Source organism: Aegilops tauschii, chromosome 4 (assembly GCF_002575655.3).
Source record: "Aegilops tauschii subsp. strangulata cultivar AL8/78 chromosome 4, Aet v6.0, whole genome shotgun sequence".
Taxonomy (NCBI): Eukaryota; Viridiplantae; Streptophyta; class Magnoliopsida; order Poales; family Poaceae; genus Aegilops; species Aegilops tauschii.
The window spans coordinates 509,610,963-509,755,141 of NC_053038.3; the positions used below are offsets into that span (position 1 = coordinate 509,610,963).

At 46.6% G+C, this 144,179-nt stretch overlaps 5 protein-coding genes and 1 long non-coding RNA gene across 8 annotated transcripts; 2 read left to right on the top strand and 4 right to left on the bottom strand.

Annotated features, from left to right (window-relative positions):
- Positions 1-73,693: 73,693 nt before the first annotated feature.
- LOC109776724 (ALA-interacting subunit 1) lies at positions 73,694-76,914 on the top strand. The gene is made up of 9 exons (XM_020335390.4): positions 73,694-73,847; positions 74,436-74,493; positions 74,640-74,698; positions 74,808-74,882; positions 74,977-75,084; positions 75,225-75,295; positions 75,563-75,863; positions 76,011-76,300; positions 76,643-76,914. Exons 2-9 carry the CDS (start codon positions 74,436-74,438, stop codon positions 76,680-76,682), a joined length of 1,002 nt encoding a protein of 333 aa, XP_020190979.1. The 5' UTR covers positions 73,694-73,847; the 3' UTR covers positions 76,683-76,914.
- Positions 76,915-77,389: 475 nt separating this feature from the next.
- LOC109776723 (uncharacterized) lies at positions 77,390-80,485 on the bottom strand. Its single transcript, XM_020335388.4, has 11 exons — positions 80,171-80,485; positions 79,987-80,089; positions 79,880-79,893; positions 79,414-79,629; positions 79,248-79,319; positions 78,916-79,005; positions 78,764-78,802; positions 78,574-78,678; positions 78,160-78,325; positions 77,873-77,982; positions 77,390-77,771 (listed from the first exon to the last, which is right to left on the bottom strand). The coding sequence occupies exons 1-11, from the start codon at positions 80,375-80,377 to the stop codon at positions 77,685-77,687; spliced, it is 1,209 nt and encodes a 402-aa protein (XP_020190977.1). The 5' UTR covers positions 80,378-80,485; the 3' UTR covers positions 77,390-77,684.
- A 1,727-nt stretch (positions 80,486-82,212) lies between these two features.
- LOC109776722 (NAC domain-containing protein 54) lies at positions 82,213-86,859 on the bottom strand. Its single transcript, XM_020335387.4, has 7 exons — positions 86,719-86,859; positions 86,245-86,588; positions 84,558-84,835; positions 84,066-84,437; positions 83,465-83,941; positions 83,299-83,377; positions 82,213-83,179 (listed from the first exon to the last, which is right to left on the bottom strand). The coding sequence occupies exons 2-7, from the start codon at positions 86,399-86,401 to the stop codon at positions 82,446-82,448; spliced, it is 2,097 nt and encodes a 698-aa protein (XP_020190976.1). The 5' UTR covers positions 86,402-86,588; positions 86,719-86,859; the 3' UTR covers positions 82,213-82,445.
- A 7,274-nt stretch (positions 86,860-94,133) lies between these two features.
- On the bottom strand, positions 94,134-96,483 carry LOC120962632 (uncharacterized). Its single transcript, XM_045227754.1, has 2 exons — positions 95,556-96,483; positions 94,134-94,685 (listed from the first exon to the last, which is right to left on the bottom strand). The coding sequence occupies exons 1-2, from the start codon at positions 96,481-96,483 to the stop codon at positions 94,681-94,683; spliced, it is 933 nt and encodes a 310-aa protein (XP_045083689.1). The 3' UTR covers positions 94,134-94,680.
- A 68-nt stretch (positions 96,484-96,551) lies between these two features.
- On the bottom strand, positions 96,552-97,021 carry LOC109776720 (histone H4). The gene has a single exon (XM_020335386.4). The coding sequence runs from the start codon at positions 96,960-96,962 to the stop codon at positions 96,651-96,653; it is 312 nt and encodes a 103-aa protein (XP_020190975.1). The 5' UTR covers positions 96,963-97,021; the 3' UTR covers positions 96,552-96,650.
- A 1,365-nt stretch (positions 97,022-98,386) lies between these two features.
- Positions 98,387-101,073, top strand: LOC141021396 (uncharacterized). 3 transcript variants are annotated; one of them, XR_012182665.1, is made up of 5 exons: positions 98,387-98,469; positions 99,298-99,527; positions 99,632-99,819; positions 100,424-100,707; positions 100,805-101,070. It is a non-coding gene; the product is annotated as an uncharacterized lncRNA (long non-coding RNA). The 3 variants fall into 3 exon arrangements; XR_012182664.1 differs by having other exon boundaries at positions 100,424-101,072; XR_012182666.1 differs by having other exon boundaries at positions 98,392-98,469; positions 99,315-99,527; positions 100,424-101,073.
- The last annotated feature ends 43,106 nt before the right edge of the window (positions 101,074-144,179 follow it).

Here is a 144,179-nt window from a genome sequence, read left to right on the forward strand (position 1 = left end):
ACCACTAGAGGAAAGACAACATACATCTCATCAAAATATCGAATGAATACAAAATTCAGATGACTACTTATAGCAAGACTTCTCCCATGTCCTCAGGAACAAACGTAACTAATCACAAATCATATTCATGTTCATAATCGGAGGGGTATTAATATTCATAAAGGATCTGAACATATGATCTTCCACCAAATAAACCAACTAGCATCAACTATAAGGAGTAATCAACACTACTAGCAACCCACAGGTACCAATCTGAGGTTTTGAGACAAAGATTGGATACAAGAGATGAACTAGGGTTTGAGAGGAGACGGTGTTGGTGAAGATGTTAATGGAGATTGACCCCCTCCCGGAGAGGATCGATGGTGATGATTTCCCCCTCCCGGAGGGATGTCTCCCCGGCAGAACAGCTCTGCCGGAGCCCTAGATTGGTTCCGCCAAGGTTCCGCCTCGTGGCGGCGGTGCTTCGTCCCGAAAGCTTCTCCCTGATTTTTTTCCAGGGCGAAAGACTTCCTATAGCCAAAGATGGGCACCGGAGGCCTGCCAGGGGGCCCACGAGGCAGGGGGCGCGCCCAGGGGGTAGGTATGAATCAGAAACTTCATTGAAAACTAACAAACTATGATCTCGGTCATTGAAGCAATTGCAATTTATCATAACATCGGAAAGAGTCAATATAAGAGCTTTTCAGCATGTCCACATACTCAACTATCATTTAGTCTTTCACAATTGCTAACACTCACGCAATACTTATGGGTATGGAGTTTTAATCGGACACAGAGAAAGATAGGGGCTTATTGTGGCACCCCGGCTCAGAGCAAACCGGTTTACCTTGCATTGCCAGCCCAGAGATCAAGTCTTCTGACAATACACAACAACATGGTACAGAAACAACCGCTTTATTGATGCTAGTGGATTACATAAGTCTGATATTACATCAAGATACGAGGCCAAGCGGCACGCACGGTGCTACTAGACAGTATGTACATTATTTAATGAACATGACGGGGGCCTCGATCACACAAACTACGTGGCAGCGGAAGAACGACGAAGTGGAGCTCCATAGCACAGCGACACCGACGTGGACACGGCCTAGACGCGAGATGCGCTCTGATGCGAACCGACTTGCCTGAAAGCTGGCATAACACGCCAGGTCAGTACATTGAATGTACTTGCAAGCTCACAACAAACATAAGACAGATGACAGACAATATCATGATATTTAATCAGATTAATGCAATGCAAGAACTACTATCGATGCAATACAAATGATACGTGCACTGAGCCAAACGGACTCACTTACCAGACGGTTACCTCGTAACCAAACGGTGACCATGCCGGGGTCACATCTGAAACCAATCACTCATGCCGGGGTCACATCTGAAACGAATCATAATGCATCACAAAAATCATTTTACTTTGCAAGATTAATTAAAAGTTGATCCATGGTGTGACTTACTCACGAGTTATGCCCATAACCGAGGACGCGGCTATCGATAAATTAAATACACGCTGCAGAGGTAGCGCACCTTACCCACACTACGGAACACCTGGCCTCTCATTCCCATTCGGGTGGACCAAAGCGTTCTGACGAAACCCTCCCTTTGTCATGCACTCTCCCCGGCCACTCCGACCAACTCCCTCTCAGGGCTAGGTCTTGGGTGGCCCCGTGTCTACCAAAGACACCAACGGCCACCGTCGTGGCAAAACGGTCCCAAACGGGGACAAGGTACCATAATAACAAAAACGAGCACACAAGGTTACGTCTGCCTACCGGGCCAGGGTATGCACGCCCATAACCTTCCCTCGCGGGAGGCACCGGTGGGAGTCACAACAAAAGACCGAATCAAGACCTTCCCACAAGGTAAATGTGGTCGCACTGAATAAAAACCCGATTCAGTGGCACCATGATGTGATCAACATCATATTCAAGTTGAACTTAATCAAATTTAACTTTGATAAAAACTTTTTATCAATAATATGATATAATGCCATAATCATGCAACTACTCATCATGCAAAGCAATCAACTCATAATCATGGATCAAACTTAACAATATAATTATCTTGCAATACTCAAAATCAAAACTTCTCTGGTTATAACTCATTTTTATTATCATGCAATATTTTTATTAGTTCATCATTTAAATAGAGGTATCACTTAATAAAAGAACTTTCATTATTTACCATAACAATATAGCTAGTGCAAAATCTTATTCTACTTGACCAAACAAGTTCATGCATTCAACTAGTAACTAAAACAAGCATATCAAGCAGGATAAAATAACTAATAATTAACCAGATTTATTTATCAAATTTTAAATGCAAATAAGAACTTATATTCAAGTAGAAAATCATAGATATTGAAATAACAGCATCCAAATGCTGGTGTGGCTTGCCTTAGTGTAGAGGAGGATCATACCCATCTTGGTTTGCTTCAAGACAAGCTTCTCCTTCTGAAAAGAATTTAAAACCATAAAAACAATTATCAAAACACATTCTGAAAATCACCAGAAATTCTAGACAGCAAGGAAAAATCCACCTTTTGGTGTGCTACTAGAGCTTTATGAAACAAAGACAACGCAAAAAGAATCAAATCATCTGGACTTATGGCTTAGGAATGGTGGCTGGTCAAAGTTTAGTCAAATTTCTGAATAATATTTGAATTAAACAGAAATCCTGGGGCGTGACGTCGAAGGCGTAAACAGAAAAGGCGCCTCCACTCGTACCACTTCGGGCCCGAGTGGTGAGGCCGACAGGTGGGTCCCGCGCATCAGGAGAGAGAGGGCGAGCGCGAGATCAGAGAGAGGCGGGGCTTCGCCGGAGCTCACGCCGGCGACGAGGGGGTTGGGGCTAGGCTAGAGGGAAAGGATTGAAGCTGGGCTCGTGGCGCACCTGCCCGTACCCGTGGCTTGGCGTGGGGTGGACGGAGCTGCTCGCGGTTCAGCTCGCAAGCCTCGGTGGCGGACGGGGTTCGCCGGAGAGGTTGAAGACGACGGCTAGGGGTGGCTCCGAGGGCTCAGCGGCGTCCAGGCAGCACCAAAAGGTCCCCAATGCCCCGCTCGAGCAGCTGATTGAGCTCGAGAGGCTCCGGAGAGCGGTGGCCGTGCTGCGGGGGTCGGCGGAGTTGTCTGGTCAGGGCGACGGGCAGAGGCCTTCCCGACGGAGCTGATGTTCGTCTACGTGTTCGTGGAGGTGGTGTGGAGTGGTGCTTGGCTAGAAATCGAGGAGGGGTGCGCTATATATAGCCAGAGCGAGGGGGATGTGTCGCCGTCGGAGCTCTCTGGACACGTGGCGAACGGCAACGAAAAGCTCCAGTGCGAGGGGGCAAACACTCAGCGTCAACGCAGGAGCTTGCCCACGCTCGCGGACGAGCACAGGAGGCGGTGGAGGAAGCAGACAAGCACACGCGCGCACTGTGGCTTTTGGCCATGATGTGCCCGTGCTTGCTGCGGCGGCTCCGGCGTCGGCGAGCGCCAGGGAGAGGTCAAGGGTGATGAGTCGACGCTGTAGGTGCAGCGCGGCAGGCGTCGGCGAGCGCTAGAACGAGCACGCGCGAAACAGAGAAGAAAGCGCTAGCCAGAGCGCGTCGAGACGTTGCCAGGCGCCTTGTCTTCACGCGGTCACCACACTGGCATGGTCAAGACAACGCCTAGGCGTAGCCAAACCTTGTCTACGCTTTCGTCCATGCAGTGTTTAGTCTAGGAGTGGTGATAGCTCATACCCAGGCCGACCAGATTGGACTCAACTAAGCTGACAAGTTTCTGACCAGAAACTTGGTCGCCAAGTTAAGCAATCTTCTAGAAGGCCATTAGGGCTGATCTCCTGGGGTTTAGGGTTTCTTAGGAGGGTGTTTAAGCTCAAGAAAGATCAGGTCCAAAAGATAAGGGAAAAATGCACTTGTTGTGCAATGTGCATCTTTGGTCCAGAATAGAAATGATTTTCTATAGCAAAAATATTCCAAAAAGTGATGCAATATTTTTTGCATGGGAAGGTGTGCCAAGGTTCTAAGAATATTCGGGAATTATTTCAGATTTTTCTGGGCAAGAAAAATTGGGGTTGCTTTGGAGCACAAGTTTCTGAATTGAATTTCTGAGAGAAAAATGAATATTTTTCTTTTATGAAAAATATTCATTTGATTATTTTAGGGATTTATTAGAGGAATGAAGTAGATAGTCACTTGGGTGAAAGTCAAGGATATGCCCAAGTGACAAGTCCATTTGAAATGATTTCAAAATCAAAATCAAGTCAGGGCAAAATCACGGCAAAAAACCATGTCCGGAAGAAGGGAGAAGACAAGTCCGAAAAAAGAGAGAAGGCAAAATCCAGGCTGTCAAAAACCTCCCCCACTTAGGATGAATCTCGTCCTCGAGATTCGGTTGCTTGGGAAAACCACTCTGGGTATGCAGTCCTTAAAAATTCCTCTCTTTCTCAGGTTGCTTCCTCTTCGGTGTGATGCTCCCACTCAACCTTGTAAAACCTTATTTCTTTGCTGCGAGTGACCCTTTCTGTCTGATCCAATATTCTGATTGGCTTTTCCTCATCAGTCAAATCCTTAGCCAATTCTATCTCTGCCATATCAGTCCCCTTCTCCAGTGGCGAGGTACATCTCCTTAGCTATGAGACGTGGAACACATTGTGTACTTCTGACAGTTCCGGTGGCAATTCCAACTGATATGCAACTGATCCGACTCTAGCCATGACGGGGAATGGACCGATATATCTGGGTGCCAATTTTCCGCGGGTCTAAAACCTCTTGACTCCTTTCATAGGGGTGACTCAGAGATATACGTGTTCTCCGGGTTCGAAACTGATCTGACGATGTTTGGCATCACAGTAGCTCTTCTGTCGGGATTTGGCCAGCTACAGTCTGTTTCGGATTTCCTTAACTTGCTTCTCTGCCTCGAGCATTAAATCAGTTTCGAAAATGCGGCTGTCTCCGGTTTGAGACCAGTTCAATGGAGTGTGGCATTTTCGGCCATACAGAGCTTCATAGGGTGACATCTTTAAGCTGGCCTGGAAGCTGTTGTTGTAGGAAAACTCGGCATAGGGCAGACACTCTTCCCACTTAGTTCCTTGGGCCAATACACATGCCCGGAGCATATCTTCGAGTATTTGATTTACTCGCTCAGTCTGTCCATCTGTCTGAGGATGATAAGCCGTGCTGTATTTCAGAGCGGTCCCCAAGGCTTGATGTAGTCGGGACCAAAATGCGGAGGTGAAGAGAGATCCCCTGTCGGAGGTGATAGTCTTGGGTACTCCATGCAGACTGACGATTCTTGACACATACAGCTGTGCGAGTTGATTTGCATGGTATGTGGTCCGGATAGGGAGGAAGTGTGCCACCTTTGTTAAGGTGTCCACTATGACCCATATTGCGTCGTTTCCTCGGTGAGACCTTGGTAATCCGGTGATGAAATCCATGCAGATGTCGTCCCATTTCCATTGGGATATCGGCAGAGGTTCGAGGAGTCCGACGGGTTTTTGGTGTTCCGCCTTTATCTTGTTGCATATATCGCAACATGCCACAAAGTATGTGATGTCTTTCTTCATTCCAGCCCACCAAAACACTTGACGGAGATCCTCATACATTTTGGTACCACCGGGGTGAATTGAGTATGGCGCTTCATGTGCTTCTGCCAGTATTTTCTTCTTCAGACTTTCTTGATTGGGTACGCAAAGGCTTCCTCGGAATCTTAGTGAACCTCGCTGATCCCTAGAGAAACCCGGTGCATGCCCTTGGTGCATCTTTTGGACATATATTTTCAACATTTTATCATCTGCCTGAGCACCGCGGATTTCTTCTTCGAGAGTAGGGGAAACCTCCAATATGTTGGCAAGGCAGGCATCGGTGATTACCAAATTGAGCTGCATGATTTCTTCATAAAGCTCAGGAGGCAAGGAATCCATTAGAGTATTAAGGTTGGCTGGTTTGCGGCTGAGGGCGTCAGCCACCACATTAGCTTTCCCAGGTGATAATTTATTCCGAGGTCGTAGTCCTTAACCAGCTCGAGCCATCTTCGCTGTCAAAGGTTCAAATCGGGCTGAGTGAATATATACTTGAGACTCTTGTGGTCGGTAAATATCTGGCACTTCTTTCCAATCAGATAGTGTCTCCACATCTTTAAAGCGTGCACCACCGCGGCCAATTCCAAATCATGAGTAGGATAGTTTCCTTCGTGTTGCCGCAGTTGTCGGGATGCATAAGCCACCACTTTGCCATCTTGTAAGAGTACACATCCCAGCCCTTTTCGGGATGCGTCGCAGTAGACATCAAAACTGCGGTAGATGTCTGGGAGAGTTAATACCGGTGCTCACGTCAGCCTGATTTTTAACTCATTGAAACTCCGTTCGCATTCCTCAGTCCATTCAAACTTCTTGTCCTTCTTTAGGAGCTCAGTCATGGGCTTGGCGATCTTGGAGAATCCTTCAATAAAATGGCGATAATAGCCAACTAGTCCAAGGAAACTCCGGATTTCTGAAACTGTTGTGGGTGCGGACCAATCAAGTAAATCCTTCGCCTTGCTTGGATCCACTGAGATTCCTTCTACCGAGTGGACATGCCCGAGAAATCCCACTTGCTGGAGCCAGAACTCACATTTGCTGAATTTGGCATATAGTTGATGGTCGCGAAGCCTTTGTAAAACTGCTCAGAGATGTTCCTTGTGTTCGTCCTTGCTCGGGTTGTGAACGCGGTCTTCGGAATATCTTCCTTCTTTATCTTGAGCTGATGATATCCGGTCCTCAAATCAATTTTGGAGAATACTTTGGCCCCGCTGAGTTGATCAAACACATCGTTAATCCTTGGCAATGGAAACTTGTTTTTGATGGTGACTTCATTCAACTATCGGTAGTCTACACACATTCGTAGACTGCCATCCTTTTTGTCCACGAAGATTGCTGGTGATCCCCATGGTGAAGTGCTTGGACGGATGTATCCTTTTTGCAGCATCTCATCCAGTTGTTTCTTCCATTCCACCAATTCTGATGAAGGCATCCGATAACATTTCTTGTGTATCGGGGTGGTTCCAGGTACCATGTCAATTGCAAACTCCAATTCTCGGTCTGGTGGCATGCCTGGTAATTCTTCAGGAAATACATCTGGATACTCACTGACCACTGGAATTAATTCCACTTCTTCTGCCACTGATGCGAAAACCATATCTTTCGTGGGTATGCGCTTGCGGGCATAAAAACTTGTGGTGCGGCCTTCCATGTTTTTCAGGGTAACTTCTCTGGTCGCACGGCTGATGCATACTTGGTATTGGGTTAACCAATTCATACCCAGAATAACATCTAGTTTGTTGGAGTCGATGATTATCAAAGATGTTGGAAACTTGACGCCCTTGATGTCAATTTCCAAATTACGGCGGACGAGATTGCTTCTGAGTAGGGATCCCGGGGATGGTACCAGCATGCGCTTTCCCAAAATCGAGCAAAGAAAATTGTTTTGGGAAGCAAAACTCTGCGAAATAAAAGAGTGGGAAGCCCCAGAGTCAAATAAAATTACGGCGGGTATGTCATTAACAAGAAACATACCAATGACGACTTCCGGGTCCTCTTGGGCTTCGTCTGCGGAGATATGATGGATTTGCCCTTGGATCATATCTGGGGCAGAATCCGGCTCCATGTAGTTGACTTGCGGATGGAATGGAGCTGCTTGTTTGTTGTTCTTGGGACACTGTCTGGCGTAGTGTCCGGTTTGACCATAGCTGAAGCATGAATTCTTGCGCTGACAATCCTCGCGCACCGGGCTGATCACGACATTCTTGACTTGAGTGGTAGTCTTGTTGACATTCTGCTGCCAGTTGGGTTTGTACTCAACTTGAGTCTGTTGCCAAGTACGAGCCTTCTGCACTGGGTGCATATCCTTCTTCGGCTTGAAATTGCGCTTGTGGTCGTTAACAACAGGCTTGCTGCCATGTAGGAGCTTGTGTTCCCTCTCTGCGATGAGGGCCTTGTTCACCAGAGTCAGGAAGTCCTGGAAATCAAACATGCTGATGTTGGAAATATTCCCTAGAGGCAATAATAAAATGGTTATTATTATATTTCCTTGTTCATGATAATTGTCTATTGTTCATGCTATAATTGTATTAACTGGAAACCGTAATACATGTGTGAATACATAGACCACAAGATGTCCCTAGTAAGCCTCTAGTTGACTAGCTCGTTGATCAATAGATGGCTATGGTTTCCTGACCATGGACATTGGATGTCATTGATAACGGGATCACATCATTAGGAGAATGATGTGATGAACAAGACCCAATCCTAAGCATAGCACAAGATCGTGTAGTTCGTTTGCTAAGAGCTTTTCTAATGTCAAGTATCGTTTCCTTAGACCATGAGATTGTGCAACTCCCGGATACTGTAGGAATGCTTTGGGTGTACCAAACGTCACAACGTAACTGGGTGGCTATAAAGGTGCACTACACGTATCTCCGAAAGTGTCTCTTGGGTTGGCACGAATTGAGACTGGGATTTGTCACTCCGTATGACGGAGAGGTATCTCTGGGCCCACTCGGTAATGCATCATCATAATGAGCTCAATGTGACTGCCACGGGATCATGCGTTATGGAACGAGTAAAGAGACTTGCCGGTAACGAGATTGAACGAGGTATTGGGATACCGACGATCGAATCTCGGGCAAGTAACATATCGATAGACAAAGGGAATTGTATACGAGATTGATTGAATCCCCGACATCGTGGTTCATCCGATGAGATCATCGTGGAACATGTGGGAGCCAATATGGGTATCCAGATCCCGCTATTGGTTATTGGCCGGAGAGGTGTCTCGGTCATGTCTGCATGGTTCCCGAACCCGTAGGGTCTACACACTTAAGGTTCAGTGACGCTAGAGTTGTTATGGGAAATAGTATGTGGTTACCGAAGGTTGTTCGGAGTCCTGGATGAGATCCCGGACATGACGAGGAGCTCTGGAATGGTCCGGAGGTGAAGATCGGTATATTGGACGAAGGGTATTGGAGTCCGGAATTGTTCCGGGGGTACCAGGCTATGGCCAGCATGTCCGAAAGGGGTTTCGGAGGCCCCAGCAAGCGTTGGGGGGCCTTATGGGCCAAGGGGAAGGGGCAAACCAGCCCACTAAGGGGCTGTGCGCCCCTCCCAACCCCTCTCACGTAACCAGGAGAGGTGGGGGCGCCACCCCTAGGGCAGCCGCCCCTCCCGGCTTGGGGGGCAAGTTTCCTAGGGGGTGGGGGCGCCCAAACCCATCTAGGGTTTCCCCTGGCCGCCGCCTCCTCCTCTAGATCCATCTAGAGGGGCCGGCCCCCTCTCCCCTTCCCCCTATGTATAGTGAGGGGGTGGGAGGGCAGCCACACCCTTCCATTGGCGCAGCCCCTTCCTCCTCATACATCTCCTCCTCCTCCGTAGTGCTTGGCGAAGCCCTACCGCAGAACCACGAGCTCCATTGCCACCACGCCGTCGTGCTGCTGGAGTTCTCCCTCAACTTCTCCTCTCCCCTTGCTGGATCAAGAAGGAGGAGACGTCCCCGGGCTGTACGTGTGTTGAACGCGGAGGCGCCGTCCGTTCGGCGCTAGATCGGATCTTCCGCGATTTGAATCGCTGCGAGTACGACTCCATCAACCGCGTTCTTGTAACGCTTCTGCTTAGCGATCTTCAAGGGTATGAAGATGCACTCCCTCTCTCTTGTTGCTAGCATCTCCTAGATTGATCTTGGTGACACGTAGGAAAATTTTGAATTATTGCTACGTTCCCCAACAGTGGCATCATGAGCTAGGTCTATGCGTGGATTCTATGCACAAGTAGAACAAAAAGTAGTTGGGGCGATGATTTGTTCAATTTGCTTACCGTTACTAGTCTTATCTTGATTCGGCGGCGTTGTGGGATGAAGCGGCCCGGACCGACCTTACACGTACTCTTACGTGAGACAGGTTCCACCGACTGACATGCACTTGATGCATAAGGTGGCTAGCGGGTGTCTGTCTCTCCCAATTTAGTCGGATCGGATTCGATGAAGAGGGTCCTTATGAAGGGTAAATAGAAATTGGCATATCACCGTTGTGGCTTTTGCGTAGGTAAGAAACGTTCTTGCTAGAAACCCATAGCAGCCACGTAAAACATGCAACAACAATTAGAGGACGTCTAACTTGTTTTTGCAGGGTATGCTATGTGATGTGATATGGCCAAAAGGATGTGATGAATTATATATATGTGATGTATGAGATTGATCATGTTCTTGTAATAGGAATCACGACTTGTATGTCGATGAGTATGACAACCGGCAGGAGCCATAGGAGTTGTCTTAATTTATTGTATGACCTGCGTGTCAATGAAAAACGCCATGTAATTACTTTACTTTATTGCTAACCGTTAGCCATAGTAGTAGAAGTAATAGTTGGCGAGACAACTTCATGAAGACACGATGATGGAGATCATGATGATGGAGATCATGGTGTCATGCCGGTGACGAAGGTGATCATGCCGCGCCTCGAATATGGAGATCAAAAGGCGCAAGATGATATTGGCCATATCATGTCACTTTATGATTTGCATGTGATGTTTGTCATGTTTACATCTTATTTGCTTAGAACGATGGTAGCATAAATAAGATGATCCCTCACTAAAATTTCAAGAGATGTGTTCCCCCTAACTGTGCACCGTTGCAAAGGTTCGTTGTTTCGAAGCACCACGTGATGAGCGGGTGTGATAGATTCTAACGTTCGCATACAACGGGTGTAAGCCAGATTTACACATGCGAAACACTTAGGTTGACTTGACGAGCCTAGCATGTACAGACATGGCCTCAGAACACAAGAGACCGAAAGGTCGAACATGAGTCGTATAGTAGATACGATCAACATGGAGATGTTCACCGATGATGACTAGTCCATCTCACGTGATGATCGGACACGGCCTAGTTGACTCGGATCATGTATCACTTAGATGACTAGAGGGATGTCTATCTGAGTGGGAGTTCATTAAATAATTTGATTAGATGAACTTAATTATCATGAACATAGTCAAAAGGTCTTTGCAAATTATGTCGTAGCTTACGCTTTAGTTCTACTGTTTAAGATATGTTCCTAGAGAAAATTTAGTTGAAAGTTGATAGTAGAAATTATGCGGACTGGGTCCGTAAACTGAGGATTATCCTCATTGCTGCGCAGAAGGCTTATGTCCTTAATGCACCGCTCGGTGTGCTGAACCTCGAGCGTCGTCTGTGGATGTTGCAAACATCTGACATACACGTTTTGATGACTACGTGATAGTTCAGTGCGTAATACTAACGGTTTAGAATTGAGGCGCCAAAGACGTTTTTGAAACGTCGCAGAACATATGAGATGTTCCAAAGACTGAAATCGGGATTTCAGACTAGTGCCCACGTCAAGAGGTATGAGACCTCTGACAAGTTTCTTAAGCCTGCAAACTAAGGGAGAAAAGCTCAATCGTTGAGCATGTGCTCAGATTGTCTGAGTACTACAATCGCTTGAATCGAGTGGGAGTTAATCTTCCAGACGAGATAGTGATGGTTCTCCATAGTCACTGCCACCAAGCTATTAGAGCTTCGTGATGAACTATAACATATCAGGGATAGACATGATGATCCTTGAGCAACTCGCGATGTTTGACACCGCGAAAGTAGAAATCAAGTAGGAGCATCAATTGTTGATGGTTAGTAAAACCACTAGTTTCAAGAAGGGCAAGGGAAAGAAGGGATACTTCATGAAACGGCAAATCAGTTGCTGCTCTAGTGAAGAAACCCAAGGTTGAACCCAAACCCGAGACTAAGTGCTTCTGTAATGAGGGGAACGGCCACTGAAGCAGAACTACCCTAGATACTTGGTAGATGAGAAGGCATGCAAGGTCGACAGAAGTATATTGGATATACATTATATTAATGTGTACTTTACTAGTACTCCTAGTAGCACTAGGGTATTAGATACCGGTTCGGTTTCTAAGTGTTGGTAACTCGAAATAAAAGGCTACGGAATAAACGGAGACTAGCTAAAGGTGAGATGACGATATGTGTTGGAAGTGTTTCCAAGGTTGATGTGATCAAACATCGCACGCTCCCTCTACCATCGAGATTGGTGTTAAACATAAATAATTGTTATTTGGTGTTTGCATTGAGCATAGACATGATTGGATTATGTTTATCGCAATACGGTAATTCATTTAAGGAGAATAATGGTTACTCTGTTTATTTGAGTAATACCTTCAATGGTCTTGCACCTAAAATGAATGGTTTATTGAATCTCGATCGTAGTGATACACATGTTCATGCCAAAAGATATAAGATAGTAATGATAGTACCACATACTTGTGGCACTGCCATTTGAGTCATATTGGTATAAAACGCATGAAGAAGCTCCATGTTGATGGATCTTTGGACTCACTCATTTTTGAAAAGATTGAGACATGCGAACCATGTCTATTGGTAGATATGCATGAAGAAACTCCATGCAGATGGATCGTTTGGACTCGCTTGATTTGGAATCACTTGAGACATGCAAATCATACCACATGGGCAAGATGACTGAAAGGCCTCATTTTCAATAAGATGAAACAAGAGAGCAACTTGTTGGATGTAATACATTTGATGTGTGCAGTCCAACGAGTGCTGAGGCACGCAGTGGATATCGTTATGTTCTTACTTCACAGATGATTTGAGTAGATGCTAAGAATATTTACTTGATGAAACACAAGTCTGAATTATTGAAAGGTTCAAGTAATTTCAGAGTGAAGTTGAAGATCGTCGTGACAAGAGGATAAAATGTCTATGATATGATCATAGAGATATCTGAGTTACGAGTTTGGCACACAATTAAGACATTGTGGAAATTGTCTCACAACTAATACCGCCTGGAACACCATAGTGTGATGGTGTGTCCGAACATCATAACTGCACCCTATTGGATATGGTGCATACCATGATGTCTCTTATCGAATTACCACTATCGTTTATGGGTTAGGCATTAGAGACAACCGCATTCACTTTAAATAGGGCACCACGCAATTCCGTTGAGACGACACCGTATGAACTATGGTTTAGAGAAACCTAAGCTGTCGTTTCTTAAAAGTTTGGGACTGCAACGCTTATGTTGAAAAGTTTCAGGCTGATAAGCTCGAACCCAAAGCGGATAAATGCATCTTCATAGAATACGCAAAACAGTTGGGTATACCTCCTATTTCAGATCTGGAAGCAAAAGTGATTGTTTCTAGAAACGGGTCCTTTCTCGAGGAAAAGTTTCTCTCGAAAGAATTGAGTGGGAGGATGGTGGAGACTTGATGAGGTTATTGAACCGTCACTTCAACTAGTGTGTAGCAGGGCACAAGAAGTTGTTCCTGTGGCGCCTACACCAATTGAAGTGGAAGCTTATGATAGTGATCATGAAACTTCGGATCAAGTCACTACCAAACCTCGTAGGACGACAAGGATGCGTACTACTTTAGAGTGGTACGTAATCCTGTCTTGGAAGTCATGTTGCTAGACAACAATGAACCTACGAGCTATGGAGAAACGATGGGGGGCCCGGATTCCGACGAATGGCTCGAGACCATAAAATCCGAGAGAGGATCCATGTATAAAACCAAAGTATAGACTTTGGAAGAACTACTTGATGGTCGTAAGGTTGTTGGGTGCAGATGGATTTTAAAAGGAAGAAGGACAATGATGGTAAGTGTCACCATTAAGAAAGCTCGACTTGTCGTTAAGATGTTTTCCGACAAGTTCAAGGAGTTGACTACGATGAGACTTTCTCACTCGTAGCGATGCTAAGAGTCTGTTGGAATTATATTAGCAGTTACTGCATTATTTATGAAATCTTGCAGATAGGATGTCAAAACATTGTTTCCTCGATGAATTTCTTGAGGAAAGGTTGTATGTGATACAACCAGAAGGTTTTGTCAATCCTGAAAGATGCTACCAAGTATGCAAAGCTCCAGCAATCCTTCTAAGGACTGGAGTAAGCATCTCGGAGTTGGAATGTACGCTTTGATGAGATGATCAAAGATTTTGGGTTTATACAAAGTTTATGAGAAACTTGTATTTCCAAAGAAGTGAGTGGGAGCACTATAGAATTTTTGATGAGTATATGTTGTTAACATATTGTTGATCAGAAATGATGTAGAATTTCTGGAAAGCATACAGGGTTATTTGAAAAGTGTTTTTCAATGGAAAACCTGGATTAAGCTACTTGAACATTGAGCATCAAGATCTATAAGGATAGATCAAAAACGCTTAATAATACTTTCAAATGAATACATACCGCGACAACATTTTGAAGGAGTTCAAAATAGATCAGCAAAGAAGGAGTTCTTGGCTGTGTTACAAGGTGTGAGTATTGAGTAAGACTCAAGACCTGACCACGGCAGAAGAGAGAGAAAGGACGAAGGTCGTCCCGTATGCTTTAGGTGTAGGCTCTACAGTATGCTATGCTGTGTACTGCACCTGAATTGTGCCTTGCCATGAATTAGTCAAGGGGTACAAGAGTGATCCATGAATGGATCACATGACAGCGGTCGAACTTATCCTTAGTAACTAGTGGACTAAGGAATTTTCTCGATTATGGAGGTGGTAAAAGAGTTCGTCGTAAAAGGTTACGTCGATGCAAACTTTGACACTAATCCGGATGACTCTGAGTAGTAAACCGGATTCGTATAGTAGAGCAGTTATTTGGAAAAGCTCCAAGTAGTGCGTGGTAGCTGCATCTACAAGATGACATAGAGATTTGTAAAGCACACACGGATCTGAAAGGTTCAGACCCATTGACTAATGACCTCTCTCACAAGCGAGATATGAACAAACCCCATGGGTGTTGGATTCATTACAATCACATAGTGATGTGAACTAGATTATTGACTCTAGTGCAAGTGGGAGACTGTTGGAAATATGCCCTAGAGGCAATAATAAAATGGTTATTATTATATTTCCTTGTTCATGATAATTGTCTACTGTTCATGCTATAATTGTATTAACTGGAAACCGTAATACATGTGTGAATACATAGACCACAAGATGTCCCTAGTAAGCCTCTAGTTGACTAGCTCGTTGATCAATAGATGGTTATGGTTTCCTGACCATGGACATTGGATGTCGTTGATAACGGGATCACATCATTAGGAGAATGATGTGATGGACAAGACCCAATCCTAAGCATAGCACAAGATCGTGTAGTTCATTTGCTAAGAGCTTTTATAATGTCAAGTATCGTTTCCTTAGACCATGAGATTGTGCAACTCCCGGATATTGTAGGAATGCTTTGGGTGTACCAAACGTCACAACGTAACTGGGTGGCTATAAAGGTGCACTACAGGTATCTCCGAAAGTGTCTCTTGGGTTGGCACAAATCGAGACTGGGATTTGTCACTCCGTATGACGGAGAGGTATCTCTGGTCCCACTCGGTAATGCATCATCATAATGAGCTCAATGTGACTAATGAATTAGCCACGGGATCATTCGTTACGGAACGAGTAAAGAGACTTGCCGGTAACGAGATTGAACGAGGTATTGGGATACCGACGATCGAATCTCGGGGAAGTAACATACCGATAGACAAAGGGAATTGTATACGGGATTGATTGAATCCCCGACATCGTGGTTCATCCGATGAGATCATCGTGGAACATGTGGGAGCCAATATGGGTATCCAGATCCTGCTATTGGTTATTGGCCGGAGAGGTGTCTAGGTCATGTCTGCATGGTTCCCGAACCCGTAGGGTCTACACACTTAAGGTTCGGTGACGCTAGAGTTGTTATGGGAAATAGTATGTGGTTACCGAAGGTTGTTCGGAGTCCCGGATGAGATCCCGGACATGACGAGGAGCTCCGGAATGGTCCGGAGGTGAAGATCGGTATATTGGACGAAGGGTATTGGAGTCCGGAATTGTTCCGGGGGTACCAGGCTATGGCCAGCATGTCCGAAAGGGGTTTCGGAGGCCCCAACAAGCGTTGGGGGGCCTTATGGGCCAAGGGGAAGGGGCAAACCAGCCCACTAAGGGGCTGTGCGCCCCTCCCAACCCCTCTCACGTAACCAGGAGAGGTGGGGGCGCCACCCCTAGGGCAGCCGCCCCTCCCGGCTTGGGGGGCAAGTTTCCTAGGGGGTGGGGGCGCCCAAACCCATCTAGGGTTTCCCCTGGCCGCCGCCTCCTCCTCTAGATCCATCTAGAGGGGCCGGCCCCCTCTCCCCTTCCCCCTATGTATAGTGAGGGGGTGGGAGGGCAGCCACACCCTTCCATTGGCGCAGCCCCTTCCTCCTCATACATCTCCTCCTCCTCCGTAGTGCTTGGCGAAGCCCTGCCGGAGAACCACGAGCTCCATTGCCACCACGATGTCGTGCTGCTGGAGTTCTCCCTCAACTTCTCCTCTCCCCTTGCTGGATCAAGAAGGAAGAGACGTCCCCGGGCAGTATGTGTGTTGAACGCGGACGCGCCGTCCGTTCGGCGCTAGATCGGATCTTCCGCGATTTGAATCGCCGCGAGTACGACTCCATCAACCGCATTCTTGTAACGCTTCCGCTTAGCGATCTTCAAGGGTATGAAGATGCACTCCCTCTCTCTCGTTGCTAGCATCTCCTAGATTGATCTTGGTGACACGTAGGAAAATTTTGAATTATTGCTACGTTCCCCAACAGCTGAGGGTGCACCTGAGATGCTGATTCAGACCTCCAAGAAACCTGTCGATCTTCCGCTCTTCTGTGGCCACATCATGGAGAGAATAGCGGGCCAAATGGTTGAATTTATTCAGATACTCGTTGATGGTCATGCTGCCTTGAGTGAGGGCGAGGAATTCGCGCTACTTGATTTTCATAATTCCGGTGGGAATATGATACTTGCAAAAATGATCCTTGTATTTTGTCCAAGTAATTTCCTCGTCCGCAGGCCATATTGCCTTGGCATTATCCCACCATATAGCGGCAGCTCCTTCGAGATAATGTGTTGCGAAGGGAACCTTGTCTCCTTCAGTGCGAGCAACCTCCAGTTTCCTCTCGATAGTCCTTAGCCAGTCGTCGGCGTCCAATGGATCAATAGCTTGGCTGAAACTGGGAGGCTTGGTTCGCTGAAAATATGACAACTTGGAGTGATGGCCATTCTGGTTTCCATTCTGCCCAACCATAACTTGCACACTTTTCAATATTTCCAGTAGATCGTTGCTCCTTCTTTCTTCAAACATTCGCAGGATTTGCTCAGTGGAAGACGGATGTGGCGGTGGAGATGGAGGTGGCTGGTATGGCTCAGGGGAATGTCCTGCCTGTCTTGCGGAGCGACGGACAGGGACATCCTCACCAGCATGACTGCTGCTGCCTCCACGCGTCATCCTATTATTCGTTTTTCCCAATACATAGCAACCATGATGAGAAAATTCCAAAATGGGAGGAAAACCAATGACAAATCCCGGAAGAAAATTGCGAATGAAAACCAAAGCGAATAAAAGGTTCCAACATAATTATACATAGTCTCAACATGAAAGTAAACTCCTTAACGGATGTACTACCCTCATACATGAAACTACACATCATGACAAGTGCGATTACACCCATACATCATACTCATGACTAAAGCGATACGCTAACGGGCTACTGATCGGATGGTGCTGCTGCAGGCTCGTCTCCTAAGCCGGACCCAGATCCTGAACTGATGGTAGAGACATCCGAGTTAAGAGAAATGCGCTGGCGCTGCCTCGAGGGCTCTCCCTCAGGGGCAGGCGGGGGATGGGATCTAAGCATAGGAGCGGCAGGAATAGCGACAAGGGAAGACCATGCAGCAGGAGCACTGCGAGGGGTCACCGTCTGAGGGTTAACGATACCCTGCGAGATCGCCGGGGGAACGGAGGCGGAAGGAACTGGAGTGGTATAGATGACAGCGGGAAGAGGGTTCCTCATACGAGCAGCCGCGAGAGCTACGCAGGCGCGTGAAAGCTCCCGAGCTAACTCGTAGTTAAGGAGATAACTGGCGGTGATGTAACAAGAAAGGTGACTAGTGGGACGATCGCACGCCGGATTAATCAAAGGAAAGCGGATACGCCCATTCTCGTGCAGAGATGGGTACTAGAAAAGACTTGGGTGGGTGTGCATGCGAACCTCGTTGTAGCGCAAGTCTACAAGTCTCGATAGCAGCAAACTGAACCACCTGAGATGGTGTAGAAGCAAGACCACCCTTAGTCGAACGAGTGTAAGCGCCGGAAGGGGAACTGTGGTGTAGAGTGACCTCAGCATAATACTCATACAATGCACCGGCCAGATGCTAGCGATACACCCGATACTCTAGATCAACACCCTCTGGGTAGAGCGTCGCCACACGTTCTGAAGAAGGTGCGCGATGTGTACGGAGCTGGCTCAGGATGGTACAAGATCGGTACTAGAGCCATCTACACTCACAAACCATACGGTTAGTAATAAAAACAAATAAACATGCATGCAATGCAACAACCAATTTCTATGACTATCGGCACTCAAACGAAGCTATCTACCATTTCACTAACGCACTAACGGTCTAGCATGTCCTACAATCAACGCGGCTCTGATACCAAGCGTTGTGGCACCCCGGCTCAGAGCAAACCGGTTTACCTTGCATTGCCAGCCCAGAGATCAAGTCTTCTGGCAATACACAACAACATGGTACAGAAACAACCGCTTTATTGATGCTAGCGGATTACATAAGTCTGATATTACATCGAGATACGAGGCCAAGCTGCACGCACGGTGCTGCTAGACAGTATGTACATTATTTAATGAACATGACAGGGGCCTCGATCACACGAACTACGCGGTAGCGGAAGAACGACGAAGTGGAACTCCATAGCACAGGGACACCGACGTGGACACGGCCTAGACGCGAGATGCGCTCCGATGCGAACCGGCTTGCCTGAAAGCTGGCATAACACGCCAGGTCAGTACATTGAATGTACTTGCAAGCTCACAACAAACATAAGCACGATGACAGACAATATCATGATATTTAATCAGATTAATGCAATGCAAGAACTACTATCGATGCAATACAAACGATACGTGCACTAAGTCCAACGGACTCGCTTACCAGACGGTTACCTCGTAACCAAACGGTGACCATACCGGGGTCACATCTGAAACCAATCACTCATGAACAACTCCCGAGTTCATGATCCACACTAATCACAATGCATCACAACAATCATTTTAGTTAGCAAGATTAATTATAAAAGTTGATCCATGGTGTGACTTACTCACGAGTTATGCCCATAACTGAGGACGCGGCTATCGATAGATTAAATACACTCTGCAGAGGTAGCGCACTTTACCCACACTACGGAACACCTGGCCTCGCATTCCCATTCGGGTGGACCAAAGCGTTCCGACGAAACCCTCCCTTTGTCATGCACTCTCCCCGGCCACTCCGACCAACTCCCTCTCAGGGCTAGGTCTTAGGTGGCCCCGTGTCTACCAAAGACACCAACGGCCACCGTCGTGGCAAAACGGTCCCAAACGGGGACAAGGTACCATAAAAACAAAAACGAGCACACACGGTTATGTCTGCCTACCGGGCCAGGGTATGCACGCCCATAACCTTCCCTCGCGGGAGGCACCGGTGAGAGTCACAACAAAAGACCGAATCAAGACCTTCCCACAAGGTAAATGTGGCCGCACTGAATAAAAACCCGATTCAGTGGCACCATGATGTGATCAACATCATATTCAAGTTGAACTTGATCAAATTTAACTTTGATAAAAACTTTTTATCAATAATATAATATAATGCCATAATCATGCAACTACTCGTCATGCAAAGCAATCAACTTAACAATATAATTATCTTGCAATACTCAGAATCAAAACTTCTCTGGTTATAACTCATTTTTATTATCAAGCAATATTTTTATTAGTTCATCATTTAAATAAAGGTATCACTTAATAAAAGAACTTTCATTATTTACCATAACAATATAGCTAGTGCAAAATCTTATTCTACTTGACCAAACAAGTTCATGCATTCAACCAGTAACTAAAACAAGCATATCCAGCAGGATAAAATAACTAATAATTAACCACATTTATTTATCAAATTTTAAATGCAAATAAGAACTTATATTCAAGTAGAAAATCATACATATTGAAATAACACCATCCAAAGGCTGGTGTTGCTTGCCTTAGTGTAGAGGAGGATCACACCCCTCTTGGTTTGCTTCAAGACAAGCTTCTCCTTCTAAAAAGAATTTAAAACCACAAAAACAATTATCAAAACACATTCTGAAAATCACCAGAAATTCTAGACAGCAAGGAAAAATCCACGTTTTGGTGTGCTGCTAGAGCTTTCTGAAATAAAGACAATGCAAAAGAATCAAATCATTTGGACTTATGGTTTAGGAATGGTGGCTGGTCAAAGTTTAGTCAAATTTCTTAATAATATTTGAATTAAACAGAAATCCTGGGGGTGACGTCGAAGGCGTAAACAGAAAAGGCGCCTCCACTCATACCGCTTCGGGCGCGAGTGATGAGGCCGACAGGTGGGTCCCGCGCGTCAGGAGAGAGAGGGGGAGCGCGAGATCAGAGAGAGGCGGGGCTTCGCCGGAGCTCACGCCGGCGACGAGGGGGTTTGGGGCTAGGCTAGAGGGAAATGATTGAAGCTGGGCTCGTGGTGCACCTGCCCATACCCGTGGCTTAGCGTGGGGTGGATGGAGCTTCTCGCGGTTGAGCTCGCAAGCCTTGGTGGCGGACGAGGTTCGCCGGAGAGGTTGAAGACGAAGGTTAGGGGCGGTTCCGAGGGCTCAGCGGCGTCCAGGCAGCACCAACAGGTCCCCAATGCCCCGCCCGAGCAGTTGCTTGAGCTCGAGAGGCACCGGAGAGCGATGGCCGTGCTGCGGGGGTCGTCAGAGTTCTCTGGTCGGGGCGACGGCCAGAGGCCTGCCCGACCGAGCTGCTGCTCGTCTACGTGTTCGTGGATGTGGTGTGGAGTGGAGCTTGGCTAGAAATAGAGGAGGGGAGCGCTATATATAGCCGGAGCGAGGGGGGACGTGTCACCGCCGGAGCTCTCTGGACGCCCGGCGAACGGCGACGAAAAGCTCCAGTGCGAGGGGCAAACACTCAGCGTCAACGCAGGAGCTTGCTGTAACGCCCACGATGCGGCTATATCTCCCACGTGTCGAGGCACGACTTAGAGGCATAACCGCATAGTGGTTTTGTCGCAAGAAGGGTCATCTTCACACAATCCCATGTAATGAACAAGAATGGGATAAAGAGTTGGCTTACAATCGCCACTTCACACAATACATAAATATCATCATACATCATCCAAAATACAATCATATAGACCGGTTACGGTCAAAATCCAGATGAAAATAAGACAACCCCAAATGCTAGATCCCCGATCGTCCCAACTGGGCTCCACTACTGATCATCAGGAAAAGACACATAGTAACGACCACGTTCCTCGTCGAACTCCCACTTGAGATCGACGACATCATCTGCACTGGCATCGTCGGCACCTGCAACTGGTGTTGGAAGTATCTGTGAGTCACGGGGACTCAGCAATCTCACACCCGCGAGATCAAGACTATTTAAGCTTATAGGACAAAGAGGTGCAAAGAGGTGGAGCTGCAGCGGCAAAAGCATATATGGTGGCTAACTTGCGCAAATGAGAGCGAGAAGAGAAGCAATGGAACGGGCGTCATCTAGCAATGACCAAGAAGAGGTCCTGAACACCTACTTACGTCATACATAACACAGACCGTGTTCACTTCCCGGAATCCACCGAGAAGAGACCATCACGGCTACACACGCACTTGGTGTATTTTAATTGGGTCAAGTGACAAGTTATCTACAACCGGACATTAACAAATTCCCATCTGCCACATAACCGCGGGCACGGCTTTCGAAAGATAATACCCTGCAGGGGTGTCCCAACTTAGCCCATCATAAGCTCTCACGGTCAACGAAGGATAAACCTTCTCCCGGAAAGACCCGATCAGTCTCGGAATCCCGGTTTACAAGACATCTCGACAATGGTAAAACAAGACCAGCAAAGCCTCCCGAATGTGCCGACAAATCCCGATAGGAGCTGCACATATCTCGTTCTCAAGGCACACCGGATTGTCCAAGCTTCCGATAGGCCAGACCAGAGTTGCCCCTGGTGGCCACCGGCGACTGACAGTTTAGACCAATACTCAGAGGAGCACTGGCCCGGGGGTTTAAAATAAAGATGACCCTCGGGCTCTAGAAAACCCGGGGAAAAAAGGTATAGGTCGCAAATGGTAAAACCAAGGTTGGGCCTTGCTGGAGGAGTTTTATTCAAGGCGAACTGTCAAGGGGGTCCCATAAATCACCCGACCGCGTAAGGAACGCAAACTCAAGGAACATAATCCCGGTTAAACAGTAACTAGGGCGGCAAGAGTGGAACAAAACACCAGGCATAAGGCCGAGCCTTCCACCCTTAACCAAAATATATAGATGCATTAAATAAATAAGAGATATTGTGATATCCCAACATATCCATGTTCCGACATGGAACAAACTTCAACTTCACCTGCAGCTAGCAACGCTATAAGAGGGGCCGAGCAAAAGCGGTAACATAGCCAAACAACGGTTTGCTAGGAAAGGATGGTTAGGGGCTGACATGGCTGAAATAGGAGACATGATATAGCAAGTGATAGGTAGTGAGCATGGCAATAGAGCGAACAACTAGCATAGCAAAGATAGAAGTGATTTCGAGGGGTGGTCATCTTGCCTGCAAGGTTCTCAGAGTTGTCGAAAGCTTGATCCTCGTAAGCGTACTCGACAGGTTCCTCATTCACGAACTCGTCTCCCGGCTCTACCCAAAACAAGAACACAAACAAACGGAACCACAATCAACAACGAGAAATGCGCAAGCAACATGATGCAAAACATGTATGATATGCACTTAACATACAACAAATAACAATGCTACAGCACCCCAACATAGCAACAAAGTACATGGCAGTAATCTACAGGCGATGCTTGACAAAAGATGAACACTGAGCTACGGCTAGTTCACAACATATCAAGCTCAAACAAGCATGGCAAAAGTGCAAAAGATTACAGGTTCACAGACTTAGTGAAAAACTGGACATGGCAGAAATCAGCATCAGGTAGCAATGTTCAGAGCACGAAATCAACATGCTACAGGAACTTAACGTAGAAAAACAAGGTATGGTAGTGTTCTACTAAATGCACATGACAAAAGTCCGTTACTGACCATAAGCCAAAAAGGACCAGAAGATATGATGGCAAGCATGTAGGCCTCTTTGTGAGCTTGATGCACTCACTACAGAGCAATGCATGACAAACCAAGCATACCTACAGCAAGATGGCATGTTTATGAAGCTATCCATGGCAAGAACAATTGCATAGCATGTATGGATAAACTACAATAAGCTTGGAAAAAATGCATATCATGTTAAGAAGCTGCCAGAAATATTTTATAGCAAAAGTAGAGCAAGATTGAGTCATGCTATGGTACTCTAAAATTGCAAACAACTGCAGGAATGGATCAACTACAACTATATCTACAAAACATCCTTAATGAATATCTCCAAAATATGAATGGATCTCTCTGTAGCATCAAGTTTACATGGCAACAAAATTACAGCAGACAAGGACTTAGAGAAATCACTAAGTCCCTGAAATCAGAAATATTACGGGGCCTACTTTGCATGCTTGTGCTAGTCACCACATAGATCACAAAAATACATGGACTATACCACTGGAAAGATGGCATGGCATACTTCAAAACACATGTAGAGCTCATGCTCAAAAGATGCACAGAATAAATGATACAAAAAAAACAAATCTCCAAATTCTGATAAGAACCAGAGATTAACAGCAACTAGCCCTCTTCCAACGAAGATTTGGGCATCAAGATGACCTCTAATGAACATGGTGCAATTGAACAAAATGAAGAGCATCATGAGACGAACAATTTGACATATTATACGCGCGAATCGGAGCTACATGCACAAAGTTATCTCATCTCGAACATAGGCACTTGCTGATGGAATTATTATGACTTAGAAGAAAAACGGGCTCGGGGAAAAAGTCAACTCACGCCGAGCGAGATCCAGATCGGGGAGCTCCTCGACGGGCTCGGGACTCCGGCGGGAGGCTCACCGGCGGGAGGAGAGGAGAGGCCGGCGGGGCCTTTGGCGGAGGGAGGAGGCGGCGAGCCGGAGGAGGGCAGGCGCCGGTCGCCGGCGGGGGCGGCGCCGGAGGGAGCGCGCGGCGGTGGGGCCGACCGGCGCCGGGCGGCGCGGGGAGCACGGCCGGCGAGGGGAGCACCCGAGGCGAGCGGCGGCGGCGAGGAAGACCGGCGCGGAGGCGCGCGCGGGGGCCCGCGGGCCGGCGGCGGGCCTGGCGGGCCGCGGCGGTGGAAGGCCGGCGATGACACGTGGTGGCTCCGGACTGGACGGGGCGCGGCGGCGGACGTGTCCGGCGGGGTACGGACGCGTCCGGCGGCGCGGAGGGAGAGGGTTAGGGTTTCGTCTGAGATTTCGTTTTTCGGGATGCCCACTCATTTATAGGTAGAGGGAGCTAGGAGGCTCCAAATGAGGTGCGGTTTTCGCCCACACGATCGTGATCGAACGACCTAGAGCATGGAAGAGAGTTTGGTGGGTTTTGGGCTGGTTTTGGAGGGGGTTTTTGCTGGGTACTCAAATGGACATTGCGGAGGCCCGGTTAACCGATGGAGTACTAAACGACCTCCGAATGGAACGAAACTTGACCGGTAGACTCCGGGTGATATAATGAAGCCACTTGACAAGCCTCGGTCCATTCCGAGAAAGTTTGACACACACACACGAAAGAAAACTAGAGGGGTGCACCGGAGGAGATAGGAGCGCCGGATTGGAAAACGGACAACGGGGAAAATGCTCGGATGCATGAGACGAACACGTATGCGAACGCAATGCACATGATGATATGATATGAAAATGCATGACATGACAAAATACAAAACGAAATACAAAACCCAACAACGGAGGGAAAAACATATCACATAGCCGGAAATGGCAAGAGTCGGAGTTACAAATATGGCAAGTTACATGCGGGGTGTTACAACACTCCACCACTACGAGAGGATCTCGTCCCGAGATCTAGGACTGAAAGAACTCCGGATATTCGGAACGGAGATGGTCCTCGCGTTCCCAGTTGGCTTCCCGGTCGGAATGGTGCGACCACTTCACTTTCAGGAATTTCATAGACTTGTTGCGAGTCTTGCGCTCAGTTTCTTCAAGAATAGCAACTGGGTGCTCATGATAAGACAAATCTTCTTGGAGGTCAATCTCTTCGAAGTCGATAGTGCGCTCAGGCGTCTTGAAGCACTTGCGGAGCTGTGACACGTGAAACACATCATGCACGTTCGCGAAGTTGGAAGGAAGCTCAAGTTGATAGGCGAGGTCGCCTCTTTTGCCAATGATCTTGAAAGGACCCACGTATCTAGGGGCAAGCTTCCCTTTGATACCGAAATGACGAGTGCCTTTCATTGGAGAGACGCGGAGGTAGACATGGTCTCCGATCTCGAAAGCCAAATCACGGTGCTTACTATCATAGTAGCTCTTCTGGCGCGATTGCGCGGCTTTGAGATTATCACGGATGACTTTACACATTTCTTCAGCTTCAGTGATTAAGTCATTGCCAAGAAGTTGGCGTTCACCAGCCTCTGACCAATTGAGAGGAGTACGGCACATTCTGCCATAGAGGATCTCGAATGGGGCCTTGCCCGAACTCGCTTGGAAGCTGTTGTTGTAGGAGAATTCAGCATAAGGAAGACAATCTTCCCATTTCATGCCAAAGGAAATGACACAAGCCCTGAGCATATCTTCAAGAATTTGATTGACTCGCTCGACTTGGCCACTAGTTTGAGGGTGGAAAGCTGTGCTGAAGCGAATATTAGTGCCCATGGCCTTCTGGAAGGAGTCCCAGAACTTAGAGGTGAAGATACTTCCACGATCTGAAGAAATCAATTGTGGAATGCCGTGCAAGGAGACAATTCTGGAGGTGTAGAGCTCTGCCAGCTGAGCTGATGTGATGGATTCTTTGATAGGAAGGAAATGAGCCACTTTAGAGAGCTTGTCGATGACAACAAAGATAGCGTCATTTCCGCGCTTGGACTTTGGAAATCCAGTCACGAAGTCCATTTCGATATGATCAAACTTCCATTCCGGAATAGCAAGAGGTTGGAGGAGACCAGCTGGTCGTTGGTGTTCTGCTTTCACTCTTCGGCAGACATCACATTCATTCACGAATTGCGCAATTTCTCGCTTCATTCGAGTCCACCAATACGACTGCTTGAGGTCATGATACATCTTCGTACTTCCAGGATGAATGGAAAGGAGAGAATTGTGCGCCTCGTTCATTATGACTTTCCTTAGATCACCTTTCGGAACCACAAACCGGTCCTCGAAGAACAAAGTGTCACTGTCATCAATGCGATAGCACTTGTATTTGGAAAGACCCTTGTCGATACCACGTTTCACCTTCTTCACCATGGCATCAAGGAGTTGTGCCTCACGAATTTGATCTTCCAAAGTAGGAGATACAATGAGGTTGGCAAGAAAGCCTTGAGGAACAACTTGGAGATTCAGCTTGCGGAAAGCTTCACAAAGATCCGGTTGGAAAGGCTTGAGAATTAAGCTGTTGCAATAAGCTTTCCTGCTTAACGCATCTGCAATGACATTAGCCTTGCCTGGAGTATATTCGATACTCGGATTGTACTCTTGAATCATTTCGACCCATCGAGTCTGCCTGAGGTTGAGATTGGGCTGCGTGAAGATATACTTGAGACTCTTGTGATCAGTGAAAATGTCCACTTGTCTTCCCAACAATAGATGTGTCCACGTAACCAATGCATGGACAACTGCCGCCAACTCAAGATCGTGAGTGGGGTAGTTCTTCTCGTTGGGCTTCAACTGCCGAGAGGTATAAGCCACAACTTTCTTCTCTTGCATTAACACAGCACCGAGACCTTGGAGAGAAGCATCACAGAAGACTTCATACGGCTTGGATTCATCAGGAGGAGTCAAGACAGGAGCTGTGACTAGTTTCTGTTTGAGAGTGTTGAAAGCAACTTCACACTCAGGAGACCAGACATACTTCACATGCTTCTGTAGGAGGTTGGAAAGAGGCTTTGCAATCTTGGAAAAATTCTCAACGAATCTTCGGCAATAGCTTGCAAGACCCAGAAAACTGCGGAGCTGCTTGACATTTTGAGGAGGTTCCCAATCCAGAACTGCGGACACCTTCTCGGGGTTAACAGCGATGCCTTTGGCAGAGATGATGTGACCAAGGAAAAGAACTTCATCGAGCCAAAACTCACATTTGGAGAACTTCGCATAGAATTGATACTCTCTGAGCTTGTCGAGCACCAATCGCAAATGTTTGGCATGATCCTGCTTATTCTTGGAGAAGACCAAGATATCATCGAGATACACCAGAACAAATTCATTGGTATAGGGGTTGAAGATGAAATTCATCATCCGAGAGAACACCGGAGGAGCATTTACAAGGCCGAAAGACACGACAGTATATTCATAAGAACCAAAGCTTGTTCTGAATGCTGTCTTGGGAATATCTTCTTCACGAATGCGAATCTGATGATAACCCATACGAAGGTCAAGCTTCGAGAATACTTTAGCGCCCTTGAGTTGCTCAAATAGCTCATTGATGTTGGGAAGTGGGTACTTGTTCTTGATTGTCTTCTTGTTCAATGGACGGTAGTCGACACAAAGTCGGTTCGTGCCATCCTTCTTCTTGACAAAAAGAACACCACAACCCCATGGAGAAGAACTCGGTCTGATCAAACCCAGACGTTCTTGTTCATCGAGCTGCTTCTTCAATTCCTTCAGCTCGTTAGGTCCAAGCTTGTATGGACGCTTGCAAACGGGTACAGTACCAGGCTCTAGTTCGATAACGAACTCAACTGGCCGGTGCGGAGGCATACCCGGAAGCTCTTCTGGAAAGACATCTTGATACTCGCAAACGACTGGAATTTGAGAGATGGCATCCAATTCGCCCTTCTCATTGAGAGAGAAAAACCGAATGGTTTCATCACGAGCGGCAAAAACAATCACATCCTCAGACGAGTGTGTCAATTGAATTTCTCTGGCAGCACAATCAAGTTGAGCCTTGTGCTTAGAAAGCCAGTCCATCCCGAGAATAAGATCAATATCCGAATCACCAAGAACAATTGGAGAAGACTGAAATGCATAATCGCCCATCTTGATGGTAACATTCGGAACCATGGAACTTGCATTCATGCATTTGCCTGGAGAGACAACTGCTAACGGCCTAGGCAATCCTTGGAAATGCAATTCATGCTTGGATGCAAAAGGTCTTGATATGAAAGAAAGAGATGCACCAGTATCAAAAAGAACTTTTGCAGGAATATCGTTAACAGGAAGATTACCCATTATCACATCAGTAGATTCCTCCGCTTGAGCTGCATTCAACATGTTCACCTTTGCAAACTTTGGATTATGCTTGACCACTGCATTGCTGGAAGATCTGACAGGAGGAGGAGGAGGAAGACGCCTCTGGTTGAAGCACTTGTTAGCATAGTGACCTTTCTGCTGACATTTGTTGCAAGTCACCTCTGAGAGTGGACGGTGATAAGGAGCATTGGACTTTGGAGCTTGATTCTGAGACTTGTTCTGATAGCCAGAGTTGGAAGAGTTTGAAGAACCATGGCCACCTTTGTTCTTCTGCTGGTAAGGCTGACGAAACGGAGGAGGAGGAGGCAACCAGAACTTCTGTTGCTTAGCTGTCACAAGTGAGGAAGAAGAAGACTGAACTGCGTCCCTGACTCTTTTCTTAGAAGCCTCACACTTGAGCTGAGCAGCCTCTTGCTTCAGTGCCATATTGTAGAATTGATCAAACTGAGAAGGCTCAACAAGAACGAGAGCTAACTGCAGATCCTCTTTAAGGCCACCTCGGAAGTGATAGATCATGCTCTTCTCATCAGGAACGTCTTGTTTAGCGAAGCGAGCAAGTTTCTGAAACTGAATGTTGTATTGATACACAGACATGTTTCCTTGCTTGAGATTGCGGAACTCCTCACGCTTGCTCTCAACAACACTTTGTGGAATGTGGTGCGCTTTGAAGTCCCGACAGAAGTCAGTCCAAGTAATCACACGACCTCCTCTGGAATCTTTGTATTGTTGAAACCAATCAGCAGCTTGGTCCTTGAGCTGGAAAGAAGCGAACTTGACAAAGTCCTCAGGCCTGACATTGCTACATTCAAAATGCTTGTTGATGTCCACGAGCCAATCATCGGCATCCGTGGCCTCGGCACAGTAGCTGAAAGACTTGGGCTGATTTGCGAGAAACTGGTTGAGAGTGGCAAAGTGAAACTGATTGTTGCCTTGACCTTGATTGCCTTGATTGCCTTGCCCTTGAGTACGTTCTTGCAAGAGTTGCAGAATCATCTGAGCATTGGCGTTGGTGGCTGCCATGATTGATTGCCATGCCTCCGGAGGTGGAGGTGGTGGCGGAGGGTTCGCTTGACTCCCTTCATTGCGATCCGGATTCTGACGCGTTGGCGGAGCCATCCTGAAGAGGGTGACATCCGTTAGCATCTTGATAGACAAAAGATAAGTAGAATCAACGGACAGAAATTGCAACATATAGTCTTCACAATAAACATTCGAACGAAGATGAACGAATGAATTCCGTAGTAAGTCATCACACTTCCATAAGTTGAGAAGCCACTTGAAAAGATATGGAATGAACATATGAATTCGAAGCAACTCGAATACCACAAAACAAAATAAAACAAAGTATTGGCTTGCAAAATAAGCCGGAACAAACATATGATAGATATTTCGTCCGAAGTTTTCGTGGTGGGGCCCACACGGGCTCAATCGTACAGCACCATCATGTACAAGGCTGTGCACATGACATACGAAGCGTCCCCGAGTCGGCAAAGCCATGGACTCTTTAAGACACAACGAGACCACTGTAAAATCAACCGTATACAGGCGGACCACTAGACGTCGAACCCCAATCTCATATCATGCGTCTGTCGGAAAGATATCCTAAGGCTACTAGAATTCCCACTTATAAACTCCCGAAACTTTCTGGTTATGCAATCTGGTGTAGGGGATACAGGGGACACAAATATATATCACCCAAACTAACAATCCCTAGATCCAGCTGTATCCATCCGTCAACACATAACCAAGAAACCTTCGGAAATCGTTTACCTCAACCTTCGAAAAACATCCGTTATACAAGTTATGGCAATACTCCCGAACTCCCGCCCCAGTACTGGGTGGCGTCGAGGTGATCTCACCAACAACTGCATAAAAGAGATTTCGATGTCGGCGAAACTCAGGTATTCCAGAACTGCAACGATAAAATTGTGACGACAACACCTCGGAGCTCAACTCCCCGGGACACTGCCACAACCCCTAAATGATAGGAGGCACCAAGAACAATGTTCTCGTCACAAATCGATCGGAACGATTCCAAGATACCCGCGTGATCCTAAAAAAAAATTTAGTGAAATTTGAGGAGAGAATAGTCAAAACTTCTACGTCAGGAGACCTCACCAGAGCGACGAAGGGACTGAGGAGTAAAAAGAATCCTACTCTCCGATATATATAATCCTAAGACTCAAAACTTTTGTTCTAGACTCAACAACGTCAGCGATTCGATCAAGCAGGGGGCTCCTAAGTCGGGGATGGCTCTGATTACCAACTTGTAACGCCCACGATGCGGCTATATCTCCCACGTGTCGAGGCACGACTTAGAGGCATAACCGCATAGTGGTTTTGTCGCAAGAAGGGTCATCTTCACACAATCCCATGTAATGAACAAGAATGGGATAAAGAGTTGGCTTACAATCGCCACTTCACACAATACATAAATATCATCATACATCATCCAAAATACAATCATATAGACCGGTTACGGTCAAAATCCAGATGAAAATAAGACAACCCCAAATGCTAGATCCCCGATCGTCCCAACTGGGCTCCACTACTGATCATCAGGAAAAGACACATAGTAACGACCACGTTCCTCGTCGAACTCCCACTTGAGATCGACGCCATCATCTGCACTGGCATCGTCGGCACCTGCAACTGGTGTTGGAAGTATCTGTGAGTCACGGGGACTCAGCAATCTCACACCCGCGAGATCAAGACTATTTAAGCTTATAGGACAAAGAGGTGCAAAGAGGTGGAGCTGCAGCGGCAAAAGCATATATGGTGGCTAACTTGCGCAAATGAGAGCAAGAAGAGAAGCAATGGAACGGGCGTCATCTAGCAATGACCAAGAAGAGGTCCTGAACACCTACTTACGTCATACATAACACAGACCGTGTTCACTTCCCGGACTCCGCCGAGAAGAGACCATCACGGCTACACACGCACTTGGTGTATTTTAATTGGGTCAAGTGACAAGTTATCTACAACCGGACATTAACAAATTCCCATCTGCCTCATAACCGCGGGCACGGCTTTCGAAAGATAATACCCTGCAGGGGTGTCCCAACTTAGCCCATCATAAGCTCTCACGGTCAACGAAGGATAAACCTTCTCCCGGAAAGACCCGATCAGTCTCGGAATCCCGGTTTACAAGACATCTCAACAATGGTAAAACAAGACCAGCAAAGACTCCCGTATGTGCCGACAAATCCCGATAGGAGCTGCACATATCTCGTTCTCAGGGCACACCGGATTGTCCAAGCTTCCGATAGGCCAGACCAGAGTTGCCCCTGGTGGCCACCGGCGACTGACAGTTTAGACCAATACTCAGAGGAGCACTGGCCCGGGGGTTTAAAATAAAGATGACCCTCGGGCTCTAGAAAACCCGGGGAAAAAAGGTATAGGTCGCAAATGGTAAAACCAAGGTTGGGCCTTGCTGGAGGAGTTTTATTCAAGGCGAACTGTCAAGGGGGTCCCATAAATCACCCGACCGCGTAAGGAACGCAAACTCAAGGAACATAATCCCGGTTAAACAGTAAATATGGCGGCAAGAGTGGAACAAAACACCAGGCATAAGGCCGAGCCTTCCACCCTTAACCAAAATATATAGATGCATTAAATAAATAAGAGATATTGTGATATCCCAACATATCCATGTTCCGACATGGAACAAACTTCAACTTCACCTACAGCTAGCAACGCTATAAGAGGGGCCGAGCAAAAGCGGTAACATAGCCAAACAACGGTTTGCTAGGAAAGGATGGTTAGGGGCTGACATGGCTGAAATAGGAGACATGATATAGCAAGTGATAGGTAGCGAGCATGGCAATAGAGCGAACAACTAGCATAGCAAAGATAGAAGTGATTTCGAGGGGTGGTCATCTTGCCTGCAAGGTTCTCAGAGTTGTCGAAAGCTTGATCCTCGTAAGCGTACTCGACAGGTTCCTCGTTCACGAACTCGTCTCCCGGCTCTACCCAAAACAAGAACACAAACAAACGGAACCACAATCAACAACGAGAAATGCGCAAGCAACATGATGCAAAACATGTATGATCACTACAGGAAACAGCTACTTTGCCGTCTGCCATGGCGGACGGCAAAGGCTCGAAAGGCGGACGGCAAAGACCTTTGCCGTCAGCCGCGGACGGCAAAAGGCTCCGGCAAAGAAGGCTACGGTAAACAGCTGCTTTGCCGTCTGCTTCCTGGCGGCGGACGGCAAAGGCTCTTTGCCGTCTGCGGCAGACGGCAAAGAGGGCGGACGGCAATATTTGCGCTGTCAGTCCGTTAAGTGGCTAACGGCAGACCTTTGCCGTCCGCCGCAGACGGCAAAGAGCCTTTGGTCTTTGCCGTCCGCCTTATGATGTCATCTACACGTCACTAGATGGCAGGTTCTTTGCCGTCTGCCACTGATGGCAAAGTGGAGGTTCTTTGCCGTCTGCCACGGACGGCAAAGTCTTTGCCATCTGCCACTGTAGGCAAACTGACCAGGTTCTTTGCCGTCCGCCACGGACGGCAAAGTCTTTGCCGTCTGCCACTGTAGGCAAACTGACCAAATGGGTCAGCTCCCAGGAAGCACAGTTGGCTGCCACGTGGCTTCTTTGCCGTCCGCGGCAGACGGCAAAGGCTCTTTGCCGTCGGTGGCAGACGGCAAAGGCTCTTTGCCGTCGGTGGCAGACGGCAAAGAGCCTGCATATTGTCTGTTTTTTATTAAATCCCACAATTTGCAGCACATATCACATATATAAGTTTCATATCCAGCACATATCCAACACATATCTAGCACATAAGTTTCATATCACATATCACATCAGTTTCATCCATACACATTGTTCATACATAAGGAAGTTCCATCCATACACATTGTTCCATCCATATATATATTACAATGCAAAGTGTCATGAAGATAGCAAGCTAGATACAATGCAAAGTTTCATCAAAGGAAAAGCAAGCACTCCATCATAGCAAGCTAGCTTCCATCAAGTGAATGAAATCTGCAAAATGGTAAATAAGAAAGTTAGAAATAGGTGACTAGAACAAGAAGAAGACTAGAACAAGAAGTATATGTCATTTATGAGCTAACTTAGGTGAAATGGATCATATATGAGCTAACTAAGTTGAAATGGGTTGTTTATGAGCTAACTTAGTTGAAATGGATCATTTATGAGCTAACTTAGTTGAAATGGGTCATTTATGAGCTAACTAAGGTGAAGGGCATCGTTTTTGAGCTAAGTAAGGTGAAATGGGTCATTTTGGAGCTAACCTAGTTGAAATGGATCGTTTTTGAGCTAACTTGGTTGAAATGGATCGTTTTTGAGGTAACTAAGGTGAAATGGATCGTTTTTTAGCTCACTTAGGTCAAATGGATCGTTTTTGAGCTAACTTAGTTGAAATGGATCGTTTTTGAGCTAACTTTGTTGAAATGGATCATTTTTGAGCTAATTTAGTTGAAATGGATCGTTTTTGAGCTAACTTAGGTGAAATGGATCATTTATGAGCTAATTTAGTTGAAATGGATCTTTTTGAGCTAACTTAGGTGAAATGGGTCATTTATGAGCTAACCTAGGTGAAATGGGTCGTTTATGAGCTAACCTAGGTGAAATGGGTCGTTTATGAGCTAACCTAGGTGAAATGGGTCGTTTATGAGTTAACCTAGGTGAAATGGGTCGTTTATGAGCTAATTATGCAATTTTTGACATAAGTAAGCTAAGTACATATCGTTTTAGAGCTAACTTAGGTAAAATGGATGGTTTATGAGGTCAGTAAGCTTATTAAGTCATTTTGGAGGAAAAGAAGCTAACTCTAGGTCATTATGGTAAGCATATTGGAGGAAATAAAGCTAAGTCTAGGTCTTTATGCATTTGTTAAGCAAAACACTAGAGAAACTTACCGTGATCAGGGAGGTGTAGGAGCGGGCTGGCTAGTGCCGGTAGCTGGAGAAGGATCATGCGATGCGTTTCTGGAGTTAAGCTGCACCAAAGATCATTTCCAATGTCTCGTTAGCATTATGACACTCAAATGTTAAGACTAGCAAGTAATGTCCATTCAAATTAAACTCACCGTGGTCCCAGGAGCAATCACTAGCATCGGCGGAGCGGTCTGACCGGTCTTCTCGCACACAGACTGCACATTTGGTTTTGACGACTCAGTCATACTAGTTAGTAATGAGACAAACACTACATGAATGTTTTGGCTAATCTGCAGAAGAAACTTACCACAAGGAGCTCGTACATGGCCCTTGCCTGCATGTCATTCCGTGCAGGCTCCTCCTCCATCATCTTTGTCGTCCTCTCCTCCAACTCCCGCTGCCTCTCCGCCGCCTCCGCCAGAAGTTTCTCCGTTCTATCTCTCTCACTCTGTATAGCAGCCTGCAACACCACTCACATGACCATTTGTAATCATTGATGGAAGCGCACACAATGTAATGGAGAAAGATAGCTGAGTACGTATCACTAACCTTGATGGCGAGTTGCACTGGCCGTTCACGAGGCCTTATCTCAGGAGCGGAGCTCGACTGGCGCGCCTTGATCTCCGGGAGAGTGCTAGGACAACGGATAAGTCCATCTCCAATGGCTATGGAGCCATGGGACCTCCCGCCACCAGATATCATCACCAGCTCTGGATCAATGGGACCCTGGCTCGGGTTAAAGTCCTCCCCTTTCCTCGCCTTCCCCTCATCTCTATATCTCACGAGCTTGTTGTGGGAGGAGATGTTGGTGAAGTTGTTTGCATCATCGAGGTCAGACTGAGAGAAAGCCTTGACTTTCTTGTAAGAGCCAGTGTGGGCCATGGCATACAGGTCGTACACCTCTGGCACCTTATCCGCCTTATTGTGGCGTGCCTGAAAGAGAGAAACAATGAAAATTAGTAACTAAAGGGCTCAAGCTAGCATGATGAATGAATTGCATGAATCATGAAGCAAACCACATACCCAGTTGCGCCCGAACTGATATAAGTTGGAGCTGCCTTGATGGTGTGGCACACCTTCCATTTGGGCACGTTTGTCCTTGGCCTGGTTGTGGAGGGCTAGCCATTCTTGTGAGCACCACTCATCGACCAACACCTCCCAACAATCCATCCGATCCGCACACCATCTCGGAGGCGCCTAAGTTAGCAAATAGAAACTTGAGCGCTACGGCTAAGAATTACTAAATGAAGGAACTTAAGTAGAAGGCCTTAAGAATTACCTTCATGTACTGCTCCTTACTCAGGAACTTATCGCGGCACGCCGGCTTGGTCTTCTTGATACCACGCAAGGCGTAGTAGTCTCGAACAGCCTGCACCCGAGCCTCGTGCCGTAAGTTCTGGAGTAGGCGCTTGCAGACGTTCTCGATAACATTTGCGCACTCCTCCTCGTATCCCTCCTCACACCTGTAGAATGTCTGCAATCAAATGAGACAATATTGATTAGTACAATTAATAACTAGCTAGTTGAAGATTTTGAAATGTGTAAAGGAGAAATTACCCAGAACGTCCTGATCACCATGTCTGCCCTCGTGTCGCACACGACACCGTCGATAATGACATCCGGCGGGGCCGGGGCAGCCACGTAGTGCTCCCAGCTCAACCCAAGCTCTGGAAGCCGACCCTCACCAGGCAACGTGACAAACCCCGGGAAGTTTTGCCGGCAAAGAACTCCAAGGACGGAGTTGGGCCGGCGGACACTATGATGGTGGTCCCAACCCCTGCAGCATGACAAGGCCAACGCATTAGTTATTTGAAGAAACGTGAATGCAGAAGGTACAAAAATATTAAATGCACTTACGTACCTCTCCCCATCAGGGAAGATCAACCACCTCTGCTCGCGGGTCGCCGGCACGGACGGGAGCCGTGTAGCACCACGCTGGTAGACGGTGCCACCCTCCTCCTCAAGATCAGTCGGCTCCCCGCCATCATCAGCATGGCCACTCGGCTCCTCGGGCTGATCCGGCCAGGTACCCCATCCGGACGTGTGCTCCTCCGGGGTCTCGTGGGCCGAACTCTCGTGGGCCGAAGGCCAGTCGACCCGAGGCTCGTGGGCCCAAGACCCGTGGACCGGAGGCTCGTGGACCGGAGTCCGTGTAGCCTCCTCCTCGGACGAGTCCACCCTAGCAGTCACGTGCTCGGGTGAAACAGCTGGGGGTGGCGGCGAGGAAGGCTCCCTAGCAGTCACCCTACCTCCTCTCCCGCGACCACGTGCCCCACCTCCTCTCTTCCTACCTCGTCCCCTGCTGGGCACCGCGGTGGACGAAGAAGGGCCCGGCGGTGTGGACATACTGTCCAGCAACGCTCGGCGAAGAGGTACGTCTAGAATCGAAGACCTCAGACCACGCGCCGAGGAAGAAGGGGCCTTGGCGCGCTCCCGACCAGCGCCCACCATCTTTCAACACCTGCCATGACAAACAGTAAACGAAATTAGTACAACATAAAAAAAGACCGACATGAATAATAATATGTGTATCACTTAAGTGTATCATCATCAAGTACAACATTAAAAAATTTAATACCTGACACTACTAATAATCTCGATCAGTATCATCAATAAATGCATAATCATCATCATCACTATAATCAATGACGGGCTCATAGGGTTCAGTGGCATCAACATGTGCAAGGCCACCTTGACGTAATCGGTCAAGCAATGACAGGTCATCCGCAGCAGTAACCTCTTCTTGTTCCGGCTCTTCTTGTTCCTCCTCTGGGGTGATGTCGGATTCACTGTCACTGTCTACTTCAATGTTTTGGGGTGAAGTATAGCGGTTCTTGAAACGCTTTTTGGAAAGACGTGTCTCTTGGAAGAATTCTCCTTCATATGTGTCTGGGTTAATGTGAGGTTCATAATCCTCTTCCTTTGGGGGAGATAGTCTAGCACGTGGCGGCACTTCATAAACGACATCCCAACCTTTCAGATTTGGATTAGTTTGGCAGGCCCACGGTAGATAGAATACTTGGGTCGCCTGTTGAGCCGTAATATAGACATCAGGAACATCTAAATGGGTGCTTTGGTTGATTTCAACTAGCCCTATATGTTCATGAGTTCTTCTAGTCTCCTTCGGCTGAAACCAATAACATTTGAAGACTACGACATTCGGTGGGTTTTCACCATAGAATAGAAGTTCATAAATTGCTTCAACTCTCCCATAATACTCGGTACCTCCTTCGCCGATAGCAGATACACAACAATTTGTAGACTTTCGGTCGGCCATAGATAGCTCTTTGCCATAGGTACGAAAGCGATACCCGTTGATGTCGTATTTGTCAAATGAACGGACCTTATAGTCAAAACCATTAGCGACTTGTCTCAATTCGGCGTCCATAGACTCTGAATTAGCCTACAAGTTTAATATGAAAGGATTGTTGCATTACGCACAAATTAGCGAATGAAACCGGGATAGCCGCCTACAAATTAGCCTACAAGTCTAATAGAAATTACCGTTTGTTTGAACCAAGAGATGAAACCGGGATAGCCGCCACCTTGCTTTGCGAGAAGCTCATACTCTTCGACAGAATCCTTTTGGATCACCGCTCCATACGAGAATAAGGCGACGTATCGACTGTATGAAATATCCAGGAATAAGAGCAGTTCAAAGGAAATAGAAGTTGCGAAACTATGTACCGAGAACTTACTCGATGTACGGCCGCACTTCTATCAGGTTGTTGAAGATATACAACGAAATGGTCCGCCATTGTTCGTTATCCAAAGATACTGGATTTGAAACACTGGCTGGTGCGAGATTCCCTTTGAATAGGCTGAGGTTGGATCCACCCTTTTTAGGGTCGTCAGCATTGTACCGAGGCTTCGGATTATGCAAATGACGATTTTTGGCTTCGTAGTGTGCTGTCACGAAGTTTGCCGCCTCCTCAGTGATGAATGCCTCAGCCATCGATGCTTCAATTCTACGTTTATTTTTACATTTTTGTCGAAGCGTCTTCTGCATCCTCTCAGTTGGGTAGCACCAACGATTTTGCACGGGCCCCCCCAATCTTGCCTCGGTCGGGAGATGCAAAATCAAATGTTGCATTGGATTAAAGAAGCCCGGTGGAAAGATCTTCTCTAACTTGCAGATCAACTCCGGCGCCAACTCTTCCATTTCTTCTAGCACGCTAGGCGATAGTTCTTTCGCACAAAGAACACGGAAGAAATAGTTGAGTTCTGCCAGTACTAGCCATTCATCCTCAGGGATGAAGCCACGCAACATCACCGGCATTACCCGCTCAATCCATATGTGCCAATCATGACTCTTGAGACCAAATATCTTCAATTTATCAAGACTGGCTCCCCTCTGTAGATTCGCTGCATACCCATCGGGGAACATCAACTGCATTTTCACCCACAAGATAATTTCCCTCATAGCCGGCCTTCCAAGATTGAACCATGCCTTTGGCTTCGTCCAGTTCTGCTTTCCTTTCGGTTCTTTCATGTTTTGTAACGGCCTATCACATAGCGCCTCCAGATCGACTCTAGCCTTAGTATTATCCTTTGACTTCCCATCTATGCCGAACAATGTACCAAAAAGTGCCTCGGCGATATTCTTCTCAGTGTGCATCACGTCGATGTTGTGTGGGCAAAGGAGGTCTTTGAAGTAAGGCAGATCCCATAAGCATGTTTTGTGAGTCCAGGCGTGCTTAGAATTATACCCCTTGAAGTACCCTGGACGCTCGGGATCTGGCTCGAGAGCGTTTAACTGATCCAGGGTCTGTTGGCCTGTCAATGCATGTGGTGCAGAGTTTTTGACAACTCTACCTCTGATGAAGTTCTTCTTGTCTTTCCTGAACTTATGGCGAGGATTCAGGAACTCTCTATGCATGTCGAAGCAAGAAAACTTGCGACCGGCCTGAAGCCAACGAAACTCAAGAGCTCCCTTGCATGTGGGGCACGGGAACCTTCCATGCACACACCAGCCAACGAATAGCGCATACGCCGGCAAGTCATGCATCGAGTACATGTACCAGACACGCATTATGAAGTTCCGTTTGCTATAGGCATCGTATGTCTTGAACCCATTATCCCAGGCTTCTTGCAATTCGTCCTTAAGCGGTTGCATGTACACATTCATATTTTTCCCCGGATAGTTGGGCCCTGGAATTATCAACGTCAGGAAAATGTTCTTTCTTTGCATAATCTGTCCGGGGGGGAGATTGAGTGGAAAGACAAATACGGGCCAACAACTGTATTGGGCTGCCGTCATACCAAACACACTGAACCCATCCGTGCTGATGCCGACTCGAGGATGCCTCGGATCTGCCGCTTTGTCACCATGTAATTCATCAAACTTTTTCCACGCAACACCATCCGATGTGTGTACAATCATCAGATTCCCATCTGCATCTAGTTCGGTTCTTTTGCCCGTTTTGTGCCATGTCATCTGTCTGGCCGTCTCTTCGACCATGAAAAGACGTTGAAGTCTTGGTACGATTGGCATATACCGAAGAACACTAACGGGGATTTTGGTCTGTGTCTTCTCACCCATACCGTTGCCTACCACAACATACCTGGAAGACTTGCAAATGGGACAACAGTTCAAGTCCGCATAGTCAAGCCTAAACAAGACACATCCTTTCTCACAGGCATGTATCTTATCATAGGGCATCTTCAGTGCACGGAGGATTTTGTCCGACTGGTACAGGTTTGCAGGCATTACATGGCCTTTGGGTAGAAAGCGTCCAAATACTGTCATCATTGCATCGTAGCATTCTCTGCCCAAGTTGAACTGAGCCTTCAGAGCCATTACTTGTGAGATGGCATCCAACTGACAAAGCTCAGTGTGCTCATGGAGCGGACGTTTTGAAGACTCCAACATTTCATTGAAGGCCTTTGCAGATTCCTCCATCTCCTCCTCCGAATCCCGAGCATCATCAAAGTCTTGCACCATGTTTTCCATACCGGTACCATGCTCGTCGGTGTGACGACGATCCACCTCAGCTCGGTCACGTTGGGCAGACTCACCATGAAATGTCCACACCGTATAATCGGGCGTAAAACCACTCTTCTGCAGGTGTTTGCCCATTTCAGCCTCTGTCCTCTTTTCCCAATTGCCGCACCGTAAACAGGGGCACCAGGTTTTCCTCTGGCCATTTGCAAATGCGGCTCGCACAAACCCCTTGGTTTTTGTGAACCATTCAGTGCTCCATTTGTTCTGACCAGTGTGACCGGTGTACATCCACGCACGATCACTCATCTTGACTTTCAGAGCTACTAGACACACAACAAATATATATATATAATTCACCATGTATGTATTCATCAGTTGATCTACTTTGTCAATTTTATTACGTCCATGCAACCTACACTCTAATAGGTAATGATAGGTCCTAATCCCACCCGAGTATGTTTAGATTGGGTTCATTTTCCCATGCTATGCCCCGGATCCTACGCAAAATTTCGGCAGCACCTCCCCGCTGTTCTCCTGATACACGTCTCTGCAATAAACAGAGAGGATGTGTACCCGGAGAACAACAGGGGAGGCACTGACGAAATTTATGCGTCGGATCCGGAGCAAAGCATATGGGAAAACGAACCCAATCTAAACATACTCGGGCTGTCCATGGATAGCGTTGGACAATTCGAAAGAATCAAGGTTATAAATATGCAAATGCATGCATATTTATAACTATGACGCTTTCGAACGGGAGACACATATTGGTTACGCATACTGATGATTCAAGACACATATATATCTAGCTATCAAGTTCCATCGGAATAGATCAAATAATTAATGGGGGAGGAGGACATGTCATTTGTGCTCACCCACGAACGAAGGGGCAGAGCTCGTCAAACGCACGGCGAGGTCGTCGAACACCAAACCTCGCAGCGATGAAACAACTGCACATTTAAAACTACCCGATCAACACAATTATATATGATGTTTTTCATAACAAAATCGAAAGATATATGACCTAACTAATAATTCACAAATATATGACCCCGTCGGCTTCTGGAAGGCCAAAGAACACCTTTTCAGGGTCGGGGTCTCGGGGTCGGGGTGTCGGGTCGGGGTGCCGGGTCGGGGTCGGGGTGCCGTGTCGGTGTCGGGGTCGGGGTGTCGGGTCAGGCTCGGGGTCGGGGTGTCGGGGTCGGGGTCGAGGTCGGGGTCGGGGTCTCGGGGTCGGGGTGTCGGGGTGTCGGGGGTGTCGTGTCGGGGGTCGGGGTGTCGTGTCGGTCTCGGGGTGCCGTGTCGGGGTCGGGGTGTCGTGTCGGTCTCGGGGTGCCGTGTCGGGGTCGGGGTCTCGGGGTCGGGGTGTCGGGTCGGGGTGCCGGGTCGGGGTCGGGGTGCCGTGTCGGTGTCGGGGTCGGGGTGTCGGGTCAGGCTCGAGGTCGGGGTGTCGGGGTCGGGGTCTCGGGGTCGGGGTGTCGGGGGTGTCGTGTCGGGGGTCGGGGTGTCGTGTCGGTGTCGGGGGTCGGGGTGCCGGGTCGGGGTCGGGGTGCCGTGTCGGTGTCGGGGTCGGGGTGTCGGGTCAGGCTCGGGGTCGGGGTGTCGGGGTCGGGGTCGGGGTCGGGTTCTCGGGGTCGGGGTGTCGGGGGTGTCGTGTCGGGGGTCGGGGTGTCGTGTAGGTGTCGGGGTGCCGTGTCGGTGTCGGGGTGCCGTGTCGGGGTCGGGGTGCTGTTTCGGGGTCGGGGCTTCGGGGTGTCTCCTCCTCCTCCTCCTCCTCTTCTTCTTCTTCTTCTTCTTCTTCTTCTTATTCTTCTTCTTTCTCCTCCTCCTCCTCCTCCTCCTCCTCCTCCTCCTCTTCTTCTTCTTCTTCTTCTTCTTCTTCTCCTTCTCCTTCTCCTCCTCCTCCTCCTCATCTTCTTCTTCTTCTTCTTCTTCTTCTTCTTCTTCTTCTTCTTCTTCTTCTTCTTTCTGCTCCTCCTCCTCCTCCTCCTCTTCTTCTTCTTCTTCTTCTTCTTCTTCTTCTTCTCCTTCTCCTTCTCCTTCTCCTCCTCCTCCTCCTCCTCCTCCTCCTCTTCTTCTTCTTCCCCCTTCTACTTAACCTAAACCTAAACTAACCTAAACTAATTAAAACTAAACTATTTAAACTAATTAAACCTAAACTTAAACAGAAAAAAAAACAAAAAAACAGAAAAAAAAAACAAAAAAACAGAAAAAAAGAGAGGAGGGGCTCACTGTGGGGGAGGGCCGGGGCGGGGCCGGCGACGGAGGGCCGGGGCGGGGCCGGCGACGGAGGGCCGGGGCGGGGCGGCGGGGGCCCGGCCGGCGGGGGGCCGGGGCGGGGCGGTGGAGGAGGCGGGGCGGCGGGGGGGATGGGGGGCGGGGGGGCGGGGCAGTGGAGGAGGCGGCGGGGGGCCGGGACGGCGGGGGGCCGTGGCGGCGGTGGGGCGCGGGGCGGCGGGGGGCCGGCGCGGGGGGGCGACGGGGCGGTGGGGCGGCGGGGAGCCGGGGCGACGGGGCGGCGGGGGCGACGGGGCGGCGGCGGGCGGCGGCGAGGTGGGAGGAGAAGGGCGAGGCGAGGACGAAGTGAGTAACGGGCGGGGGGTACTTGCCGTTAGGCAAGTGCCCTCTTTGCCGTCCGCCAGCCCTTGCCGTCCGCCTTTCTGCCTCTTTGCCGTCCGCTAGCGGACGGCAAAGAGGTGGGCCGTTAGGATTTTTTCAAACGAGCGGGGGGTGGGGGCCACCACACTCTTTGCCGTCCGCTGGCAGACGGCAAAGACCTGGCAGATGGCAAAGAGCTTCTTTGCCGTCAGCCTTTTCTTTGCCGTCTGTTTATGTGTAGCTGACGGCAAAGAAGCTCTTTGCCGTCAGCTAGCAGACGGCAAAGATCTGGCAGATGGCAAATTAGCTGATTCCAGTAGTGGATATGCAAGATATGATATGCGATGCATATGCGTGCTCCGGAAGGAAAATGATGAACATGGCAGTAACTTGGCAAACCAAGCATGCCACTGGAAAGATGAGATGATTTCGGTCGAAATCGATATAAAGATCACCGGAATCGGATGCACGGTTTGCAAATGGCAAGCAAAACAAGAATGACACTAATCTGCGATAAACAGCAAGATAGCACTTAACATACAACAAGTAACAATGCTACAGCACCCCAACATAGCAACAAAGCACATGGCAGTAATCTACTGGCGATGCTTGACAAAAGATGAACACTGAGCTACGGCTAGTTCACAACATATCAAGCTCAAACAAGCATGGCAAAAGTGCAAAAGATTACAGGTTCACAGACTTAGTGAAAAACTGGACATGGCAGAAATCAGCATCAGGTAGCAATGTTCAGAGCACGAAATCAACATGCTACAGGAACTTAACGTAGCAAACCAAGGCATGGCAAAAGTCCCTTACTGACCATAAGCCAAAAAGGACCAGAAGATATGATGGAAAGCATGTAAACATAGCAAGTTTCGTTATCAGGTTTCAGACTTAGCAGAAAACAGAGCATGGCAGAAATATAAATATGTAGGCCTCTTTGTGAGCTTGATGCACTCACTACAGAGCAACGCATGACAAAACAAGCATACCTACAGAAAGATGGCATGTTTATGAATCTATCCATGGCAAGAACAATTGCATAGCATGTATGGATAAACTACAATAAGCTTGGCAAAAATGCATATCATGTTAAGAATCTGCCAGAAATATTTTATAGCAAAAGTAGAGCAAGATTGAGTCATGCTATGGTACTCTAAAATTGCAAACAATTGTAGGAATGGATCAACTACAACTATATCTACAAAACATCCTTACTGAACATCTCCAAAATATGCATGGATCTCTCTGTAGCATCAAGTTTACATGGCAACAAAATTACAGCAGACAAGGACTTGGAGAAAACACTAAGTCCCTGAAATCAGAAATATTACGGGGCCTACTTTGCATGCTTGTGCTAGTCACCACATAGATCACAAAAATACATGGACTATACCACTGGAAAGATGGCATGGCATACTTAAAAACACATGTAGATCTCATGCTCAAAAGATGCACAGAATAAATGATACAAAAAAGACAAATCTCCAAATTCTGATAAGAACCAGAGATTAACAGCAACTAGCCCTCTTCCAACGAAGATTTGGGCATCAAGATGACCTCTAATGAACATGGTGCAATTGAACAAAATGAAGAGCATCATGAGACGAACAATTTGACATATTATACGCGCGAATCGGAGCTACATGCACAAAGTTATCTCATCTCGAACATAGGCACTTGCTGATGGAATTATTATGACTTAGAAGAAAAACGGGCTCGGGGAAAAAGTCAACTCACGTCGAGCGAGATCCAGATCGGGGAGCTCCTCGACGGGCTCGGGACTCCGGCGGGAGGCTCACCGGCGGGAGGAGAGGAGAGGCCGGCGGGGCCTTTGGCGGAGGGAGGAGGCGGCGAGCCGGAGGAGGGCAGGCGCCGGTCGCCGGCGGGGGCGGCGCCGGAGGGAGCGCGCGGCGGCGGGGCCGACCGGCGCCGGGCGGCGCGGGGAGCATGGCCGGCGAGGGGAGCACCCGACGCGGCGGCGCACCCGAGGCGAGCGGCGGCGGCGAGGAAGACCGGCGCGGAGGCGCGCGCGCGGGCCCGCGGGCCGGCGGCGGGCCTGGCGGGCCGCGGCGGTGGAAGGCCGGCGATGACACGTGGCGGCTCCGGACTGGACGGGGCGCGGCGGCGGACGGGTCCGGCGGGGTACGGACGCGTCCGGCGGCGCGGATGGAGAGGGTTAGGGTTTCGTCTGAGATTTCGTTTTTCGGGATGCCCACTCATTTATAGGTAGAGGGAGCTAGGAGGCTCCAAATGAGGTGCGGTTTTCGCCCACACGATCGTGATCGAACGACCTAGAGAATGGAAGAGAGTTTGGTGGGTTTTGGGCTGGTTTTGGAGGGGTTTTTTGCTGGGTACTCAAATGGACATTGCGGAGGCCCGGTTAACCGATGGAGTACCAAACGACCTCCGAATGGAACGAAACTTGACCGGTAGACTCCGGGTGATATAATGAAGCCACTTGACAAGCCTCGGTCCATTCCGAGAAAGTTTGACACACGCACACGAAAGAAAACTAGAGGGGTGCACCGGAGGAGATAGGAGCGCCGGATTGGAAAACGGACAACGGGGAAAATGCTCGGATGCATGAGACGAACACGTATGCGAATGCAATGCACATGATGATATGATATGAAAATGCATGACATGACAAAATAGAAAACGAAAGACAAAACCCAACAACGGAGGGAAAAACATATCACATAGCCGGAAATGGCAAGAGTCGGAGTTACAAATATGGCAAGTTACATGCGGGGTGTTACACTTGCCCACGCTCGCGGACGAGCACAAGAGGCGGTGGAGGAAGCGGACAAGCACACGCGCGCACTGTGGCTTTTGGCCATGACGTGTCCGTGCTTGCTGCGGCAGCTCCTGCGTCGGCGAGCGCCAGGGAGAGGTCAAGGGTGATGGGTCGACGCTGTAGGTGCGGCACGGCAGGCGTCGGCGAGTGCTGGAACGAGCATGCGCGAAACAGAGAGGAAAGCACCAGCTAGAGCGCGTCGAGACGTTGCCAGGCGTCGTGTCTTCATGCGGTCACCGTGCTGGCATGGTCAAGACAACGCCCAGGCGCAGCCAAACCTTGTCTACGCTTTCCTCCATGCAGTGTTTAGTCTAGGAGTGGTGATAGCTCATACCCAGGCCGACCAGATTGGACTCAACTAAGCTGACAAGGTTCTGACCAGAAACTTGGTCGCCAAGTTAAGCAATCTTCTAGAAGGCCATTAGGGATGATCTCCTAGGGTTTAGGGTTTCTTAGGAGGGTGTTTAAGCTCAAGAAATATCAGGTCCAAAAGATCAAGGAAAAATGCACTTGATGTGCAATGTGCATCTCTGGTCCAGAATAGAAATGATTTTCTATAGCAAAAATATTCCAAAAAGTGATGCAATATTTTTTGCATGGGAAGGTGTGCCAAGGTTCTAAGAATATTCAAGAATTATTTCAGATTTTTCTAGGCAAGAAAAATTGGGGTTGCTTTGGAGCACAAGTTTCTGAATTGAATTTCAGAGAGAAAAATGAATATTTTTCTTTTATGAAAATATTCATTTGATTATTTTATGGATTTATCATAGGAATGAAGTAGATAGGTCACTTGGGTGAAAGTCAAGGATAAGCCCAAGTCACAAGTCCATTTGAAATGATTCCGAAATCCAAATCAAGTCAGGGCAAAATCACGGCAAAAAACCAAGTCCGGAAGAAGGGAGAAGACAAGTCCGGAAGAAGGGAGAAGACAAGTCCGGAAAAAGAGAGAAGGCAAAATCCAGGCTGTCACACTTATAGTGTTGCCTCCCAACCTTTTACCTCAAGGGTAATGTCAACAATAATAGTTTATGATAACTTACATTCAATTGGATATATATATCAGGATCTTTCCAACACATCGTGCTTGCCAAAGGATAAAATGTAAAATGGAAAGGGGAAGATCACCATGACTCTTGTATAAGGCATGAGACAAAAATAGAAGACAGGCCCTTCGCAGAGGGAATCAGAGGTTGTCATGTGCTTTTATGGTTGGATGCACAAAATCTTAATGCGAAAGAACGTCACTTTATATTGCCACTTTTGATATGGACCTTTATTATGCAGTCCGTCGCTTTTATTTCTTCCATATCACAAGCTCGTATAAAGCTTACTTTCTCCACACTAATAAAACATACATATTTAGAGAGCAATTTTTATTGCATGCAACAATGACAACTTACTTGAAGGATCTTACTCAATCCATAGGTAGATATGGTGGACTCTCACAGCAGAACCAGGTTTAAGGATATTTGGAAGCACAAGTAGTATCTCTACTTGGTGCAAAGAATTTGGTTAGCATGAGGGGGAAAGGCAAGCTCAACATGTTGGATGATCCATGACAATATACTTTATTTCGGATATAAGAAAACATAACCCATAACGTTGTCTTCCTTGTCCAACATCAACCTTTTAACATGTCATATTTTAATGAGTGTTCACAATCATAAAAGATGTCCAAGATAGTATATTTATATGTGAAAACCTATCTTTCTTTATTACTTCCTATTAATTGTCCCGATGACCAAAACTATGTCTGTCAACTCTCAACAACTTTTATTCATCATACTCTTTTATATGTGAAGTCATTACTCTCCATAAGATCAATATGATCTCTTTAATTCTTTTTATTCTTTCTTTTATTCCCTCAAGATCATAGCAAAATAGCCAAGCCCTCGACTCAAAACTAATCTGTATTATATGTAGCTCACGGACTCGATTACATAGAAGGATCATAGAGCAAAACTCAAAACTAGATCATACTAAAACTTTATTCTACTAGATCAAGATATAATCAAAAGGATCGAACTAAGAAAAACGGTAAAGATAGAAGTGTGATGGTGATACGATACCAGGGGACCTCCCCCAAGCTTGGCAGTTGCCAAGGGGAGTGCCCATACCCATGTGTTTATGTCTCTTTCTTCGGAGGTGGTGATGATGGAGTTGCTGATGATGTAGGCTTGACGTCCCTCTTCCAAGGCATAGGCTCACCATCATAGAAAGATGATCGAGTCTCCGGGATCCTCAAATCTGCAGCCAAACTCATCGTCTTGAATCTATATTCATACTCACAGTTTTGGTTTTGCAGGTCATAGATCTGGGCTTGGAGGTGCTCGATTTTTTCGTGAAGCTTGAAGATGGCCTCCCCAATGTTCTTGGCATCCAGCTTGTGGTTGTTGGTGAACTCCGCGATCATCATGTGGTTGGCGTCGAGTCCGCGTTCCACTATCCCTTGGCACTTGAAAACTTGCTGCTCCATTGCTTCGAGTCTTGTCTCCACGCTTCCGGTCCTCCTTGGTCCCTCAACCTCGTGGATGTGAAGCACCCCCTCACGCATCTCAATGGTTTGAGGGTGTTGCAGCACCTCTGCGAGGTAGGGGTTGATAACTTTCTCGAAGAATTTGTCCTTGGGGGCATTTGAAGACGTCATGGTGATCTAGATCTGTCAGAAAAACAGCTCGAAACAAAAACAGAGGATATTTGCATGGTACGGTGGTCAAAACTTTCGGTAGATTATATAATGAATTTTTACCGACCAAAAGAAGTATCGTGCAAGAAAACGTAGTCCAGAGGGCACACGAGGTGCCCACGAGGCAGGGGGCGCGCCCAGGGGGTAGGGCGCGCCCTCCACCCTCGTGGATGCCTCGTGTCCCTTTCGGACTACTTCTTATTTTCCTATTTCCTTAAATATTCCAAAACGGAGAAAAATTGCCATTAGAACTGTTTTGGAGTCGGTTTACTTACCGTACCACATACCTATTCCTTTTCGGAGTCTGAAACATTCTGGAAAGTGTCCCTTATATATTCCTCCGGGGTTACGGTCTCAATAACATTAGTTTCAATATTTATTGGATTACCTGAGATATAATGTTTGACTCTTTGACCGTTCACCACCTTTGGATTTGTGCCTTCGAAGTTGTTGATTTTATGGCACCGGATCGGTAGACCTCCTCGATAACGTAAGGACCTTCCCATTTTGAGAGGAGTTTTCCTGCAAAAAAATCTTAAACGGGAGTTGTATAACAGAACATAATCACCTACGTTAAACTCACGCTTTTGTATCCTTTTATCATGCCATCTTTTAACTTTTTCTTTAAACAGTTTGGCATTCTCATAGGCCTGGGTTCTCCATTTATCAAGTGAGTTAATGTCAAATAACCTCTTCTCACCGGCAAGTTTGAAATCATAATTGAGCTCTTTAATGGCCCAATATACCTTATGTTCTAGTTCGAGAGGTAAGTGACATGCTTTTCCATAAACCATTTTATATGGAGACATACCCATAGGATTTTTATATGTAGTTCTATAGGCCCAAAATGCATCATCAAGTTTTTTGGACCAATTCTTTCTAGATATATTAACAGTCTTTTGCAAAATTAATTTAATCTCCCTATTACTTAGTTCTACTTGACCACTAGATTGTGGATGATATGGAGATGCAATTCTATGATTAACATCATACTTAGCAAGCATTTTACGAAAGGCACCGTGAATAAAATATGAACCACCATTAGTCATTAAGTATCTAGGGACTCCAAACCTCGGAAAAATAACTTCTTTAAGCATCTTAATAGAGGTGTTATGATCAGCACTACTAGTTTGAATAGCTTCTACCCACTTAGTAACGTAATCAACAGCAACTAAAATATGTGTATACCCATTAGAGGAAGGAAACAGTCCCATATAATCAACGCCCCAAACATCGAATGGTTCAATAACAAGTGGATAGTTCATAGGCATTTCTTGGCGTCTGCTAATATTACCAATTCTTTGACATTCATCACAAGACAAGATAAACTTACGGGCGTCCTTGAAAAGAGTAGGCCAATAAAAACCGGATTGCAATACCTTATGCGTAGTTCTATCTCCAGCATGGTGTCCTCCATAAGCCTCGGAGTGACACTTGCGTAGGATCTGTTCCTGTTCATGCTCAGGTACACAACGTCTAATAACACCATCTACTCCTTCTTTATAAAGGTGTGGGTCATCCCAGAAGTAATGTCTTAAATCATAGAAAAACTTTTTCTTTTGCTGGTATGTGAAACTAGGTGGTATAAATTTAGCAACAATGTAATTAGCATAATCAGCATACCATGGAGCAGTACGAGAAGCATTTATGACAGCTAATTGTTCATCGGGAAAGCTATCATCAATAGGTAGTGGGTCATCAAGAACATTCTCTAACCTAGACAAGTTGTCTGCAACGGGGTTCTCAGCTCCCTTTCTATCAATAATATGCAAATCAAATTCTTGTAGCAAGAGAACCCATCTAATAAGTCTAGGTTTAGCATCTTTCTTTTCCATAAGATATTTAATAGCAGCATGATCAGTGTGACCAGTTACTTTAGAATCAATAATATAAGGTCTGAACTTATCACAAGCAAATACAACTGCTAAAAATTCTTTTTCAGTAGTAGCATAATTTCTCTGGGAACTGTCTAGAGTTTTACTAGCATATTGAATAGCATTTAATTTCTTATCAACTCTTTGTCCTAGAACAGCACCTACAGCATAATCACTAGCATCACACATAATTTCAAAGGGTAAATTCCAATCAGGTGGCTGAACAATTGGTGCAGAAATCAAGGCTTTCTTAAGTATTTCAAATGCTTCTACACAATCATCATCAAAGACAAAAGGAACATCTTTTTGTAAGAGATTAGTCAGAGGCCTAGAAATTTTTGAGATGTCTTTAATGAACCTCCTATAAAAACCCGCATGACCAAGGAAACTTCTTATACCTTTAATGTCCTTAGGACACGGCATCTTTTCAATAGCATCAACTTTAGCTTTATCAACTTCAATACCTCTTTCAGAAATTTTATGCGCCAAGACAATACCTTCATTAACCATAAAGTGGCACTTCTCCCAATTCAAGACACGATTAGTTTCTTCGCATCTCTGCAAAACTCGATCAAGGTTGCTTAAGCAATCATCAAAAGAAGTTCCATACACGGAGAAATCATCCATGAAAACCTCAAAAATCTTTTCACAATAGTCAAAGAATATAGCAGTCATACATCTTTGAAAGGTAGCAGGTGCATTGCATAAACCAAAAGGCATACGTCTATAAGTAAAGTTACCGAAAGGGCAAGTAAAAGTGGTCTTTTCTTGATCCTCTTTTGACACAGGTATTTGAGAGAAACCACAATAACCATCTAGAAAGCAAAAATGTGTATGTTTAGATAATATTTCTAGCATTTGATCAATAAAAGGTAAAGGGTAAATGATCCTTTTTAGTAGCTTTGTTTAATTTGCGGAAATCAATTACCATTCTATAACCTGTAACAATTCTTTGTTGGATCAATTCATCTTTATCATTAGGAACAACAGTAATACCTCCCTTTTTAGGGACGCAATGGACAGGACTTACCCACTGACTATCAGCACCGGGATAAATTATACCTGCCTCCAGAAGCTTTAGTATTTCTTTTCTTACCACTTCTTTCATCTTAGGATTTAACCGTCGTTGGTGATCAACAACCGGTTTAGCGTCTTTCTCCAATTTTATTTTGTACTGGCATAGAGTGGGACTAATGCCCTTAAGATCATCTAGAGTATATCCAATAGCAGCACGGTGCTTCTTCAGAGTTTTCAATAATTTCTCTTCTTCCTGCTCTGAAAGATTAGCACTAATAATAACAGGATATATCTTCTTTTCATCAAGATAAGCATATTTAAGAGTATCAGGTAATGGTTTAAGCTCAAACACGGGATCACCCTTGGGTGGAGGAGGGTCCCCTAGAATTTCAACAGGCAAGTTGTGTTTCAAAATAGGTCCCTGTTTAAAGAATACTTCATCTATTTCCCTTCTTTCATTCATAAACATATCAGTTTCATGGCCTAACAAATATTGTTCTAAAGGATCATTAAGAGGCACGGCAATAGAAGCAAGACCAATAATTTCATCTTTACTAGGAAATTCTTTATCATGGGGTTGTCTACAAAATTTAGCAAAATTAAAATCATGAGACATATCCCCAAAACCAATAGTAACAACATCCTTTTTGCAATCTATCTTAGCATTAACAGTATTCAAGAAGGGTCTACCAAATATAATGGGACAAAATTCATCTTGTGGGGAACCTAGAACAAGAAAATCAGTAGGATAGTTAACTTTCCCACACAAGACTTCAACATCTCTAACAATCACAACTGGTGAAATAGTATCTCTATTGGCAAGCTTAATTGTAACATCAATACCTTCTAACTCAGCAGGTGCACTATCATGCATAATTTCTTCGTATAAAGAATGAGGTATTGCACTCGCACTAGCACCCATATCACATAAGCCATGATAGCAATGATCTCCTATTTTAACAGAAATAACAGGCATGCCTACAACAGGTCTATGTTTATTTTTAGTATCGGGTCTAGCAATTCTAGCAGCTTCATCACAGAAGTAAATAACATGTCCATCAATATTATCGACCAAGAGATCTTTAACCATAGCAATACTAGGTTCAACTTTAATTTTATCAGGGGGTGTAGGTGTTCTAGTATTACTCTTACGAACCACAGTTGAAGCTTTAGCATGATCCTTTATTCTAGCAGGGAAAGGTGGTTTCTCAATATAAGCGGTAGGAACAATAGGATCAACATTATAAGTGATAGTCTTTTCTTCAACTTTAATAGGTTCAACTACCTTTACTTCAATGGGAGGATGATATTTAAACCACTTCTCCTTAGGGAGATCCACATGAGTAGCAAAAGATTCACAGAAAGAAGCTACTATCTCAGAATCACGTCCATATTTAGTGCTAAATTCACAGAAAACATCGGTATCCATAAAAGATTTAACACAATCAAACTTAGGTGTTATACCTGACTCCTTACCTTCGTCGAGTTCCCAATCTTCAGAGTTGCGTTTAATTCTTTCCAATAAACTCTAGATCACCACGCAGCTGGCCACCATGGGGATGTCAACTGTGAGGTACGCTCCGGATCGCAGCACGACTCCCAACGCCAGGCTGACCCTGTTCTTTGAGGGTGTTCTTGGAGCCCTGGAGCATTTCCACTCCACCAGGGCGACTTTCCTGGCCAATGAGGCCCGGAGGCTTTGCCGAGGTGCCATGACCAAGGTTCTCACCAAGGTGGCATACTGGAATCCCAACCTCGACTTCAATGCTGCGCTTGAGAGCTTGCCGGAGGGTGTGGACCTCGCGCTGCTCAAGGAGCGTATCGAGCCCATCATCAGCGGCATCGATGGAATCCAGAGGGTAGAGGGCCAACGCCGGGACTAGGCACCCCGCTTCTTATCGTTGCTGCAGTTTCAGGACCAAGAAAATTTCTATCTTTAGTTAGAACCGCAGCAACAATTGATGTAATATAACTCTGCAGTACTTTTGAATCAGTGCATGTTATTTTCCTGTTCAATTTCTCTCTCTGTATGTCCACCCTACGTTAATCGGGTAGGCTTGCCGGCGCGTAACCCAGGGTGCGGCACCTCGAGGACGGATCCTCGATAGCCTGCCGGGTGCGCTTGCTGCCGGGCAAACCACCTTACCGCCCTCAACGCGGCCGCTCGAACTGTCGAGCTTGACTCGAGTCAGAATCAAGAGTGTTGCCGGTTGCGGAAGGCTACCCTGCCACTCTCGACCCGGCCGCTTGAGCTGTTGAGCGGACTCGAAACAAAACAAGAGCGTTGCCAATCGCGGGAGGGCCCCTTTGTGTGTAGGTTTTCCATACAAAGAACGAGATCTCCGAGGGGAATAACCTTATATAAAAAGGAAATATTTAAAGTCCGGCATGACTTAGCCTTCCTATCGCCGTACTGGCGCCCTTCGTGCTTGCAGGCGGTGCCGTCCTCTTGGTTGTCTTCTTCCTTAGAAACCATGGCCACGAGGAACTACTAAGCTGGTTGCTAAACCAGATTCTCACAACTGCGCCCCCTACCTGGCGCGCCAAAGATGTCGGTGGGAATGACACCTATGGGATCACTGGAATCCCTTCTACGGTTGGCGGGCGCGGGGTTATGAGAAGAGCAGGTCCAGGAGCCAGCACAAAGATCGTTTACCCAGGTTCGGGCCGCGAGGATGCGTAATACCCTAGTCCTGCTTTGGTGGATGTATTCAGTGTTCTTGAGCTTTCGAACTAGCTACGGTGGCTGCATAGTTCCAAAGAGTCGAATCCCTCTCCAGTATGCCTCGGGCCTCCTTTTATAGTCGAAAAGGGGTTGCCACAGTGGCATACAGGAGGTGGAAAGGTGTACAGTGCGCGAGCTTAGCGCCCAGCATTACTGTTTCGTCTGTTGCGCTTCCCCGTGACCCGCGTTGAACGCGCGACGTGGAGGATCGTGTGTGACGTGGGGGTCATGCATGGGGCGGTTCCCGCACGCATGCGTCACGTCGTAGTTAATGGGAAAAGAGGTGGCCCGCGCCTTCCCCGTAAAAAGGAATAACCGCGGGCGCGCTGCTCATTTACCCTCCGTGCTTTCCCCAATCTCAGAACCACCGTCCCCTTCTCCTTTCTTCGCAAGCTTTCGCCTTCGCTCGTCGCCGCCGCATCTCCGCCATCCTCCATTCCTCGGTTCCCGCAGCCGCCATGGCACCCAAGACCAGCAGAGGCAAGGGAGTGGCCAAGGACGCCGGGGCGAAGGAGCCGTCGGAGAGCGAGTTGGTAGTGCGGCGGACGCAGCACGCCTACTTCCCGTCGACGGTTGACGCGCTCGAGCTCCGGAACTACTTCAAGCACCTGTGGGGGTGCAAGACGGGAAGCGAGACGACGGGGCATCCGGCCACGCGCGTCATCCCCGCCGCCTTCGCCGAAGCTGGCCCGGATCGGTACCCATTCTTCGTCGACTACTTTTCTTGCGGCCTCTGCCCCCCCCCCTTCTCTGATTTCTTCAGCGACATCATGCACACCTACGGTTTCCACCTTCTGGATTTTACTCCGAATGCTGTGGCGTGCATGGCCCTTTTCGCTCAACTCTGCGAGGGCTTCGCCGGAGTGCATCCCAACGCGGTGCTCTTCCGCCACTACTTCTTCCCTCGTATCCAAAAGGGGGGCGCCATTTCCGGTTGTGTCGCCTGGATCCGAAGGACCCAGGAGAAGAGGACATATCCGGACGGCGCCCAGAAGGAGAGGTGGGAGGAGTGGCGGGGCCGGTGGTGCTGGATTGAATAGAAGGATCCGCCGGACTTTTGCCGGGTCCGCCACGCGCCGCCGGTCCGCAGGGGCGACTGGAGCGATGTTGACGTCAACGATGAGAAGCTCACGGTCGCCACCACCAGGATTCTTCATCTCACCGAGGCCGGGCTCACCCTCGAGATGATCAGGGAGGATTTCATCCGCCGCCGAATCGCTCCGCTGCACAACAAGGGGAGGCCGGCCTAGCTCTTTACGAACGCCGCCGACATCATGAGGCCCCGCCCCGGCTTGGACCACAACCTCACGGTGATGGGGCACGCCCACTTCTGCCAGCGGCTCTTCCAGCTCGATGTGAACCGCGATGGCGAGGTCGAGCAGTCCGGCAAGGCCGCGAAGGCCACCGTGAAGCCGGCAAGGCCATCAGGGGGCCCTTGTTTAAGTTGCCGGCGGGGGTGGTCCCGCTGAGCAACAGCTCGCGTCGAAATGACATCATCGCCATGATGCCGGAGTTCAACGCGCACGGCCACGGCCCAACTTGGGTCGAGCCGCCGGAGGATCGGGTGCAGGAGTTTTTTGACACCCTGGAGGAGAAGTACGTCAGGGCCAAGCCGCGGCTCGTCCAGGACACCACCCAGGCGGAGCTAGACTACATCGCCGCTAGGGCGGCGGAGGCGAAGCTCGCCAGGGAGGCCGGGAGCGCCGGCGGTGTGGAGGACAAGGGCGTGGCGGAGGTAGAGGAAAAGGAGCTCGCCCAGTGGGCGGAATCCGCTAGAGAGGCCACCAGCGCCGGCACCGGGGCTCCTCTCATTGAGGACGCGCCTGACGAGTCGGAGGAGGACGAGGAGGAGGAGGAGGCCGAGGCCGTCGACCCTCCAGCCATGGGGAGAGGGCGAGTCCTGCGGCGGGCCAGCTCTGGCGAGCCGGTTCGGCCTGGCAGGGCCGTGTGACCCCGGCATGCCCAGGAGACGTCCGCGCGCCAAACGAGGGCCGCGGCGGCGAAGAAAGTGGTGAAGGCCGCGGTGGTGAAGAAGAAAGCATCTGCCTCTTCTTCGTCTAAGCGCGCTCAGACGCCACCTCCTTCCCCTCCTCCGGCAGACGTTCACGCGGAGGTCACCTTTGACTTCGGGTCCCTCAGCCCAAGGAGGAAGAGGAAGGCAGCAAAGGAGGAGGAGGAGTAAGCTTCTTGTTCCCTTCCCCTTCCTGTCATCTTCGTCTCCTCAATTGCGCTGCTTATCTTGAATTGTTTTCATTTTTGCAGGGAAGTGGAGACGCTGGCCCAGAGGGTAAAGAGGGCCAGGTCTTCGGCGGGCGGCCAGCCCCCGGCAGGCACCTTGAAGGTGCTGCTGGTGGTGGTGAGCAGCCCGTACAGCAGCCCTCGGCGCAGCCCCCAGCGTAAGTTTGCCACTTACTCCCCGTCGACGTGTGTTAGGGGCATGATCCCTTGGTGCTGACCTTGCCGTGATTGCAGGAGGAGGCCAGCGGCAGGAGGAGCCGCAGAGGGCTACCCCCAACACGCCACCCCCATCGACCACGCCACCCCGAGGGGCGTCCCCGGCAAGGGCGCCAAGCACCGAGCCCATGCACACGGAGGAGGAGGAGGAGAACTCGGGCGCTGGTGGCTTCGCCTCGGCGCCGAATGTTGGCGGGGAGGGGACTTCTGCTTCCCAGCCCGGCATGGGTAAGCCACTTGCCTTCAGTACCTGTCTTTTCTTTTTCTGTTCTTGGCTTTGCCTTATACCCTTTTCGGTATCCAGGTCCTTCTTCGGTGGATCTGGAGGACATAGACACCGTCATCGAGGACGTTGCCAAGGATGCCGTGGCGGAGGCCGACAAGATCGCCGCCGAGGAGGCCGCCAGGGGCGCTGCTGAACACGCCACCAAGGGGCCCGCCGGGGAGCCCGGCAAGGCTACTGCCGAGGAGGCCGGCAAGGGGCCTGCCGGGGAGGCCAGCAAGGCCGCTGCCGAGGAGGAGGTGGTTGACGACCAGCCTTCCTCCTCCGCTGCCTCTGGCTCCGGCAAATACCTGAGGGTGAGTGACGACCTTTTCGTCCACCTCCCAGGGTCGTCGAGCTCCAGGGCACCCATCGAGGGAGAGGTGTTCGACGAGGAGGTGCTTGCTGCCGCCGGGCTCGAGGTTGTTGACGAGCCGAGCGCCGGCGGTGACGGTTCTCAGGAGGAGCGGCTTCTCCAGGCCATGGGCGCCAATTTCCGGAAGCTCCAGGCGCTCCACCGCGCCCGCCTGGACAAGGCCAAGTCCAGGATGGCAACGGTGGACAAGGCGGAGACAGACCTCAAGGTACACGTCGCCGAGACGCAGACTTGGTTCCGCCAGGCTTGTGAGGAGCTGAAGGCCGCCCAGGGTGAGCTGGCCAAGCGTGACGTGGAGCTCATCATGAAGCGGGCCGACATCGAGAAGGCCCAGGAGACAGCGGAGAGCTTGGCCGCCGCAGCCGAGGCTGCTCGGACCCAGCACCAGGCTGCGCTGAACTCCCAGGAGGAGGACCTTGCCGCGCGTGAGGAGAAGCTTGCCGCAACGCTCCGCAGCAAGGATGAGGAGGTGGAGAAGCTCGTCATGCAGTGGATCCGGGAGCTGGATCAGAGGCACAAGGAGGCACAAGGAGGCACTCGATGCTCAGGCTCTGGGTCACGCTGGCAAGGTGAAAGAGCTGGAGGTGGAGCGGGACGGGCTGAGGGACCAGGCCCAAAAGGTGGCCAAGGAGAAGGACACGCTCAATGGTGCCCTGATTGAGGCGCGGGGCGCGGTCCTCAGCAGGTCTGGGGAGCTCTCCGAGGCCAACAACTCCATTAAAGACATCAAGCTGAAGCTGGAGGGTCTCGAGGGGATGTTGTCAGAGAGCAAGGCCCGGGAGGAGACCCTGACCAAGGATCTGGAGAATGAGAAACACCTGCGGAAGAACGAGACCGCCAACCACAAAGACTTTGTGGAGGGTGAGAATCGCTGGATCGGCCGCCTTGAAGACGTCGCCGGCAGGATCACCATGCAGCTGGACACCATGGGGATGCCAACTGTGAGGTACACTCCGGATCGCAGCACGACTCCCAACGCCAGGCTGACCCTGTTCTTTGAGGGTGTTCTTGGAGCCCTGGAGCATTTCCGCTCCACCAGGGCGACTTTCCTGGCCAATGAGGCCCGGAGGCTTTGCCGGGGTGCCATAACCAAGGTTCTCACCAAGGTGGCATATTGGAATCCCAACCTCGACTTCGATGCTGCGCTGGAGAGCTTGCCGGAGGGTGTGGACCTCGCGTCGCTCAAGGAGCGTATCGAGCCCATCATCAGCGGCATCGATGGAATCCTGAGGGTAGAGGGCCAGCGCCGGGACTAGGCACCCTGCTTCTTATCGTCGCTTCAGGTTCAGGACCAAGACAATTTCTATCTTTAATTAGAACCACAGCAACAATTGATGTAATATAACTCTGCAGTACTTTTGAATCAGTGCATGTTATTTTCCTGTTCAATTTCTCTCTCTGTATGTCCACCCTACATTAATCGGGTAGGCTTGCCGGCGCGTAACCCAGGGCGCGGCGCCTCGAGGACGGATCCTCGATAGCCTGCCGGGTGCGCTTGCTGCTGGGCAAACCACCTTACCGCCCTCAACGCGGCCGCTCGAACTGTCGATCTTGACTCGAGTCAGAATCGAGAGCGTTGCCGGTTGCGGAAGGCTACCCTGCCACTCTCGACCCGGCCGCTTGAGCTGTTGAGCGGACTCGAAACAGAACAAGGGCGTTGCCAATCGCGGGAGGGCCCCTTTGCGTGCAGGTTTTCCATACAAAGAACGAGATCTCCGAGGGGAATAACCTAATATAAAAGGAAATATTTAAAGTCCGGCATGACTTTGCTTTCATGTCGCCGTACTAGCACCCTCCGTGCTTGCAGGCGGCGCCGTCCTGTTGGCCGTCTTCTTCCTTAGAAACCACGGCCACGAGGAACTGCTAAGCTGGTTGCTAAACCAGATTCTCACAACTGCGCCCCCTACCTGGCGCGCCAAAGATGTCGGTGGGAACGACACCTATGGGATCACTGGAATCCCTTCTACGGTCGGCGGGCGCGGGGTTGTGAGAAGAGCAGGTCCAGGAGCCAGTACAAAGATCGTTTACCCAGGTTTGGGCCACGAGGATGCGTAATACCCTAGTCCTACTTTGGTGGATGTATTCAGTGTTCTTGAGCTTTCGAACTAGCTATGGTGGCTGTGTAGTTCCAAAGAGCCGAATCCCTCTCCAGTATGCCTCGGGCCTCCTTTTATAGTCGAAAAGGTGTTGCCACAGTGGCACACAGGAGGTGGAAAGGTGTACAGTGCGCGAGCTTATCGCCCTGAATTACGGGACAAAGCGCATTAAATGCGCTACTTAGGTGTCCATTAGCTTTATCGGGGACGGGAACGTGGCCCGTCCCGTCCGTCGCCACTCCGCCTTGCTTCGACACGCACCCAGGCCAGCGATGCGTGCGGCGCCATGTAGGCAGACAGGCTGCTGAGGTGGCGCGATGGCAGGGTCTTCACGAAGATCTGCATGCCACCACGCAGGTGCTTGCTGAGTTGGCCTGGAAGCCGCATGTTGCCACGCAGGTGCCTGCCCAGCTGGTTGGGCTGGCAGCTGCATGCGAACGGCGATGGAGTCTTGGCTGGCACGGGCCTGGCAGTGGCCCCGCTGATGCCCCCGACAAGGGTCTTGCCGGGGGCCCGGCAAGGATCTTGCCGTGGCGTCGCAGTCGTCCCCGGCAAGGCGCTTGCCGGGGGTCTTGTGGATCTCCTCGGCTAGGATCCCGCCGAGGGTCACCGTCTTCTGGTCCTCATCTGATCTTGTGTGTTCATGATCTTGACGAAGATCTGCATGCCACCACAGAGGCGCCTCCCGAGCCCTGGTTCCAATGTAGTTGGTTGGCTGGTGTTGGAACCCACGGGCTCAAGGGTGGCCTGCTCTGCTGGCATCGGGCAAGTTGCCCCGGCAAGGCTCTTGCCGGGGCCGCGGAGGCCGCCCCGGCAAGGCTCTTTCCGGGAGAGTCCACCTCGCCCCTTTGCTCTCCTGTGTTTCTGGTCTTGGCATTGCCTCGGTTGTCTTGCGCTTCGGCTTCTCTCCGGCTTCCCTCCTCTGCCCTGCTAGGTGTGGCCGTGGCGCGTGGCTCTGACTGCCCGTGCACAAGTAAAGGGGTCAAAAGGAGAGCCCCTACTTTTGTACACTGGCACTAAGCTTGAGCGATGCTCTCTCCTTCGCGAGGCCAAAAATTATATATATAATTACGATCACGATGAACCAGATGCATAGGATAAAACTTCTGATGAAATTCCATTTTCAATCGGTTGTAGTTCCATGATCCAATATCATCACATAGCCTAAACCACGTCAATGCCTTTCCCTTCAAAGATAAAGGGAAGACCTTCTTCTTGATAACATCCTCGGGCATACCAGCAAGCTTAAATAATCCACAAACTTCATCCACATAGATTAGGTGCAAATCGGGATGTAATGTTCCATCTCCTGTAAAAGGATTAGCTAGCAGTTTCTCTATCATACCCGAAGGAATTTTAAAGTAAACATTTTCAGTAGGTTCAGTAGGTTGAGGAGCAACTCTTTTCTCTACTGGTCGGGGCGAAGATACCCCGAACAAGCCCGTCAAAGGATTATGTTCCATAGTAACAAGTGACGGTAAATTTCAGCACACTATATAAATTTTTCCTTACCAATTTCCACTTACCAAAGGCGCTTCACTCCCCGGCAACGGCACCAGAAAAGAGTCTTGATGACCCACAAGTATAGGGGATCTATCATAGTCCTTTCGATAAGTAAGAGTGTCGAACCCAACGAGGAGCAGAAGGAAATGACAAGCGGTTTTCAGCAAGGTATTATCTGCAAGCACTGAAATTATCGGTAACAGATAGTTTTGTTATAAGGTAAATTGTAACGGGTAACAAGTAATAAAAGTAAATAAGGTGCAGCAAGGTGGCCCAATACTTTTTGTAGCAAAGGACAAGTCTGGACAAACTCTTATATAAAGGAAAGCGCTCCCGAGGACACATGGGAATTATCGTCAAGCTAGTTTTCATCACGCTCATATGATTCGCGTTTGTTACTTTGATAATTTGATATGTGGGTGGACCGGTGCTTGGGTACTGCCCTTCCTTGGACAAGCATACCACTTATGATTAACCCCTCTTGCAAGCATCCGCAACTACAAAAGAAGTATTAAGGTAAACCTAACCATAGCATGAAACATATGGATCCAGATCAGCCCCTTACGAAGCAACGCATAAACTAGGGTTTAAGCTTTTGTCACTCTAGCAACCCATCATCTACTTATTACTTCCCAATGCCTTCCCCTAGGCCCAAACAATGGTGAAGTGTCATGTAGTCGACGTTCACATGACACCACTAGAGGAAAGACAACATACATCTCATCAAAATATCGAACGAATACCAAATTCACATGACTACTTATAGCAAGACTTCTCCCATGTCCTCAGGAACAAACGTAACTACTCACAAATCATGTTCATGTTCATAATCAGAGGGGTATTAATATGCATAAAGGATCTGAACATATGATCTTCCACCAAATAAACCAACTAGCATCAACTACAAGGAGTAATCAACACTACTAGCAACCCACAGGTACCAATCTGAGGTTTTGAGACAAAGATTGGATACAAGAGATGTACTAGGGTTTGAGAGGAGATGGTGCTGGTGAAGATGTTGATGGAGATTGACCCCTCCCGATGAGAGGATCGATGGTGATGATTTCCCCCTCCGGGAGGGATGTTTCCCCGGTAGAACAGCTCTGTTGGAGCCCTAGATTGGTTCCGCCAAGGTTCCGCCTCGTGGCGGCGGTGCTTCGTCCCGAAAGCTTCTCCCTGATTTTTTTCCAGGGCGAAAGACTTCATATAGCCCAAGATGGGCACCGGAGGCCTGCCAGGGGGCCCACGAGGCAGGGGGCGCGCCCCCACCCTCGTGGACAGGGTGTGGCCCCCCTTTGGTGCTTTCTTCGCACAATATTTTTAATATATTCCAAAACTGACTTCCGTGGAGTTTCAGGACTTTTGGAGTTGTGCAGAATAGGTCTCTAATATTTGCTCCTTTTCCAGCCCAGAATTCCAGCTGCCGGCATTCTACCTCTTCGTGTAAACCTTGTAAAATAAGAGAGAATAGGCATAAGTATTGCGACATAATGTGTAATAACAGCCCATAATGCAATAAATATCGATATAAAAGCATGATGCAAAATGGACGTATCATGGACATAGCAAAACTAGCATCCCCAAGCTTAGGGTTTTGCATAACATTAGCACAACTAACATTAATAGAATTTATAGTAAAACCATTGCAATCATGCTTTTCATCCAAGGAACTATCATGAATCGCTTCATAAATTTCTTCTTTTAACACTTCATCACAATTTTCAGATTCACGAATTTCAAGCAGAACTTCATAAAGATAATCTAGTGCACTCAAATCACTAGAAATTGGTTCATCATAATTGGATCTCTTAAAAAGATTAGCAAGTGGATGAGGATCCATAAACTTTTAGCAAGCGAAGATGCAAGCAAAAATAAGGCACATGATAACACAAGCAAAGATAGCAAACGAGCAACCAAAAGGCAAACGAAGAAGGTGAACGGAAGAGAGGCGAAGAAAAGGCAAATCTTTTCAAAAATTGTTTTAGAAGTGGGAGAGAGGAAAACGAGAGGCGAATGGCAAATAATGTAATGCGAGAGATGAGAGTTTATGATGGGTACTAGGTATGTCTTGACTTGGCATAGATCTCCCCGGCAATGGCGCCAGAAATCCTTCTTGCTACCTCTTGAGCTTGCGTTGGTTTTTTCCCTTGAAGACGAAAGGGTGATGCAGCAAAGTAGCGTAAGTATTTCCCTAAGTTTTGAGAACCAAGGTATTAATCCAGTAGGAGACAACGCAACAAGCCACCGAATACCTGCACAAACAAACACCAACTTGCAACCAATGCGACAAAGGGGTTGTCAATCCCTTCACGGTTATTCGCAAAGTGAGATCTGATAGAGATGGATAAACGGTAAAGTAATATTTTTGGTATTTTTGGTTTATGGAATGGAAAGTAAAAGATTGCAAAAGAAAGTAAATAGGATACTAGAATTGTAGATCGGAAACTTATATGATGGAAAATAGACCCGGGTGCATAGGTTTCATTAGAGGCTTCTCTCAAGATAGAAAATATTACGGTGGGTGAACAAATTACTGTCGAGCAATTGATAGAAAAGCGCAAAGTTATGATGATATCTAAGGCAATGATCATGAATATAGGCATCACGTCTGTGTCAAGTAGACCGAAACGATTCTGCATCTACTACTATTACTCCACACATCGACCGCTATCCAGCATGCATCTAGAGTATTAAATTCATAAAGAACAGAGTAACGCCTTAAGCAATATGACATGATGTAGAGGAATTAACTCAAGCAATATGATGAAAACCCCATCTTTTTATCCTCGATGGCAACAATACAATACGTGTCTCGGTTCCCCTTCTGTCACTAGGATCGAGCACCGCAAGATTGAACCCAAAGCTAAACACTTCTCCCATTGCAAGAAAAACCAATCTAGTTGGCCAAACCAAATCGATAGTTCGAAGAGACTTGTAAAGATATCAAATCATGCATCAAAGAATTCAGAGGAGATTCAAATAATATTCATAGATAAGCTGGTCATAAATCCACAATTCATCGCATCTCAGCAAACACACCGCAAAAGAGTATTACATCGAATAGATCTCTAAGAACATCGAGGAGAACTTTGTATTGAGAATCAAAGAGAGAGAAGAAGCCATCAAGCTACTAGCTATGGACCCGTAGGTCTGTGGTAAACTACTCACGCTTCATCGGAGAGGCAATGGTGTTGATGTAGAAGCCCTCCGTGATCGATTCCCCCTTCGGCAGGAAGCCGGAAAAGGCCCCAAGATGGGATCTCACGGGTACAGAAGGTTGCGGCAGTGGAAAAGTGGTTTTGTGGCTCCCCCGGAAGTTTGTGGGGTATAAGAGTATATATAGGAGGAAGATCTAGGTCAGGAGGCCACCGAGGGGCCCGCAAGGTTGGGGGCATGCCCTCCATCCTTGTGGCCGCCTCGTGGCTCTTCTTACTTGCACTCCAAGTCTTCTGAGTGTCTTCTGGTCCAAGAAAAAATCATCGCGAAAGTTTTATTCCGTTTGGTATTCCTTTTCTGCAAAACTCTAAAACAAGGAAAAAACAGAAACTGGCACTGGGCTCTAGGTTAATAGGTTAGTCCCAAAAATCATATAAAATAGCATATTAATGCATATAAAACATCCAAAACAAATAATATAATAGCATGGAACAATGAAAAATTATAGATACGTTGGAGACGTATCAAGCGGCAGTGGAGCGTGTGGTGGGTGTTCCGCGCACACCCAACAGGGACGCCACGCGCACTACGCTACGCCAGGGACTGCGCTGCCACCGTAGTGTAGCCTCTTAGCTGGAGTTGTCCTCTGATGACGACGGACCGGTGCCATTGGCGATTGTGGGAGAAGCAGACGAGATAAGCTACAGGGAGGGAGGGGAAAATGCGACGCGGAACTCGCCGGCCGTGAGGGTTTATATAGCAGGCCGGTAAGCACTGGGATTTTGGGGGATTTCACCGAGTCGAGCGGGAAGATTGCGCGGGAACCTGCGAGGTTGCGCGGGAGCGGGCTCACCGACGATTCATTGGCGCCACTTGGAGCCACTGTTTGGCCAAAAGAACGCCCCCGCACGCTGTGCAAGCTTGCGCTGTAAGCCGTCTGCGGCAGCGGGGTGACAAGACATGCGACAGGAGGACGAAAGGCCACGTACACATACGGTTAATAAAAAAACATTTGCGGTTTAATTACCTACTATACCCCATCCTGGTTTATAAGTAGGATTTAACTAATAAAATATGAATGCATGTCGCCAAAGATTATATAGTTGGATTCGTATTTGAACATAGTTTCCAATTACATAATTTTTATAACATGCATTAACATTTTGTTGGTTAAATTTAAGGGCAAAGTTAGGCATAGAATATAAATGGGACTAATAGACCAAGACGGAGGTAGTAGCACACGGCCGCTCTCTACGCAGCGACGCAACTGTCGGCCGGCTTGTACGTGACCATTTCCTGCGTGTTCATCTGCTCTATGCGTCTGGTTGCTTGCGGGTGAGGCGGCCGTGGCGCGCTCTGCTCTCGAGTAACTCCGGGTACTCTGCCCTCGTCCCTCCAATAATATTCATAGATAGCATTTGGTGCTGCTGGTCGCAGTGCCCATGGTCGCAGCATGCGGTCGATGGTTGGCACATTCTAGCATTGGTCGTCGCATCGCATCACCAGCAAAAACAGCCACGCCCCCTGTGCCGTAGCAACCTGAGTCATGGCGATGGGGACTGCGGTGGTCATCTTAGGCGGGTTGGCCCATGCACGAACAGGAGCGGGCGAGCTACTGTATTGATCCAGGGGAAGTGTAGTGAACACTTTTTTATTTTTTATTTTTTTAAACATGAACATATTTTAATAAAATTAACACTTTTCAAGCGCGTTCATTTTTTTTGGAAGTTCCTGAACATTTTTTGAATTTTTGGACAAATTTTGAAATGAGATTTTTTTAATTGATTTTTTAAAACACGAGCACTTTTTGCAAATTTCCAAACCTTTTTCTAAAACACGAATTTTTTTGCAAAACTCTCGATCATTTTCTCAAGGCAAATTGTTATTTTTTGAATTTGTGAACAATTCTTTTAAACGGGAATATTTATTGAAATTCGGACAATATTTGAAACACGGTCTTTTTTGAAAAAATGTGAACATTTTTATAAACAAAAAAATTTAGGAAATTTCTGGACATTTTTTTAAAAGGGAACTTTAATAAAATGAAAAAAAAAACAAAGATAACCAATAAAATAAACATCAGGAAAGTAACAAAAAATTGTAAAAAACGGACAGGAACCTTCTGGAATGTTTCGAAGACCGAATAGCCAAATGGGCTGCCCGTTTCGGTTCCTGCTCGTGGCTCCTGTTTGATTTGGTGTCAAGTCAAACAGGATTTGTTGTCGCGGTGGGGCATCGATCTAGCCAGCGAGCTTGTGGGGCCCCGGGGGAGGGGGGGTTAGTGCTTGAGCGTTTTCCGTGGAATATCGTCCGCAACTCTAGGGTTTTTTCTCAATTATTAGTGGTGCCCATGTGGCTATCTAAACTTACGAGGTTAGTCCATCTTATTCAGGTTTTGTACTATGTAATTTTTTTCATGAAAAGCATGGAGGAAAACTTATATGCAAAAATCTTGGTATAACTTTTAGTTTTATTAGGGTTCTTTGTTGTCCGTGTGAATTTTAGTGTTCTTGATCTGATATGTTTTGCCTGAGATGTCAAAAAAATCATATTGTTTACTAAAGGAAAAGGAGATACAAATGTAAGCCTAATAGTTAGTGAGATTCTTTGGGGGGGTTAGTTATCGGAAATATTTTCTTAACTACCATTGGAAAAAACTTAGTAAGGGGCCTTGGTGCCAACAACATCTAGATTACCTAAGGGACATTGAAGATGCACCAACATACTCAAAAGAGGAATAGGGTCCGGAGGATCTGGTGTAACGACCCGGATCTGGTAGGATCTGAATCTCTGTGCTTACTATGCTATCCCTGAATTGTAGCTAGCACACATAGTAACAAGAGTGAATATCAATAAAACATACATCGTTTACTAAAAAAATGGATCCAAAATTACATATGCATACCGTTGGCACAGCTCAAAGCTGGCATAGAATACAGCGGAAACATACATAGTGATAAGCTAGAGCTTCGTCAACTCCAAGCTCATTGAGTGCAGGCCCGTGATCCTATCGCCTCTTAACATGTCAACATCTGCACATGACAGGTGTAGATGAGTACATGAAATGTACTCGCGAGTTGCAAAGGAAATTATAACAGGATATTCATGTATAAGACGAAGAATATCTAAGGGGTTTTGTTTGCGTAAAGCTAATTGTCGCCTGCACTAGGATTTATAAAATTTCTTTGAAATATAAGTAGTTTTTAAGATATAAGGTTAGAGTGAAATATTTGGGTAAACAGAACAAGGCTCATTCTCCAACCTAGGAAAACAATACTTAGGGTTGAAGTGAAACACACCCATGTGCTTAATCCTCAACCCAGAACCCTTAAATCAGATTTGAGAAAAGAAAGGGAAGATCCTTCTTCGGTTCAAGTCTTCAGTTACTCAAATTGCATGTATCCTAGGGCAGGACTAATCAATTAAAGTTTAACCCTCTGCAGAGATCGTACACGTTCCACATATGACATAATCAACCCCATTTGTTGTTACACACTTTGGTGCACGACCGAGACGAGATTGTGACGAAGCCTTTCGGTAGCGGCCTCCTCTACCAATTACCAAGCCGCCTGCTACCGAGGCAATTAATGTCTCTCTCTAATGGTGGACATGGGGTAAGGGTTTCCCATTAATAATAAGCTAAGCCATCGCCCATGATAGCATGTGGTTGTACTACTGGAAGCTACTTCTTAGTGAAAGTTGGAAGAATTCGGTCTCCTGGGCAACGGTCCCCATCAAAAACATGTGTGCATGTCCTTAGTCGGACGCAATGACTCAAGTGTGCAATTCCTCGTCGGGTGCAATCACTTAGTGTGCAAGCCCCCAGTCGGGCGCAATCACTTGTAGATGCTCTCATCGGTCCATTCCGCCCAGATGAATAAGAGTGAGGCGTTTTGGCTCCCAGGAGCATCTGCACCTGTGCTGAATAAACAAATCATAACAAATACTAGAAAATTTCAAAAAAAAATCCAATTTTTTGGCATGGTAGATAATTTGGTGCGTAATGTCCGGTCCAAATTTCAAATCATTTGGACATCTGAGTAGCTCTCGGCAAAAAAGACAAATTTGGGGTCTGTTAAATAGTGTATTGTTTGTATACTGTTCTGACCCAATTTGGCTTTTTTGCTGAGAGCTATTCAAATGTCCAAATGCTCTGAAATTTGGAGCGCACCTCATGCGCCAAATTATCTACCATGCACAAAAAATTTGGATTTATTTGAATTTTTTATGAATTATTTCTTGCCCGGGTGTAGATGAGCCCGGGCTCAGAATTGGATATTCGAATAAAATGATGTTCTTTTTAAGATTTCACAAAACAAGTTTTCTTTCAATTCCACCCCATTTTACAAGCATGGCTAAGCATAAGCACAAATATAAGCTTGAAACCTAGGGATTTAACTAGCAAGATATCACTTTGTAAAACTTTAGTAGAAACCCTACGCATGCATACTACTGAATTTAAAGAGGCATGCATAAAATGAAAATATAGGTCAAGGGATGGTCAACTTGCAACTTGCCTGAGTTTCCTGAAGATGAACCATATGATTTGGGAAATTCTTAATTCCCTCTAGTTTATTTTTCCACAATCCAAATTTGGGAAAAGTGTGGATGTGACGGTCATCCATTTGATTCAAAGGAATGAACCATAGGAAAAATGAAGGAATTTTTTCTTTGGTTTGAGATTCATAGGCAAAACAAAAGGAATTTTAAAATCCAGTCGGACCTGTTTATTACTTTCTTATGCATGAAGAACAAGGGAGAGCCCATAAGAAGCATATATTACTCCTATAACCTAATTTCACCTTTGCATGTGCTTTAATCTTATTTTGACTACGTCTTTTAGGATTCCTCTTCCGCTTATCAAACACACAACTTTGCAAATTCATGTTTTCGTAATTCTCTATTTTGCATATGGCATCATATCATTTTATTTTTCTCTGTGGACCAAGGAGAGAGGGGGCTCAGTTATTCCTGTGTTCTCCAATTATCATGCTTTTGAAATCATGTGATCAAAGAGACCCTTAAAAAATCTATAGTAGAAGTTATTCGGCTGCACCACAAAAATGCAGAAAAATTCTACAGGACTAGGTGCATGGCATAGTTGTCATGGAGAACAAAAAATCCACGAGGTTGTACGAAGACCACGAAAAATTCTACACCACGAAAAATCAACGGAAAGAAGAAAATTTCTACACCACGAAAAATCATGTGAATCAAAGAGACCCTTAATAAAGCATAGATTGGTTTTCTTGCAATTGGAGAAGTGCTTAGCTTTGGGTACAATATTGCGGTGTACTTTCTCAGTGACAGTTGGGGCAGCAAGGCACGTATTGTATTGTTGTCATCGAGGATAAAAAGATGGGGTTTTCATCATATTGCTTAAGTTAATTCCTCTACATCATGTCATCTTACTTAATGCATTACTCCGTTCTTTATGAACTTAAGACTCTAGATGCATGCTGGATGTAGTCGATGTATGGAGTAATAGTAGTAGATGCAGAATCATTTCGATCTACTTGGACGTGATGCCTATATTCATGACCATTGCCTTAGATATCGTCATAACTTTGTGCTTTTCTATCAATTGCTCGGCAGTAATTTGTTCACCCACCGTATTATTTGCTATCTTGAGAGAAGCCTCTATGAAACCTATGGCCCCCGGGTCTATTTTCCATCATATAAGTTACCGATCTACTATTTTGCAATCTTTTACTTTCCAATCTATAAACCAAAAATACCAAAAATATTTACTTTATCTTTTATCTATCTCTATCAAATCTCACTTTTGCAAGTAACGGTGAAGGGATTGACAACCCCTTTATCGCGTTGGGTGCAAGTTCTTTGATTGTTTGTGCAGGTATTAGGTGATTTGTGTGTTGTCTCCTACTGGATTGATACCTTGGTTCTCAAACTCAGGGAAATACTTATCTCTATACTTTGCTGCATCACCCTTTCCTCTTAAAAAAACCAACGCAAGCTCAAGAAATAGTAGTGGATCACTAACCAAAACCTATACTAAGCATATAGGATAAGTAGTTAAGGTACAAAAGCAGGCTATGCATCAGAGTAGGAGCAATCAAATACAATAGCAAAATCTAATGCAAGCATGAGAGAGAATGGAATGGGCGATATAGGAATGATCAAGGGGGTTTTGCTTGCCCGGTTGCTCTGCAGATGAAAGGAATCTTTGGAAGCGTAGCCGTAGTCGAACACCGAAGCATCAACAGTCTCGGGGTCTACCGGAGAGGAAGGAGGGGGAAGAAGTAATAAATAACAGGCATACAAAGCAACAGAAAGCATGACACGAGAGTAGGCTATGCTAGGGGTGACCTAACGCAGTGCTAAGTGTTACGGGTGGAGCGGGAAAAATATCCGGGAATATTTTCCCGGCTCCAGGCATTTATTGGTCAGACAATTCATAGGGGAAGGTTGCATGTTTGCTTTGTTGGGGACAAGTGGGAGGTATGTGGATGGCATATTCGGATTCGTCATAGTTTTCTGATCATTTTTCATATATATAAATTATTTTCATTTGACTAACGGTTATTTTCTATTAATTTTCAAAGCTTAATTGATTTTCTGAAATTACTAGTTTTATTACAAATTCGAAAATTAAGTAGCAAAAGCTAAGTGTACCCAAATCTGTACCCAGTCGTGGGCACAGAGCGGCTGACAGTGGGGCCAAGGGTGTGCTGACCCAACAGTCAATAGTCAAACTGTTGACTGGGGTCAAACGTGAACACTGTTGGTGGGTCCTGCGTGTCATTGAGTGATCTATTTAACAGACTTTTAATTAACTCCAATGAGGTTACTTAGGACGGTGGGGTCCGATGTCAGTGGGAATTAGCGTCTTAATTAACTGCTTAATCATGCATAAAAGAGTTGAGAGAAGACTCAAATAATATTCATAGATAATCTGATCATAAATCCACAATTAATCGGATCTCAACAAATGCACCGTAAAAGAAGATTACATCAAGTAGATCTCCAAGAACATCAAGGAGAACATTGTATTGAAGACCAAAGAGAGAGAGAAGAAGCCATCTAGCTACTAGCTATGTACCCGTAGGTGTGTGGTAAACTACTCACCCATCATCGGAAGGGCAGCAAGGTTGATGTAGAAGCTCTCCATGGTCGAATCCCCCTCCGGCAGAGGAACGAAAAAAGGTCCCCATATGGGATCTCATGAAGACAGAAACTTGTGGCGGCGAAAAAGTATTTTGGTTGTGCCCTTTGGTCTTCGGGGAATATTTAGGTATTTATAGAAGAAGAATTAGGCTAGAGGAGTCATGGGGGGCACAAAAGCTTGCAGGGTGCCCCCCTAGGGCGCGCCCTATGAGCTTGTCATTGACTCGTGGCTCTTCTGGCCTCCTCCCGAAGCTTTCAGGGTGTCTTGTGGTCCAAAAAATCATTAAAAAGTTTCCTTCCGTTTGGTATTGATTTTCTGTAAAGACAAAAACAAGGAAAAAATAGCAACTGGCACTGGATACTATGTTAATAGGTTAGTCCTAAAAAATGATATAAAATAGCATAATAATGCATATAAAACATCCAAGATTGATAATATAATAGCATGGAACAATCAAAAATTATATATACGTTGGAAACATATCAAGCATCCCCAAGATTAATTCCTGCTTGTCCTCGAGTAGGTAAATGATAAAAACAGAAATTTTGATGTGGAATGCTACCTAACATGTTTATCATGTAATCTTTCTTAATGTGGCATAAATATTCAAATCCATAAGAGTCAAAACAAAAGTTTAATATTGACATAAAAACAATAATACTTCAAGCATACTAAAAAGCAATCATGTCTTCTCAAAATATTATGGCTAAAGAAAGTTATCCCTACAAAATCATATAATCTTGTTATGCTCTTTCTTCTTGACATAAAGTATTTATAATGCATAACCCCGATGACAAGCCAAGCAACCCCGATGCTCATTTTTAAATACACATTGAACATTTTTATGATATACACTAAACAATTTTGAAATGCAAAAGGAGCATGTTTTTAAGATACATTGAACATTTTCTTAATTAGATGATACCCCGTGTGTTGCTGCGGAACGTTTTCTTCAAATACCTATTGAGGACATGTGCATAAAAAATATGTAAAATCAACGAATAAGAAAAACAATTGTGTGGATCATTTAACGTACTACAATTTTCCTGAATTCCTACCATATTTATCGCAAAAATCATCCTCAAATCAAATAGTCTTATATTAGCCCTAATTATATGTAATAATACTACTGGTCTTTCTAAAAATTGAAGCCAATAATATGTGCAATCTGCTGAAACAGGTTGGTTGAGATACTAATGCGTAATATTTGAAAATTCGGCTGGCCTGAAGACCAATAGGTATATGAAAAGATTGCAATATGCAAGCAAGTGGAATTATTACTCATCGTAATGTCTTTTGTTTTCATGTGTAGTCCAACCATGGCGAGAAATTCAACTTCCCTGCGCCCGATAAGTTCTCCTTTTAGATTATTGATAAACATCAAAGATAAGAGAAAAGGTAAAAGAAGGGCTTAAGTGTAGCAACTGAAAGGATACAGCGAGCAGGAACAGTACGAAAGATACAGCGAGCAACAACAATAGAGCAACTGAAATTGAAGTATACTGCGAGCATGACAAAAAGAATACATGACGGGAAAGCAATAGTACAAAAGAAGACCTACGGCTATGGGGGCAAGACCGTGCACACCTAATCACGTACCAACTATCCAATCAAAATACACAAATGTGAATCAAATTAACGGTAGGTTAAGCAAAATCGAGAAGTAGTAGAGGAATTTTTTATCCATGTGAGTTGTGATAGTATGAAGGATGGGTAGCACAAGCCAGTAAGGTGTACAGATCCTTCAGCAAGTTCTTGATGTGCAATCCATTGGATCCTCATAAGATAATACTTCTTTCGCATGTTGCCATTGGATCCTCATAAGAAAAAAAAAATTAAAGATGTGATTTTATAAAAGAAAAACGTACCAAACAAAATTAGGAAAACGATCATTTTTTGAAAAATGCAAACAATTTTTGAAACGTGAACAATTTTTGAAACATTCCAAAAAAAGTTCTCGAACCTGAAATTTGTTCAAAAATTCAGAAAAATGGTCTATATTTTGAAAAAGTGTGTACATATTATTTTGAATTTCTGAACATTTTCATAGAAAATAACATTTTTTGCCCATGCGAACAAAAAATTGAAACTGCAGAAAATGATTTTGAAAAACATGAAACTTTTTTGAAGTTGCGAACAAATTATGAAATTCTGAACAAATTTTTAAACCACGAACATTTTCTAAATTTTTGAAATAATATTTGAAAATGGAGCATTTCCTGAAATTATGAACATTTTTTAAACAAAGCGAACAAATTTTGCAAGTGATGAGCAAAATTTGAAAACAGAAACATTTTTCGTAAAAATGAACAAAATTTGTAAAACGCGAACATTTTTTGAAAAAGAAGAAGAAATCTGGGAAAGACAAACGAAAGCGAAAAGAAAATAAAATCGGAGAAACAAGGAGAGAAAAGGAAAAAAGAAACAGAGAAACAATGAAAAATAAAAATATAAACAGAATAGAAAGAAATCCGGTTCAGAAACCTTGTAGAAGTTTCTCAAAACCGTAAAAAACCGGCTGGGAAAACCAGAGGTTCCCAAAACCGGAAACGCTGAAAGCGCTTAAACAGGCCGGCCCAACACGACGTATCGGATCGACCGCCTGTGCGGACCTGCTACTTCTTGCCGCAGAGAGCGGCGAATAGGAAATTCCTTTGCCGCCGCCCAAGACATGCGAGGAAAAGCCCGTCGGAGTTCCGTCTGGGCCGGGCCGGCGGGGCCCGCCGTGGCGTGCCACCGCCGCCGAGCTCCTCCCCTCCTCCTCCTCTGCTGTCGCTGTCACTCCAAAACCGTCGCCTTGCTTCCTTGTGGGCTTCTCTCACCGCCGTCACTCTCCGCCTCCCCCCACCGCGCGCCGTCCACCACCCAGACCCCACCCCACCCCCACCTCCCTCCGTCGCGCCGGCGATCCCGGCCTCCCCTCCTCCGCGGTAAGCAAACCCCAACGCTCCGATCCCCCTCGCCGCCGCCCCCCAAACCCCCGACCGATTCCCCCGCTCTCCCCCGCGCCCCGTCGGCCAGTCCAATCGCGATTTGCCTGCTGGAGGCGTAATCCCGGTCTCCTCGGTCAGCCGAGGACTGCTGCGGTCTTCGTTAGATCAGTCTCCGACGGCGCTGGCATGCTAGCTGCCTGGTGGCTAGGGCATCGCCATCATTATCAGCTAGCTAATGGTCGCGATTTAGACAGAGACCGCGAGGAACCTTGGACGAGAGACAGAGTCGTGGTTGGACTTGGGTCATTAGGGTGATGATTAGAGAAAAAGACCCGTCTTTTTCTAATCATTTCTTCCTGTGGGGGTCCCGACCACTCCAAATCCCCTTTCGACTCAGCTGTGCACCACAGGAGTTGGTCTCAGTGCCTTTGACTCTTCTCTGTTTCTATATAACTTCACACTATATTCCGATTGTTTCTCACTTCTAATTATATACCGTTTGCTTATTCTCGGAGTAAATCTATGAAATGTTTTATCTTTGACTTTTTTAATGCTCGACTCCATTTTGGTTGCTCACGCATGCAGATGTATCCTTTGGAAATGGAGGGCAACTCGAACCCAAAGACGACCAACAAGCCCAAGTGTATTCGCCTCTGTCTTGCCCGCCTGCAACCTTATTTATTCTATCTTGACTCGAATGCATGCCGTGCTATTTGTTAGGATTCTTTTGTTGGATCCACTGATGTTCCACCATATTGACCGCTATGGTTTGGTTCTTCCTGTATGCAGATTCCAAGTTCACACAGCAGGAGCTTCCAGCATGCAAGCCGCTACTGACACCTGAAATCGTAACTATCCGAATCTCTGATGCTTGTTTATCATCTTCATTCAGTTGCTGTACTACACATGTAATTTACAAGTTGCTTTTAAGTGACGATGATGTCTGGACATGCATAGGTCATTGCTGCCTTTGCGCTCATTGGCGCCCTGTTTGTTCCCATTGGGCTTGCGTCGCTGCATGCATCACGACAGGTCAAATGCACATCTCTTTGATGACCACATCAGTTTTCTCTGGCGTGATTCTTTGTGGTGCATTTGTTTACCCTGTACCTTCCCTGTGACGCAGGTTGTCGAACTGGTCCATAGGTATGATGCAAGTTGTGTGCCCGTGGATGACAAGGTTGGGTTCATCCAGAACTCCAGGACTGACAAAACATGCACAGTAACGATGACTGTGAGTTTCAAGTGAAAATGTTATCGCAGTTATACATATTTACTTGTGATGGTTGCGCGTAGTACTACTGTTGTTGAGATAGTCTTTAAGCGCATTATCTCCTATAAATTTGAATGAACTGGTTGTTGTATGCCTTTCAGGTGCCAAAATACATGAAGAGCCCAATCCACGTCTATTACCTGATCGACGGCTTCTATCAAAACCATCGAAGGTATATTTTCCTATTAAATATTTTTTACTGAAAAAAAAACTATATTGCTTCCCTGGTTGGTTCTCGATCAGTGCTTCACAAGGAATTTGAAAATATTCATTTCCTACCTTCTGTTGCATTTTTATAGGACACCGTAAAACTGGATCTCGTATATTCTTTTTATCTCTACTAAATTAGCAGGCACGCCATACTGTTGTATTGACTACTAATCTGTCGGAACAAATTATGTCAGCATACTCAGACCAATTGTTGCATGTCTTTTCCTAGGTATGTGAGAAGTCGAAGTGACAAACAACTGCGGTATAAGAGTGCTGCACATTTGACATCGGATTGTGTGCCTGAAGGTGATACCGCTGATCATGCTCCAATTGTTCCATGTGGCCTTGTTGCTTGGAGTTTGTTCAACGACACATATACAGTTCGGGTCAATGGGGTGGTTACTCAAGTGAATAAAAAGGACATAGCTTGGAAGAGTGACAAGAACAATAAATTCGGCAAGAATATCTATCCCAGTAACTTCCAGAAGGGAAGGCTTATAGGTGGCGCTACGCTAAATGAGAGCATACCAGTACGTGGATATTTCCATCACCCTGCATATGCATTACTTTTGGTATTAAGGGATCTGCGTGCTGGAATATAGAACACTTACAATCATTTTATGCACATTCTTCTAGATTTTTTACTCTAATTTATTCTTCTTGTCACAATTGTGTAGTTAAGTGAGCAAGAAGATCTCATTGTTTGGATGAGAACTGCTGCCCTCCCAACTTTCAGGAAGCTGTATGGCAGAATTGAGAAAGATATCAATGCAAACGATAATGTAACAGTGGTTATACAGAACAACTATAACACATATAGTTTTGGAGGATCAAAAGCGTTGGTCCTTTCCACTGCATCTTGGATTGGAGGAAAAAACAACTTCATTGGTATTGCATATCTGACTATTGGTGGTTTGTGCCTTTCCCTTGCAATGGGCTTCTTAGTTCTCTACATGGTTAAACGAAGGTATGTTTCATAATTTGCTCACTACTATTTCATATTGGACATCATGTTTTGAAGCATTCATATCACACTTACTTTTCACGAACCCTTGTTATTAGTTTGTTACTTGAATGCATTTTGTTTGATTAGATTAAGCCAGTGTAGTTATTGGTTCTGTACATTTGAATGAAATTAGGAAAGTGCTACAATGAGCTAGATGGCTCTTTTCTCGTTCCATCATATACGAAGCTTGGGCTCTAGTTTTCAGCTTGTTATGCATGAACCATTATATGAAATTGTACAAAGGGTTAATTAGTGACTAGTTCTAATTGTTGCGCCAGGATAATCACATTTGATTATTTTCAGGAACTTTGGAGACCCCTCGAACCTGTCATGGAATAGATGAATAGAGTTAACTATTAGACTGGAGTATCATGTCTGAGAATAAAAGATCATTCAATGGGTAAATTCTTCCAATTGGATCTATGGGTGTCTGTTCTTATTCCCATTCACTGGGCTTGTCATGGCTCATAGGCATGAGGATCTTGTTGACTTTGGAGCCGTAATAGCATCATACATACATGAACAGAATGTATTGTGATCGGTTGACTTAAATCTTATCTGACCTTATCTGACCATACCGGGAGTCATTTCTGAATGCTTATTATGAATTATAAACCAACTAATTGTGCTTATGGTAGCTGATACTTATACCTGTTCTTGCAGTTCATGTTTCATGTTTCCCTATTTGATCACATAAAAGGTATCACCAGGTGCTAATCTTACGGCATGCTTGGTTTATTTACCAAAAATTGGCTAGCCAATGTCTGGCAATGTCCTAAACTCGACAATATTGGCAATTTTTTGAGAGGTTGGCAAGGCAAATTGGTAGCCAACTTTCTACCTTGCCAAACATTAGCATGCCAAATTTAGTCCTCAAACCAACCATGTCCTTAATATTGAAGATCTGAAGGCTAATGTGCTGGGATTCCCCTTCTATTTCTTTTGTCTGCTTGTAAGCCAAATTAATAGTGTGACTAGTGACTGAGATTACAAGCAGTTCATCCCAGTCTTATAAAGAAAGTATCATTCAAGGAAACAAAACTGCAAATATTTGTACCAAGAATAGTTTTGTCATTCTCAAGTGATATTCCTAAAACAAGTTTGTATTGATCTGTGATCACTTTATCAAAACGATCAACAGATAAAGATACAACTGCTGCTCTTAGAAAAAGTGTCAATTGACGGCTGATGAGTATAGTGACTGTAACACACTTAACAAAACACTTCCGTTCAAGTCACCTTGTCAGCAACCTAGAAATTAGAATAATTCCAACACTCCCACTAATAAGCTTGCACTGTTTGCGAGCACAGTAGCTTGAATCGTCTTAATGTTCATCTAAGGTGGTCATTGGCAGGGCAGGATCGTAGGCTCCATGGGCGTGGATATGCTCCTAGTGCACATTTCAGGGACAATTTCTGTGACCCCTTCTTCCTGAGTAGTCACAATGCTGCTGATCAACATCATTTTTGGGGGGCTAATGGTTTAATTCAACAGAAGGGGAAAGATAGCCTGGAGAAAACATTAGCGCATACCTTTGCGAGGTTCCTGAAGTAAATTGTTGTGTAGTTCCCCGTTGGGAAGAAAGCTTCTATCAGATCAGCAAGAACCAACTGGGGCTGGGAGATAGCTCCATCTGACCAATCTTTTTAAAAGCAGGAAGTTTGTTAGACCACTACATATGTAAAATCATATGACACACTGGGGTTTGGGCATTGTTATCAACTCATCACCCTGATTAAGTGGAATAAGATTAAAAAAAAGGAAAACCAGATCACTATGTTTTCTTAAGCACAGAAACAATAAAGATAACTGTCATTACCAAGTGTCTTGGAATTTCCTATTCTTTTATCAAATCTCCATATGCTTTGGTTAGTTATGAAACTAAAACAAGAGTCACGGCCCACATCAATATTGTCCAAAAATGTGGATAGCTTGTACTCTCCAGGATCCGAGGCATATGTCTGATCTATGACCACATCCACCGTCTGAAATTTATATGAACCAGGTTTGAGTTAGATGGTAGTAAACATAAAGTGGTCATTTAAAAAATTCTGAAGTAATAGATCATATAGCGTCCGCAGAATTTTCTTCTTACATAGTAAGAGGCCAAATTTATCTTAGAACAATGTTAAAGTTCATATAAGCAATCAAGTAGTAAGAAACGAGCTCTTGTTAGCATTATCTGAAATGGTGATCTGGCTGACATTAGGTTCATTATTATTGGTATACTCACACAAAGAATGGCATGTAAGCTGTCCATGTCCTCTGGATCTGAAACCTTGAATCTCTTATCGGTAATAGTTGCATCAACAATCTCTGCTCCTGCATCTTTGACATACTGCTCATGGAATAAATAGACATGCACATCAGCTGTCCACTTCTTTGTTAGGTTTTGTAACTGCTGCAATACAAAATGACGCTACCTGTAACTTGTAGCTTTCTCTGACAAATGTCCACACTCCCTACAGCAGCAGTAGATACAGTACACCGATGATCAGTAAAAACTCTGTACTCAAAATTTTGCTTAGATAGATGCACCAGAAATTCATGATCCCTTGGGTGTAAAGTTGCATACCTCTGTGAATTCGACCCATGCCACTACAGGTTTGAATCGGGTGCTTAGGGCAGCTGCTGCTTTGCTTAAGCACAAGTAGTTTGTCTTAATCTGCATTAGGAATGAATGAGTAGCATGTGTTAAAATTTGGCGCAAAAATGAGATACGCGGTCCTTAGGTATACCTGTATATATAAAATCTACAAACTAGTAAGTATTGCACAGATAATCTGGTCTTGCTAGTTGAGCTGCAGCTGCCTATTATGGTGTAGTAATATTACTGAGTACATAGTAAACACAATATTGTCACTCAACCATGACAACGCAAATTCAGTCAGATTTACTGGTCTTAACTGCATCATATACTGCATTGGCCCTGTCTTCGGAGTTGGTGAACGTTCCCAGGTATTTGATCCACTCGGCCCTCTGCACAGAAGCACCAATATTAGTTTTGTCAGTTCAGATAACCGCTGAGACCTTAGCAATGGAGCAGAGATTACAGGGGTAGTGATAAACGTACCTGCAACGGCGTGTCCTCTTCGGAGGGTACATAAGCCGCGAAGTTGCAACCCCTATCTTGATCCGTGCTCACGAAATGCGCGCGGAACTGCGAGAGCTTGCCTGCGTCTGTCCCGTTGACAAGCTGCACGTTTCCACTTGCATACGCCTGGAGCACGCACTGAGAAGCCACCTGTGCTGATGTTATCCCCTTCAAGTTCTCCAGCACTCCAAGTAGCTGCACACACACATAGCAAAATTACTCCAGGCGTCAGAGAGCTGAAGCATTATAAGCAGAAAGCCGGCAGAGGATTTCCTTTTTCCTTTTCACATTCGCAGCTTCCGTTGTTACTCTTTTTTTCCAGTATATTATGTATGTATGTATGTATGTATGTATGTATGTATGTAAGGAATGTAAAATGTCGCCGCCGCGGATTCCTGAATGTCGGTTTATACAATGACCTCAGTTTGGCTCCTCCATTGCTCACCTCGAAGAAGGACACTGCAAACAAACAGAGGTGGAAACCATGGCGTTACTCTGGTAAGTCGGCAGTGTTGCATGCTGCCGTGAAACCGCAGACTCTGCTTCATCTACCTGGAGAGGCGGCGGTGTCGAGGGAGTAGTTGGCGAGGGGGACGACGAAGGACTTGATCCTCCCCGTGCAGTACCTCGTCCCGCTCGCCATCTTGGACGTGCTCTGCACAAAACGCCGCGCCGTTGCCGATCAATCAATCTGTCTGCAGATGAACCAATGCAGTGTGAGTGAGAGTGTGCGTGCCTGCATGAGGAGGTAGCTCTTGCCGTCCCAGGCGTTCTTGAGGACCTTGAACCCCTGCCCGTAGTATATGTGGAACAGCCGCGCGTCCTCCGCCCGCGACACCGGCCCGGCCACCACCGCCGGCGGCCTGCTCGCCGCCTCCGCGGCCAGGTGCAGGAGCAGCGCCGCCCACAGGCACCGCACCGCCGCGCTCCGGCGGCACGCCATGGGTCGCTGCTCAGGCCGGCTCCTCCCCTGCCTGCTTGGAGCTCCTAGCTAGCCTGTGAGTCGTGATGGCGAGTGAGTGAGGTAGCGAGCGGGAGAGTGTGCCCGTGACGGACAGGGTGTGCGTGTGTGTTGGAGGGGCGCCTTTTGTCGCGGCGCGGGATCGGTGGGATTCTTGTGAGTGAGCGAGTGAGGTTGAGGCGATGGATGAGTCGCACATGCGCGTGCTGCCTGCGCTTGGTGCGGTGGTGGTGGTGGGGTGCACGTGGTGGCGCTGTTGCTGAGCGCTTTGGATGGTTGCTCCTTTTGGCCATTAGCAGTTGACCGCCCGTGCCACTGGCCGCCTTGGTACCTAGCTTTGTCCATCGGACGAGGATGATGACCGTGGTTTCTCATGCCAACTTCGACGCACGGCACCAAATCCTGTTCGGACGGCAGCAACGTCCGGCCATTTTTATGGATGTGCTGTCATGCTTCCGACGCGTGGCCGCATCTTGTCCGCATACAATTTCTTTGCCGCATTTCTTTTATTATTTATTCCATCAACGTTTTTTTCCTGATACATTCACCAAATCGCCTGCTACCTAGGCAATTAAGGCCTCTCTCTGATGGCATGGCATTCTTGAGGCAAGGGTTTTTCGTTGGTAATAATAACATGTGCTAATAACATGTGCTTGTACTGGACGCTACTTCCTAGTGAAACTTGGAAGATCTCGGTCTCCTAGGCGACAGTCCCCACCAAAACCTGTGTGCATGTCCCCAGTCGAGCGCAATCACTCAAGTGTGCAAATCCCCCGTCGAGCGTAATCACTTCGTGTGCAAGACCCAGTCGGCACAATCACTTGGAGACGCTCCCATTAATTCATTCCGCCAAAATATTGCACGACACATTGCTTCAGGAGAGAGCAAGTTTAAAGGTTTTGAAACAAATTTTGTTTCAATTCCACCCCCATTCTACAAGCATGGCTAAGCATAAGCTTGAAACCTAGTGCTTTAACTAGCAAGATATCACCTTGTAAAACTTCAGTAGAAACCCTACACGTGCATACTACTAAAATTTAAAGAGGCATGCATAAAATGAAAATATATGTCAAGGGATGGTCAGATTGCAACTTGCCCGAGTTTCTTGATGACGAACCATATGATTTGAGAATTTCTTAATTCCCTCTAATTTATTTTTTCACGTTCCAAATTTCGGAAAATTTGCGATGTGATAGTCATCCATTTGATTCAAAGGAATGAACCTAGGAAAAATGGAGGAATTTTTTAGTTTCATAGGCAAAACATAAGGGATTTTACAGTCCAACCAAACCTCCTTATTACATCAATATGCAAGAAGAACAAGGAGAGCCCATAAGAAGCATAATGTTGTAACCTAATTTTACCTTTGCATGTGCTTTAATCTTAATTTGACTATGTCTTTTAGGACTCCTCTTCCCGCGTATCAAACACACAACTTTGCAGATTCCTGTTTTCGCAATTCTCTATTTTTGCATATGGAATCATATCATATTCCTGTGTTTTTTTCTCAATTCCCATGTTTTTTAAACCATGCGAATTAAAGAGACCCTAAATCTATAATAAAGGTTGTTTGGTTGCACCATGAAAATGTAGAAACTTCCTATAGGCCTAGGTGATGGCATAGTTTTCATGGAGACAAAAGAAGGTTAGACTCAATGGAAGCTTTCTTTGGAAAACCGCAAGCAAAACGACCAGCTCTATTATTTGTGAAATAATGCTAAGGAACAGAATTCTATGGAATTCGTGTGAAGCAAACACACCATTTAAATTTTTCAGGAAGAAATATGCTGAATACAATTTGTATGTATATCCATATATATGTATATGTATATATATTATCTGCACTTATAATTCATATATATAAACAATATGTTTTGATACAAGTCAATGCACGTACGTACAAATAGTGCCAACACCCTCCAGTTTCACACCCGGTTAATCAACAGACGCAAGCGCCGCTACTGAGCTTACAGTAGAAGAAACAAACAAATAGTGTTACAATAAGTAGTCATGATCTCAGAGATAGTCGAAGCGAAAGACGCACGACCTTTCAGAGGTGATTGCACGGCCCTGGGGCGCGGACGGCCGCCAATGCAGAGGTTAGAAACGCCCATTTCCCACTCAAAAACATGCTGGAAATGCCCTTGTTGCTCCCCTTGCCGGGGAGCCCAAGCTGCCACGAGCTGCTGCACCCACCGTCGCAACCCCATCGTCCCGGCTTCACCTTCTTCGCCTTCTTCCTGCTGACCATCTCTTCTCGCTCAGCCACGGCTTCCTTGGGTGCCAGGAGGAGTGACACGATCTGCAGCAGCTCACTCACTGTCGTCTCCGATCTTTGGTGCTGCAACGGTGATGGCGGCCTCCTCATCGTCGGGAATTTGCCCCTGATGAGTGCCTTCACCTTGCCAAAGACGGAGACCCTGCTACTGCTACTACCACTACCACTAACTTTGGACGTGACGGGGAGATAATAATGGAACTTCTCGACGATCGCCTTGCTGACCTCGCTCGCTGCTGGATTCAGGTGGAAGCTGACCTTGTTCGGCGGCTCGACGCGGTGGAAGAATGTCTTCGCCGCGCCGACCCGCGAGACGAAGAGCCCGCGCTGGACGTCGACCTTCCCGTACAGATCAAAGGACGCGTTGGGGTCGGTGTTGTCGTCGCCGTCGTTGTCGAAGCCAATAGCAAGAGCGAAGTCGTCAGGCTGAGATTGCGAGAAGATGGGGGCCGTGTCGATGCCGCCTTCGTCAGTGGTATGATCGGTCATGTGGTGACCGGCTTCTCCTGCAGTCTAACACCCAGTTAGTGCATGCGTGAAGCCTACCTCTGAACAAGAGCTAGTGAAGCCAACTGGATCGCTCCAATTAATGGAGCGCATATGTTACAGCCAAAAATTTAAGTACCTGAATTCTCTGAGGTATCTTGTATAGGATAGTGCGTGATGCCTTCTGCTGGATTGCTTTCATCTCCTTCCACCACGATCTGCTTCAGGAAAATTGGTGCTTGTGATTAGCAACGAAATATATCTTGAACACATACCAAACTATATATTGTGGAAGCAAGTTATACCTCTCCAAGATCATTGTTCACCAGCTTAACACCTCTGAGGTTCTCCACCGGCCGCTTCTTCTCTTCCTTGAACTCCTGCATGTCACTGATCTCAACCAGCCTGCCGGGTTCGTCATCACGCCTCATCATTGACGCGCCAATGCCGCACATATGGTAGAAATTGTCGACCTCTTCCTTCGCCTTCGCCGCGCCGAGATCAACGAGAGAGGACAGCTCGTTCATGTAGTGGCCGCCGCCACTGCTGGTGCCGGCACCTAACCACATATCAGGGTAGCTGCTGCTGCCGGAGCCATTGATCAGCTCCTGAGACGCCGAGGCCACCGACAGGAACTCCTGGAGAATGTCGACCTCGTTGGGGTTGCTCTGGAGTATGCCGGTCTTCGTGTCGAGGCTGACGTCGTGCGGGAAGTCCTCCACCTCCAGTGGCGGCAGGGCCAGCCTGTGCTGCAGCCTTGCACACTCCAGTGCAACATCCACCTGCATCGACATGTATATGCATTAAGCACCCAAAATTTTACAGCATTTGAGCTGAATATATTACTACCTGAAGTCTGAAACAGTGGCGTTATTTCTGTATACATCTGTAATTCAGTATATGTACCTTGGATGGAAGGCATGAGAAGTTGGAGGCAGCAGCTGGGTTCATGAAGTAGGGGTTGGTGGCGTTGAAGGCGTCTTCACTCAAGAACTGCATCCACCTGCCGTCCTCCTGAGGCATGCCGCCCATCATCTGCATCCCGAACCCACCGCCATGCATGGATCCTGAAGTCATTGGGGCCTCCGTCGGGAACGAGAAGCTGCTGCTCTCGAAGTCATCACCACCACCTCTTCCATCACACGGTGTCGGGGAGCGCTCGACGCTGCTCGGAGTCCACTGAGGCTGCTCCCCGTGGTACTGCGCCGCACCGTAGTGCTCCATGATCTTCGGCCCGGGCGCTGTCTTCTTGAAAATCCGACACAATGCATACGCGTCCTGTATACAAAACCATGTTTGTTGAGATCAAGAGTCTGGGCAATATGTGGAACCTCAAATGATTACGTCATGATTTTTCCCCAGTGTACGTAGAACTGTAGTAGGGAGTAATGTAGTTACCTGTAAGCCGTTGTCGATTTCGCATTCCCTCTCGTCGAGGCGGTACTCGTGCATGACCCAGTCGGTGCGAGAACCATGCGGGGCTCGGCCACGGTAGTACACAAGGGTCTTCTTCATACCAACTGCACGCTTCTGTGAATTCACTTTGCGGTCTTTCCCGGTTGCCTTCCAGTACCCGGCTTTGGTTGCGCGGTTCGTCCTCGATCCGTTCGGGTACTTGCGGTCTCGCGGGCTGAAGAAGTACCATTCCAGGTCTTTGCTCGGAAGGAATGACTTTTCTGTAATTAAAGGTATGGGAGAAGTCATGCATACACTACAGCACACATATATTAAGATAGACCGTCTTTTATGAGTAGGTGTACCTAGCTTAACCATGATTAGAGCTAATTGTAGAAACAAATGTGTCTATCGACCATTATATAGCTAGCCTAACACCGTTCAAAAGAAAAACTAGACAGCACTTTATATGCATTATCTTGTCTTGGAAGCTGTGCAACTTTTGTTCATCTGCTTGACTTCTGCAACTTTTTTTCATCTTCTTGACTTGACTTAGGTCATCTTTCAACTCGCTTTCTCAATTTATTTTCTGGTATTAATTGTCACTCACCAAAGAAGAACAAATTAATCCTCTTTATCTAATTTGAAATCGTTTTTTTACAGTACCGGTTTCACGCAATGCATTCAGCGGGGTGATTTTTAGCAAACGATCAAGCTCGAAAGCAAATTGCAAGTGGATAAAGAGAATATATCTTTTCTTCAAATCTCTGCGTGATTGTGACATGATCCAAAATATATAGGCTTTAGCTTTGTTGCCGCTGTGATAAAGGATTTCTTTCCCTTTCAAGTAGCCCAATGCAGGGACAGAGACATTACGTGATGGCCTTTACACTTAGGAGAATTTTGACATAAGTATGGGAAGATTAATTTCTTTCAACAAAAAGGAGCAAGATCTATCAATATCACACCTTTCGGTGTGCATAAAATGTTTGAAAGTAGATGCAGGTTCCTAAGTATAGTTAACACAAACAGAGCGCTAGGATTCATGGGGACGGTACACTAAACTATACATGTACAGGTTTCTTTCATGAAAGCATTTTATGGGTGGAAACCAAATATTCTAAAAATGCATTAATTCATGCAGATATTAAGTTAGAGTAGCATTGAACAAGGGCCAGTTAATATTATTAGATCAATATAATAGGACGATGAAGTGCTCATCAAGAAGGGAACTTCTGATTATTCTTTCCTGAAGAATTGGCACAGGCATTTCTTGGGAGGGATAGTGGTACAAGAATTGAATAAGATTGCTTAATGTCTTCACAACAGGGCATCCAAAACAAATATCAGAGTGGTGTACGTGTAGGTGCTTTCCTTGAAGAACAAGGTGTATGCAGTGCAAAATCCCATAATTAATCCACGGAAGACTTATAACAGAGTAATTCAAACAGCTATCTATCAAAAAGAGCAATTTAACTAATTAACTGCTAGTTTGGAACGCTTATATCCCCTTGTCCCCAAAATTTCTACTGAAGTTGATCGGGAAGTTAGCTACGCGGACCTTGTTCTCTGATGGGAATTAACTGCTGATGGACATAGGGTTTTGGATTGAAATATTCTAATCAGGAGCTAGCTTGAGCTAATTAATGTCTATACAAACAACTCTATTAGGAAGAGGAAAATCACGCACCTGGCAGGTCCCAGGGCTCGCACTTGTAAAGATCAACCTCCGGGATGATCTCGAGCTCAATCTGCCTCCCGTTGATCTTGCTCTTAAGGTAGTAGATGATGAGCTCCTCGTCGGTTGGGTGAAACCGGAAGCCCGGCGGCAGACTCACCGGCGCCATCAATCTGCTAACTTCCTCTTCCTCCGAGAGCTCCCACCGCAAAAGGATCGACGCTCGGAGCGGAGCTAGGCAGGCAGGCAGGCAGGGCTCTCCAAAGCTAAAATGCGGACAGCCACACCAGCCCTGCTTGAACAGCTAGCCAGCTATGGCCAGCAATGAATCGTCGTCGGCTACAAATGTACAAAACCTGCAAATTGCAATGAGACGCACACACACACATGAGTCATCATAGAAAGTAGAAACCAAGCAATTCAGATGAGCAGCAGAGATCGATCGATGCATGAGGAGGAAGAGGAGGGGGAGGAGAGGAGGCCGACCTTGGGGTGCTGATGGGTAATGGCGCCCAGGGAGAGAGGAGGAAGAAGAGAGAGGGAGGGAGGGAGGGAAAGGGGCAGAGGGGTGAGCATGCTTTATAGCAAAGCTTGAGGGATTATTTTGTGTGCAAACAACGCTGGGATTCTTCTCGTCTTTCACAAGCTCTCCCTGTCCCTGTCTCTCTCTCCCTTGGGTCCTTTGCTTTTGCTTTGTGCTGCGTCAGGCTCGGATGCATGGCTTTTGTGTATGGGATAGAAATATCCCAATCTTGTCCCCTTGTCTTTGGCTGGCCGAGCCAAAGCTGCCTAGCCATCTACGGCCTCCTGCCTGCGTGTGTAGTGTAGGAGGTGCATGCGGCGCGGCGATGGAGGAGATGAGATGAGATGCCATTGGCCGGCTGGCTGCCGTGTGGGCCCGTGAGGGAGAGGCCTAGTCAGCTCTCGTTGGAATGAGGGAGGGCCCCAAGGTTGGTACTCGATTCCCTCCCGCGCTTTTTCCATGCCCGGCCCGCCGTCCTCTCCTCCCAACTTCGCTTTGACGGTTTACGTCACGTTCATACACGCGGCCCCATGTAGATCTTGCCGGGCGGGAGCATGCATGCGTGCCTCGGCCGGCGTGCCCGGCACTCCAGATTACTCGTAGTAATTAGCGGCCAATGCATGTAGATGTGGTGCTAGCTAGACCATCTTTTGCCAGCACTGATTAACTGTCTCTCAACTGAGTGGAATGCACTGGCGCCGATGCTGCATGCGTGCCGTGGACTGTAGTAGTAACATGTTAAAGTTGATCAACTGGTGTGTTGTTCTGGTTGCTCGACCGATCTGGGGTGAATGCATGCCAATCTAGGCAATGCTCAGTGTCCTTCCTATGTCATGGCTGCAAGCAAGCATGCCGGCATGCATTCCCACCCTGGAGACACTGTCAAGAGGACAAGAAAGAATTCAGTATTGCTGCTCTGAATAGTTGTAACTAAGTAAGAAGCAACTGGTGAAAATAGGCTGGCTTGGTGGAATCTGCTTTCAGAAAAAACTGGTAGCTACCAGTGCAGGGAGCCGGCCGGCCGGCTCGGCTGGTTCACATCTGACATCATCAGCGGATAAATCCCATCTGTTCCAACAACGCTAGCTAGATATTCTAAAGTGCGAGTTAGACATCTAATGTTTTATTAGAGGGACATGCTGCTAACGATAATTAGCAGATAATGTTGGTGCAGCTGATAACTAACTAAAGGCTGTGCCGCCAGCAGCACCGGAAACCCAGGAGGCCGATAAAGAGCTAGCGTGGTCACACTGTCCACACTGGAAGCGGAAGGAGCCGGAAAAGGCCTCTGTTGGAGCCAGCCGGTGACGAGGAAAACAGTCATCCGAATCCGAAGGTCCCACTGCACTGAACGTCCAAAAGATTTCGTTAGTTCACACCTCTGGCTGGCCATGGATTTTTGTGGTAAAAATCAACCAGCACTTGAAAACGGCCACCGTCCTTTTACCAAAGTCGGCAGGGTCGGCCCATTTCTTCCCTGGGAGAAAAACGACGCGCACATATATACATGAAGGAAACATGGTCAACATCAGGAGCATTAAGCATGTAAGCCCTGTCAGCTGAATAAGATGGATGGGTCTCTGTCTCTCTGATAGTAACCCGTTCTCCGTCTAACGATAACTAAAATCAAGCTGTGCTCCTCCAATCCGCTCTCGGCAGCGTGCAACGAGCCAATGATGGCGACCATCTCTCAGCACTGAGCAGCTAGCAAAATTACAAAAAGAGAAGAGACTAGTGAGTGCTACCAAAGGCAGGCGGTGACATGGTCCGGCAACTGTACTATGATGGCCCAGGCTTTCGACACGTTCCCCCCGTCTATTGCCATTGCTACAGCCTACATGGCAAGCTGGGTCCCCGGCACTTTCCAACTTGCGGCTGCTGCTGCTAGCTGCTGAAATCTGAATGGTGTGTGGGCATCGCTTGTGGGCCACTTTTCCTTTATATCAATCCATCCCATCCCATCCCATCTCCCCGCCCCGGCACAGCTTTAGGTTCCTTTCTCCTTTCCGAGTTTATGCTTCTCCCCGCCACCCCTCACACCACAGCCACACCGCCCGCGCCCGGGGGTGGTATCTCCTACGCCCTAAACCATCCCTTCCACCTCCGCCCATCCTACATACATAGCGCCTATTATACGTACAATGCTATTGCTAGCTGTGCTCAGTTACTTACCGGCCGGAGCGCACCTGATGAAGGTTAATTACCATCACTAGATTACAGCAAACTATACTAGTAGAACCATCCCATCCATGCATCAGATTATTCCTTTTTTTGTTGGTAATGGAAATAGCCAATGCTTTCGTTTGACAACATTCAGGGAACAGTTAATCAAACTTAGACCAATTGACTAACCACTAGGTTAGGTTAGGTTAAATACCATCACTAGATTTACTATGTGGCACTGGCCGACGCAAAAGGTTGGACGAGAGAGCACAGTAAGTGTGCCATAGTGACATCATGGGTCGGCGCCGTGAAACCAGTCGGTAGATCCGACAGCTTAGAGTAAACAGGAATGAAGGGCGCACATGACGCAATTCATTTAGAATTTGAAAGCGATGCGATTTATCTAGTGCTGGCGTCCTTAATCTAATGAAAAACGCTGAAGTACGCGTGATCGTCCAGCTCGATTAGCAAAGGAGGCCCAGGCCTCCACATCTTCACATGGCTTCAAGGAATATGAGCAGGCAAAAGGGGGAATTTAACCCACCCTGGACCCAGCAGATCAGATCGTGTGTGATCTTTGATCGTAATGATGCCAGAGACAAAACCCGCCTACGTACTCATCAATCCAATGATTATGGTCTAAATTACATGTGTTCTATTCTAGTATGATAATATTCAACTGAAACTGTTCGTCGCGTTTCCTGGCTTTCCGAAGAATAATCCATCTTCCTTTGCTTTTAGAGTATATATGTCTTAAATCAAAATCGAGCCATAATTCGATAAACGAACCTGAGACGCCCTCCTAAAAGCTTTGTTTAGTTCGAATTTGCTGAAGGCCTTTATGATTGATTAATTGGAGTTCAGACAGACAGCTATGTGACAGGCCACTAGTTGGGATAAAAAGATAAATTAAATTAACGATCGGCAATAGATTAACCGGGGTAGGAATAATCCTTACAACTTTGGAGGTGGTATTGGGATCAGACCTTGAGTGCCCGCATTGCCATACATCCGTGGAGAGATATGGGTGGCCTCTGCGAGCTGCAAGCAAAGTACTACTTCAACCTGTGTACATAAAAAATAACTGCGATTAAGATATGCCGAGACATATTCTGCTCAAAAGCACTTCACGAAAAGTTGTTTAATCACAAAGGGTTGCAGAGCTCAATGGCAGTGTCGGTTCTGATTAGAGGAGAAGAGGAATCACGCACAGGAAGAAGAAAAGAAGGCCTCAACAGTGTAGCCGAAAGGGTAGGCCACCCCCCTAGCTAGCCACCCCAACTTTCGAACCCCAAAAGGAGGCTATTGTGCGCAAGTATCTTGGGGCTTCCTCGAGAATCTGCCGCTGCCCAAACAGGGAAGGATATCTGAATACCAGATGATGAAGCAATACGATACGAATAATGTAGATGACAGGGAAATGCACGCATGCTTTATCTGTTTGCGGTGTAGACAGAGAAAGTGATCAACTTGCTCCATGGGAAATGAAGTTTATAAATGTTCCTCCTGTAGCAGTCCAAAAACTCCGTGTTCCGTTCCCACCGGTGTCATTTGCTTGACTGTGATGATTAAAATCGAGGTAATAGCACCCGGGGTACCCTAACTTGCACAGAATGTGATGATTTAGTCCCAAACTTGCAAAACTTGACTCCACCATACCCCAACTTGCACCTCATGTGATGATTTAGTCACAGGCCAATCACAGCTCGACAATTGTGCAAAAGTGCGTGCGCTAACCGGTCCAGCCACCTGGCTGCCAATTGTCGAGCTGTGATTGGCCTGGGACTAAATCATCACATGAGGTGCAAGTTGGGGTATGGTGGAATCAAGTTTTGCAAGTTTGGGACTAAATCATCACATTCTGTGCAAGTTAGGGTACCTCGGGTGCTATTACCTCATTAAAATCCATAGGGGTATAGGACCATATATAAGTACCCCGTAAAGTAAAGCAGTCTAGGGCTTTAGGCAACTTGCAAACATTTTGCTTATGTCAGGTTCAGTCACTATCTGAAGCTTTTACGGGTTTACTACTCTCTGATTCGCCGGCCCTAGGCAAGTCTAGATATAAATTCCTTTTAGCATGAAAATGCTATATTCCAGAACAGCAATAATCAGTTAGAGAACTTTCTTGAAAACAGGGTACTAACGGTAAGAATCAAAGCTCCAAAGGTGAGGTTCACTTGTTATAATAAATATATATGGTTAGCTAACGGAAGATGTGTCAGATTTACTCTATAAACTGGCATTGCAGACACTGTTGCTTACATGGAAACATACTACATATTCTTCAAAGAAATTTTACAGACACAGAAAAAGGTAAGGATTCATGGTCTGGTCATCAGACTTGACTTACCAGTCCTGACAAAGTACTGAACTCAGCACCTGATGACTGATACTTCATACTCCAAGTGATAAGGCTCGAGCCAATCATGCTAGCGTCTTCAACAACTTCATAGCATTATAGCAGCAACATACATAGATCATCAGTTGTAACTTAAACTTAGAATTAGCTTCTAGATCTACTACTGCTTACTGGGAAACACATGTTTCAATGATAACAGCACATGTGACTACCTTATGCTCTTCGGATTTTTAAGCCTAGATCCTAGTAAATATATATTTCGTCGCTTGAGGCAGTAACTGTAACAACAAGACTGTCATTTATAACAGAGAAAACTATCAATTTAGAGAACAGGAAACACGATGGAACTAATCCAAGCAAACGTAGGTACTAGAGGCCACACAAGGGAAGAAAACAAACGTGCTTCCTTGATATTCTCATAGTATATCTTGTTTTATACAGATCAGATAAGAATAACTTGGATGAGCAAATAAGTTCACAAAAAGATGCATGCCTACTGCCTACGGAGCTTGAAGCAGAACAAGCAAAAGCACAAAACGTGGGGAAAACATGACAAAAAATGCAGTCTTGAGCACAGGAAAAGGAATTATGGAACTGAGGTCAACATCGAAGGGAAAGTTGGGCTATTCCCTTTAATCATTGGATACTTCAAATAAATTTGCAAGACATGATGAGGGAACTTGCACATGTTTAACATGCTTGTATATCTCATGATGAAACTGAGAAAGCAAGAAATCTTGTTAGGTTCTTTCTTGAGGATCAAATCTTGTTGGCTTCAAAATTTATCCAGCCTGACATCGTAACAACTTGGCATTTACCGTATGATACAGTTCAATCTGAAACTAGGAACATGCTGTGTGACCGCTGTCTTGATTTTACTCTGGATGGAAAATTATCTTTTACGAAACAACTGCACTGAAAGGCTAAAGTATATTCGCAGATAACTGTTTCTAAGCAGAAAAGATCAGCTGCTTAAGTGGTCGGTTCCTCTTGAAAGAAGTAACGTCATGATACCAGCATCAGGGTATCCAGCACCATGAAAGGGGAAAAGGATGATAGGGATAAAAAGAAGCAGTCGTTTTCAGTTCTGCTGCAAAACAAAATGGCACCATTGTAAGCACTAGCTCATAATTAGCTGCATGAACTCATAGTGAGGATAAAGATGAAGTCAAAAGAAGTCAGATGTAAGATACAACGTCAAAAGAAGCTGCATGAACTTCATAGTGAGGATAAAGATGTAGTGAGATGCATAAGGGCTTTCGACCCTATTTTTCAGTCATCTGTCCCCATATTACATGAGCTGCTGAATTAAGTTCATAAAGAGTTGGCAGTCATAGTGGTGCGAAAAAGGTTCACACTGAAGCATTCTCCACTTTTTACTTACCATGGAACACATTTCATTTACGCATTGACATTACTTGTTCCAAAATTACTAGTACTACAGCACTGTTAAGAATAGTACATGTTATTTAATAATACATTTAAGTTCCGGTGAGCTGTAAAATAAATAGGACTTGCCATCGAGTACTGCTAATGCCTCACAACACAACTCAAGCAAAAGAAGTTGTATTTAACTGTATACAGCAGCAGCTCCAGTTTTCTGAACCGAGGTATAAAGTTAACAGTCACTGCAATTTCAAGTTGCTTCTACAATGAGACCCCACAGCAAGTTCATAAGTCATAACTACCATGTTGGCATGAAGCTGCTTTCGAGAGCAGTTACAACTTTTTCATCATAGACCCGAGATTTTCATGTTGGCATGAAGTGATTTTACCCGAGTGGCCAAGTTGCAAAGGCCTATGTTCCGAAAGCCATATTATGCACCAAATAGTACCCAATTAAAATGTCCCACTAACGCACTGAATACTGTTGCACTCTCACACATGTCATTTTCGTTACATATGAGTCACTTTCAGGTTCTGAGTACAGTTGGAGAGAGCAGTTTCTCCCCCTAAAACTAGTTACAAACTGCAAATTTTAGTTTGTAATACCTCCAAATTTCCTCCTGGGTTGATCTTGGCAGTCAGCAGACACCAGTTGCAGAAATTGTAAAATTGATAAAGAAAAGGTGACTAAAACACAAAGGCAGAGGTCTACACAAAATATTTGTTTAAAGCTGCCTTAGTCACCACAGTTAGCACAGCCATGCCCACCAACTCGTGCAACGCTGCATGATAACTGCAGATTGCAGAATACAGAAGTTCTGTTGGGCCTCTGTTTACCCTATTCCACTCTGTTTACCCTCCATCCATTATAAACATGTCGTACTTTGAATTGTGTTAGTTACATATTCATAAATGAATAAATAAAACTTGAAACAACATTACATATTCATTATGTAGTAAAAGTTTGAGATACCCCAAGAAGAATAAGTTGAATATAATCACATATTTCCGTATAAATACAGTGTAGTAGCTTGAGCCCATCATAAAACAGAGAACATAATCAACCACTTAGCATTTTTTGTTGGAAGGTACGTGCTCCATATAATTTGTTTTGGTTTCGAAGCATTTATACTAGTAAAAGATTCGCATAAGCATGGTGAACAGTGCCAGGACGGCAAGATCAGTAACAACACAAGTATACCAGCAGCCTGGAAGTATTGCGACCTATGCCTGTGTGTGTCCCAGATCACTGGGAAATGGTACAAGAGACTATTTGTTGAGTCTGTGCAACAATACTAGTTCAGATGTCATTTTATCACTGACGAGATAAAGATGTGTCAGAGATGAGTGAAAACAGCTTACGGTAGATGTTTTCTTCAAACTGACATTTACAGAGCTAGCACATATCAATAGGACTGGTGACAACACACTTAATTCAGAGAGTATTGCTGCCTAAACAGATACAAATGCCATTTATCATTTGCTAGCTTAATCCATTTCAAGATAAAATATACTACCACAAATCATCCCATATACTTATCTCGTCAGTGCCACGCTGCGATGCAACTATATCAAAACATAATGAGTGCTTCCAGGGAAACCTCGCACCAATTAAGTGTTGGAATGTGTGGTCTTCCGCGAATAATACCTTAGATCTCAAAGGCACATGTATACAGTATACTTCTTCTTTCCTTGCCACTTTCTACTGCTCAGTTCGTTTACCCCCTTTCTCTTTTGTTTGTATCAAATACAACAGCTAATTCAAATGCCCTACATCAAGGACAATCTTCTGTTCAGTGAAGCATATAAGATGTCCTTCATTAATACTAGTGCAAAACAACAAGAAAAACTTTGAGCAACAATAATACTCAACAAGACGGTGGAGTATTATTACTTTTTTACTCAAAGTTTTTCTTGCTGTTTTAATACTTTGAGTAATGATTAAAACATACCACGCAACAGTTTTTTTTCTGCTAGTTTTGGTCATCAAATATCTTGTTGATGCCTCCGTTCGTCATTCTGCAAACCAAGACGGTGTTTATAACAAACATGACCATTACTTTTTTTATTCAGATGTCAATAGAAATTGTATATAATGAGATGAAAAATATGGAAAATCTAGTAGTAATAACATCTGTGCAGGATGAATCCAGATAAGTTTTTGTATGTTAGCAATTAAAAGTTTAGGAATGTTGACAGCCACAGATTCTAAAACGGAATCTAAGGAAAATTCTCCTCAAATGGCACGCTAGTATCATACATAGTACTACATTTGGCTACAAACAGGTCTAAACACCATTACTTGAATGCATATCCTCTGGCTTTACAGTGTTCATTCAAACTCCTCCATCTAACAAGTGTCGGTTTGAGAGACGGTGTCAGGGTTTTTCTGAACACATCCCACCATAACCAGTTCATCAGTTCTGTTAGAAGAACACACGCTGCATAAATGCTACATAATTCACTGTTTTCTTTCCTTGCTATGGCGGTACGGCCTCAAGAACCAAGAACTGTTTTATCAGCTGATATGCCAGTTACACAGCTAAGTGTAGAATATAACAACTACTTATAATTGCTACCCTCCCATAGCACACCATCGCCTGACACTCTTGAATTAATTCTAGCAACGTCTGAAGTTGGCCATTCAGACCATACCAAACAAAAGAATACTACCATAAGACCCTGGGACCTAGCCGTTTCCAAATTAATAAAGGGGCATGTCCAATTTACAGGAGCATACCAAGCTTTAGCCCTCACACAACTTCACTATATTAACAGTCATCATACTCTCGTGGAAAAGATATGAAATCAGACTGAGCAATTATCGAGGTATAACAAGACACCTCATTCAGGTAGTAGCATACACAAGAAAGCAAGTAGCAAAGTTACCTGCACTCATATTCAGATTGAGATACTTGGAGATCTCGGTGGTGCGGCTGCGCATGTCAGTGAAGTCTTTTCCGGCAACAACCTTGCCCACTCCTCGGAGCGTCTTCTTCCTCAAGTCAACAGCAATCACCACTTCCATCTCGCCAGCGGAGCATGCCTTGGACAGTAGGTACACAACATCATCATCCATACTCATTGTGGGGAAAGCCGTGGTGAGGACTGGCAGCAACGTCACCTCGGTGGGCTCACTGTCACTGATACTGCCAGGCAGCAGCTTGGAATGCATTGGCTTGACGACGATTTCATTGGCATTGACGGTGCAGCCGGGGCTCCAGTCCTCCCATGACAGAATCGGGACCGGCATGCTCCATGTGGTGGCCCTCCAGCCAGCGCAGCGGGGTTGAGGGCGTGGCTTCTCGTGGAACCATTCCAGGTAGGTCTCAGGTGGGTGGTACTCCTCAGCGGTCACCACCTCCTGCTTTCTCGGCAGAGCAGTTTCCATCTCGATGTACTTGATGCAGTCTTTGCTTCGGCTGACGGTGATGTCACGGATCAGGAAGGAGCAGCGCTTGTGGTAGGCGTAAGATACCCAGTTCCCCCTCGCAGGCGGCGGCAGAGGCACGTCGTGGAGCACGGGACTTCCGTCGAACACGTTGAGGACGAGGATACTGCGGCAGAGGTCGACCCAGCCGACCGTACCGCGCGGGCCTCCGAGCGTGATCGCCTTGGTCGTCTCATGGTACCGCCCCGCCCCCGCCACCGGGCACACCCTGTCCCTCCGCGGCTCCGCCACCTGCACCATTCTGGAGCGCCACCCCTCGCCGGAGCGGTACAGGCAGAGCTTGAACACCACCGGCTCCTTGAGCGTGCCGTCGTCCATGAGCGACATCCTGCGGGACGTCTTCCCGAGGGCCGAGGCCGGGGCCATGGACGGACTCGTGGCGGGCAGAACGAAACAGAACACGGATCGACAGGCGCACCACACGAGAGACATACTGAACAGCAACAGCGAATCCATTGATTAATCTGAAACAATGCGCATCACATTACATCACATCGGCAACCCCTAACAACGGAGGAACACGCGGGATCAGATCAGCCGCCGAATCCGTAGAGGGTGCGGCCCTGTCGCTTGAGCGCGTAGACGACGTCCATGGCGGTGACGGTCTTGCGGCGGGCGTGCTCGGTGTAGGTGACGGCGTCGCGGATGACGTTCTCGAGGAAGATCTTGAGCACGCCGCGGGTCTCCTCGTAGATGAGCCCGGAGATGCGCTTCACGCCGCCGCGCCGCGCCAGACGCCGGATCGCCGGCTTGGTGATGCCCTGGATGTTGTCACGCAGCACCTTCCGGTGGCGCTTGGCGCCGCCCTTGCCCAGCCCCTTGCCTCCCTTGCCGCGGCCCGACATTGCTGGCTGTTGAGGTCGTCGCTGGGGAATTTGGTTGCTGCGGAGGAGAAGCTGGCGGCTGGGGCGTATTTGTAGCGGACGGGGCGGCGGGGGGAGTTTGGGCGCGGAGGTGAAAGTGAGCGATCCGTGGGCGGCGGGGTTTGGAGCGTGGGGATTGGACGTGGGTGGGAGGGCCGGATCGGTGACGTGGCGAGGAGGGGGTCAGATCCGTGGGTCTGTAAAGGGGATGTGATTGGTTCGCCTCGGGGAGCTCAGTGCTTTATGTGGAAAATGGTGTGTGTGTCAGGGTGTGTTTTTAGGGCATTTTCAATGCATAGGGGCTTATGTAGACTTTTAAAAAATTAAAATAATTAAAAAAAAAAACAATAGCGCTCACGTAAGAGTCTGGGTCTCCAATGCTGAGGTGCTTTATCTGTTACATCGAACCAATTATCTAGCCTGCTAAATACACTCGAGGCACCAGCTGCCAAGTTATGGCTGGAAGATGCCAGGAAATCTTTCCGTACAAGCAAAACGGCCGGGAGAAAGTACGTCCGGATCACGCCGCGGATCGATACATGGCCGCATTGGATGGTTTCCGTGGTTCGGACATATGCAGACGGTTTGCGGGTCTGCATTGATGATGCCCTGATAACGACTCACATACATAATCCTCGTGGTCTCACCGGCGCGTTAAATGCACAAAACCATCACATTTATGTCATGATTCATGGCAGACTGCACGAGACCAAAATTCTGAAGATATCCCATCCTAGCCTAGCTATTGCTCTCCCGGTGAAGTGAACTAGCGCGTGCGGTTCATCGAGTCAAAACGACGAGTGAAGAAAAAATATAGGAACTTCAAACCACCACGGAAGGTCAACAGTTGAAGCGAATCTCAATGTACTACTTGATAACTCTTTAGTGCATTTTTTATGCCAACATTACATTAATCAATCACTTTGATTAGTGGAAGCAACTAAACTGTTGTTGTAAGTACACATAATCAGAACGAAGGGTGAGGCGGACAAGCAGATCAATAGGTTGCTATATTATTCCACATATATGGGTTTGTGTGATGTTACTTTGGATTACTAAGATTGTTAATCTATACTGGAAATTAGCGGCTGTTAAAAATTAGTCTTGATTTACTATAGCAATAGTTGTTGGTTACAGCCATTAAAAAGATTGATTAGTTCTATCAGGTTATTTAAACAGCAGCAAGGAATGAACATTACAGCTCTCTTTGATTTTCTTTGATGTTTCCTCTTTTGTCTGATCTGAAATAATATGTCATGACTATATATTCTACCCCACATCATCATTCCTTCTACATCGCTCATAGGAGAATATTGTAATGGCACTTTATTACTTGGTGGTAATAGACATAACTCCAGTCTTGCCATGTTTGTACAATTAATTTAATTCAATTTCAAACATGTATCATTTGCAGAAGATGTGCAATGAGTTGATGGGCAGCTAGCCGTTGCAAGAGCATTCAGAGATATGAGCTGCTACTCATACACAGGTATTAGCTTCTGTGTTGTCTAAATTAATTTAGTTTGAAACTTGGATGAAACGGCCAAACGAACTTGATCTATATTGATTCTGCTAATTGAGCTATGTAGGGCACAATAAATATAGCTTTTTCTTATTTCTTTCTGGAAAGCATTTGCCAAAGAAATTGAAAGGCAGCACTCTTATCAGCTATCATTTATCGTTTCTTCCGATAAATCCCTGCTTAGTTATTTCTCACAGGAATGATATATAGGTTGCTCTTGGTTCATCTACTTTGTACTTATGAGTTATGAGATGTTTCTCTGTTTTAGATTGTGGAGTAGTCGTGTGATCTGTAAAATGTACTGCATACATACCAAAGAAAGTATTTGGATTTGCGAATCGTGTAATAAAAACTGGGATGTGGGCTTTCTATAACAGGTTGAGGTTCAAATCCTGAAAGTTAGTGATGTAGCCATGAAAATCAGGGAAGCTTCTCTTTTTTTCCTTTTATCACATGAAATGAGTGCTATTATCATTGTATTCGTATTTTGTTATTCTTTCTACAATGATCAGGCATGGGTATTCTTTCGAAGTGAGCTTCATTTCTCTATAGTGAGGTCTCTAGCTGGTATTTTTTTTAAAATATTTTCAGTGCCATGAAATGATCAAATTCGATAATTCACATGTATCAAACAACACAACTCAGCTGATGTGTTCTTGTTTTTTCTATATACTTGCTCCGTACTCCGACAGATCTAAATCCATAAATACAACAATGTTGGGTTGCTCTGTTTTATCTACTATAATTTGCACGCCTATTTTTTAAAATTCTTATTGTTTCATTCACTTGCTGAAGCTCCTACAAACCTACAGAGCCATTGTTCTCCTACCTGGGAGCGGATAGGAAGGATTTGGGTGCCGGCAACGTGGGGCTGAGAAGAAAGGAGGATGTGTGAGGACAACTAGTGGGCGTACTACAACCGCAGCTGATTCGTGTGTGTTGTTTGTTCGATCCAACCCTTCCGTCTGCAGGGCCTGGCGAAGGGAATGAAGATGCACACCCTCGGCCACGACTTTGTCCTCTAGGTACAAAAGCGAGATAGACTGAAATTTGATAAACATTTGCTGAATATAAAGTATTGCATGATTCCTTGTATTAGCCTCTTTCCAAATGCTCAGTTTTATGACAGGAAGATTTTACATGGTTCAAATGTCCTGTCTCCTAGCTATGACAAGGATTATACATGCCTCCTGTATGGCAGCTACACTCTTATAAATGTCACGGATGGGAGGGAAGACAAGGAGGGCACAGGAAACAGTCGACGAAACATGGTTGAAGTTGTTGTTGTTCTGCACCTCATCCAAACCATCTCTAGATGTATGTCTAAGCTGAGCCCTCTCTTTTTCTTGCATCCGTAGTATATCCTGCCTCGATGTCCTTGGTAGTTATTGATTTGTTTTTATATTAAGCGACTTCGCTGATATAACTTGGCATCTTTAGAAGCTTATAGTGTCCTCCTTTCTTGTATTTTAATGTTGCATAATCTTCGTTGATAAAAAAGTTATCGCGCAATACTTTATGTTCAACAATCCAGTTTGTTACCTGTGTATACCTTGTGTTTTTTTAACTCCGTCAATCTGGGTTTATGAAAATTCAGTTCCCTATGTATATTTGTCAGCAAGTCCACTGTCATCTACTTCCTTGTTTAATAGATAATGTTACATTTTTATTTGCAAAACTGTGAACATTAAGTAGATGACATGAAAGACGAAACATAGCTCTATGAGAGTTGTTGGCCACTACATGTACTCACTTTTTGATAGTGTTTGTTTTTACCTTCAGAGCTGAAAAGTAATGTTGTGTTAATTGTAAGCTGATACAAAATCAACTTCAGTTTGCTAAAGAAAGTTCTCTTGCTAGCCTTGTGGAAAATTGACCCCAAAAGATCAGTATAAACTTAGCAGTTTAAATTTTTCTGCAGGTTGGAAAAGTACAGGCAAAGCGCTCAGCATCGGTGTGGTCTCTTCGTATAGTCTCAAGTTGATGCTATTAAAGATAGACTTGATAAGAAATACAACACATGTGATGGCTTTCATGTGCGCGTCAAGTCTATTGATGGTTTTCAAGGAGAAGAGGACGATGTATTAATACTATCAACGGTAATATCCAATTGGAATGGAGTTGTTGAGTTTCTTGCTGATAACCAAAGAACAAACATTACATGGGACAAGGGCAAGGCTCTGGATTTTCTGAATGAATCGTTAGGTACGCAGGCAACATTCATATATATTCACTTGCATCTCAGACCACTGTCGTAAATAATTATGGCACTGGCACTCTGCCTGTTGTTGTGCCTCTCCAGGATATACCTAACTGAAGCGATGACGTCCTGCCGGTGTATATTGGCGACGACCGCATCGACAGGATCCTGGTGGCCAAGTGCCTCAAGGAGAGCAGCACGTCTTACTCACTCCAGGACCCAGCAGAGCTTTTTCATGGCCTTTAGACATTTGAAACGGAGGGAGTATGATCCTCCTATATTTGCGTGCTTGTAGCTTTGGTCTATTTTATGAATGTGTGTTGCTGCTGTATCTTATTTTTCCAACCTATTGATCCTGTCACATGTGCGCCAGCGCAGGCTCTGGTCAGCACTAAGGGATTTCAGTTATAATTCCATGAGCAATGCTTGCATTCACATGTGCGTCCAGGGCATAAAAAAGATCTGAAAAGTGCGGTGACCTACCTGGCACCGCAGAGTTTCCGCTCAGGAGGCGCCGTGAGGGGCGCCCCAACCACTAGTAGAAAGAATACTGCACTCAGTGGCTGAGACTGGGGGATCAACACGGCCCCGGCCCCCTCCTTAATAACATTGAGTTAGGCCTAATATGCATGAGGTTAAATGGTTATTTGCTGCTAAAGAAAGAAGTCCATTTTTCACCCTAAAATGCGTCCTGATGGACAAATACTCCCCTCAACTTGAATTTGGTATGATTTCAACCCCCAAATCCTCAAAACCGGATGAATCTCCCCCTAAGGTGGTTTGGTCGGAAGCGTTGAGCGCGCCGCTCTCGTCCCCGACGAAGATCGTGTCGCCACTGTCCGGGACGCCGCGGCAGGACCTTTCCATCCAGGGAGCATGCCAGGTAGGCATGTCCTCCCACCGGCCGGCCACGAGGTCGAACACGGCGCCCTCCTTGGCGCAGCTGCCGTGTACGTTGACTATGCAGACCTTCCACCCGAGCAGACGGCATCCGTGGCGTCCCGGCTGAACCACCCGTTCTGCAGTGGCGGGAGCGGTGAAGGAAATATGCCCTAGAGGCAATAATAAAGTTGTTATTTATATTTCCTTATATTATGATAAATGTTTATTAGTCATGCTAGAATTGTATTAATCGGAAACTTAGTACATGTGTGAATACATAGACAAACAGAGTGTCCCTAGTACCCTCTACTTGACTAGCTCGTTAATCAAAGATGGTTAAGCTTCCTAACCATAGACATGTGTTGTCATTTGATTAACGGAATCACATCATTAGAGAATGGTGTGATTGACTTGACCCATCCATTAGCTTAGCACGGTGTGTTGGGGAACGTAGTAATTAATTTCAAAAAAATTTCTACGCACACGCAAGATCATGGTGATGCATAGCAAGGAGAGGGGAGAGTGTTGTCCACGTACCCTCGTAGACCGAAAGCGGAAGCGTTATGACAACGCGGTTGATGTAGTCGTACGTCTTCACAATCCGACCAATCCAAGTACCGGACGCACGGCACCTCCGAGTTCAGCACACGTTCAGCTCGATGACGTCCCACGAACTCCGATCCAGCAGAGCTTTGCGGGAGAGTTCCGTCAGCACGACGGCATGATGACGGTGTTGATGATGCTACCGACGCAGGGCTTCGCCTAAGCACCGCTACGATATAACCGAGGTGGAATATGGTGGAGGGGGGCACCGCACATGGCTAAGAGATCAATGATCCATTGTTGTGTCTATGGGGTGCCCCTGGCCACATATATAAAGGAGTGGAGGAGGTGGGAGAGGGCCGGCCCCTGTGGCGCGCCCTGGAGGAGTCCTACTCCCACCGGGAGTAGGATTTCCCCCGTTCCCAGTAGTAGGAGTAGGAGTCAAGGAAAGGGAAGAGAGAAGAGAAGGAAGGAGGGGGCGCAGCCCCTCCCCCTAGTCCAATTCGGACTAGGCCTTGGGGGGGGGGGGGGGGCGCAACCTCTCCTCTCTCTTTCCCCTAAAGCCCAATAAGGCCCATATACTCCCCGGCGAATTCCCGTAACTCTCCGGTACTCCGAAAAATACCCGAATCACTCGGAACCTTTCCGATATCCGAATATAGTCGTCCAATATATCGATCTTTACGTCTCGACCATTTCGAGACTCCTCGTCATGTCCCCGATCTCATCTGGGACTCTGAACTACCTTCGGTACATCAAAACACATAAATTCATAATACAAATCATCACCGAACGTTAAGCGTGCGGACCCTACGGGTTCGAGAACTATGTAGACATGACCGAGACACATCTCCGGTCAATAACCAATAGCGGAACATGGATGCTCATATTGGCTCCTACATTCTACGAAGATCTTTGTCGGTCAAACCGCATAACAACATACGTTGTTCCCTTTGTCATCGGTATGTTACTTGCCCGAGATTCGATCGTCAGTATCTCAATACCTAGTTCAATCTCGTTACCGGCAAGTCTCTTTACTCGTTCCGTAATACATCATCCCGCAACTAACTCATTAGTTACAATGCTTGCAAGGCTTATAGTGATGTGTATTACCGAGTGGGCCCAGAGATAGCTCTCCGTCAATCGGAGTGACAAATCCTAATCTCGAAATACGCCAACTCAACAAGTACCTTCGGAGACACCTGTAGAGCACCTTTATAATCACCCAGTTACGTTGTGACGTTTGGTAGCACACAAAGTGTTCCTCTGGTAAACGGGAGTTGCATAATCTCATAGTCATAGGAACATGTACAAGTCATGAAGAAAGCAATAGCAACATACTAAACGATCAAGTGCTAAGCTAACGGAATGGGTCAAGTCAATCACATCATTCTCCTAATGATGTGATCCCGTTAATCAAATGACAACTCATGTCTATGGCTAGGAAACATAACCATCTTTGATCAACGAGCTAGTCAAGTAGAGGCATACTAGTGACACTATGTTTGTCTATGTATTCACACATGTATTATGTTTCCGGTTAATATAATTCTAGCATGAATAATAAACATTTATCATGATATAAGGAAATAAACAATAACTTTATTATTGCCTCCAGGGCATATTTCCTTCACGATGATCGTTTAGTTTGTTGCTATTGCTTTCTTCATGACTTATAATGTTCCTATGACTATGAGATTATGCAACTCCCGAATACCGGAGGAACACTTTGTGTGCTATCAAACGTCACAACGTAATTGGGTGATTATAAAGATGCTCTACAGGTGTCTCCGATGGTGTTTGTTGAGTTGGCATAGATCGAGATTAAGATTTGTCACTCCGATAGTCGGAGAGGTATCTCTGGGCCCTCTCGGTAATGCACATCACTATAAGCCTTGCAAGCAATGTGACTAATGAGTTAGTTGCGGGATGATGCATTACGGAACGAGTAAAGAGACTTGCCGGTAACGAGGCTGAACTAGGTATTGAGATACCGACGATCGAATCTCGGGCAAGTAAACATACCGATGACAAAGGGAACAACGTATGTTGTTATGCGGTTTGACCGATAAATATCTTCGTAGAATATGTAGGAACCAATATGAGCATCCAGGTTCTACTATTGGTTATTGACCAGAGACGAGTCTCGGTCATGTCTACATAGTTCTCGAACCCGTAGGGTCCGCGCGCTTAACGTTTGATGACGATCGGTATTATAAGTTTATGTGTTTTGATGTACCGAAGGTTGTTTGGAGTCCCGTATGTGATCACGGACATGACGAGGAGTCTTGAAATAGTCGAGATATAAAGATCGATATATTGGAAGGCTATGTTTGGACATCGGAATGGTTCCGGGTGAGTTCGGGCATTTACCGGAGTACCGAGGGGTTACCGAAACCCCCAGGGGAGTCAATGGGCCTTTATGGGCCTTAGTGGGAGAGAGGAGGAGGCGTCCAGGTGGAGGCCCCCCCTGTTGGGGATCGTTGCAGAAATTAAAAAATTTCTAAGCATCACCAAGATCAATCTATGGAGAGACTAGCAACGAGAGAGAGAGGGGAGTGTATCTTCCTACCCTTGAAGATCGCGATGCGGAAGCGTTACAAGAACGCGGTTGGTGGAGTCATACACGCAGCGATTCAGGTCGCGGTCGATTCTGATCTAAGCGCCGAACAACGGCACCTCCGCGTTCAACACACGTGCAGCCCGGGGACGTCTCCCGCGCCTTGATCCAGCAAGGAGGAGGGAGAGGTTGGGGAAAACAACTCCACCAGCAGCACGACGGCGTGGTGGTGGTGGAGCAGTGTGGTTTTCAGCAGGGCTTCGCCAAGCACTACGAAGGACGAGGATGTGGAGAGGTAGGGCTGCGCCGAGAGAGAGAGAGAGAGAGAGAGACTCGTGTCTTTGGCAGCCCCAAAACCCCCACTATATATAGGAGGAGGGGAGGTGGCTGCGCCCCCTCTAGGGTTCCCACCCTAGGGGTGCGGCAGCCCTAGATGGGATTGGGGGGCGGCCAAGAGGGGGAGAGAGAAGGGGGCGCGCCCTAGGGTGGGCCTTTAGGCCCATCTGCGCCTAGGGTTTCCCCCCCTCTCCTCCTAGTTGCGCCTTGGGCCTTGGTGGGAGGTGCACCAGCCCACTCAGGGGCTGGTCCCTTCCCACTCTTGGCCCATGCAAGCCTCCGGGGCTTGTGGCCCCTCCCGGTGGACCCCCGGAACCATCCGGTGGTCCCGGTACATTACCGGTGACGCCCGAAACACTTCCGGTGGCCAAAACCTCACTTCCTATATATTATTCTTTACCTCCGGACCATTCCGGAACACCTCGTGACGTCCGGGATCTCATCCGGGACTCCGAACAAAATTCGGTAACCATGTACAAACTTTCCCTATAACCCTAGCGTCATCGAACCTTAAGTGTGTAGACCCTACGGGTTCGGGAGGCATGTAGACATGACCGAGACATCTCTCTGGTCAATAACCAACAACGGGATCTGGATACCCATGTTGGTTCCCACATGTTCCACGATGATCATATCGGATGAACCACGATGTCGGGGATTCAGTCAATCCCATATACAATTCCCTTTGTCTACCGGTATGATACTTGCTCGAGATTCGATCGTCGGTATCCCTATACTTTGTTCAATCTCGTTACCGGCAAGTCTCTTTACTCATTCGTAACACATCATCCCGTGATCAACCCCTTGGTCACATTGAGCTCATTATGATGATGTCCTACCGAGTGGGCCCAGAGATACCTCTCTGTCACACGGAGTGACAAATCCCAGTCTTGATTCATGCCAACCCAACAGACACTTTCGGAGACACCCGTAGTGTGCCTTTATAGCCACCCAGTTACGTTGTGACGTTTGGCACACCCAAAGCATTCCTACGGTATCCGGGAGTTGCACAATCTCATGGTCTAAGGAAATGATACTTGACATTAGAAAAGCTTTAGGAGACGAACTACACGATCTTGTGCTATGCTTGGGATTGGGTCTTGTCCATCACATCATTCTCCTAATGATGTGATCCCGTTATCAACGACATCCAATGTCCATGGTCAGGAAACCGTAACCATCTATTGATCAACGAGCTAGTCAACTAGAGGCTCACTAGGGACATGTTGTGGTCTATGTATTCGCACATGTATTACGATTTCCGAATAACACAATTATAGCATGAACAATAGACAATTATCATGAACAAAGAAATATAATAATAACCCCTTTATTATTGCCTCTAGGGCATATTTCCAACACCCCCAAGCCCAATCCGAATTGGGTGGGGGGGCCGGCCCCCCTTTCCGTCCCTCCTTCTCCCTCTTCCTTCTTCTCCTACTCCAACTAGGGAAAGGGGGGAAACCTACTCCCACTGGGAGTAGGACTCCCCCTTGGGCGCGCCATAGAGAGGGCCGGCCCTCCCCTCCTCCACTCCTTTATATACGGGGGAGGGGGCACCCCACAGACACACAAGTTGATTGTTTAGCCGTGTGCGGTGCCCCCCTCCATAGATTTCCACCTCAGTCATATTGTTGTAGAGCTTAGGCGAAGCCCTGCGTCGGCAACTTCATCATCACCGTCATCACGCCGTCGTGCTGACGAAACTCTCCCTCGACCTCAGCTGGATCTAGAGTTCGTGGGACGTCACAGAGCTGAACGTGTGCAAATCACGGAGGTGCCGTACTTTCGGTGCTAGGATCGGTCGGATCGTGAAGACGTACGACTACATCAACCGCGTTGTCATAACGCTTCCGTTCTCGGTCTACGAGGGTACGTGGACTACAATCTCCCCTCTCGTTGCTATGCATCACATAAAGGGTGCGTCCCTGTCGCTTGAGCGTGTAGACGACGTCCATGGCGGTGACGGTCTTGCGGCGGACATGCTCGGTGTAGGTGACGGCGTCGCGGATGACGTTCTCGAGGAAGATCTTGAGCACACCGCGGGTCTCCTCGTAGATGAGCCCCGAGATGTGCTTCACGCCGCCCCGCCGCGCCAGACGCCGGATGGCCGGCTTGGTGATGCCCTGGATGTTGTCCCGCAGCACCTTCCGGTGGCGCTTGGTGCCGCCCTTGCCCAGACCCTTCCCTCCCTTGCCGCGGCCCGACATTGCTGAGCTCCGAACGGGACGAAGAGGCTGCGCTGCTTGGAGGTGGAGGATTTGGGATTGGGGAATTTCTGGTGTGGGCAAGAAGCTGGTGGTGGGGAGAATTTATGGCGGAGGGGCCGGGGGCTTTCGGCGCGCGATGTCAAACGACGGGTGCACGATCCGTGGGACTGGGGATGCGGAGATGTGACTGGTCCGTACTGGGAAGGCGGGATCGATGACATGGCAGAGCACGTACATCTCAGGAATGCGTGCTCGTTTCGGGAGGCCTGGCTACTGGCTTAATTCGTTTATGTTTTCAACATTTTGCTGAATAATATCTTAAACAGTTTATAAATACAATATAAACATTTTCCTAAAGGAAGGAAGCATTTCTAATCTATACGAGCATTTTTTACACTATAAATATTTTTTGAAAAATTTATAACCACAGTTTTTTAAAACATGTGAACATTTGTTTTTAGTTACTACTCCCTCCTCCCATAATATAAGATTGTTTTTCAAGCTTGAAAACCGATCTTATATTATGGGATGGAGGGAGTAACTTTTCTACATTTTATAAAATAAATTAAAATGCCAAAAAGGTTTTTCAAACGTATGAACATTTTTTTAAAATATCGTGAACATTTTTCTTGAATGATTTCAGCATTTTCTTAAAGTTGCATGAACATTTTTAAGATGTGTGATGAATGTTTTTAAAATTTTATGTAAATTAATTTTTTAAAAATATACTTTTAAATATTTTGAAGATATGAACAAAGTAGAAAAAAAAAAGAAAAAAGGAACAAAAAACACCCACGTAACTAACCTAGGCTATCCCATTAGGCCGACTCGCTATAGCCTCCCTTGAGGCAAGTCTAGCATCCGACTCGCTTGAGGTGATGTAGAGACGCGCCTAAGATAACTCGTTAGATGTTCTAAATAAACTCATGGCCAATCGGATTTCATAGCCTGGTAGTTTACTAAGTCTGGCTATTCACCGTTAGGTCTTCCTACTATTCAGAATGGCAGTCTAACACCGAACTAGGGATCATTCAAATGAAGGCGAAGGAATAATAATGAATCCCCGTCCAATTCAGAATGTGTGACACCGAAAGTTCATATTTTGAACTGAGGGCTCTATACGGTATGTGACATGCTATTGTACATTACCTGATAAACATATCGACACACTAATTGTTTGCCCGGTGTGTAAGATTGAGCCAGAAGACATCAATCATATATTGTTTGGATGCGATCTAGCTAAAGAAGTTTGGGAAGCACTTGGGTTGGGGAATGTTGTTTCCTCAACAGACCCCATAGACTAATCAGGTGTTGTTGTTCTGGAATAATTGATTTTCACAGAGAAACCGGGAGGAGTGGTGATTATTGAAGCCAATGTGGTTGAGCTTATTATGGTTGCTTGTTGGTATATCTAGAGGAAAGCCGTAAGACAGACACGTGGAGAATGTTGGGTTGGGGAATGTTGTTTCCTCAACAGACACCATAGACTAATCAGGTGTTGTTGTTCTGGAATAATTGATTTTCACAGAGAAACCGGGAGGAGTGGTGATTATTGAAGCCAATGTGGTTGAGCTTATTATGGTTGCTTGTTGGTATCTAGAGGAAAGCCGTAAGACAGACACGTGGAGAATGTTGGTATGCCTGTGAGGTAAAAAACGAGTGTTCGAGGTACTATGGCAAACTGCTTGTACAAGGAAGTTTGCAAACCTCCTGCTCGGGAAAAATGGAAGAGCGGGAACCTACAAACTGAAAATGTAGACGCGTTGTTTAACATGGAAACTTGAGAGCTACTAGGATTTAGCGCCAATGGAGAGATTGGATTTCCTGGCTTCTGCCGACATCATCATCCTCTTTCCTGTTCAATGGGTTAGCTGGACATGTGATTGCTCATCGACAGGGCCTCCGAAAGGGTGACCCCTTCTCGCCCTGCTCTTCGTCATAGCGATAGACCCACTTCACCGACTAATAGAAAAGGTTACTGAAACAAGCATGCTCTCGCCTCTTCCAGGCAGAGATGTCAAGATCCATGTTAGTCTCTATGCGGACGACGCCATTGTCTTCGCCAACCCCGACAAGATGGAGAGCGACACTCTGATGCATATTCTAGATGACTTTGGTGGTTCCTCGGGGCTTAGGATAAACCCTCTCAAATCAACGGCAATGCCCATTAGAGGCAACAACATCAATCTCGAGGAAGTTCTGCATAATTTTAGTGGCACGATCTCTGAATTCCTGATGTCTACTACACAACCTTCTTCTTGTAGACGTTGTTGGGCCTCCAAGTGCAGAGGTTTGTAGGACAATAGAAAATTTTCCTCAAGTGGATGACCTAAGGTTTATCAATCCGTGGGAGGCGTAGGATGAAGATGGTCTCTCTCAAACAACCCTTCAACCAAATAACAAAGAGTCTCTTGTGTCCCCAACACACCCAGTACAATGGTAAATTGTATAGGTGCACTAGTTCGGCGAAGAGATGGTGATACAACTGCAATATGGATGGTAGATATAGGTTTTTGTAATCTAAAAATATAAAAACAGCAAGGTAACTAATGATAAAAGTGAGCACAAACAGTATTGCAATGCTAGGAAATAAGGACTAGGGTTCATACTTTCACTAGTGCAAGTTCTCTCAACAATAATAACATAACTGGATCATATAACTATCCCTCAACATGCAACAAAGAGTCACTCCAAAGTCACTAATAGCGGAGAACAAACGAATAGATTATTGTAGGGTACGAAACCACCTCAAAGTTATCCTTTCTGATCGATCTATTCAAGAGTCCGTAGTAAAACAACACGAAGCTATTCTTCCCGTTCGATCTATCCTAGAGTTTGTACTAGAATAACACCTTAAGACACAAATCAACCAAAACCCTAATGTCACCTTGATACTCCAATGTCACCACAAGTATCCGCAGGTATGATTATACGATATGCATCACACAATCTCATATTCATCTATTCAATCAACACAAAGAACTTCGAAGAGTGCCCCAAAGTTTCTATCGGAGAGTCAAGACGAAAACGTGTGCCAACCCCTATGCATAGATTCCCAAGGTCACGGAACCCGCAAGTTGATCACCAAAACATACATCAAGTGAATCAATAGAATACCCCATTGTCACCACGGGTATCCCACGCAAGACATACATCAAGTGTTCTCAAATCCTTAAAGACTCAATACGATAAGATAACTTCAAAGGGAAAACTCAATCCATTACAAGAGAGTAAAGGGGGAGAAACATCATAAGATCCAACTATAATAGCAAAGCTCGCGATACATCAAGATCGTGCCGAATCAAGAACACGAGAGAGAGATCAAACACATAGCTACTGGTACATACCCTCAGCCCCGAGGATGAACTACTCCCTCCTCGTCATGGAGAGTGCCGGGATGATGAAGATGGCCACCGGTGAGGGATCCCCCCTCCGGCAGGGTGCCGGAATAGGGTCCCGATTGGTTTTTGGTGGCTACAGAGGCTTGCGGCGGCGGAACTCCTGATCTAGGTTTATTCCAAATGACCCGGATGTGGGCTGGGAATCCTGGTGTGACAACTTCGTACTTTGGGCCGGCCGAGGTTTTCATTTTATTTGGTCCCACTATTTTGCCTAAAAAAATTGGTCCCATTATTGTCGCCAGTTTTTTCTTGCCCGCAAAACACGTCGGGTTTCTATTTCCTCGGTTAGGCTCTTCGATGCCACGGAAATTCCAAAAATGTTCTTGTTTTAAGAAATATATTTGTGTTTTCAATTTTTTTGGAATTTCGTTTTTCCCTGTTTTAGAAAATAATTAAAAATTCAAAATGCGTACTCTTTTATAAAAAAAAGTTTAGGATTTCAAGATTTTCAAATTTTGTTCGATCTTTTATTAAAAAACATTTTTTGAAAAATGCTCAAGATTTAAAAAAACATGTATGGGTTTTTTTTAATATAATGTTTTCACTTTTACAAACAATCTTTTTTTTGGAAAACCAAATAAAAAACCAGACGCTATCGTAGCTGTTTAAGCAACAACCACGGTACAGTAAAATGCTCAAAACCAGTTGTTGTTGCATTAAGTTGTAGTCTTCTTATACTTAATGTTCTGCCTTCTATAAAACTATGGTACACACTTAAGGGTGGACACGGTCCGGGCCGGTCCGGTCCCGGTCCGAGTCGTCGTTTGGACCGGCCGCCGGCGGTCCGGTCCGGACCGGACTGAGCTGTGCAGCGGTCCTGGACCGGACCGGCGAATGTGAAGCTCGGTGCGGACCGGCGGTCATCATGGTCCCGACGATGTCGAGTCACTGCCATGTGGGCCTAGGATGTCGGCGAGGTGGTTGGAGAAGAAGCACGGTGACCGGAGCAGGAGAAGACGAACCTAATGTGCGGCTGCGCGAGGAGGAGGCACAGGGGAGAGAGGGAGCGGCCGCCCGAGGGAGCGGCGGCGTAACGCGTGAGGGATAGGGGGCGAGGGAGAAAGGGCGGCGTGGCCGAGCAGGGGAGAGAGAGGCGCGAGGGAAAGGGTGGTGCAGTGGCAGGTGGAAGACGTGCGCGAGAGCCGGGGGCGAGGGGTAGACGACGTGCCGTGAAGTTAGCCGTGAACCCGCGCATGTTTATTACTTACCAGTTTTCTTGCTTGCATGCAAGCAATCTATCGCATGCATGAGCCCACGAATATCCGTCTACAGCCATGCCGTGATGAGTGGATCAAATTGGACGTGGAGTTAATTGTGGGATGGCACCGTGATTCTCGAATCGAACCTGTTTCTCTCGTTAGTCGCGAATAAAAGGAAAGAGCAGCGTGGAGTTAGTCATGGGATTGACACGACCGTGCTAGGATAACTACCTTTTGCGGAACGAGCATGCAAAATCAGGGAGAATCGGTTCAAGAATCCTGTAGGCAGTTATTTCCATAGATGTAGCGACAGATTATGGCGGGATAGCGCCGTGATTATGGGATATCCTCGTTTCTCTCGGTCTTCTACGGTCCAACCGAGCGGACCGGGCTTTAACCGGACCGGACCGAAGTTTTTTCGGTCCAGATTTCACAGACCGGACCGGCTATTTTTTTGAGCGGGCCAGGACCGAGCTGGGCAGGACCGAGCGGGCCACGAGCGGGCCAAAAAGCCCGCTCGTGTCGTCCACCCTGATATACACTTGTGTACTCTAAAAAAAAGAAGATAGTGTTGATAGTAGTCAATACGTAATACAGTGAGACTGGTCTTGATTCTAGGTCATTGTGTCAGGATCTTACCAGGTGCGCATCAAAGACAACAGTACTAGGTAGGCAACACCGATTGTTAAAGATCTCGTTCTTGTTCGACTCAGCGCACTCGATGTTGCTATACAATTGATAGAGAGAAGAAGGGGTTTCGTTTTTTTCTGAGGCAAGAAGGGGGTTATCCCTAGTAGTGTAGAGAGCCGGGAAAGAAGAGAGGTAGCCTCCCGATCCTTCCGGCCCCCTTCCTTGTGTGCTCGTGGTTGGCCCCTTCCAGGCCCATGAAGCGGCGGCGGGAGGCTCGTGGATTACGTGCCGAGGGAAGCTTTTGGAGGAACATGTAAGCATCTGGCTTCCGTGAAACCTGCTGCCGGCCAGATGGGGCTCGAGTGTGCTTTGTGAACCATCAGGACCTCCTCCTCCTCCTCCTTCTCCTAGGTGTTCATGAATCTGGAGGAAATGGCCGTTGAGTGCACCTGGAGCGGGCGGAGGATGCGGAGGGCGGATGGAGCTGGCTTAACTGATGATGATGCGGTAGAAGCTAGAGCATCATCGGCAGTTCCTGGCATGAGTAGCACCATCTTAGATGCCATGAATTCTTACTGCAATAGTAACTAGGCAAAGGACGTAGCGTTTTGGCTCTCGGGTGCATTTGCACCTAAGGTAAACAGTAAATTCGTTTAAAATAGTAAAAGAATTCAAAAAACTCCGAATTTCTTTGTGATGCTAGATGCTTATGTGCGTGAAGTCCGTGCCAAATTTCATGGAGTTTGGACATTTCAGTAGCTATCAGCAAAAAAAAATATTGGCGCAGTAACAAATTTTACTGTTCAAGTACTGCTTTGAACCAATTTTGTCTTTTTTTTCATGAGCTCCTCAAACGTCTGAACAAGCTGAAATTTGGCTTGAACATCATGCATTGGAACATCCTTCACCTATTTTTTTTTTCAGAATTTGTTTAGTTTTTTTTAATTTACTGTTCACCGAGTGTAGATAAGGCTGAGCACCGAATTGGATATCCGCTAGGCAAAGGACTTAATTTGTGGATCGACCAGCTTATTTTTCTTTTTGTGAGAGGATCGACCAGTAGTGTTCGGGCTTCTGTCAACAGGAAGTTGATGTGTCTCGAAACAAGCCGCTCGTTTGGGTACTCATATAATCCCAGCTTACTAGCTTAGCTATTGCTCTCCCAGTGAAGTGAACCAGCACGTGCAGTTCATCGAGACAAAACCACGAGTGAAGAACATAAATAAATAAATTAATAATAAGACAAGAAAAGAGAGGAACGCGGGCGTTCAAACCACCATGCGAAGACGAGGTCTCTGCTTCACAACACACCCATCAAAGATCAAACGGGTCAAAGAATGTTAAGAATACTACACTTCGGACAAGAAAAAGTGGCGCTGAGTTATGTTCATTGGTGGGCACTGGGGTGACCGTGATGTGCGGAATATGATTGATATCTTTTCGAGGCAGAGATCGTGGAACGCGGTGTAAAGTTCCGTTAGAAAATGCGGCGAGACGGGTATGTGCCGTGATGCAAGAATCGCCTTTCCTGGGTTTATACCATGTAGAGCCTTCCATAGGAACACCTTAATCTTACTTGGAATTTTTAGATTCCATAAAATGTCCCACATCGGGTTTGGTTCAGCAGAGCCTTGACCTTCCTTCCGTCTCGTTTGTGCGCCGAACTGATAATCCCATTCAATATGCGTTACTCCTGTGCCACGCCACAAAATCTTCCCGCAGAGGGCTCGAAGGGATCCGCTAGAATATTGCTTGCATCAATCACTACTGGAATCAGCTAATTTGCCATCTGCCAGCTCTTTGCTGTCTGCTAGCTGACGGCAAAGAAACTCTTTGCCATCAGCTACCCAAAAACAGACGGCAAAGAAAGGGCAGACGGCAAAGAATCTTTGCCGTCCGCTGGCGGACGGCAAAGAGTGAGGTGGCCCCACCCCCGCCCGTTTTTGAAAAACTTAACGGGCCACCTCTTTGCCGTCCGCTAGCAGACGGCAAAGAGGCAAAAAAGCGGACGGCAAAGGGGGGCGGACGGCAAAGAGCCTACTACCTAACGGCCCGTACCCCCCGCCCGTTACTCACTTCTTCCCTCTCCCTCGCCGTTTCTCTCCTCCCACGCCGCCGCCGCCCGCCGCGCGCCGCCGCCCCGGCTCCCCGCCGCCCCACCGCCCCGTCGCCCCCCCCGCCCCGGCCCCCCGCCGCCCCGCGCCCCACCGCCGCCACGGCCCCCCCGCCGCCCCGCGCCCCCCGCCGCCTCCTCCACTGCCCCGCCCCGCCCCCCCCGCCCCCCATCCCCCCGCCGCCCCGGCCCCCCGCCGGCCGGGCCCCCGTCGCCCCGCCTCCTCCACCGCCCCGCCCCGGCCCCTCGCCGGCCGGGCCCCCGCCGCCCCGCCTCCTCCACCGCCCCGCCCCGGCCCTCCGTCGCCGGCCCCTCCCCGACCCATCGCCGCCCCCCAAGTGAGCCCCTCCTCCCTTTTTTTTCTTCTGTTTTTTTGTTTTTTTCTTCTGTTTTTTTGTTTTTTTTCTGTTTAAGTTTAGGTTTAATTAGTTTAAATAGTTTAGTTTTAATTAGTTTAGGTTTTTAGTTTAGGTTAGTTTAGGTTTAGGTTAAGTAGAAGGGGGAAGAAGAAGAAGAAGAAGAAGAAGAAGAAGAAGAAGAAGAAGAAGAGGAGGAGGAGGAGGAGGAGGAGGAGGAGGAGGAGAAGAAGAAGGAGAAGAAGAAGAAGAAGAAGAAGAAGAAGAAGAGGAAGAAGAAGAAGAAGAAGAAGAAGAGGAGGAGGAGGAGGAGGAGAAGAAGAGGAGGAGGAGGAGGAGGAGGAGAAAGAAGAAGAAGAGGAGGAGGAGGAGAAGAAGAGGAGGAGGAGGAGGAGGAGGAGAAAGAAGAAGAAGAAGAAGAAGAAGAAGAGGAGGAGGAGGAGGAGGAGGAGACACCCCGAAGCCCCGACCCCGAAACAACACCCCGACCCCGACACGGCACCCCGAGACCGACACGACACCCCGACCCCGACACGGCACCCCGAGACCGACACGAGACCCCGACCCCCGACACGACACCCCCGACACCCCGACCCCGACCCCGACCCCGACCCCGACCCCGACCCCGACCCCGACCCCGACCCCGAGCCTGACCCGACACCCCGACCCCGACACTGACATGACACCCCGACCCCGACCCGGCACCCCGACCCGACACCCCGACCCCGAGACCCCGACCCCGACACGGCACCCCGAGACCGACACGACACCCCGACCCCGACACTGACACGACACCCCGACCCCCGACACGACACCCCCGACACCCCGAGACCCCGACCCCGAGACCCCGACCCCGACCCCGACCCCGACCCCGACCCCGACACCCCGACCCCGAGCCTGACCCGACACCCCGACCCCGACACCGACACGGCACCCCGACCCCGACCCGGCACCCCGACCCGACACCCCGACCCCGAGACCCCGACCCCGACACGGCACCCCGAGACCGACACGACACCCCGACCCCGACACGGCACCCCGAGACCGACACGACACCCCGACCCCCGACACGACACCCCCGACACCCCGACACCCCGACCCCGAGACCCCGACCCCGACCCCGACCCCGACCCCGACCCCGACACCCCGACCCCGAGCCTGACCCGACACCCCGACCCCGACACTGACATGACACCCCGACCCCGACCCGGCACCCCGATCCGACACCCCGACCCCGAGACCCCGACCCCGACACGGCACCCCGAGACCGACACGACACCCCGACCCCGACACGGCACCCCGAGACCGACACGACACCCCGACCCCCGACACGACACCCCCGACACCCCGACCCCGAGACCCCGACCCCGACCCCGACCCCGACACCCCGACCCCGAGCCTGACCCGACACCCCGACCCCGACACCGACACGGCACCCCGACCCCGACCCGACACCCCGACCCCGAGACCCCGACCCCGAAAAGGTGTTCTTTGGCCTTCCAGAAGCCGACGGGGTCATATATTTGTGAATTATTAGTTAGGTCATATATCTTTCGATTTTGTTATGAAAAACATCATATATAATTGTGTTGATCGGGTAGTTTTAAATGTGCAGTTGTTTCATCGCTACGAGGTTTGGTGTTCGACGACCTCGCCGTGCGTTTGACGAGCTCTGCCCCTTCGTTCGTGGGTGAGCACAAATGACATGTCCTCCTCCCCCATTAATTATTTGATCTATTCCGATGAAACTTGATAGCTAGATATATATGTGTCTTGAATCATCAGTATGCGTAACCAATATGTGTCTTCCGTTCGAAAGCGTCATAGTTATAAATATGCATGCATTTGCATATTTATAACCTTGATTCTTTCGAATTGTCCAACGCTATCCATGGATAGCCCGAGTATGTTTAGATTGGGTTCGTTTTCCCATATGCTTTGCTCCGGATCCGATGCATAAATTTCGTCAGTGCCTCCCCTGTTGTTCTCCGGGTACACATCCTCTCTGTTTATTGCAGAGACGTGTATCAGGAGAACAGCGGGGAGGTGCTGCCGAAATTTTGCGTAGGATCCGGGGCATAGCATGGGAAAATGAACCCAATCTAAACATACTCGGGTGGGATTAGGACCTATCATTACCTATTAGAGTGTAGGTTGCATGGACGTAATAAAATTGACAAAGTAGATCAACTGATGAATACATACATGGTGAATTATATATATATATATATTTGTTGTGTGTCTAGTAGCTCTGAAAGTCAAGATGAGTGATCGTGCATGGATGTACACCGGTTACACTGGTCAGAACAAATGGAGCACTGAATGGTTCACAAAAACCAAGGGGTTTGTGCGAGCCGCATTTGCAAATGGCCAGAGGAAAACCTGGTGCCCCTGTTTACGGTGCGGCAATTGGGAAAAGAGGACAGAGGCTGAAATGGGCAAACACCTGCAGAAGAGTGGTTTTACACCCGATTATACGGTGTGGACATTTCATGGTGAGTCTGCCCAACGTGACCGAGCTGAGGTGGATCGTCGTCGCACCGACGAGCATGGTACCGGTATGGAAAACATGGTGCAAGACTTTGATGATGCTCGGGATTCGGACGAGGAGATGGAGGAATCTGCAAAGGCCTTCAATGAAATGTTGGAGTCTTCAAAACGTCCGCTCCATGAGCACACTGAGCTTTGTCAGTTGGATGCCATCTCACAAGTAATGGCTCTGAAGGCTCAGTTCAACTTGGGCAGAGAATGCTACGATGCAATGATGACAGTATTTGGACGCTTTCTACCCAAAGGCCATGTAATGCCTGCAAACCTGTACCAGTCGGACAAAATCCTCCGTGCACTGAAGATGCCCTATGATAAGATACATGCCTGTGAGAAAGGATGTGTCTTGTTTAGGCTTGACTATGCGGACTTGAACTGTTGTCCCATTTGCAAGTCTTCCAGGTATGTTGTGGTAGACAACGGTATGGGTGAGAAGACACAGACCAAAATCCCCGTTAGTGTTCTTCGGTATATGCCAATCGTACCAAGACTTCAACGTCTTTTCATGGTCGAAGAGACGGCCAGACAGATGACATGGCACAAAACGGGCAAAAGAACCGAACTAGATGCAGATGGGAATCTGATGATTGTACACACATCGGATGGTGTTGCGTGGAAAAAGTTTGATGAATTACATGGTGACAAAGCGGCAGATCCGAGGCATCCTCGAGTCGGCATCAGCACGGATGGGTTCAGTGTGTTTGGTATGACGGCAGCCCAATACAGTTGTTGGCCCGTATTTGTCTTTCCACTCAATCTCCCCCCCGGACAGATTATGCAAAGAAAGAACATTTTCCTGACGTTGATAATTCCATGGCCCAACTATCCGGGGAAAAATATGAATGTGTACATGCAACCGCTTAAGGACGAATTGCAAGAAGCCTGGGATAATGGGTTCAAGACATACGATGCCTATAGCAAACGGAACTTCATAATGCGTGTCTGGTACATGTACTCGACGCATGACTTGCCGGCGTATGCGCTATTCGTTGGCTGGTGTGTGCATGGAAGGTTCCCGTGCCCCACATGCAAGGGAGCTCTTGAGTTTCGTTGGCTTCAGGCCGGTCGCAAGTTTTCTTGCTTCGACATGCATAGAGAGTTCCTGAATCCTCGCCATAAGTTCAGGAAAGACAAGAAGAACTTCATCAGAGGTAGAGTTGTCAAAAACTCTGCACCACATGCATTGACAGGCCAACAGACCCTGGATCAGTTAAACGCTCTCGAGCCAGATCCCGAGCGTCCAGGGTACTTCAAGGGGTGTAATTCTAAGCACGCCTGGACTCACAAAACATGCTTATGGGATCTGCCTTACTTCAAAGACCTCCTTTGCCCACACAACATCGACGTGATGCACACTGAGAAGAATATCGCTGAGGCACTTTTTGGTACATTGTTCGGCATAGATGGGAAGTCAAAGGATAATACTAAGGCTAGAGTCGATCTGGAGGCGCTATGTGATAGGCCGTTACAAAACATGAAAGAACCGAAAGGAAAGCAGAACTGGACGAAGCCAAAGGCATGTTCAATCTTGGAAGGCCGGCTATGAGGGAAATTATCTTGTGGGTGAAAATGCAGTTGATGTTCCCCGATGGGTATGCAGCGAATCTACAGAGGGGAGCCAGTCTTGATAAATTGAAGATATTTGGTCTCAAGAGTCATGATTGGCACATATGGATTGAGCGGGTAATGCCGGTGATGTTGCGTGGCTTCATCCCTGAGGATGAATGGCTAGTAGTGGCAGAACTCAGCTATTTCTTCCGTGTTCTTTGTGCGAAAGAACTATCGCCTGGCGTGCTAGAAGAAATGGAAGAGTTGGCGCCGGAGTTGATCTGCAAGTTAGAGAAGATCTTTCCACCGGGCTTCTTTAATCCAATGCAACATTTGATTTTGCATCTCCCGACCGAGGCAAGATTGGGGGGGCCCGTGCAAAATCGTTGGTGCTACCCAACTGAGAGGATGCAGAAGACGCTTCGACAAAAATATAAAAATAAACATAGAATTGAAGCATCGATGGCTGAGGCATTCATCACTGAGGAGGTGGCAAACTTCGTGACAACACACTACGAAGCCAAAAATCGTCATTTGCATAATCCGAAGCCTCGGTACAATGCTGACGACCCTAAAAAGGGTGGATCCAACCTCAGCCTATTCAAAGGGAATCTCGCACCAGCCAGTGTTTCAAATCCAGTATCTTTGGATAACGAACAATGGCGGACCATTTCGTTGTATATCTTCAACAACCTGATAGAAGTGCGGCCGTACATCGAGTAAGTTCTCGGTACATAGTTTCGCAACTTCTATTTCCTTTGAACTGCTCTTATTCCTGGATATTTCATACAGTCGATACGTCGCCTTATTCTCGTATGGAGCGGTGATCCAAAAGGATTCTGTTGAAGAGTATGAGCTTCTCGCAAAGCAAGGTGGCGGCTATCCCGGTTTCATCTCTTGGTTCAAACAAACGGTAATTTCTATTAGACTTGTAGGCTAATTTGTAGGCGGCTATCCCGGTTTCATTCGCTAATTTGTGCGTAATGCAACAATCCTTTCATATTAAACTTGTAGGCTAATTCGGAGTCTATGGACGCCGAATTGAGACAAGTCGCTAATGGTTTTGACTATAAGGTCCGTTCATTTGACAAATACGACATCAACGGGTATCGCTTTCGTACCTATGGCAAAGAGCTATCTATGGCCGACCGAAAGTCTACAAATTGTTGTGTATCTGCTATCGGCGAAGGAGGTACCGAGTATTATGGGAGAGTTGAAGCAATTTATGAACTTCTATTCTATGGTGAAAACCCACCGAATGTCGTAGTCTTCAAATGTTATTGGTTTCAGCCGAAGGAGACTAGAAGGACTCATGAACATATAGGGCTAGTTGAAATCAACCAAAGCACCCATTTAGATGTTCCTGATGTCTATATTACGGCTCAACAGGCGACCCAAGTATTCTATCTACCGTGGGCCTGCCAAACTAATCCAAATCTGAAAGGTTGGGATGTCGTTTATGAAGTGCCGCCACGTGCTAGACTATCTCCCCCAAAGGAAGAGGATTATGAACCTCACATTAACCCAGACACATATGAAGGAGAATTCTTCCAAGAGACACGTCTTTCCAAAAAGCGTTTCAAGAACCGCTATACTTCACCCCAAAACATTGAAGTAGACAGTGACAGTGAATCCGACATCACCCCAGAGGAGGAACAAGAAGAGCCGGAACAAGAAGAGGTTACTGCTGCGGATGACCTGTCATTGCTTGACCGATTACGTCAAGGTGGCCTTGCACATGTTGATGCCACTGAACCCTATGAGCCCGTCATTGATTATAGTGATGATGATGATTATGCATTTATTGATGATACTGATCGAGATTATTAGTAGTGTCAGGTATTAATTTTTTTAATGTTGTACTTGATGATGATACACTTAAGTGATACACATATTATTATTCATGTCGGTCTTTTTTTATGTTGTACTAATTTCGTTTACTGTTTGTCATGGCAGGTGTTGAAAGATGGTGGGCGCTGGTCGGGAGCGCGCCAAGGCCCCTTCTTCCTCGGCGCGTGGTCTGAGGTCTTCGATTCCAGACGTACCTCTTCGCCGAGCGTTGCTGGACAGTATGTCCACACCGCCGGGCCCTTCTTCGTCCACCGCGGTGCCCAGCAGGGGACGAGGTAGGAAGAGAGGAGGTGGGGCACGTGGTCACGGGAGAGGAGGTAGGGTGACTGCTAGGGCGCCTTCCTCGCCGCCACCCCCAGCTGTTTCACCCGAGCACGTGACTGCTAGGGTGGACTCGTCCGAGGAGGAGGCTACACGGACTCCGGTCCACGAGCCTCCGGTCCACGGGTCTTGGGCCCACGAGCCTCGGGTCGACTAGCCTTCGGCCCACGAGAGTTCGGCCCACGAGACCCCGGAGGAGCACACGTCCGGATGGGGTACCTGGCCGGATCAGCCCGAGGAGCCGAGTGGCCATGCTGATGATGGCGGGGAGCCGACTGATCTTGAGGAGGAGGGTGGCACCGTCTACCAGCGTGGTGCTACACGACTCCCGTCCGTGCCGGCGACCCGCGAGCAGAGGTGGTTGATCTTCCCTGATGGGGAGAGGTACGTAAGTGCATTTAATATTTTTGTACCTTCTGCATTCACGTTTCTTGAAATAACTAATCCGCTGGCCTTGTCATGCAGCAGGGGTTGGGACCACCATCATAGTGTCCGCCGGCCCAACTCCGTCCTTGGAGTTCTTTGCCGGCAAAACTTCCCGGGGTTTGTCATGTTGCCTGGTGAGGGTCGGCTTCCAGAGCTTGGGTTGAGCTGGGAGCACTACGTGGCTGCCCCGGCCCCGCCGGATGTCATTATCGACGGTGTCGTGTGCGACACGAGGGCAGACATGGTGATCAGGACGTTCTGGGTAATTTCTCCTTTACACATTTCAAAATCTTCAACTAGCTAGTTATTAATTGTACTAATCAATATTGTCTCATTTGATTGCAGACATTCTACAGGTGTGAGGAGGGATACGAGGAGGACTGCGCAAATGTTATCCAGAACGTCTGCAAGCGCCTACTCCAGAACTTACGGCACGAGGCTCGGGTGCAGGCTGTTCGAGACTACTACGCCTTGCGTGGTATCAAGAAGACCAAGCCGGCGTGCCGCGATAAGTTCCTGAGTAAGGAGCAGTACATGAAGGTAATTCTTAAGGCCTTCTACTTAAGTTCCTTCATTTAGTAATTCTTAGCCGCAGCGCTCAAGTTTCTATTTGCTAACTTAGGCGCCTCCGAGATGGTGTGCGGATCGGATGGATTGTTGGGAGGTGTTGGTCGATGAGTGGTGCTCACAAGAATGGCTAGCCCTCCACAACCAGGCCAAGGACAAACGTGCCCAAATGGAAGGTGTGCCACACCATCAAGGCAGCTCCAACTTATATCAGTTCGGGCGCAACTGGGTATGTGGTTTTCTTCATGATTCATGAAATTCATTCATCATGCTACCTTGAGCCCTTTAATTACTAATTTTCATTGTTTCTCTCTTTCAGGCACGCCACAATAAGGCGGATAAGGTGCCAGAGGTGTACGACCTGTATGCCATGGCCCACACTGGCTCTTACAAGAAAGTCAAGGCTTTCTCTCAGTCTGACCTCGATGATGCAAACAACTTCACCAACATCTCCTCCCACAACAAGCTCGTGAGATATAGAGATGAGGGGAAGGCGAGGAAAGGGGAGGACTTTAACCCGAGCCAGGGTCCCATTGATCCAGAGCTGGTGATGATATCTGGTGGCGGGAGGTCCCATGGCTCCATAGCCATTGGAGATGGACTTATCCGTTGTCCTAGCACTCTCCCTGAGATCAAGGCGCGCCAGTCGAGCTCCGCTCCTGAGATAAGGCCTCGTGAACGGCCAGTGCAACTCGCCATCAAGGTTAGTGATACGTACTCAGTTATCTTTCTCCATTACATTGTGTGCGCTTCCATCAATGATTACAAATGGTCATGTGAGTGGTGTTGCAGGCTGCTATACAGACTGAGAGAGATAGAACGGAGAAACTTCTGGCGGAGGCGGCGGAGAGGCAGCGGGAGATGGAGGAGAGGACGAGAAAGATGATGGAGGAGGAGAGGGCACGGAATGACATGCAGGCAAGGGCCATGTACGAGCTCCTTGTGGTAAGTTTCTTCTGCAGATTACTTGCTAGTCTTAACATTTGAGTCTCATTACTAACTAGTATGACTCTGTTCTGAAAACCAAATGTGCAGTCTGTGTGCGAGAAGTCCGGTCAGCCCGCTCCGCCGATGCCAGTGATTGCTCCTGGGAGCACGGTGAGTTTAGTTTGAATGGACATTACTTGGTAGTCTTAACATTTGAGTGTCGTAATGCTAACGAGACATTGGAAATGATCTTTGGTGCAGCCTAACTCCAGAAACGCATCGCACGATCCTTCTCCAGGTAGCGGCACTAGCCACCCCGCTCCTACACCTCCCTGATCACGGTAAGTTTCTCTAGTGTTTTGCTTAACAAATGCATAAAGACCTAGACTTAGCTTTATTTCCTCCAATATGCTTACCATAATGACCTAGAGTTAGCTTATTTTCCTCCAAAATGACCCATTTTACCTAGGTTAGCTTATAAATGATGCAGTTCATCCAAGTTAGCTCAAAAATGACCCATTTTACCTACATTAGCTCCTAAATGATCCATTTTACCTACGTTAGCTTTAAAATGGCCCATTTCACCTAGGTTAACTCCAAAATGACCCATCTTACCTAGGTTATCTCATAAACGATCCATTTCAACTAATTTAGCTCATAAACGATCCATTTGACCTAAGTGAGCTAAAAAACGATCCATTTCACCTAAATTAGCTCTTAAATGATCCATTTCACCTAAGTTAGCTCAAAAAGATCCATTTCAACTAAATTAGCTCATAAATGATCCATTTCACCTAAGTTAGCTAAAAAACGATCCATTTCAACTAAATTAGCTCAAAAATGATCCATTTCAACAAAGTTAGCTCAAAAACGATCCATTTCAACTAAGTTAGCTCAAAAACGATCCATTTGACCTAAGTGAGCTAAAAAACGATCCATTTCACCTTAGTTATCTAAAAAACGATCCATTTCAACTAAGTTAGCTAAAAAACGATCCATTTCAACTAGGTTAGCTCCAAAATGACCCATTTCACCTTACTTAGCTCAAAAACGATGCCCTTCACCTTAGTTAGCTCATAAACGACCCATTTCAACTAAGTTAGCTCATAAATGATCCATTTCAACTAAGTTAGCTCATAAACAACCCATTTCAACTTAGTTAGCTCATATATGATCCATTTCACCTAAGTTAGCTCATAAATGACATATACTTCTTGTTCTAGTCTTCTTCTTCTTCTAGTCTTCTTCTTGTTCTAGTCACCTATTTCTAACTTTCTTATTTACCATTTTGCAGATTTCATTCACTTGATGGAAGCTAGCTTGCTATGATGGAGTGCTTGCTTTTCCTTTGATGAAACTTTGCATTGTATCTAGCTTGCTATCTTCATGACACTTTGCATTGTAATATATATATGGATGGAACAATGTGTATGGATGGAACTTCCTTATGTATGAACAATGTGTATGGATGAAACTGATGTGATATGTGATATGAAACTTATGTGCTAGATATGTGTTGGATATGTGCTGGATATGAAACTTATATACGTGATATGTGCTGCAAATTGTGGGATTTAATAAAAAACAGAAAAAACAGACAATATGCAGGCTCTTTGCCGTCTGCCACCGACGGCAAAGAGCCTTTGCCGTCTGCCGCGGACGGCAAAGAAGCCACGTGGCAGCCAACTGTGCTTCCTGGGAGCTGACCCATTTGGTCAGTTTGCCTACAGTGGCAGACGGCAAAGACTTTGCCGTCCGTGGCAGACGGCAAAGAACCTGCACTTTGCCATCAGTGGCAGACGGCAAAGAACCTGCCATCTAGTGACGTGTAGATGACATCATAAGGCGGACGGCAAAGACCAGAGAAATTGTGCCGTCTGCGGCGGACGGCAAAGGTCTGCCGTTAGCCACTTAACGGACTGACAGCGCAATTATTGCCGTCCGCCCTCTTTGCCGTCCGCCGCAGACGGCAAAGAGCCTTTGCCGTCCGCCGCCAGGAAGCAGACGGTAAAGCAGCTGTTTACCGTAGCCTTCTTTGCCGGAGCCTTTTGCCGTCCGCGGCTGACGGCAAAGGTCTTTGCCGTCCGCCTTTCGAGCCTTTGCCGTCCGCCATGGCAGACGGCAAAGTAGCTGTTTCCTGTAGTGAATGGGTAAGAAAATATCTCTAATAAGTTGTTCATCCCAACTACCGTTCTGCTGATCTATCAGCTCATCCACAGTACGAAGAATACAATGCCCCCTCCTGGTAAACACTTTCCTGGAGTTACTATTTCGGATCCAGTGGTCCTCCCAAATGTTAATTCTTTCTCCTGAGCCCACTCTCCAAATGTGTCCACGCCTAAAAGTTTGCAGTCCTGCAACAATGCTCTGCCAAATGTAGGAAGAACCTTTTTTTGGGACATGCGTTTAACAATTTCCCATCAGGATAATATTTTGCCCTCAAGACTTGGGCACAAAGTGAATCAGGGTTATTTAAAAAAAGGCCAAAAAAAGAAAAAAAGAAAAAAAAGAAATAAAAGGGACAATGCTACTATCCTTTTTCCACACTTGTGCTTCAAAGTAGCACCATGATTTTTATGATAGAGAGTCTCTTGTTTTGTCACTTTCATATACTAGTGGGAATTTTTCATTATAGAACTTGGCTTGTATATTCCAACAATGGGCTTCCTCAAATGCCCTAGGTCTTCGTGAGCAAGCAAGTTGGATGCACACCCACTTAGTTTCTTTTGTTGAGCTTTCATACATTTATAGCTCTAATGCATCCGTTGCATGGCAATCCCTACTCCTTGCATTGACATCAATTGATGGTCATCTCCCTAGCCCGTTGATTAGCCGCGTCAATGTGAGACTTTCTCCTTTTTGTCTTCTCCACACAACCCCCATCATTATATTCTATTCCACCCAAAGTGCTATGTCCATGGCTCACGCTCATGTATTGCATGAAAGTTGAAAAAAGCTTGAGATTACTAAAGTATGAAACAATTGCTTGGCTTGTCATTGGGGTTGTGCATGATGAGAGCATTTTGTGTGACGAAAATGAAGCATGGCCAAACTATATGATTTTGTAGGGATGAGCTTTCTTTGGCTATGTTATTTTGATAAGACATAATTGCTTGGTTAGTATGCTTGAAGTATTATTATTTTTATGTCAATATTAAACTTTTGTCTTGAATCTTATGGATCTGAATATTCTTACCACAATAAAGAAGATTACATTGAGAATTATGTTAGGTAGCATTCCGCATCAAAAATTCTGTTTTTATCATTTACCTACTCGTGGACGAGCAGGAATTAAGCTTGGAGATGCTTGATACGTCTCCAACGTATCTATAATTTTTTATTGTTCCATGCTATTATATTATCAATCTAGGATATTTTATATGCATTTATATGCTATTTTATATGATTTTTGGGACTAACCTATTAACCTAGAGCCCAGTGCCAGTTTCTGTTTTTTCCTTGTTTTTGAGTATCGCAGAAAAGGAAAACCAAACGGAGTCCAATTGACCTGAAATTCAACGGAGATTGTTTTTGGACCAGAAGAAGCCCACGGAGCATCGGAGATGGGCCAGAAGAGTCCCGAGGCCACCATGAGGGTGGGGGGGGGGGGGCGCCCTACCCCCCTGGGCGCGCCCCCTACCTCGTAGCCGCCTCGGGGTCCCCCCTGACTTGTTCCCGACGCCAACACCTCTTATATGTACCCAAACTTCCAGAACATAACCTAGACCGGGAGTTCCGCCGCCGCAAGCCACTGTAGCCACCGAAAACCAATCTAGACCCGTTCCGGCACCCTACCGGAGGGGGGAATCCCTCTCCAGTGGCCATCTTCATCATCCCGGCGCTCTTCATGACGAGGAGGGAGTAGTTCACCCTCGAGGCTGAGGGTATGTACCAGTAGCTATGTGTTTGATCTCTCTCTCTCTCTCTCTCGTGTTCTTGAGGTGGTACGATCTTGATGTATCGCGAGCTTTGCTATTATAGTTGGATCTTATGATGTCTCTCCCCCTTTACTCTCTTGTAGTGGATTGAGTTTTCCCTTTGAAGTTATCATATCGGATTGAGTCTTTAAGGATTTGAGAACACTTGATGTATGTCTTGCATGTGCTTATCTGTGGTGACAATGGGATATCACGTGATCTACTTGATGTATGTTTTGGTGATCAACTTGCGGGTTCCGTGACCTCGTGAACTTATGCATAGGGGTTGGCACACGTTTTCGTCTTGACTCTCCGGTAGAAACTTTGGGGCACTCTTTGAAGTTCTTTGTGTTGGTTTGCATAGATGAATATGAGATTGTGTGATGCATATCGTATAATCATACCCACGGATACTTGAGGTGTCATTGGAGTATCTAGGTGACATTAGGTTTTTGGTTGATTTGTGTCTTAAGGTGTTATTCTAGTACGAACTCTAGGATAGATTGAACGGAAAGAATAGCTTCGTGTTATTTTACTACAGACTCTTGAATAGATCGATCAGAAAGGATAACTTTGAGGTGGTTTCGTACCCTACCATAATCTCTTCGTTTGTTCTCCGCTATTAGTGACTTTGGAGTGACTCTTTGTTGCATGTTGAGGGATAGTTATATGATCCAGTTATGTTATTATTGTTGAGAGAACTTGCACTAGTGAAAGTATGAACCCTAGGCCTTGTGTCAACGCATTGCAACACCGTTTACGCTCACTTTTACTACTTGTTACCTTGCTGTTTTTATATTTTCAGATTACAAAAACCTATATCTACCATCCATATTGCACTTGTATCACCATCTTTTCGTCGAACTAGTGCACCTATACAATTTACCATTGTATTGGGTGTGTTGGCGACACACAAGAGACTCTTTGTTATTTGGTTGCAGGGTTGCTTGAGAGAGACCATCTTCATCCTATGCCTTCCACGGATTGATAAACCTTAGGTCATCCACTTGAGGGAAATTTGCTACTGTCCTACAAACCTCTGCACTTGGAGGCCCAACAACGTCTACAAGAAGAAGGTTGTGTAGTAGACATCAAACAGTTTCCGGCACCGTTGCCGGGGAGGTGAGTGCTTGAAGGTATATCTTTAGATCTTGCAATCGAATCTTTTAGTTTCTTGTTTTTATCACTAGTTTAGTCTATAAAAGAAAACTACAAAAAATGGAATTAATGGTGCCTCATATGCTTCATCTTTTTAATGTCTTTCGTGAAAATGATGTGAAGGAAAATTGTGCTCAAGTACTAGAAGAAGAATTACATAGAATGCTTGGCATAAAATATGTGAATGATGAGCATCATTGCAATTTTGTTAGTATGAATTCTTTGAATACCCGTGATGCTAATGATATGCAAAGCCGCAAGCTTGGGGATGCTATGTTTGATGAAGATGATATGTTTAGTCCCCCAAGTTTTGATGAGAAAATTTATTGTGATGAAAGCATGCCTCCTATTTATGATGATTATTGTGATGACACGTATGCTATAAAGAATAAAGATAACCATAAAACTTGTCATCATGATTTTAATTTTCAATTGGATTATACTTCGCATGATAGTTATTTTGTTGCGTTTGCTCCCACTACTATTCATGAGAAGAAATTTGCTTATGTGGAGAGTAATAAAAATTCTATGCTTGTGGCTCATGAAAAGAATGCTTTATGTGATAGTTATATTGTTGAATTCATTTATGATGTTACTGAAATTATTATGAGGGAGGAATATATGCTTGTAGGAATTGCAATAATATCAAGTTTCCTCTCTATGTGCTTCAAGTTTTAAAGTTAAGCTTGTTTTGCCTTCCTATGCTAGTTGATTATTGTTCCCATAAGTTGTTTTCTCACAAAATCCCTATGCATAGGAAGTGGGTTAGACTTAAATGTGCTAGTCATATTCTTCATGATGCTCTCTTTATTTTTCAATTCTTATCTTTCATGTGAGCATCATTGAAATCATCATGCCTAGCTAGGGGCGTTAAACGATAGCGCTTGTTGGGAGGCAACCCAATTCACTTTTGTTCTTTTCCTTTTTCACCTGTTCAGTAATAAATAATTCATCTAGCCTTTGATTAGATGTGTTTTTATGTTTTAATTAGTGTTTGTGCCAAGTAGAATCTTTGAGAAGACTTGGGTGAAGTCTTTATGATCTTGCTGTAAAAAACAAAAACTTTAGCGCTCACGAGATTAGCTGCCATTTTTTACTGGAGAGTACTTTAAGGTTTATTCTTTTTGCAGATTATTAATAGACAAATTACTCAGGTCCACCAATTTATTTCAGAATTTTTGGAGTTCCAGAAGTATACGTTTTATACAGATTACTACAGACTGTTCTGTTTTTGACAGATTCTATTTACATTGTGTTGTTTGCTTATTTTGATGAATCTATGAGTAGTATCGGAGGGTATGAACCATAGAGAAGTTGAAATACAGTAGATATTACAGCAATATGAATTTAGAATGAGTTCACAACAGTACCTAAGTGGTGATTTATTTTCTTATACTAACGGAGCTTACGAGTTTTCTGTTGAGTTTTGTGTTGTGAAGTTTTTAAGTTTTGGGTAAAGATTCAATAGACTATGGAATAAGGAGTGGCAGGAGCCCAAGATTGGGGATGCCCAAGGCACCCCAAGGTAATATTCAAGGACAACCAAGAGCCTAAGCTTGGGGATGCCCCGGAAGGCATCCCCTCTTTCGTCTTCGTTCATCGGTAACTTTATTTGGAGCTATATTTTTATTCACCACATGATATGTGTTTTGCTTGGAGCGGCATTTTATTTTCTTTTGTTTTGCTTGCTGTTTGAATAAAATACCAAGATCTGAAATTCTTAAATGTTAGAGAGTCTTCACATAGTTGCATAATTATTCAACTACTCATTGATCTTCACTTATATCTTTCGGAGTAGTTTGTCATTTGCTCTAGTGCTTCACTTATATCTTTTAGAGCACGGCGGTGGTTTTATTTTGAAGAAATAGATGAACTCTCATGCTTCACTTATATCATTTTTAGAGTCCTTTAGAACAGCATGGTAATTTGCTTTGGCTATAAAATTAGTCCTAATATGATAGGCATCCAAGATGGATATAATAAAAACTTTCATATAAGTGCATTGAATACTAAGAGAAGTTTGATACTTGATGATTGTTGAGATATGGAGATAGTGATATTAAAGTTGTGCTAGTTGAGTAGTTGTGAATTTGAGAAATACTTGTGTTGAAGTTTGCAAGTCCCGTAGCATGCACGTATGGTAAACGTTGTGTAACAAATTTGAAACATGCGGTGTTCTTTGATTGTCATCCTTATGAGTGGCGGTCGGGGACGAGCGATGGTCTTTTCCTACCAATCTATCCCCCTAGGAGCATGCGCGTAGTGCTTGGTTTTTGATGACTTGTAGATTTTTGCAATAAGTATGTGAGTTCTTTATGACTAATGTTGAGTCCATGGATTATACGCACTCTCACCTTTCCATCATTGCTAGCCTCTTCGGTACCGTGCATTGCCCTTTCTCACCTTGAGAGTTGGTGCAAACTTCGCCGGTGCATCCAAACCCCGTGATATGATATGCTCTATCACACATAAACCTCCTTATATCTTCCTCAAAACAGCCACCATACCTACCTATTATGGCATTTCCATAGCCATTCCGAGATATATTGCCATGCAACTTTCCACCGTTCCATTTATTATGACACACTTCATCATTGTCATATTGCCTTGCATGATCATGTAGTTGACATCGTATTTGTGGCAAGGCCACCATGCATAATTTTTCATACATTTCACTCTTGTTTCATTGCCCATCCTGGTACACCGTCGGAGGCATTCATGTAGAGTCATATTTTGTTCTAGTATCGAGTTGTAATCACTGAGTTGTAAATAAATAGAAGTGTGATGATCATCATTAATAGAGCATTGTCCTAAATAAAAAAAAGTGAAAGGCCAAAAAAAGGAAAGGCCCAAAAAAAAGAAAAAGAAAAAGAAATAAAAGGGACAATGCTACTATCCTCTTTCCACACTTGTGCTTCAAAGTAGCACCATGATTTTTATGATAGAGAGTCTCTTGTTTTGTCACTTTCATATACTAGTGGGAATTTTTCATTATAGAACTTGGCTTGTATATTCCAACAATGGGCTTCCTCAAATGCCCTAGGTCTACGTGAGCAAGCAAGTTGGATGCACACCCACTTAGTTTCTTTTGTTGAGCTTTCATACATTTACAGCTCTAGTGCATCTGTTGCATGGCAATCCCTACTCCTTGCATTGACATCAATTGACGGGCATCACCCTAGCCCGTTGATTAGCCGCGTCAATGTGAGACTTTCTCCTTTTTGTCTTCTCCACACAACCCCCATCATTATATTCTATTCCACCCAAAGTGCTATGTCCATGGCTCACGCTCATGTATTGCGTGGAAGTTGAAAAAAGTTTGAGATTACTAAAGTATGAAACAATTGCTTGGCTTGCCATCGGGGTTGCGCATGATGAGAGCATTTTGTGTGACGAAAATGAAGCATGGCCAAACTATATGATTTATTAGGGATGAGCTTTCTTTGGCTATGTTATTTTGATAAGACATAATTGCTTGGTTAGTATGCTTGAAGTATTATTATTTTATGTCAATATTAAACTTTTGTCTTGAATCTTATGGAACTGAATAATCTTGCCACAATAAAGAAGATTACATTGAGAATTATGTTAGGTAGCATTCCGCATTAAAAATTCTGTTTTTATCATTTACCTACTCAAGGACGAGCAGGAATTAAGCTTGGGGATGCTTGATACGTCTCCAATGTATCTATAATTTTTGATTGTTCCATGCTATTTTATTATCAATCTAGGATGTTTTATATGCATTTATATGCTATTTTATATGATTTTTGGGACTAACCAATTAACCTAGAGCCCAGTGCCAATTTCTGTTTTTTCCTTGTTTTTGAGTATCGCAGAAAAGGAAAACCAAACGGAGTCCAATTGACCTGAAATTCAACGGGGATTGTTTTTGGACCAGAAGAAGCCCACGGAGCATCCGAGATGGGCCAGAAGAGTCCTGAGGCCACCACGAGGGTGGGGGGGGGGGCGCCCTACCCCCTGGGCACGCCCCTACCTCGTGGCCGCCTCGTGGACCCCCTGACTTGTTCCCGATGCCAGCACCTCTTATATATACCCAAAATTCCAGAACATAACCTAGATCGGGAGTTCCGCTGCCGCAAGCCTCTAGCGCCACCGAAAACCAATTTAGAGCCGTTCCGGCACCCTGCCGGAGGGGGGAATCCCTCTTCGGTGGCCATCTTCATCATCCCGGCCCTCTCCATGACGAGGAGGGAGTAGTTCACCCTCGGGGTTGAGGGTATGTACCAGTAGCTATGTGTTTGATCTCTCTCTCTCTCTCTCTCTCTCGTGTTCTTGAGGTGGTACAATCTTGATGTATCACGAGCTTTGCTATTATAGTTGGATCTTATGACGTTTCTCCCCCTCTACTCTCTTGTAATGGATGGAGTTTTCCCTTTGAAGTTATCATATCGGATTGAGTCTTTAAGGATTTGAGAACACTTGATGTATGTCTTGCATGTGCTTATCTGTGGTGACAATGGGATATCACGTGATCTACTTGATGTATGCTTTGGTGATCAACTTGCGGGTTCCGTGACCTCGTGAACTTATGCATAGGGGTTGGCACACGTTTTCGTCTTGACTCTCCGGTAGAAACTTTGGGGCACTCTTTGAAGTTCTTTGTGTTGGTTTGAATAGATGAATCTGAGATTGTGTGATGCATATCGTATAATCATACCCACGGATACTTGAGGTGACATTGGAGTATCTAGGTGACATTAGGGTTTTGGTTGATTTGTGTCTTAAGGTGTTATTCTAGTACGAACTCTAGGATAGATAGAACGGAAAGAATAACTTTGTGTTATTTTACTACAGACTCTTGAATAGATCGATCAGAAAGGATAACTTTGAGGTGGTTTTGTACCCTACCATAATCTCTTCGTTTGTTCTCCGCTATTAGTGACTTCAGAGTGACTCTTTGTTGCATGTTGAGGGATAGTTATATGATCCAGTTATGTTATTATTGTTGAGAGAACTTGCACTAGTGAAAGTATGAACCCTAGGCCTTGTTTCAACGCATTGCAATACCGTTTGTGCTCACTTTTATCATTAGTTACCTTGCTGTTTTTATATTTTCAGATTACAAAAACCTATATCTACCATCCATATTGCACTTGTATCACCATCTCTTCGCCGAACTCACCTATACAATTTACCATTGTAATGGGTGTGTTGGGGACACAAGAGACTCTTTGTTATTTGGTTGCAGGGTTGCTTGAGAGAGACCATCTCATCCTACGCCTCCCACGGATTGATAAACCTTAGGTCATCCACTTGAGGGAAATTTGCTACTGTCCTACAAACCTCTGCACTTGGAGGCCCAACAACGTCTACAAGAAGAAGGTTGTGTAGTAGACATCACTTTCCATCAAGACGGTACGGGTGATGTTGGCGCCGTTATACGTAACAGCGCAAGTGAGGCTGTTGCAGGAGCAGCCAACCCTGTACAGATGATCTTAGATGCTAAAAGGTCTAGAGCTAGTTGAGAAGTTGGGCTGCACCCATGTCACTTGTGAGTCTGATTGTTTGGAGTTAATCAACGCGTGCAATGGGGAGTTGGAGATCTTTGGTCCTTATTCTGCAACCTTAGCTGACTGTTTTGTAAGAGCTAAGATGATCAATGAAGTTACTTTCAAACACAGCCCAAGGGAAGCCAATCGAGTTGCTCACCATCTGGCTAAGCACTCTTATGATACTCAATCTTCTTTTGAATGGGATGGAGATCCACCCAATTTCATTCTTCCTTATGTAATAAATGATGTAACTCTTTTAGCTGAGAAATAAAATACCGAGAGGTTTTCCCGTCAAAAAAAAGAAAAAAAGTTCCGTTAGAAAATGAGTATTGCGGTATTTTGGGCGAAAAAATAACAATACTACTACATTAAAGCTAATATTCATGTTTTTCATGGTAGCAATTTTGTTATTTTTGTGAAAAAGTCATGGGAAGTCATTTTGTCATGAAACGCATGGATGTAACACTTGGATCATATTTGCTGCAAGAAAGTTTCAGATTTTGTTTGACATGTGTTATGACCGGGCAGACTTATGCCCGTAGGAGGCCCATCGGGCAGGTTTAGTTAGGGGCTTAGCCCATAAGTTATCTTATTTTTATTCACATCGTGATTATATAAACAAGTTGTAAGACTCTTTTGAGAATTAAGCAATAAGACAAATTCTTTTGCCCGGCTCCCAGAGGAGCCGGAACCCTAAACCATAGCCGCGCCTTTCATCGCCGCCACCTCTTCTTCAGCGCGCCACGGTGCTCCGCCGCCAGCAGCCACGCTCGCGTCCCCGTCAACCTCCGTCCTTCCCGTACAACCTCCGTCCTTCCCATACAACCTCCGTCCTAGACCCGGTAGGGTCCTAGCTCCTACCAATTTGGTATCAGGTAGCTCGGTTCTGATCATGTTTGCACCACCGCCTACCCCACCACTGCCCATCACCACCGCGCCGCTGGCCCTTCCCACCGCGCTGCTGGCCCTTCCCACCGCGCTGCTAGGCTCCACCGCCGGCGCCTCCACCGGCTAGACGCCGTCGCCCTCCACCGCGCCGCCCGCCGCCGTCTACTCCCCGGCGGAGATTACCGAGGTCCTCAACGACCTCATCATCGCCGTCCAGGGGATACGGCTATACCTGGCCAGCCCCTGCCGCCGGCCGCCGCTACCGGGCCGGTCGCCCTGCCGTGGTACTCGGCCTCTGCGGCGCTTGCAGGGCCTCTACAGCCCCAACTACTGCTACAGCCGCCGCCCGCCACCGCCCCACAGTGGCCGGCGCCAGCCCTCGCCGCGCCACCCGGGCCCTTCCAGCAGCAGCCGCCGCTGTCGGCTCCTCCGCCACTCAGCACCGGGTCCGGGCCGACCACGCCGGGAGGCGTGCCGATCCAGCACGCCCGCTTCCCGCCGTCGCCATCCCTAATTTCGGCCTGGCTGACCGGATCGTCACCGCCGCCCGTCTACACTTCGGTCGAGGAACCGCCGGCGCCCACTCTGCAGTATGGCGACCCGTCCGGCTCTGCGGGTCCCTACGTGGGCCGCGCCAACACCGACCGGGCGCCCCCGTCCTCGCTGCTCCGCACCCCCGAGCCAGTCGGCCACGGCGCTCATACCCAGACGCCGCCACGATTCGCCAAGATTGACTTCGCCACTTATGACGGTACGGAGGACCCCCTCAACTGGCTCAACCAGTGCGAGCAGTTCTTCCGCGGGCGGCGCACACTCACATCGGATCGCACCTGGCTCGCCTCTTACCACCTCCGAGGCGCGGCACAAACATGGTATTATGCCCTCGAGCAGGACGAGGGCGGCATGCCCCCTTGGGAGCGCTTTCGCGAGCCCTGCCTCCTTCGTTTTGGGCCACCGATCCGCGGGAGCCGACTGGCGGAGCTGGGCCGCCTTTCCTTCACCTCCACGGTGCAGGACTTCGCCGACCGTTTCCAGGCCCTGTCTTGCCACGCGCCGGGGGTGACGGCACTGCGGGCCGAGCTCTTCGTCGGCGGCCTTCAGGACCACATCCGCGTGGACATGGAGCTGCGAGGACCCCAGGACCTCCGGACGGCCATGTACTATGCTCGGGCCTTCGAGCGTCGCGCGTAGGCCTTGCAGCAGGAGCCACCGGCTCGAGGGGGCCGGCAGGCCGCCCGACCGCCTCCGACAGCACCTGTGCAGTCACTGAAAGCTATATGAAGCTTCGCATTGATATAAAATTGGTTCAGAAAGTTTCATCAATGTTTTATTCTAGTATCAAAATATGATAATTTTAGATTTTATGATCATATTCAACACTGCTCTTGTTTGAAAGATCCTGTCTAGACAAAGAACTATATGGTCAGTTTTAAGTTTGAAAACAATGCATGGATGAGTGGATGGGAGGAAGAGAGTTGGATGGTGTGTTGATTTCCAAAAACACGATGTTTTGACATTCCGTTCAAAAACCAATTATATGCATAGACTAATGGATGGAAGGGAGAGGGGTGGATTGCGGGTTGATCTATAAATCCCATCATTGTAAATGTGAAAATGTATGAGAAAGGATCACATGCTTTTTATTGACGGGAGAAAGGATCACATGTTTGTGATGTTGCCCGACAGACTTATTCTTTTTCTTTCCCCAGTTGAACTTGATGTTTGGACATGGCGATTGCTTTCTATACCTACTAATAAAGCAAGGTGCGTTTCGCCAATTTTTTCATCCGTTCACCGCCGATTTTTTTTCCTAACCGAGATGGTACTAAATTTTATGCGTTTATCTGCCAAAAAGGATTTTTCGTACGTGGGCCGCGTGCTGCGGCCCAGTGAAGCCAGCCAACTTATTTTTCTTCCCACACAGCTGAAAAGTTCTATTTTCCGCACTAGGCGGCAAATAGTAGGAGTTTCACACAGGACAACCAATAATGGGCTGGCCTATTTTTCTTAATTTATGTGTTTTGTTTCTATTTTTATTGTCCTTTCCCTACCTCTTTTTTCCTTCCAAATTTATTTATATTTTATAATTTATTTTGTAAATTAAAAATTGTCAAAAAAGCGTCCAGAACTAAAAAAAACTAAAAAATGTTCAATTTTTTTTATTGTTTTTCAAAAAAATTCGAGATTTCTAAAAAGATAATTGCATTTCAAAAAATGCTCCAAATTCGAAAAATATTCTTGTTTTAGTGAAAGTTTTACAATTAAAAATAATATTCATGTATAAACGATACACATTTTCTAAAAAACCTATGAATTTTCAACACATGTTTCCGTTTTAAAAAATGTTCACAAATTTAAATAATGTTCATGTTTTTTATGGAAAAGTTGTTGTTTTCAGAAAATGTTTGTGAATTTTAAAATATGTTCCCTTTCATATATTGTTAGCATTTTTCCAAAATTGTACATAATTTTCCAATAACTTTTAAAGATTTAAAAAATTGTTCATGTTTTCTAGAATATTCAGAAACTCCATACCTTAAAATCACCTCCATTGAAAGGATTGAAAGAAAAAGTAGATTGAATAACTCATGTGCCTTCTCTCTGGTGTACGATAACGTAACCAAACTCTTAAATGCCATTGATCAATGAATGGAAAAATAGCGGATTGATTCCTTCACACGCGGCGAAACCGGGAAGCTAAATATTCATTTTTCGTGTGCACACAGGGTTTTACTTGCACATATAATTCTCACTGACTTTAAATGCATACTATTTTATGTTCCGTTGCAACGCACGGGCATATGTGCTAGTATATATAAAGCGGGGCTGTTTTGAGATGTACATAAATTCCTCTTTGACCTTTCATGGAATAAAAACACGGCGGCAAGGCGCACGATTCGCTTCCAATAGAAACGAACTCAGGTGGGTGAAAATGAACAACCTCACATTGATCTGCAGCACACATGGTCGTTCCTCCAACCGAGAGGCTGATTTACCGAGAACATACATGAGTTTTTGTGTTTTATAAAATAGAATATATACTCCCGTCTCACATTACATGTCATAAAAATTGATAAAAATGTATATATGTAGAACTAAAATACATATCAATACATCTATTTTCGCGACAAGTAATTTTGGACGGAGGGAGTCTGAGTTACGTACGGGTTTGATACGATCTGCAACAGAGATCCAACACACGATGCACAGCGGCAAAGTTCACTAGCTTACACCTCCTTTCAAAACAAAACTCTGAACTGCGCATTTCTTGATTAATTCGATTGGAGCAGCACACACAATCATTACTATGACATGCACGTTTCGTGCATCGAAGGGAAAACCAACATCAACATGGCAGCCGAGATCTTGATTCTAGCTGCTCAACTTAGCAGGATCCTACAAGCGGCTGCGCGTATGAGAATCCTCTGACGCCTTGGAATCCCGTGACGCACCAGGGGACGTGACAATTTCGTTCGGAGAATAGCTTTCTCCGCAGGGATGGTTATGACGCCCATGCTCCCTGTTGGAAATACAATTCGTATGAACCCTGTTGGAACTTGTAGTCATCTGGTTTCTGTCAACCGTGTTGTTGGCCAGGTTGAGCTGAAGTGTGCCCCCTGAACCATTAGAACGAGGTCCATCTGAAGCGGCAAATGCCCCGGAGTACATATGTTAGCGGATATCGAAAGCAATAAGATGTGTGTAATTAATTGCTGAATGGGTGCATGCGGAATAGAAAACTAGCTGAGCAAACCAGGAGCTGGTGGAGCCTGCTCAGCTGCCGTAGCGTCTCTGGCTACTTGAGCAGCTGGATCAAAACCGCGATTGGGCTTGGTCTTTCTCTTGGGTCGTGTCAAGCCATTCTCTTCGGCCTTGGAGTCCTGGGACGCAATAGGGGACGTGATAGTTCCGTGCGGAGAATAACTTTCTCCGCAGGGAGGGTTATGACGCCCATGCTCCCTGTTGGAAACACAATCCGTATGAACCATGTTGAACTTGTAGTCATCTGGTTTCTGTCAACCGTGTTGTTGGCCAGGTTGAACTGAAGTGTGCCCACTGAACCATCAGGACGAGGTCCATCTGAAACGGCAAATGCCACGGAGTATATATGTTAGCGGATATCGAAAGCAAGAAGATGTGTGTAATTAATTGCTGAATTGGTGCATGCGGAATAGAGAACTAGCTGAGCGAACCTGGAGCTGGTGGAGCCTGCTCGGCAGCCCTAGCGTCTCTGGCTACTTGAGCAGCTGGATCAAAACCGCGATTGGGCTTGGACTTTATCTTGGGTCGTGTCGAGCCATTCTCTTCGGCCTTGGAGTCCTGGGACGCACCAGATGACGTGACAGTTCCATGCGGAGAATAGCTTTCTCTGGAAGGAGGGTTATGACGCCCATGCTCCCTGTTGGAAACACAATCCGTATGAACCCTGTTGGAACTTGTAGTCATCTGGTTTCTGTCAACCGTGTTGTTGGCCTGGTTGAACTGAAGTGTGCCCCCTGAACCATCAGGACGAGGTCCATCTGAAACGGCAAATGCCACAGAGTATATATGTTAGCGGATATCGAAAGCAAGAAGATGTGTGTAATTAATTGCTGAATGGGTGCATGCGGAATAGAGAACTAGCTGAGCGAACCTGGAGCTGGTGGAGCCTGCTCGGCAGCCCTAGCGTCTCTGGCTACTTGAGCAGCTGCATCAAAACCGCGTTTGGGCTTGGTCTTTCTCCTGGGTCGTGTCGAGCCATTCTCTTCGGCCTTGGAGTCCTGGGACGCACTAAGGGACATGACAGTTCCGTGCGGAGAATAAGAATAGCTTTTTCCGCAGGGAGGATTATGACGCCCATGCTCCCTGTTGGAAACACAATCCGTATGAAACCTGTTGGAACTTGTAGTCATCTGGTTTCTGTCAACCGTGTTGTTGGCCAGGTTGAGCTGAAGTGTGCCCCCTGAACCATCAGGACGAGGTCCATCTGAAATAGCAAATACCACAGAGTATATATGTTAGCGGATATCGAAAGCAAGAAGATGTGTGTAATTAATTGCTGAATGGGTGCATGCGGACTAGAGAACTAGCCAAGCAAACCTGGAGCTGGTGGAGCCTGCTCGGCGGCCGTAGCGTCTCTGGCTACTTGAGCAGCTGGATCAAAACCGCGATTGGGCTTGGTCTTTCTCTTGGGTCGTGTCGAGCCATTCTCTTCGGCCTTGGAGTCCTAGGACGCACCAGGGGATGTGACAGTTCCGTGCGGAGAATAGATTTCTCCGCAGGGAGGGTTATGACGCCCATGCTCCCTGTTGGAAACACAATCCATATGAACCCTGTTGGAACTTGTAGTCATCTGGCTTCTGTCAACCGTGTTGTTGGCCAGGTTGAACTGAAGTGTGCCCCCTGAACCATCAGGACGAGGTCCATCTGAAACGGAAAATGCCACAGAGTATATATGTTAGCGGATCTCGAAAGCAAGAAGATGTGTGTAATTAATTGCTGAATGGGTGCATGCGGAATAGAGAACTAGCTGAGCGAACCTGGAGCTGGTAGAGCCTGCTCGGCGGCCGTAGCGTGTGTGTGGCTATTTGAGCAGCTGGATCAAAACTGCGATTGGGCTTGGCCTTTCTCTTGGGTCGGGTCGAGCTATTCTCTTCCGCCTTGGAGTCCTGGGATGCATCAGGGGACGTGACAGTTCCGTGCGGAGAATAGCTTTCTCCACAGGGAGGGTTATGACGCCGATGCTCCCTGTTGGAAACACAATCCGTACGAACCCTGTTGGAACTTGTAGTCATCTGGTTTCTGTCAACCGTGTTGTTGGACAGGTCGAGCTGAAGTGTGCCCCCTGAACCAGCAGGACGAGGTCCATCTGAAACGGCAAATGCCGTGGAGTATATATGTTAGCGGATATCGAAAGCAAGAAGATGTGTGTAATTAATTGCTGAATGGGTGCATGCGGAATAGAGAACTAGCTGTGCGAACCTGGAGCTGGTGGAGCCTGCTCGGCAGCCCTAGCGTCTCTGGCTATTTGAGCAGCTGGATCAAAACCGTGATTGGGCTTGGTCTTTCTCTTGGGTCGTGTCGAGCCATTCTCTTCGGCCTTGGAGTCCTGGGACGCACCAGGGGACGTGACAGTTCCATGCGGAGAATTGCTTTCTTTGGAAGGAGGGTTATGACGCCCATGCTCCCTGTAGGAAACACAATCCGTATGAACCCTGTTGGAACTTGTAGTCATCTGGTTTCTGTCAACCCTGTTGTTGGCCAGGTTGAACTGAAGTGTGCCCCCTGAACCATCAGGACGAGGTCCATCTGAAACGGCAAATGCCACAGAGTATTTATGTTAGCGGATATCGAAAGCAAGAAGATGTGTGTAATTAATTGTTGAATGGGTGCATGCAGAATAGAGAACTAGGTGAGCAAACCTGGAGCCGGTGGAGCCTGCTCGGCGGCCGTAGCGTCTCTGGCTACTTGAGCAGCTGGATCAAAACTGCGATTGGGCTTGGTCTTTCTCTTTGGTCGTGTCGAGCCATTCTCTTCGGCCTTGGAGTCATGGGACGCACCAGGGGACGTGACAGTTCCGTGCGGAGAATAGAGTTCTCCGCTGGGAGGGTTATGACGCCCATGCTCCCTGTCGGAAACACAATCCGTATGAACCCTGTTGGAACTTGTAGTCATCTGGTTTCTGTCAACCGTGTTGTTGGCCAGTTTGAACTAAAGTGTGCCCACTGAACCATCAGGACGAGGTCCGTCTGAAACGGCAAATGCCACGGAGTATATATGTTAGCGGATATCAAAAGCAAGAAGATGTGTGTAATTAATTGCTGAATGGGTGCATGCGGAATAGAGAACTAGCTGAGCGAACCTGGAGCTGGTGGAGCCTGCTCGGCAGCCCTAGCGTCTCTGGCTACTTGAGCAGCTGGATCAAAACCGTGATTGGGCTTGGTCTTTCTCTTGGGTCGTGTCGAGCCATTCTCTTCGGCCTTGGAGTCCTGGGACGCACCAGGGGACGTGACAGTTCCATGCGGAGAATTGCTTTCTTTGGAAGGAGGGTTATGACGCCCATGCTCACTGTCGGAAACACAATCCGTATGAACCCTGGTTGAACTTGCATTACTAGGAAAAGGGCTATAGATGGAATGGCCACTAATGGCGCACCAGACATGTGGTGCGCCATTAGTGTGAAAGACACTAATGGCGCACCAGACAAACGGTGCGCCATTAGTAACAAATTTTTTATTATTTTATTTTTCCAAACATACTAATGGCGCACACTAGTTCTAACTAGTAATGGCGCACTAGCCACATAGTGCGCCAATACTATATTTTTATTTTTTTATTTTTTTGCAAAACTATTAATGGCACACCAGGGAACAGTGAACCATTACTAGCGATCCCCCTCCATCTCGATCGCTATCCCACCTCGCCAGATCCGGCCCCCCTCGCCGCCGAGCACCCCCCGCACCCTCTCCCCCGCACCCTGTTTTTATAAAAATTATTACTGTTTTTATAAAAAAATATTACTGTTATGATTTAAACAAGTTTTTATAAAAATATTACTAGATAAAAACAAAAATTTGGGAGCCTGGGAATCGAACCCAGGACCTCCTAGTGTGTGTGCTGCGTGCTGACCAGTCGGGCTAGTGGGCATGTTCTGATGGAGATAGGGTTAGGTGGAAATATAACCTGAGTAGTCGGGCTAGTAATTAAAACAAAATTCTAATGGCGCACCAGGGGGCGGTGCGCCATTAGAATTGACGTACTTATGGCGCACTAGGGGGAGGTGCGCCATTGCTAACCCACTCCACTTGTTCCCCTCGCACTGTGCGTGGCCTCTCCCTCCCTCCCTCGCCAGATCCCCCACTCGACCCCAACTGTACGCCGCCGCCCCCTTGCTCCGCCCCCTCCGTCCGCCGCGCCTGCACGCCGTCGGCGACGCCGCCGCCGCTGTGGTCTTGCGCTGCCTCGACGCCGCCGCCCCGACCCCCGCGGGACTCCACCCCCGCCACCCCCGCGCCCCCCGAATGGGATCGGCCGAGCGCGCGCCGCCCGCTCCTTTCCTCTCCTCCTCCCTCCGACGAGCGAGGGCCTCCTCCAGCCCCTGCAGCAGCCGGTGAGCGCGGCCCCGACGCGCCCATCCCGCCTGCCCCTGCCGTCCTCCGCCACCGGCCCCTGCTCTCCTTCGACCGCGGCGAGCGAGGACGCGGAAGAGCTCGGATCCCGACCGCGACCCCTTCGCCGACCCCGACCCCGACCCCTCCGGCGACCAGGTACCTCTCCTCCTTCCTCCTTCCTCCCTCTCTCCACCATTCCCCATTCCCTCCCACCTGTCCAGCGCCGACTCCATCACCATCGACTGACTCCCTCGCAGTCGAGATCCGCCCCGTCGACGTCTAGCAACCCAGCTCGACCTCCAGCCACTCCAGCTCCCTGGTGTGCCAAAAAGGTGGCAGCTCGTAGCCTCGTACATTGCTTTCAGTATGGGTGTAGAAGCTCTAGCAGATAGTTCACTAGTATAACAACAATGGTCATTGTTTAGTATTTGGCACTTCTGTTTAGGTTAAAACAATGTTATTTTTTTGTTCTTTTGCAAAGATTAGAGTGCAGCAGCCCTGTAGATTGTGATTAATTACTATATGATTCAGTTCTAAATATTTTATTTTATGATCCCAGTGCAAAGGAATTCATATTTTAGTTTACATCTGTCTATGTAGTGTGTTGTGAAGGCCAAGTTTGAGAAGTGGTGGTGTCGCAGAGCAATCCTCTCCCTTGACAGGTACAATGTCCACTCTTCCACATGTCTTAGTTTTTTTAATGCAATTGCTTCATTGCCATATTACATCATTAACTGTTATATATTCGAAATCGTGCAAAACTTCAATAGGGCAAACCTTATGTGATGATACAGGTTGTTAGTTGCTACTAGAAAGTGTTGAGAGATATTAAAGCGGTGTAACAATTGCTGTCGGGTTTAGCAACTGATATCTTCTTCATCTCCTTTTGCACTGCTTACATGTAAGGTATTGTAGTTTAGGTGCTTCTTTCACCAGCTGGAAAACAATGCAGCTGGTGCTTGATGCATGTGTTAATGCATCTGTTAATGCTAGTAAGCTCCTGTTATGGGTCTCAAGCATGAATATACCCCAAGATTTCTATTGGAACTGGACATGTGTTAATGCAATTAGGTGCTTCTTTCACCAGCTGCAAAACAATGCAATTTCATACGTTTTCACCAGCTGCAAAACATCATAAAAATACCATTAGGTACTTCCGTAAACACAAAAATAGAAACAATGCAAGACATGGCTTGTCTCTGATCCTCTGTTTTCTTTTTTCATTGGTTGCATTTTGATCCTAAATGTCAATCAATAAGTCTATTATTAGGAATCAGCAAAGTTGATTATCTATTCTACATAATTTCTAATCTGATGTTTGCATTTCCTAACTGTAGCATTTTTTTCTCAGACCAAGGCAAATGAAATCGACTAAAGAAAGAAATAGCATTTACCAATTACCACTAACCATGGCACTAATGTTTCACCTTAGATCATATGTTTGTTCTCTGATACACATGTGGGAAACCTTGTAAACAACAACCTATTAAT

What these genes read in the sequence shown, in the direction of transcription:
- LOC109776722 (XM_020335387.4), bottom strand. Translation starts at nt 86,401, where the DNA reads ATGGCGCCGGTGAGTCTGCCGCCGGGCTTCCGGTTTCACCCAACCGAC. An exon ending in AAATCGACAACGGCTTACAG is followed by an intron (nt 84,438 to 84,557) that starts GTAACTACATTA and finishes TTTTGTATACAG; the next exon opens with GACGCGTATGCATTGTGTCG. An exon ending in AGATACCTCAGAGAATTCAG is followed by an intron (nt 83,180 to 83,298) that starts GTACTTAAATTT and finishes GTTAGACTGCAG; the next exon opens with GAGAAGCCGGTCACCACATG.
- LOC120962632 (XM_045227754.1), bottom strand. Translation starts at nt 96,483, where the DNA reads ATGGCCCCGGCCTCGGCCCTCGGGAAGACGTCCCGCAGGATGTCGCTC.
- LOC109776724 (XM_020335390.4), top strand. Translation starts at nt 74,436, where the DNA reads ATGTATCCTTTGGAAATGGAGGGCAACTCGAACCCAAAGACGACCAAC. An exon ending in CATGCACAGTAACGATGACT is followed by an intron (nt 75,085 to 75,224) that starts GTGAGTTTCAAG and finishes TATGCCTTTCAG; the next exon opens with GTGCCAAAATACATGAAGAG. An exon ending in CTCTACATGGTTAAACGAAG is followed by an intron (nt 76,301 to 76,642) that starts GTATGTTTCATA and finishes GATTATTTTCAG; the next exon opens with GAACTTTGGAGACCCCTCGA.
- LOC109776720 (XM_020335386.4), bottom strand. Translation starts at nt 96,962, where the DNA reads ATGTCGGGCCGCGGCAAGGGAGGCAAGGGGCTGGGCAAGGGCGGCGCC.
- LOC109776723 (XM_020335388.4), bottom strand. Translation starts at nt 80,377, where the DNA reads ATGGCGTGCCGCCGGAGCGCGGCGGTGCGGTGCCTGTGGGCGGCGCTG. An exon ending in CATGGGTCGAATTCACAGAG is followed by an intron (nt 78,803 to 78,915) that starts GTATGCAACTTT and finishes CTGCTGCTGTAG; the next exon opens with GGAGTGTGGACATTTGTCAG. An exon ending in GAGAAAGCTACAAGTTACAG is followed by an intron (nt 78,679 to 78,763) that starts GTAGCGTCATTT and finishes TTCCATGAGCAG; the next exon opens with TATGTCAAAGATGCAGGAGC.